The 133,922-nt window shown below is 55.5% G+C and overlaps 3 protein-coding genes and 1 pseudogene across 9 annotated transcripts; 2 read left to right on the plus strand and 2 right to left on the minus strand.

Moving 5' to 3' along the window:
* The first annotated feature begins 1,977 nt into the window (after nucleotides 1-1,977).
* SLC41A3 (solute carrier family 41 member 3) lies at nucleotides 1,978-64,339 on the plus strand. Of its 3 annotated transcripts, none has more exons than XM_068558618.1 (11): nucleotides 1,978-2,075; nucleotides 7,355-7,641; nucleotides 24,818-24,925; nucleotides 49,499-49,570; nucleotides 53,149-53,293; nucleotides 55,451-55,597; nucleotides 57,623-57,767; nucleotides 58,552-58,631; nucleotides 60,293-60,427; nucleotides 62,275-62,423; nucleotides 63,050-64,339. In XM_068558618.1, exons 2-11 carry the CDS (start codon nucleotides 7,387-7,389, stop codon nucleotides 63,257-63,259), a joined length of 1,446 nt encoding a protein of 481 aa, XP_068414719.1. In that variant the 5' UTR covers nucleotides 1,978-2,075; nucleotides 7,355-7,386; the 3' UTR covers nucleotides 63,260-64,339. The 3 variants fall into 3 exon arrangements, with proteins under 3 accessions (XP_068414719.1, XP_068414721.1, XP_068414720.1); XM_068558620.1 differs by lacking the exon at nucleotides 1,978-2,075 and adding an exon at nucleotides 2,311-2,492; XM_068558619.1 differs by lacking the exon at nucleotides 1,978-2,075 and adding an exon at nucleotides 2,311-2,454.
* Nucleotides 8,166-8,599, plus strand: LOC137774177 (mitochondrial import receptor subunit TOM20 homolog; annotated as a pseudogene).
* A 192-nt stretch (nucleotides 64,340-64,531) lies between the features above and the next one.
* ZXDC (ZXD family zinc finger C) lies at nucleotides 64,532-92,168 on the minus strand. Of its 3 annotated transcripts, XM_068558615.1 has the most exons (11): nucleotides 91,307-92,168; nucleotides 88,989-89,141; nucleotides 88,822-88,900; nucleotides 87,646-87,776; nucleotides 83,957-84,127; nucleotides 80,604-81,253; nucleotides 79,688-79,750; nucleotides 79,004-79,088; nucleotides 66,842-66,966; nucleotides 66,024-66,125; nucleotides 64,532-65,033 (listed from the first exon to the last, which is right to left on the minus strand). In XM_068558615.1, the coding sequence occupies exons 1-11, from the start codon at nucleotides 92,160-92,162 to the stop codon at nucleotides 64,947-64,949; spliced, it is 2,502 nt and encodes an 833-aa protein (XP_068414716.1). In that variant the 5' UTR covers nucleotides 92,163-92,168; the 3' UTR covers nucleotides 64,532-64,946. The 3 variants fall into 3 exon arrangements, with proteins under 3 accessions (XP_068414716.1, XP_068414717.1, XP_068414718.1); XM_068558616.1 differs by lacking the exon at nucleotides 79,688-79,750; XM_068558617.1 differs by lacking the exons at nucleotides 64,532-65,033; nucleotides 66,024-66,125; nucleotides 66,842-66,966; nucleotides 79,004-79,088; nucleotides 79,688-79,750 and having other exon boundaries at nucleotides 79,758-81,253.
* A 7,459-nt stretch (nucleotides 92,169-99,627) lies between these two features.
* Nucleotides 99,628-130,637, minus strand: UROC1 (urocanate hydratase 1). Of its 3 annotated transcripts, none has more exons than XM_068557245.1 (20): nucleotides 130,504-130,637; nucleotides 124,287-124,417; nucleotides 123,519-123,612; nucleotides 122,627-122,686; nucleotides 122,208-122,336; nucleotides 122,039-122,100; nucleotides 119,017-119,083; nucleotides 118,792-118,935; nucleotides 117,715-117,803; nucleotides 115,802-115,864; nucleotides 115,312-115,491; nucleotides 114,540-114,637; nucleotides 114,304-114,376; nucleotides 113,165-113,286; nucleotides 112,733-112,803; nucleotides 110,011-110,109; nucleotides 108,592-108,691; nucleotides 106,043-106,124; nucleotides 101,451-101,550; nucleotides 99,628-100,618 (listed from the first exon to the last, which is right to left on the minus strand). In XM_068557245.1, exons 1-20 carry the CDS (start codon nucleotides 130,627-130,629, stop codon nucleotides 100,478-100,480), a joined length of 2,031 nt encoding a protein of 676 aa, XP_068413346.1. In that variant the 5' UTR covers nucleotides 130,630-130,637; the 3' UTR covers nucleotides 99,628-100,477. The 3 variants fall into 3 exon arrangements, with proteins under 3 accessions (XP_068413346.1, XP_068413348.1, XP_068413347.1); XM_068557247.1 differs by lacking the exon at nucleotides 130,504-130,637 and adding an exon at nucleotides 129,035-129,119; XM_068557246.1 differs by lacking the exon at nucleotides 115,312-115,491.
* Between the last annotated feature and the right edge of the window lie 3,285 nt (nucleotides 130,638-133,922).

Consider the following 133,922-nt stretch of genomic DNA (forward strand, 5'->3'; position numbering starts at 1 on the left):
ACAGGCACACTGGAGGTTAGGGCTTCAACATGTGAATTTTGAAGGCACAGCTGAGCCCATAATATCCCCTAACACTGAATGGAACTGTATTATTTGCAAACGTCTTTTGTGTCTGCGTATCTTACATTTCCATCCAAAAACTACAGTTTGGGCAGAGCAGCTCTTTGCAAAAGCTACTCACTGCTTGGAATCTGGCCAGGGCTCTGGACACCCAGCGCTCTGGGCACCTGTAAACACCAGTGAGACGGGAAGCGAAGGGGCAAACTGGGCACGAGCCAGCTTGCAGGACTGGTGCACGCTGCCTGCCACCTGCCGAGGCCCCAGAGAAGGGGCCCCGCATCCTGGCATGGCAGCCGTCCTTTGGAGCTTGGCTGCGGCTGCCCCTTTGCAAGAGGGCTACATTCTCTCGTGCTTTCTCTACTATGGAGGTCAACTGTAAGTTGCCATTTATCATTATGCTTTGGCTGGTTTATTTTTCTTGTAGTAAAGTTAAGAATAAAATGAAATGTTTCTTGTGCCCATAATTATACTGAACCAAGACAGCCACAAAATTTACAGAACCAAGGGCAAGAGTACAAATGGGGGCCCACAGCCATATTTGCATTCACAGGAATTGCAAATAAAACAAACAAGTTGTGAAAGGGGGGTCATTCTAATTTCTGGCCTTGACAAATGTACCTCCATAGCAACTTGGGGGGCCACTGGACTTCCCAGTGGCCCTGTGGGAAGGGATAGCCCATGTTCCTGGACCCGTTTCTTCTTTGGATTGCTGATCTGGGCACATCAGCAGAAGGGGCTTGGAGCCAGTGGGAATTCCTGGGTCCCAGGTAGCTGGAGCAGGTCTAGAAAGTTGAGAGCAGGACTCCTGGCTACAGGTGACATGACCCCTGTTCCATGGGGAGGGCAGGAGGGGCCAAAGGATGGCTGGCCCTCTGAAGTCCAGGTGCCTGGGGAGTTCCAAAACCAGACATGGGTCAAGAAGGCCACATGCTCCTGAAAAACAGTGCACATGTGTCTGTGACTCTGGAGAACTCTGTGTTTCACACGCAAAGTTGTCTTTTGTTGAAATGATATAGCGCAGTATTTACTGAGTCTTGCTAAATATCTGGCCTCCATCTGCACTTGATGGTCCCTCCCCTGCCTGGGACTTCCCTCTGTGGGACCACATTCTGGCTGTGACCCTGAGCAGGCTCCCAGCAAACCCTGCAGGTGAGCTTTGCCTGAGACCCCCTGCAAAATCTCATCCCTCCTCCCACCTTGGCTAGAGGCAGGCCAACGGTCAAAAGACAGTTTTGAGTCCATCGGGGAAAGCTGAACCGCTGGGTATTATTAACTTTGTCAGGTGTGATGCTGGTATTCTGGAAATGTTTCAGAAAACAGGCCTTATCGCTTAGATAAAGCCTCAAGTATTTACAGGTGAAATATATGTCTGCTGGATGCTTTAAAATTACTGCAGGAGAAAAAAAAGGTGTGTGCGGGGCCCGGGATTTAGATGAAAAGAAAAAAAAGCACGATGCAGCGCATGCCCGCAGTCGGCATGAGGGGCGTGGGGCCATTTCACTGCCCCGGGCCGCCCGAGCGTTTCCGGGACGACACCGACGGGGGAAGACGGGCCCTCACGCCCCTCCTCCGGGCCTATCCGCGGCCCTGCAGCCGCCAAGGCAGAGAACCGTCCCAGGGCGGGTCTTGTCGCAAGAATCCGGGGGAGCGCGCCCTGCAGCCCGGGGAAGGGGGGAGACGATCTGCGCGACCCAACCGGCCCTTCCCCCGCCGGTCCCCCCAGCTCCGCCCCAGGGCCTGTCCCGCCCCCGAGCCCCCGCCCAGAGTCCCGGTCCGCGGGGTCGCGCGGAGGGGCCCGGGGAGCGCGGACGCCGGGTTTGGGGGCGGGAACTCCGGGCCCGGGGGCGGGGATTCCGGTTTTAGGGGGCGGGGACTCCGAGCCCGGGGGCGGGGCGGGGACTACGGGTTTTAGGGCGGGCTTTGGGAGAAGGCCGCCGTCCAGCCTCCTCCGTGGCCTTTGCGGCCTCGCTGCTCCTCCAACCGCGTCGCTTCCCGCCGCCGCCCGGGGGTGTCCGGTGAGTGCGGCTCTGCGCCCCATGGGCCCGGGGTGGGGTGGGCGGAGGGGGCGGCCCGGGGCTCCGAGGGCCCGGGGCCGGGTGCGCGGAGGGGGCGGCCCGGGGCTCCGAGGGCCCGGGGCCGGGTGCGCGGAGGGGGCGGCCCGGGGCTCCGAGGGCCCGGAGCGGGGTGGAGCAGAACGTACGCGGAAGAGGAGGCAGGACTGGGGGAGCAGGGGGCGGTCCGCGCGGCCGGGGTCAGGAGAGCGGGACGGGACACCCCTCGGCCCGGAGCGTGGGGGCCTGTCGCTCGGTAGCTCTGGGGCCCGCGCCCGCAACACCCGGCGTCGGCGCCGCCTGGCCCGCTCCCCACCCCCACCAGTGATGGGAAAGCACCCAGGTGGGTCCGGCACTGCCTGCCTTTAACGGCCCTTCCAGGTGATTCTGCTGCGGTGTAGTTAAAATCGCTGACTTAAAACGGCAGAGCCTCTGAGGGTTTGTGCTGGGGGTGGGGACAGGCCCCGTGTCCTGTGATGCAGATGCATTACTCCCCTGTGTCTTCACGACCCTAAGGAGGCACAGAAATTTAACTTTTCCAAGGACACACGTATAGGAGGGGAGGAGCTGTGGGGGGGGGGTGAGGCGCGTGGGGGGTGAGGCGCGCGTGGGGGGTGAGGCGCGTGGGGGGTGAGGCGCGTGTGGGGGTGAGGCGGGGGTGGAGGGTGAGGCGGGTGTGGGGGGGTGAGGCGCGTGTGGGGGGTGAGGCGGGGGAGGGGGGGTGAGGCGCGCGTGGGGGGTGAGGCGCGCGTGGCGGTGAGGCGCGTGTGGGGAGAGGCGCGCGTGGGGGGTGAGGCGCGCGTGTGGGGGTGAGGCGCGCGTGGGGGTGAGGCGCGTGTGGGGAGAGGCGCGCGTGGGGGGGTGAGGCGCGTGTGGGGGGTGAGGCGCGTGTGTGGGGGTGAGGCGCGCGTGGAGGGTGAGGCGCGTGTGTGGGGGGTGAGGCGCGCGTGGGGGGTGAGCTGCGCGTGGGGGGTGAGGCGCGCGTGTGGGGGTGAGGCGCGCGTGGAGGGTGAGGCGTGTGAGGGTGAGGCGCGCGGGGGGGTGAGGCGCGCGTGTGTGGGGGGGTGAGGTTCCTGTTGGGGAGTGAGGCGGGGGTGGGTGGGGCTGGGTGGAGTGGGTGCTGGGCTTGGCGGTCCTGCTGGAGCCTGGCTGCTCACCGCTGGCCTGGCTCGGGCGGCACGCAGGGAGGGGCCGATGGCTGCTGAGCGCAGAGGGACGGGTCTCTGTGGTTGTGTCCTGAAGGGTGGGGGAGAAGTGGACTGAGAGCTGGGGGGTAACTTGAGGTCAGGGGAGCTTGTTTTTGAGGCAAGTCCTAGAGCAGGTTCCTTTCCCAGCAGACGACCCTGCAGAGGTTGAGGGGAGAAACCGAGGTGAGCAGACCTTGCAGGTGGGCGTCCTTGAGCAGCTGAAGTGGGCCTGGGGCAGGGGGCTGCCTCTCTGGCCCTCTCCGCCCTGGTCGGGGTCAGCGGGGCAGTAATGGTCGGGCCGTCCCGGGGTCTGGTGAAGATTAAGGAGGTAAAGCATCGCCCCACGTGTCATGGGCGTGGAGTGGTTAGTTTTGAAGAGATGAGGGGTACGGCCCTGAGGCCCTGGGCCCACAGCCCTGTTCTGCTCAGCGTCCTCCCTCCTGTGGGTTCCACGTAGAATGCAGAGTGGGGACCCGAGGTCCCGCCGGCGGGTTTGGAGCACGGGCGGTGCTCGGTGGGGCAGGTCTGGACCCCTCCTCCCCCTCTGCTACTGCCTCTGCCCCATGGCCAGGGACTCTGGGCTGTTTCCACTTTGGGCTGTTAGGAGTAATGCTGCTCTGAACATTCTTATGCAAGTCTCTGTGGGCATGGGTTTTCTGTTCTACTGAACTGTACATTTTAAAGGGTGAATTTTTGGTATGTGATTTATACTTCAGTAAAAAGTATGAATCATTTGTGGAATAAGGTCAAGAAGCAGAACACTCCCAGCCTCTGCAGACTCTCTGAAATACCTACTCCCCGCCAGAGTAGTGCTAACTCCAGACAGGATCACACCTCAGCTTGTTCTATTTCTCCTTCACTTTTACCAACTATGACTACAGAGCTAAACAATAGATGGTCCTCTCCTTTTACTCTTTTTTTTTTGGGGGGTGGGGTGGGGGCTGCGCCACGCATGACTTGCGGGATCTTAGTTCCCTGACCAGGGATTGATCCCACGCCCTGGGCAGTGAAAGTGCAGAGTCCTAACAAATTTCTTTTTTTTTTTTTTTTTAACATCTTTATTGAAGTATAATTGCCTTACAATGGTGTGTTAGCTTCTGCTTTATAACAAAGTGAATCAGTTATACATATACAATATGTTCCCATTTCTCTTCCCTCTTGCATCTCCCTCCCTCCCACCCTCCCCATCCCACCCCTCTAGGTGGTCACAAAGCACCGAGCTGATCTCCCTGTGCTATGCGGCTGCTTCCCACTAGTTATCTATTTTACATTTGGTAGTGTATATGTGTCCATGACACTCTCTTACCCTGTCACATCTCCAAATTTCTAATTTGTTGGCATACAGTTGTTCATAGTATTCCCTCATAATTATTTTAAAATTTATAATTTTGGAAGTAATGTTCCCACTTAAGTATTTCAGTCTTTTCTCTTTTTTTCTTGGTCAGCTAAACGTTTGTCAATTTTTTCAGTCTTTCCAAAGACCCAGCCTTTGTATTTGTTGGTTTTCCCTATTGTTTTTCTATTCTTTGTTCCACTTATTACCACTCTAATCTTTATTACTTCCCACTCTGTATTTTTTCAGAGGGGTGGTGGTGATTCTGCTCTTTTTCATGATTTTTCTTAAGGTGAAAGATCATTTATTTGAGCTCTTCTTTTTTAACATTGGTACTTAAAGATATAAATTTCCCTCTAAACACTGTCTTCCCAGCATTCCATAAGTTTTGGTATGTTGTATTTTTATTTCTCTCAAATAATTTTCTGATTTCTTTTGTGTGTTCTTCTTTGACCCATCAGTTATTTGAGCATGTTTTTTAATTTGCACATATTTGTAATTTCCCAAATTTTCTTCTGTTATTTTTTCTAATTTCATTCCATTGTGACTGGAGAACATACTTTGTATGGTTTCAGTCCTTTTAAATTTGAGACTTGTTTTCTCCCCGATGTGTGGTCCATTCTGGAGAATGTTCCATGTGTACTTGATAACAATATATATTTTGCTGTTGCTGGGTTGCAGTGCTTTGTTTTCTATGTCTTATGGTTCTTTCTGTTCCTTTATCCTCCGTTACTGCCTTCTTTTGTACTAGATCTCATGTATTTTCTAGTGTGCCCTAACCTTTATCATTGTATTTATATATATGAGATATTTATAAGATATATATATATATTATATATATATAGTTATTTTTTTAGTGGTTGCTCTGAGGGTTACAAGTAGCACTTTAGCTTATAACCTTCTAACTCAAATTAATAGCAACTTAATTTACTAGTATATAAAAATTTTGTTCATATATAGCTCTGTGCCCACCCTTTTGTGGCCTTACTGTCATACAAGTTGCATCCTTCTACACTGTGTGCCCATCAACACTGATTTATAACTACTGCATTATGCAGTTGTCTTTAAATCAGATACAAGAAAAGCGTTACTAACAAAAAAATAGCGCTTACACTGTTTTTTAAAATATGCCTATTAGTTACCCTTGCTAATGCTCTTTATTTCTTCATGTGGACAAACAGCTGTCTGGGTCCTTTCATTTCAGCTTCAAAGTCTCCCTTTGGTATTTCCCCTAGGGCAGATGTGCTAGTGACAAATTCTCTCTTTTCGTTTATCAGGGAATCAATTTCACCTTCATTTTTGAAGGATAGTTTTGCTGCCCATAGAACTCTTCAAGCACTTTGAACGTGTTATGGCTTCTTGATTTCTTCTGGCTCCATGATGTCTGATGAGAAAGAGCTGTTACTGAGGATGCCTATACGCGATGGGTCATGCTTTCCTTCTTTAGATATGGTTCCTTAAGTTCTTTGAACATATTTTAAATAGCTGATTTAAAGCTTTTGTCTAGTTAGTCTGGACATTTAAAATAAAATAATGTGGCACCTCTGGAAATCAGATTCTCCCCTCTTCTTCTCAGGGTTGCTTGTTATTGCTGCTTATTGTAGATGTTGTTTGTTTCATGACTTGTCGGAACTAATTCTTTAGTCTGTTTTCTCTATTGTATGTGGCACTGAAGCCTCTGCTTAGTGATTGGCGGAGATTTCCTTGAATGCCATGCCTGGTGCCAATAGGTCTCTCAGTCCTTGCCAAAGGGGCCCTGTGTGCATGTCGGGGCATCCCTTCAACCCTCACTCGGGTAGTTGGTAGCCCTACCTTTGCCTTCACTTCCTGCTTGTACTGAGCCTCTAGATCAGCCAGAGGTGAGAGCTTGGGTCTCCTCGGGTATTTCCTGAGCATGTGCACAGCCCAATGCCAGTGGCCTTCTAGTGTCCTGGGATTGTATGGGACCTTTTCAAAACCCACGTAGGCATCTCATTCCCCAGCTTTTCCTTTTAGGCTTTTTGGCTAGTGTGTTGTTAACCCCAACTATTATCTACTGCCTCAGGCAGCCAAAAAGGGAAAAGTCTTTTTATACGAAGTGAACCACAAGTCAGGTGAAATACAGAGAGTCTGCAGCTGGCATCTTCTAGTGAGCTACCTGATGTCCAATAATGACAGTTCTTTGGGAACGAGGCTTTGAAAAAGCTCTGGCCCATTCTGATCTTTCCAGGCAGTTGGTTTTTAAGGCTGCTGCAGAGCTGGAGAGCAGCGGATGGGACTAAGGCAAGTTAAAACATGACAAACATCATGGGCATCACTCTGTGGCTGTTTGTGCTGAGATTCAGCATTTTTTCTTGAAGAAATGTGTTGCTGCAAGCCTTTGATTAATATCCATAGTTCTGAAAAAGAAGATTCTGACAGTTTTTGTCAGTTCTCTTGTTGCTTTTATGGAGGAAAGAATTTTCAGAAGTCCTAATACCTCCAGTTTTGCTGACTGCAGCTCATATATATTTAATGTTCACTTCTGTATGTGCTTTTTCCCCAAACATGTGCATATTGAAGTAAAGACTGTTGTAAATCCGGGTTGCAGGAGGCCATGTGGAACAGGCTCCAAGGGAAGGGCTGTGGCTTAGCCAGAATGATGCAGCCTCTGCTGGACAGACGGGCGTGAAAACCTACAGGCTGTCAGCCCCATGGGGGTCAGGAACTCTGCCCTACAACCCCGGTTGCTTTATGTCTCCCAGATTAAGGCTGCCAGGGGCTCAGCTGTACTCAGATGGACGGGACGGAGACCCGACAGCGGAGGCCAGAGGAGCTGGGCCTGCTGCACGGCCTCAGCACAGGAAGACTCCCTGAAGCCTCGGAAGATGGACTGCTGAGTGTCCCTGAGAGCCAAAGGGTGGCCCCTAAACCCCTGGGGCCTGAGCTCAGCAGGGAGACCACCTTGTCCATTGGCCTCCAGGTGACAGTGCCCTTCCTGTTTGCAGGCCTGGGACTGTCTGGGGCAGGCATCCTTTTGAACCATTTCCAGGTAAGAGGGGACTAAATGGGGATGGTGGGGGTGGGGTACTGTCTAATGTCAGCCTGGGGAGTAGGCAGGTACACATTGTGTCCAGCTTGGGGACAAGGGGCAAGACCTTCTCTTCTCAAATACCATTTTTCTATAATTTTGGCAAGGTTCTTTTAGTTACTGATGTCAGAGACTAACTTTAGCCCAGGTTAAGCTTTAAGAGACAGTTATTAGCTCATACAATTGAAATATCTGAGGGGCTGGATTTCAGGCCTGGCATGATCCAAGTGCTTAAATGGTATCAGGTTACTGGCTCTTTATCTGTCAGCTCCGTTTCATTTTCAGGCAAGATTCTCTACTTAGAGGGGAGGGTGGCCCTTGGCAGTCAATCCTTTGTAAGTGTGCTCTAAAAAAAAAAAAAAAGCTTTCCGCGTCCCTCGCTGCGGGCGTCGGGACAGAGCGGCGCAGTCCGCTCGGAGGGTTCTAGGCTAGCGGCTTCATTGCGGGCCCCACCGCCGCCGACCCCACTCCTCATTGGAGAGGAGATGGAGGGCCGGAACAGCGCCGTTGCCTCCAGCGTGCACAGGGCCCTTTTCATCGGGTCCTGCATTTACTTCGACCGCAAGAGGCAGAGTGACCCCAGCTTCAAGAACAGGCTGCGAGAACAAAGAAAGAAACAGAACCTTTCCAAGGAGAGAGCTGCACTTTCCAAGTTACCTGACCTTAAAGATGCTGAAGCCGTTCAGAAATTCTTCCTCAAAGAAATACAGCTTGGTGAAGAGTTACTAGCTCAAGGTGAGTATGAGAAGGGTGTGGACCATCTGACAAACGCAATTGCTGTGTGTGGACAGCCACAGCAGTTACTGCAAGTGTTGCAGCAAACTCTTCCACCACCAGTGTTCCAGATGCTTCTGACTAAGCTCCCAACAATTAGAGGATTGGAAGTGCTCAGAGCTTGGCTGAAGATGATGTGGAATGAGAAATATCACCATTAACCATCTCAATTAAAAAATATTTTAAAAATCTTTAAAAAAACAAAAAAGATGAAGACGAAGAGAGAGACTTCTTGGTCAATATCCACATCAGTCTGCAAAAATTGACCCTGCTGTCAAGTGTCCACTCCTGTTCCAATTAGTGCATCCTGAGGGATGACATTCTCTGCTCGGCAGCTTGACTTCTCTTGTCGTCACCCTATGAGGGGAGGTAAGCCCCTTGATTTACACTCTAACAGAGCCCCATAGCGTGAGGAACTGGGAGTTACCCATCAGACAACAAAGCTACCAGTGTACCATCCCTTTCTTGTTCTTTGAGTATCAAAAGCCCCACTCCTCCATCAGCATGATCGGCAGAAGTCCTCCCTGGAAAAGCGTGGTACCTAAGAATAATTGAAGCCGTTAGTGGCCAGGTCGTCGCTGTTGGTTGTCAAGGAGCTGAGAACACAGACTGTCTGGAATGGTGAGCCGGGAGGGGCGGCAGCCTCTGCCCCTCTTGCTGCAGGCGCTCCGTGCCCAGGGAACTTAGGCCTGCCCCTCACTGATTTGGAACCAGTCGGGGTTTGAGTCCCAGTCTGCCACTTAGCTGTAAGGCTCGTGCTTTAAAATTTTTTAGACCAACACTTAAAAATCAAGAGATGTCACATAAAAATTCAAGTTCCTGTTTTCCCTTGAAAATCTGGCAACTCTTCCAACAATGGACCCACATTCCCTCACAGCCACAGTTAGTGGTCACTGCCCTCTTGGTGTCCACGGTCCCCATCGTCCCTCGGTCTGCACCCACTTCACTCTGCTACCTGCCCGCCCCTCCCCTGCCACCTGGGGTCCTCAGTGACCCTTCCAGCCCGTGCAGTCCGGTTCCTCGTAGCGTCACAGCACTGGTGACGGCCAGCTGCCCTCCCAGGTTCCTCCCGGACCTGCTCAGGCCCCAGCATGGCTATGTGTCACGCCAGAGTTCCTGCCCTGGTGTGACTCAGCCCCAGGCCCCCGTTTGGTCTCTGTGATCCCCAGACCCCTCAGCCCTCTCCTTCCTCCAGTGACCTGGTGCCCTGCGGCCCCATATCCTTCTTTACCCGGTGGTGAGTCACACCGCTGTAGCCTCCAGAGCACCTTGGGGCCTGGCTTCCGCGTCCCAGAAGTTCACATGCCGCAGACCTCCCCCAAGAATTCCCTCTTCCACCTGAAGACCGCCAGCCTCCTCACCACCCTCCTCGCCACCCTCCTCGCCACCCTGCTGACTCTGTCTCCCTGAAGTCTGTTCTCTGTGCCGCGATTTTCAAAAAGCCTATTTCATTGTGTGTTCAGTATAACACCACCGAGCATGTATCCCCTGCACATGCACACGTGCTCACTGATACATACGGACACGCGTGTGTAGGTCACGTACGTGTGCATATTTATACACACATTGGTTGATATATGTATGTCTGTATATTTACACACAAGTATGTATAAGTCCCCTGCACACACACGCTGGTTTATAAGTTGCACTTGGAGTGGCAGGTAACAGAACACCGTGTGGCTTGGAGCCCAGACTCCAGAGCAGAACCAGCTGGGTTTGCGTCTGACCTTTGTCACTGGCACAGGCCGCCCTGTGTTTCTGGTTTTCTCCTCTTAAACCAGAGCTAAGGGAGAACTGCCCAGGTCGGGCTCCCGGGAGGGCTGTGACACGCGGTGCCGGGGCCTTGGACTTGGGCCTGGCCCATGAGGGTTCGTGGCCGACGTTCTTATTCTCGTCGATACTCCATCACAGGTAGTTCTGTGCTGATGTTTAAGAACTTATACAAAAGCTGCAACTCAGATAAGAATTAGAGATACCTGTTCTAGTGTTTCCTTCCCATGCCTGGGGGCGGGGCCCGGCCAAGCAGCCCCACGATGCAGCTCTCCCCAAGTTTTAAACCTCTGTGCACTTGCCTACTGCCTCTGGGATAAAGCTCCCAAGCTCCTAAAATGCATCCGAACATCCTGGGCTCACCTGGCTGTATCAGGATGCTTGCAGCCACAGGTACCAGAAAACCCGACTTACAGTGGGTTAAGTAAGAAGAAAATACGTCATCTCCCAAAACGAGGTTTCCAGGATAGGGCGATTCCGGGGTTGGAAAGTGGTGTCACCACCAGCCAACAATGTGTCTGAGGACCCGGCGTCTTCCCAAATCCTGCTGGTCAGCCTCCACAGGTCAGCTTTGTCCTAGAGGCACGTCGTGTCCAGAGGGAGAAAAGTAGGCCGTGTTCTGGTTCCTCCTCAAGTGCAAGGAAACTTCCCCGGGGACTAGCTCCCCAGCCTCTCCCCGGCCAGATGGAAGCCACATGTAGGCAGAGGGGCTGGAACAGCGTGATGAGCGGGCCTAAGTCGTGGTCCGAGGGGTGGGTCCTGCTGCTCCGCGGCCTCACCTGGGCCTCCCCTCCCCTGTCTCCTCTTCCCCCTCCCGGGTCCCTAGGAGCCTTTCCTGGGACGCCGCCCCCGACATCACTTCCTGGGGCGTTGGCCTCTACCTCCTCGGTTGAATGAGACTCCCTGAGCCCAGAGGCTGCACTTTTTTTTTTTTTTTAATACATTTGTTTTTCTGCAAAAGTAAAGCATTCAGGTGCCCGAAAGGTTAGCATGTGCACGGGGACAGGACGTGCTCCCTGCCTGTCCCCAGGCTCTCACTTCTCCAGGGCAGCCAGGACCTGCACCTCTCGTCTGCCTCTGTGCATTCCTCTCACCCTTTTACCCACGTGGTGGCACATACAAACTGTTGTGTGTTTTGCTTTTTTCGCTTTACAGTGTATCTCAGAGGTTATTCTTTGTAACTATGTTAAGAGCTTCCTTTTTTTTAAAAAGATTTATTATTTATTTACTTTTATTTATTTTTGGCTGCGTTGGGTCTTAGTTGCAGTGCACGGGCTTCTCTCTAGTTGTGGCGTGTGGGTTTTCTCTAGTTGTGGCACGCGGGCTCCAGAGGGCGTGGGCTCTCTAGTTGAGGGGCACAAGCTCAGTAGTTGTGGTGTGCGGGCTTAGTTGCTCCACGGCATGTGGGTTCTTAGTTCACTGACCAGGGATGGAACCTGCGTCCCCTGCAATGGAAGGCGGATTCTTTACCACTGGACCACCAGGGAAGTCCCAAGAGCTTCCTTTTTTTTAATGGTCGTTCAGTATCCCATCAGGCAGACATACCAGAGTTTATTCACCATTTTTCCTCTGATGTTTGTTTAAGTTTCACAGCTATGTTAGTTTGCTCGGGCTGCTGTGACAAAGTACCACAGATGGGGTGCTTTAAACAACAGACATTTATTCTCCCGTCCTGGAGGCTGGATGTCTGAGATCCAGGCGTCGGCAGGGCCTCTCTCCTTGGCGTGTAGATGGCTGCCTCCTCCCTGTGTCCTCACGTGGTCGTCCCTGTGTCTGTCTGTGTCCGCGTCTCCTCTGACTATAAGGAGCTATTGGATCTGGGCCACCCCCCCCCACTTCCAGCTTTCTGTCTCCAAATGCAGTCCCATTCTGAGATGCTGGGGACCGGGGAGGGGCACACAAGTCAGCACTTAACAACTTAGAGCAGCACTGCTGCAGCGCCACGTTCTTTACACGTCTGGGTGAAGGAGTGGGACGTATTGCTGCAGGTAGAGCTGCTGGGTCAAAGGGCATAGGCGTCCGTAACCATGATAGACGTGGGGCTGCTCCCACCTCCCTTAACGGTGTATCTTCAGCCTCTGTGATCTTTCACGACCTGGCAGTGGATCGTACACTGTGCGCTGTGGCCTCTGCCCCAGGGAGTGAGCTGTCCCGGGGCTCGGAGCTTAAGCAGCCCCTGTGCCCCACGGCTGCTGTGGGACAGCAGTCAGCAGAGCTGGGTTTCGGCTTCAGGTGTCGTGATGCTGCAGCCGAGGGTCCGCGTGCTGAGGCCTTCATCCCTTCCCCTCGGGCATGTCCAGCATGGCAGCTTCATCCAGGTGTGGGGTCGGAGAAGGAGACCATCTGCTAGCGAGATGGGTCCCAGGAGTAGCGTCTTTGCCGGCTACCGGACGCGTCAAGTCCCTGAGGTCAGCTCACCCTGGGGGTCGTGGTTCAGAGGCCAGGATCCGTGGAGGCCGTCACTGGGACCGCCAGCGGTGTTCACTGTAGTGGGATTTGCATTTCTCATCAGGAGTGAGTGAGGTTGAGTATCTTTGGATATGTCCTTTGTCCGTATTTCTGAGGAGTGGTTTTTGTTTCTGTATTGATACTTCGGGGCTCTTTACATCTTAAGGAAGTTGGCCCTTCCATTGTGATATGGATTGTAAATATGTTTCCCATTTTTCCATTTATCTTTTGACATTGGTTTTGGTGGTTTTTTTGCTGTGCGTGTAGTTTTTTCTGTAGTTAGATTAACACACTCTCTTTCGAGGGTCCAAGCCTGCGTCCTCCTCAGCGACAGCGGCTGCCCCTCATGCAGCTGCCCTGCCCCCCAGGCCCCTGCAGGCCACACAGGCCACAGGTCAGAGGGCACCTCTCGGGAAGGAGGAAGCCCCACTCTGTCGTGCGTCTGCGCTCTGCATTGCGCGCAGCAAGAGTTCAGGCTGGCCGTCTGTGGACACTGAGCTGGTCTGCAGAGGGGCCAGAAGCCCCGGGCCCCGAGTGCGGATGGGCGTAACGGGAGGGAGGGAGGGTCCTGCAGGGGTCACGCCTTAGCAAAGACACGGGGTGGCCTGGAGAGGCTGGGAGGGCAAGCGGGCGGCTAGAGGGCCGAGGCGGGGGGTGAGAGCTGAGGGAAGAAGCTGAGGCTGGGCTGGGTAACACAGGGGTGAGGTCAGCCTGTCCATCACCTCCTGCCCCGGGGTGGGGGGCGGCCAAGCACACAGCACTGGCTGTGTTGAGCGCTCACGTGCGCTCACAGCCAGGGAGGGCCTTCAGGGCAGCGCTGGGCGCAGGCTGAGCCGGCTGGGGTGGGCGCCCGAGCCTGCTGCCCGCTGCCCCCTGGATATGAAGGGCTCCTTACCCTCAGGCACGGAGTGGAGGCCGCTCGGGGCCCCCGCTCCCCCCATGCCACAGCCGCGCACGGCCTTGCACCCCATTGACCCTGGACGCCCTGATACCAGCCTAGACCCGGTGCTGACTGGGACCTCCAGGGAGTGGGCTCTTGACGGGACGCAGAACTTACGGGGGCCCCTTGGTGGCCAGTAAAGGCGATTGAGGGGCCGGTGTGGGTGTGCCTCCCCCCAGGGCGAGTCCGTGTTCGCCAGTACCTGCGGCAGTGCTGACGCCAGGGCTCCTCTTGCTGCCTTGGAACTGAGCAGGAGCTGCGGGAGGGCCGCTGTGCCCCTTGGCTCAGCGCCGGCCTCGGGGGGGGGGGGCAGGGGGGTGGCTGTCCCCATGAGAAGTGGAAGGACGAGGGTCCCAGCAGGCCTGTGGCCTTAGTGCAGGCAGACACATCTGTCGCCCTTTGTGTTTGGAGTGTCCAGGAGGCGGGGTTCCCAGAGTTCGTTCCCTAAACGAGACGGCCCTTAGGCAGTGGCCCAGGCATCTAAAAGGCACAGAGCCAGGCGGCCGGTGCTGAGGTGCTGCCTGGAGGTCGGGCACCTGTGCTGACCACTGGGTGGCTCGGGTCCTGCACCAGGGACATCCGGTCAGGATGGGAGGGTGGTGACCTCCGCCGAGCGCCACCGTGACACCCACGAAGTGCACAGACCCCACTGGGCCCACCCAGTTGATCTCGGGGGCTCCCAGGAGCCCAGGTTTGGGGGTCACCTCCTCTGGTCTGTGGCATCTGACTCAGGACAGGGAGGCCGCCCACTGCGGGTGGGAGGTGCCGGGGGCCCAGGGTTGGCTCCCCGCCCCGTATTGAGGCTGCCCTCCTTGGTCGCCATGCCTCCCAAGGCCCACGGGCAGCCGGGCTGCGAGGGCCCACTTCCCAGGAGAGCAGGGCGTGTACCTGCGTCATGGCTCAGCTGGTGGGCGGCGCAGGCCGGGGGAAGTTTCTGGCGTCAGCTTAAAGCCCTCAGTGGTCCAGGGGCTCCGGAGGCTCTTGAGGGTTCTCTTCAGTGGAGGCGTCTCTGGGGCCCGATGGGGGTGCCTGCCGGCTCTAATGGAGCCTCTTGTCGGTGGGGCCCGTTCAAGGCAGGCTGCTCGGCAAGTACGGCCTAAATGGGCAGGAGTAAACTTTGCACGTGAAGACGGTCACCTCCAGAATCCACAAAGCCCGCACAGGTACTGGGCTGTGTTCGCACGTCAGGATGGGCTGCTCCCGGTGAGCAGAGGGTCTTAGGGGTCTGAGCGAGGGGAGGCTCGCCCTGCGAGGGCCGTGGCGGCCCATCCTCTTTGGGGGGGGCTCCTTTGTGAGTGTTCGGGTGTCTCAGGGAAGGTGTCCCGTGAGTCTGTTGAGGGGCGGCCATCGTGTAGCGCCAGCCCCGTGGAAGGTGCAGCAAAGGCCCGACCTGCAGAGAGCCTGCGGCGGCAGGTCCGCCTGGGAGAAGCGAAGGTCAGCACGCCGAGAGTGCTGAAGTGGGCGCTGAGCGGAGCGTGCTAGCCGGATCTGCAGGGCACAGCGTTTACCGGCTGCCGCCTGGGTGCGGTCAGTGTCCCGACGAGATAGGTGTTGGGTGTGGGGCCCACAGCACGGGACCCCAGCTTTACGGCTGCGGTCACCACTGCGAGGCGGTTTGTCTCTGCCAGGTTTAAGAACAGAGCTGGGTGGTCAAGTGGAGAGCAGCGGGTACCCCCTTCCCTCAGTAGGCCTCGCGAGACCAGGTTCAACCCCAAGGGCCAGTCTCAACGTGGTGGCCTGCGTTGGGCTGCATTAACTATTTTAACCGGGGAGGGGGGTGCCACAGGGTCCCCTTTCGTCAGCCAATTTGTAAGTCAGGCTGGCAGCAGGGGTGCCTGATACGGTCCGTTCACCGTCGTTCCGGCCTCAGGGAGGTGGTGACCCCGGGGCAGCTCGCGCACAAGCCGGCCAGCGGGACTCTGTCCCCGGCGGCCTTCACCGTGTCGGGAGCTGGTCAGTCAGCAGAAAGCAGCTGGTGAGGCTGCCGGGCGTGCTCCGTGAGGGGCGGGCCGTCCTGTTCGTGACGCCAGCTGCAGTGACAGTGACGGCCTCCTCGAGGGACCTGCGCCTGGACAGGTGAGCGCAGAGTTCATCAGGCCCGGGGGAGGGCGTGCCTCCCACGTGGGGCCCTCAGGGCTGCGCTCAGGAGCGCCAGCTGCCAGAGGCTGTGCTGGCGGGCGTTGTAAGGACACGTACCGGTTTCTGTGGGGCTGTGACTGACTCGTTCGTGTTCCGTGGGCTCCTCGGGGGTCGGGGCGGCAGCGGTGGGGCTGCCCCAGGCCCTGCTGGCTTTACCAGGTGTCCAGGCAGCACATCATAGGAATAATGTGGGCCCTACACGGCTCAACTCGTGGAAGGCTGATGGGTCTCTTTCTGTCTGCTTCTACAGTGCTGCTTGTTTGTTCGTCCACACAGCACACGCGTGGGCCACGGGCCAGCGCTGTGCCGGAAGCTGCGGTGGACGGGGTGCCGGGCCTGTTCTTGGCCGTCACGGCCGAGCAGGGAGCGACAGGGGCATGAGTCGGAGTTAGGCAGCGGCAAGGGCTACGGGGAAACGAAGGGGCAGAGCTGGGTGACAGCCGGAGCAGCCTTGAGGGGGTTGCCGGGAAGGCGTCCCTGAGGAGGGGGCTCTGGGCTGAGGCCTGTGTGGCGAGGGGGCTAGTCGGCCGGGGTGGGGGCACTCGGTCCCACATGGTCACCGGCAGGTGCGTTCTGCCGGCCGAGTTGGAAGCAAAAATGAAGACGACCTTTCCTGTTGCTGAGAACGTAACTGCCTTGACCTCTGGGACCTCAGCAGGATGGGGGGATTCAGGCCTTTAAGAGTGACCGTTTCGCTCAGAACCAGTCCAGGCTCAAGGTGACCCGCGAGAGGGCGGGAGGCCGTTGGGAAGGTGTGCTCCTGGGAAAAAAACTGTTCCCACCGAGGACCCCGAGACTGACATGAGGACCGGCCGTGCCCCCGCCCTCCGCGGCTGCTCCTAACTGTCCCGCAAGTTGAGGGGTTGAGGGGGTTCTGATGCCGCAGCTCTGGGTGCGCAGGGGCTGGGCTCCCGTGTCCGGAGCGCCTGGTGGTTCTGAGCAGCGTGAGCTGAGACCCTTCTGGTGGGGCGGCGGGAGGTGGTCAGAGGCCTGGGGAGGGCAGGGACTCTTCAAGGTCACCCAGAGCCACCTGGCACCTGACCCAGATTCCTCCCGAGGCCCAGCACAGCCCCAGAATCCAGCTCAGGCCCTTGGAGACTTTCCACTATGCTCCTGAGCTCCTGTGAAAGTCACATTTCCGATCTCCTCGACTGTGAGCCAGTGAGCTGTGTTGACATATTTTGTTCTCATGTTGCATGGGAAAGTAATCTTCCGCACACGATGGCATCTTTTATTTGTTTTTGGTGACAGTTTATTTTTTGATGGTTATAAAAGCAAATAATCACAATAGATATACAGAAAGTTATGAAATAAAGGTCACTTAGGATCCCACCACCTAAAAGTACCCACTTTTAGCATTTTGGTATATAACCTACTAAATTGTTCACTGCTTGTGTGTGTGTACTTATTTCTCATTATTTTTTAAACAAAAATGAGAAACATTTTTGTAATGATTTATAACCTGCTGAATTAGGGATCTTTCCCATATGTAATCATGCAAGTAGTTGTCTATTTCCACATCTTCTGTCCTGATGAGAGTGGTCAGGGACCCACTGTGTATGATTTCATGTTGTATTATGACGTTCGACCGCTTTTAAAACTGTAAAGAGATCACAGGAGGTGCTGAAGCCAGGAGAAAGAAATCGCTAGTTGGGGGCCGGTCCAGCTGCGGGCCTGGGGACTGGGGCAGCCAGCGTCCAGAGTGGGCCCGCTGAGAGGGGTCTGTCTTAAACGAGCTAGCGGCCTTAGGTGCGTCAACTTCTGCCACACTTTCCTTAGAAATGTGCTGTTTCTCTCAGCCTCCTGCTGGTTCAGACTCCTGTGTGAACAAACGGACCCTCACCTCAGAGGCGGGCAGCAGCGGGGGCAGTGGGCACTGGGGTCGGGGGTCGGGGGTCGAGGTCCTGGCCCCGCCTGTGAGGCTGACTTGGGGGGTGGTCATGCGCAAACCCTCACGGGGCCGTCAGCTTCTCATTTGCAAAACCGGGACCTTTGCTTCCTGGTGCGTGGCCCGGGGGTGCCTTGAGAGTCTGGTGACGGATGGAATGTGACGTGTGTGCACGTGAAAGGGCACGGGGGGTCAGCTGTGGCCTGAAAGCTCAGGGAGAGTCTGGGGTGCGCAGGGAGGTTAGGAGTTGCTGCATTATCTGAGAAGGTCCCCTTTGCTCCTGCTCTGCAGCAAACCGCGCCTGACTCTGTGGCTGGCAGGAAGCCCGCTGTCAGTTTAATCTCAGATCTTTCATTTGGACGCCACTCAGCGAGCAGCTGGTGGGACACACAGTCCAGGACCGTCCCCTCCTGTGACAGGACGGCTGCTGCTGGCTGCTCACGGGGCCGCAGCCAGAACACACCCGAGCTTCTCCTCGGTGGGGTGGCGGGGTCCCGAGCGCGAGCATCTCCGGAGGTGGGCGGTGGAAGCCGTCAGGACCCCGGGATCGGGGCCCAGGACTGGACGGGGGCAGCGTCTCCTGCGCTCACACACAAGGGGCCGACAGACCCCAGCCCTCGCTGGGAAGTGGGGCTCCTTCTGTCTGGCTCCTGGGAGGGACTTCATGAGAAAGTGAAGGGGGCGAGGAAAGATGCAGTGAAACATCGTGGGCGCGAGGGAAACGGCCGTCAGGGTCTGGCTGGAGTTGGCGAGGAGGGAATCGGGCTTGGCCAGCCCTGTGGGATCTAGGGTGCTGAGGGCTGGACTCCAGGCTGAGGGCTGGGCTTGGGCGTGGGGTGGACTGTCCGAAGGAGGGGAACCGGCCGAGGTGCACAAGAGGTGTGAGCGAGCATCCAGCCCTCGGCTTTGGGCTCCTGCTGGCTCTGGCCTTGACCCTGCTCAGCCCGCCCTCAGGCCTGGACGCTGTCCCCGGCATCTGTGGCATGCACAGTGGACACACTCATTTATTCCACGTAGAGACCCCCCTCTCCTCGGGGTCGGGGTCGGGACGGCAGCTCAAGGCTGGTCTAACCGCTGTCGGCGCAAGCCTGGGCCTCTAAGAAGCACCTTACAAGTCTCTGTCCTTTGAGAGACAGCAGGGCTGCATTCTTTCTGTGAACACAGCCTCTTCCTGTGGCCGTGAGCCCCTCGACACCTAGGTCAAGTGGCCGCAGGGCACAGCTTCTTTCTTGGGGGGCCTTCAGGCCTCTCGACCTTGAGGGGTGACAGTCCTCAGGGGCTCAGACCTGGCCCGAGGAACAGGTTCCTCAGGCTGAGATGTCCCCAGGCCCCGTGCGGCCTCACCAAGGCCAGGCCTCACGTGGCTCCGGCTCTCTGGTCTAGCCCGAGCCAGCGTGGGCCGGACAGCTGGACGCTGTCAAGGTCGCTCCAGGGGACAGGGAGCCTCCTCGTGGGAGGCCAGCCGAGGGAGGTCCCACCGGGCACGGCAGCCACTCTCGGAGGAGAACCTGATCTTCGGGGAGTGGACAGCAGGAGTGGCCGAGCCCTGAGCGAGGCTGAGTCACCCGGCCTTTGTTTGTCACCGTTGGCTCTGGCCCTCGGCCGAGGGGCAGTGGACACTGTCCACAGCACAGGGCGCCTGGCAGCTCTGCCCGGGTGGACTCCTTAGGAAACACATCCTGGTGTGGGCGGAGTCCGGTGTTGGGGGCGCCCAGGCTTGGACATCCAGGGAATGCGTCACCGGCCTGGCCATGGTGGTCACCCAGCTGGACCTGGAGCTCCACTCTCAGGGCTCGAAGCTGCGAGGCTTCCGCTGTGAGCTCACCCGCTGCCCCCGCGGGGTCCTCCCCGAGACCACCGTCACCATTGTGGGCCAGGTTGTGGTGCCCGTTGTGCTGTCTGGCCTCGGCATGGTGACGGCTGGCCTGCTGATGAACACCGTCCAAGTGCGTATGGCGAGGCGAGGGGCAGCATGGGCCCTGGGCTGGGGGACCAGGCATCACACACAGGACAGGCCCCTGGGTCGGGCAGGGGGCCGGGCTCGGGGGGCTGGCAGGAGAGTCCTCCTGGGACCTCAGTGTCTGAGAGTCACAGAGGCTTCTGACGACCCTCCACCGTCAGCCTGCATGAGACTCCTCAGCCTGGGAGCTCGAACCGCTCTCCTTCCAGCAAACGCAGAGCCATTAGGCAGGGCCTGGGGGGCCTCGAGTCCTGCTCCGCCGGTCCCTCCCCACCCGAGGGGCTCAGGCATCCTGCCTCAGTCTCTCCACCTGCAAACCGGGCAGCGTCGTGAGGTTGGTGTGCTGGCCCGAGCGAGGGTGCCAGGCACCGCTCCTCCAGCCCCAGAATCTCCGGAGGGGGGGTCTCAGCGGGAGGACAGGGTCCTGAGTGCGGCGGGGGTCCAGGCGCACAAGGGGATGCAGACGTGGGGGTCTCCATCAGGAGAGGTGTTTGCTGGGAGGCCCAGGGGGTCTGTTTATGCCCTGGGTCGGCTCTGGGAGCCGTGTTTGGGTCACTTACGGAGTTAGTGTGTTCTCGAGCAGCTGGGGCCTGTACGTGAGCATGCGGGGGGAGGGGCCGTCACCTCTCACATCCCGCCATGCCCCTGTCTCTGAGCTGGAGGGGGCAGCCGACACCCAGGTACCCGGCTCTGAACAAGGTTTTCGGGGCGGCCTCTGGCCGCCCTGCCCAGTGGACTGGGCACTTCCTCGAGTGCTGCCAGCTGGAGACCCGGATTCCTGTCTGCTGCTTCCCCTGGAGTTGCCCCAGGGTCTGTCACCCTCCCTGGGCCTTGTGGACACTGGGAGAGTCCACCCTGAATCTCCCTCCTTGACCTTCCCCAGCACCTTGCGTGGAGCATGGCCTCGTGTCCCCGACCTGCCCACCCATGACCCTTTCTATGGGGCCTCGGGGCCGAGAACAGGCGGCTGAGAGCTCGGCAGAGTCCAGGAGGTTTGGTGGGGCCCTGCGGGGAGAGGGGGTCATGCCTGACCATCAGCGGAGGTGCCCCGGGGCCAGGTCAGGAGAGTGTCCAGCTGGAGAGTGCAGTGCCCTTCCGGACCGCGTGCGGGTTCCGTCTGGGAGGTGGGCCCAGAGCAGACGTGGGGGAGGCTGTCTGCAGGTCTGGCCTTGAGCCGTCAGCTTCGGGGGGGGCCAGCGACTGGGAGGATGGAACAGCTCTGGGCGTCACAGCCCTTTCCTCGTCCCCACTTTGCAGACAGGGTGCGTGAGGGTCAAGGGCCCTCCGTTTACTGGGTTCCGGTGCTCACCACCTCCCTGCTCACCCCTCCCGGCAGTGCAGGAGGCAGCCTTGGGGCTCCCAGAGGGAAGCCCACATCATGGGGGCTCCTGGCTCCAGCGGTGCCCAGGCTGGTGCCTGCCCGGAGCCATTCACACCGGGCCTCGGGGCTCCCGAGCCCGCAGTGAGGTAGACCACCTGGCCCGACAGCCGCGCCTTGTGGGCGGTCCCCGGCGCAGCTCTGTGCCTGGCTGGGTGCAGGTTTCACCTACGCTCTTTGGGGCTGGGAGTCTCTGATTCTGGGCCTGGGGATTGAGGCCCAGTAAGTGGCCAGAGTATCAGTTTCGTGTCTTCAAAAAATTATTTTTCAATTACACAAGTAAGGTGTAAGTATTTCTTTTTATGGAACAAGCATCGTAGAGAGGTTAAGCCCTCTTTGACCACGGCCTCCGTCGCAGTAGGTCCCTTACTATAGAGTCATGTGTGTCATTCCAGACCTTTTTGGGGTTTACATGCACACGTGGGCACCAGGGACCGTGAAAGCGCATGTGATTACTCTTCCCAGATCAGGGCTGAACCAGACAGGCTGGCTGCTCGGAGCAGCCAAGAGCCGAGCGCCGGGCAGGTGGACAGAGCCACTTGTCATCCAGTTCCTCCTTCGTTTGTTGAGCGAATTTGGTTGAATCCTGAGCGGAAGCTGACCTTCCTGGCGGGCGTGTCTGGTGGCCGTTGGGCCCCCCTGCAGACAACGGGGAGGGGGCGGAAGCAGCAAGGAAGGAGGGGCAGGTCGGAGACTCTGCAGACGCTTTGCTGGGCCTCAGAGGTGGCGTTCCCAGGGTGCGTGAGCAGCAGTGAACGTCCCGGCGAGGGGGCCCATGTGTGCAGACCACGGAGGGGGCGAGCGTGTGGGCAGGGGGGCGGCCGCCGAGGGTGAAGGCTTGTTGACTTTGTCCTCGTTCTTTGTTCTAAAACAAACATCACGTTTTGCTTCACCGGGGTCCAGCACAGGCGTGGAGAAAATCGCACCGCTGGTGAGCACGCAGTTTGGTGGGCCATCTCGGGATAGAGGGGTGTGTTAACCCGCCAGACGGAGGGCTCGCAGCCCCTCGGCTCCCCCGCCCCGCCCACTCCTCATGCCCCGATCTGCACTGCCTTTGTGTTGGCGGAACACGAGGACCTGCGTGCCCAGGACTGGAATTAGTGAAGGGTCGTAAGGGGCTGTCCTCCCTGGCTGCTGGGGTCTGAGATGACCCAGAGGTGCTGCTCAAGGCTGCAGGGGAGAGCTGGGGGCTGTAGGCGTGATTGAGAGACCCCCCCCCCAAGTGCAAGAGCCAGCGCACGGGGCCCATGCAGCAGGGTCAGCGTGGAGCCTTGGGCGGGGGACCTGTGGGACGTCCAGGGCTGTCCACGGCCGGGGGCAGGTGTGAGCCAGGTTATGGAGCCAGCCGCCGTCAGGGTGCTCTGGGAGTGGGTGACCAAAATCCCGAGCCATTCAGGGTCTCCCTGAAGAGGTCTGCAGGTCAGGCAGCTCCAGCCCTGTTCATCCCTTGGACTTGGTGTCCCCAGGGCCCTGGCCTTCTGTTCTCCTGGCGCCGTCCACCTTTGCTGACTTTGTCCCTGAGTAGCCCCTCGTGGTCGTCTGACCTGATGTGTCTAAAGCCCCTTCCCAACTCTCCTCGGCCGTGCCTGTGGCCCAGCCCAGGCGACCCCTTGCAGGAGGATGGGACCACCGCCCGCAGGCTCACCTCCTGCCGCCCCTGTGTGGGGTGGGGAGGGGCCTGGGCCTTGGAAGGGAGAGGACTTGGAGAGAAGGGAGAACCGAAGCAGGAGGGGGAGTCAGGGTTAGAGGGCAGGGGGTCATGACCTTGCTGTACTGCTGGCAGAAGCAGATCCGCGTGGACGGGGTGAGTCCAGGGAAGGGTGGGCGGGAGCGTGTGCCGGGGCCTCAGGTTCCTCGCGGGCAGCCTGACCTCCCCCGGCCTGGCTCCGTGTATCCTGGAACAGGGACTTTCTTGGCCGCGGACACGGCATCTTGGCAATGGCTGACCTTGGGTTTTCCTTTGAAAGCGTAACAGTCGTGGGCGAGTCGGTCCCACAGGTTCAAGGTTACTGTGGGCGCTGTGATGTCTGTGCCCACGTTGAAGAAGCAGAGATGGTTATTAGACCTTTGCAGCCTTCCTGTCTGGAGAAAGAAAATAAGTCCCTTTCATTTTTGTTTTTTGTTTTTTTGGTTTTTTTTTTTTGGCTGTGTTGGGTCTTTATTGCTGTGCGCGGGCTTTCTCTAGTTGCAGCGAGCAGGGGCTAAGTTGTGGCGCGTAGGCTTCTCATTGCGGTGGCTTCTCTTGCTGCGGAGCACAGGCTCTGGGCGTGCGGGCTCAGTAGTTGTGGCTCGCGGGTTCTAGAGCGCAGGCTCAGTAGTTGTGGCTCGTGGGCTCTAGAGCGCAGGCTCAGTAGTTGTGGCGCACGGGCTTAGTTGCTCCACGGCATGTGGGATCTTCCCAGACCAGGGCTCGAACCCATGTCCCCTGCATTAGCAGGCGGATTCTTATCCACTGCGCCACCAGGGATGCCTCCAGTCCCTTACGTTTGAAAAATGTAAAAGGTCAGGAGGGAGATGAGGAGCCCTCAGCGGAGGCCAAGATGGGGCAATCAGAGGTCAGCACAGGACAGGATGAGGCCCCGCCAGCCACGTGGAGACAGGGGTGTGCCCGTCACGTAGCGGGGGAGGGGTTCCCACGGGGAGTCACCCCGCACACAGCGGTCTCAGGTGCGGCAGCCAAGTTCAGTGGTGCCGGGAAAGAAGGGGGCTGAGAGAAGGGGGTTTACTTGCGGGGTGGGTACTCGGTCTTGTGTGTTGGTGGGAGGAGGGTGAGAGCGCCAGCCCCTGGGAGGGGGCTTCCCAGGCGGGAAGGGCCTCTGCTGGACAGGACGCAGCACCCCCCTGGCCGGTGACACGTTCCTTCCGCACTTTTCGGAGAGGAAGAAGGCTTGTTAACTCCACCAAAGCTGGGACTGGGTTCTCGACTTCCCAGCTTTGTAGAAAAGGTAAAGGAGAGGGAACCGTAACTGTGAGTCCCGGAAACTTCCCAGATCTCAGGACACCAAGGGGTCTTCAGAGGGCCTGGCCCGCCCCTTTGCTTCCAGGTCTCGTAAGACGCATTGTGGGGCGGCTCTTTTGATGACCCTCTGGGCCCCCGGGGTAGGGGGACTCTTGTCTTGGGGACGGGGAACCAGACCCCACGCCACCTGCCTCCCAGCTCACAGAGCAGCAGGGTTTCTAGGACCAGCTTCTGTGGAGGGTCACAGACAGCTCAGGCCCAGGGAGGCAAAAGCAGCTAGTCGGATCAGATGGGGTGTGAAAAATTGGTTGGGGTAGGGGCAGTCTAACTGCATGTTAAACAGGTAGGACTAGTTTCCCTTCACAAAGAAACGTCTTTTCGTTCTCTTGAAATGTGCTTGTGCTTCCCGTTCCTTCTTTTTACATTTTTACTTGTTTACAAGTGATAGAGACACATTCCATCAGTTTTCACAAATCCAGGGCCCCCACGTGACCTTGGGCCCCACCCATCGGCCTTGGGGCCGGGGAGTCCCTGCCCAGCCCAGATCGTCCTGCCGGCTCGCCTGTGAGAAATCCCATAAGAAATCCCCAACTTTGAAGTTGGGGGCTCATTCCTGTTTCTACAGATGTGCACACAGGACAAAGTAGTTCCCCGTCCGTGGGCACGGGCCCAGACCCGGTCTCCCGGCAGCCAGAGAAGGAAGGGGCTCCCTGGGCCACTGTTCACGGTTGATCATTACTCTGTTTAGTTTAAAGCCATTTAAGAAACTGGGTAGTTTTTTTCATTTTACAGGGAAGGAGGACTTGTCGAAGTATCTCTCGAGCAGTTCCCGAGAGGCACGGTACGTGTGCTTGGACTGACCCCCAGTTCTTTCCCCGCAGCACTGGCCCGTGTTCACGGAGGTGAAGGACCTGCTGACCTTGGTGCCGCCCCTGGTGGGCCTGAAGGGCAACCTGGAGATGACGCTGGCCTCACGCCTCTCCACCGCGGTGAGTGGACGTCTGCACATCTGACCTCCAGGTCTCCCCGTGGAGCTCGTGGGCGGGTGGGTTGGACTCTGAAAATCTGACGTCGTTGGGAGTTGTCCTGTCGTGTGGCTCTACCTGGTCACTCCTCCTGGCCATCACCCTGCTCTTCGGCCGGAGGCTGGGCTGCGGACGAGGCCCAGATGTCAGGGGCGCTGTGTCCTTGTGTCCCTTGTTCATGCTGGAGCCTGAGGCTGGTTCCACACACGACCCAGAAGCAGTGGCGAATGTCCTAGAATCCTCGTCACCAGGGTGTCCTCCTCTGGGCACTCTGTCACAGTTCCCAGCTTTGCTACTCTCCTCACCCTCCCACGGCATGGAAATCCCTTTTCTTCTGTTATGGGGATGGTCTCCTTTCTCTGTGAAAACGTCCTGATGCGCTGTGTTCTAGACACCGAGAGGTGGGCGATGCAGCTGGGGTGCTGGGGGGGTCCCTGGAGCCCGAGGCTGGAGAGAGAGGTGAGGGGTGGCCAGCTGAACAGCAGCCCCCAGAGATGTCCACGTCCTAACCCTTGGAGACTGAACGCTCCCTTACGTGGAGGTGTTTGCACATGATTAAGTTAAGGCCTTTGCGGTAGGAGATAATCCTGGATTGTCCAGGGGACCCGGTGTTGTCACAAGGGTCCTTACCAAGGGGAGGCGGGGTTGGAGGGAAATGTCAGACAGAAGAAGGAAGCAGAGTCGGGGGAGCAGATGCTTGCCGCCACCTGCAAAGATGAAGGAAGGGCCGTGAGCCAGGTGTAGCTCTACCTGCTGGAAACGGAAGGAAACAGCTGCCCCCCTGCATAGACCCTCTGCAGACCCCTGACCTCCAGAACTGAAAGAGAAGATGTTTGCATCATTTTCAGCCACTGAGTTTGTGGTAATTTGTCACAGCAAAGGCCGGACCGGGCAGTCTTGTGGGCCATTGAAATGTCTTAAGTGGCAGGTGACATGGTGCCCGTGTGTGTGCACATACACGTGTGCACACACGTAAGTGTGATTAAATGGGTTGGTGAGAGGGAAGAAATGTTGATGGTAATCCCTGCCGTGGTGGCATTTCAGGTTACATTTGTTTAATATAAATTTATTTTATTTATTTAGGCTGCGTTGGGTCTTCGTTGTGGTGCGCGGGCTTCTCATTGCAGTGGCTTCTCTTGTTGCGGAGCATGGGCTCTAGGCACGCGGGCTTCAGTAGTTGTGGCACGCGGGCTCAGTAGTTGTGGCTCACGGGCTCTAGAGCACAGGCTCAGTAGTTGTGGCACACAGGCTTAGCTGCTCTGTGGCATGTGGGATCTTCCCAAACCAGGGCTCGAACCCGTGTCCCCTGCATTGGCAGGTGGCTTCTTAACCACTGTGCCTTGGGTTACATTTTTATTTCATGGTGCTTAACTGCATATTAAACACTTCTGTGCTGTGATTGTGTCTTACAGTTATAATTTTTTTTAAATGCATAAAATGTGGAGGGGAGAAAAGAATGATTGGAACAATTCATCATCACAGCCTGTTTGAGGAGAACAGCCCCATTATCAGTGCAATAGAACCTTTAAAAGCATTCAAGGGCTTCCCTGGTGGCGCAGTGGTTAAGAGTCCACCTGCCAATGCAGGGGACATGGGTTCGAGCCCTGGTCTGGGAAGATCCCACATGCCACGGAGCATCTAAGCCCATGCGCCACAACTACTGAGCCTGCGCTCTAGAGCCCACAAGCCACAACTACTGAAGCCCGCGCGCCTAGAGCCTGTGCTCCACAGCAAAGAGAAGCCACTGCAATGAGAAACCCGCGCGCAACGAAGAGTAGCCCCCACTCGTCGCAACTGGAGAAAGCCCGCGCAGCAATGAAGACCCAACTCAGCCGAAAATAAATAAATAAATAAAATATATTTATAAAAAAAAAAAAAAAGAAGCTTTCAACACCCAACACTGTATTAATGTGTAAATCAATACAACAAAAACTCACAAATTTTAAGTGTACGGGTCAGTGACTTTTGACAAATATACACACTGACATAACTCCTATCCCAATCGAGATACAGAGCCTGCCACCCACAGTCCATCCCAGAAACCCCTGATCCACTTCCAATCTCTGTAGATTAGTTCTGCCTTCAAGACCCACTCATGATGTAAAAAATATTCTTAGTGCAACTTGAAATAGAAGAATATTTTATTTATATTGTTCTGGGTGTTTTAGCTAGTGTAATATGCCAAGAAAAGGAAATAAGACCCTTAAATAAATAAGAGGGAGCAAAACTTATTATTTGCTATTGATATGCTTATCTTCTTGGAAAACTAAGCAAATCAACTAGAAGAGTTTTAAAACTAATAATCTCAGTAAAGTGATCTGGTTTCAAAATATCTAGATGAAATTTAAAATAGACATTAACATACATGTGCAACTACATACTTCTGCACACACCATAATTGGTCATTACAAAATACAATTGAATTGTAAAATTGAATTGAAAAAATTGGAGAGAGATACCTTTCAAACAATGAACAAATTTTTTTTAGTTGTGCATATATATACATTCTTATTTTATATGTATATTCTTTTCCATTATGGTTTATCATAGGATATTGAATATAGTTCCCTGTGCTGTACGGTAGGACCTTGTTCTTTATCCATCCTATATATAAAAGCTTACATCTGCTAACCCCAACCTCCCACTGCACCCCTCCCCCAACCCCTTCCCCCTTGGCAACCAGCAGTCTGTTCTCTGTGAATCTGTTTCTATTTCATAGATTCATGTGTTATATTTTAGATTCCACGTATAAGTGATATCATATGGTATTTGTCTTTCTGTTTCTGACTTACTTCACTGGATCTCTAGTTGCATCATGTTGCTGAAAATGGCATTATTTCATTCTTTGTTATGACTGAGTAATATTCCACTATATATATATGTACCACATCTTCTTTTATCTATTCCTCTATCAATGGACATTTAGGTTGCTTCCATGTCTTGGCTATTGTAAATAGTGCAGCAATGAACATTGGGGTGCATGTATCTTTTTGAATTATAGTTTTGTCCGATATATGCCCAGGAGTGGGATTGCTGGATCATATGGTAGCTCTATTTTTAGTTTTCTGAGGAACCTCCATACTGTTCTCCACAGTGGCTGCACCAATTTACATTCCCACCAACAGTGCAAGAGGGTTCCCTTTTCTCCACACCCTCTCCAGCATTTACTGTTTGTGGATTTTTTGATGATGGCCATTCTGACTGGTGTGAGGTGGTACCTCATTGTAGTTTTGATTTGCATTTCTCTAATAATTAGCCATGTTGAGCATCTTTTCATGTGCCTATTGGCCATCTGTATGTCTTCTTCGGAGAAATGTCTATTTAGGTTTTCTGCCCATTTTTTGATTGGGTTGTTTGTTTTTTGTTGTTGTTGAGTTGTATGAGCTGTTTGTATATTTTGGAAATTAAGCCCTTGGTTGCATCATTTGCAAATATTTTCTCCAATTCTGTAGGTTGTCTTTTCGTTTTGTTTATGGTTTCCTTTGCTGTGCAAAAGCTTGTAAGTTTGATTAGGTCCCATTTCAAACTATGAACAAATTTTAAAACTTTTTCATACTGAAGCCTCAAAAAGAAATATGTGGGACCCATACAAATAAAATGACAAAACTCCATAAAGGGAAATAGAAATTTGGAGGGAGAGATGGAGTTTCTGATGGGAAAAATCAATGTTGTAAAGTTACCAGTTCTCCCTGTTTTTGTTTATAAAATTAATGCAGTTAATGCCAGAGAGATTTGGGGGAACATTTGACAGTATTATTTTAAAGTTTATCTGGAGGAATGAGTCAGAATAACCATGAAAATATCGGTAGGAAAAAGAGAAAGAAGACTAATGGTGAAATTTGATTTCCAGATTTTACAACATGATAAAAAGTTATAGTAAGAAAAATATTTTGCAGCCAGTCTCAATTGATATATCAGAGAACAAAACAGAACATCCAGAAATAAACTCAGACTTATACAAATACCATCTACTGTATGATAATATGACATTTTAAATCAATGAAAAGAGGGTGGATTATTAATAAGTGGTTCTGAGATAATTGGCTAATTCTTTAGAAGTAATTTTTATTTTATGTCATACATAAATGTATATTTTGAATACATGGAGTAATTTAAAGTAAAGCATGATACCAGAAAAACACATCAGTATTTTTAGAATTGGTGACAAGAAATGCTTTTTAAGTAGCAGAACAAATGCAGATCTCATAAAGGAGAGACGATGCCTGTCTCAGTTAAACTGGAAGCTACGTAATAATTTTAGTTCCTTGGGGCTGTCGTAACAAAGCACCACAGACCGAGTGGCTTAAACAACAGCAATGTATGGTCTCCAAGCTCTGGTTATAAGTCAGAGATGGAGCCTGGGCTGGGCTGGGCTGGCTCCCCCTGAGGGCATAGGGGGCTCTGCTCCAGGCCTTCCCCCAGCTCTGGGTCTGCTGTGATCACCACTGTTCCCTGGCCTGTAGATGCACTGCCCCAACCTCTGTCTTTGTCTTCATGTGGCTCTGCCTGTGTGCACATATGTCCAAATGTCCCCTTTCTATAAGGACAGCAGCCACGTTGGATTAGGTGCCCACCCTACCCCAGTGTGACCTCGTATAAACTAAGTACATCTCCAACCACCCTATTTCCAAATCAAGTCACTTACGAGGTTCTGGGGGTTCGGACTTCAAGTTCTGTTGGGGGGACACAGTTCTACCCGTACAGTTTCCTTGCACAAATTAAAAGGGGAATAACCCACAAGGGGAAGAGTTATACAAAATTAACAGAGCATCTGTATCCTCAAGTATCTAAGCAGCTCTTTTACATCAGCATGAAGACAGACCCTTTAATAGCAATGTGAACAAAGGGTATGAATCAAAATTTCATGTTCAGGGTAAGACTCCGGGCTCCCAATGCATGGGGCCCGGGTTTGATCCCTGGTCGGAGAACTCGATCCCATGTGCATGCCACAACTAATAAGTCTGCAGTGCCGCAACTAAGAGTCCACATGCCACAACTAAAAAAAAAAAAACCCCGCATGCCACAACTAAGACCTGGCACAGCCAAAATAAGTAATGAGAGAAATAAAATTTTAAAAAATATATTAAAAAAAGAAACTGCCAGAAAATTTTATGAAATCTCACCAGCAGTTTTTGAGATATTCAGTTTTTCTGCATCCTCACCAGTATTTGGTATTGTCTAGTTTTTATTTTAGCTGTTTTAATAAATATGTAGTGATATCTCATCTTGGTCTTAATTTGCATTTCCCTAATGACTAATAATGGTCATCTTTTCTCATGTGCTTCTTCGCCATCACATACCCCTTTGAGTGAAGCATCTATTCATATCTAATTACATTACTATTTTTACTCTTGAGTTTTGAGAGCTCTTTATAAATTCTATATATGAGTCTTTTGTCATATATGTGGTTTGCAAAAATTTTCTCCCATTCTCTGGCTTGACTTTTCACCCCCCTGAAAAGGTCTTTTAAAAATATTTTATTTTAATTTTAGTAAAATACACATAAATTTTACCATCTTAACTGATGTTAAGTGTGCATTTCTCCACGTCCTCCTCAGCCTTGTTATTTCCTGGGTTTTTGTTTTGTTTTGTTTTGTTTTTTGGGGGTGGTTGTTTGTTTTTCAACTAGTAGCCATCCTAATGGCTGTGATATTGATTTGTATTTCCCTAGTAATTAGTAATACTGAACATCTTTTCATGTGCTTTTTGCCATTTTTAATTTTCTTGGAGAAATGTCTATTCAAGTCCTTTACACATTTTTAAATGGGGTTTATTTATTGGTTGTTGAGCTGTAGGAGTTCTTTATGTATTCTGGAACTTAACCCTTATCAGACATATGATTTGCCAATAGTTTCTCCCTTTCTGTTGGTTTTCTATTCACTCTGTTGATTGTGTCCTTTGATGCACAAAAGTTTTAAATTTTGATGTAGTCCAGTTTATCTTTTTTTATTTTCTTACCTGTGCTTTTTGAGTCATATCCAAGAAATCATAACCAAATACAATGTCATAAGATTTTCCCCTCTGTTTTCTTATGAGAAGTTTATAGATTTAGCTCTAATGTTTAGATCTTTGATCCATTTTGAGTTAATTTTTGTATATGGTATTAGGTAAAGGTTCAACTTCATCCTTTTGTACGTGGCTGTCCAGATTTCCCAGCACCATTTGTTGAAAAGACTGTCCTCTCCCCATTGAATTGTCTTGGCGTGCTTGTCAAAAATTATTTGACCATATATGCCAGGGTTTATTTCTGGGGTCTCTGTTCTAGTCCGTTGGTCTTTGTGTCTTTATGGCAGTACCACACTGTTTCAAAGCCTGTAGCTTTGAAATAGGTTTTAAAATCAGGAAGTATGAGGCCTCCAACTTTGTTCTTTTTTTAAAATTTTTATTGAAATATAGTTGATTTACAATATTGTGTTAGTTTGAGGTATACAGTAAAGTGATTCAGTTATATATATATATATATATATATATTTATTTTTACATTCTCTACCATTATAGGTTATTACAAGATATTGAGTATAGTTCCCTGTGCTATACAGTAGGTCCTTGTTGGTTATCTATATAGTAGTATGTATATTTTAAGCACAAACTCCTAATTTATCCCTCTCTCCCCCTCCCCTTTGGTAACCATAAGTTTGTTTTCTATGTTTGTGAGTCATTTTCTGTTTTGTAAATAAGTTCATGTATCATTTTTTTTAGTTAGATTCCACATATGAGTGATACCTTGTGATATGTGTCTTTGTCTGTCTGTCTTACTTGGTATGATCATCTTTAGCTCCATCCATGTTGCTGCAAATGGCTTATTTCATTCTTTTTTATGGCTGAGTAATATTTCATTGTATATATGTACTACATCTTCTTTATCCATTCCTCTGTCGATGGACATCTAGGTTGCTTCCGTGTCTTGGCTATTGTAAAATAGTGCTGCCATGAACATTGGGGTCCATGTATCTTTTCTAATTATGGTTTTCTCCAGATATATGCCCAGGAGTGGGATTACTGGATCATATGGTAGCTCTATTTTTAGGTTTTTAAGGAACCTCCATACTGTTCTTCATAGTGGTTGTACCAATTTACATTCCCACCAACAGTGTAGAAGCATTCCCTTTTCTCCACACCCTCTCCAGCATTTATTATTTGTAGACTTTTTAATGGTGGCCATTCTGACTGGTGTGAGGTGATACCTCATTGTAGTTTTGATTTGCATTTCTCTAATAATTAGCAATGTAGAGCATCTTTTCATGTGTTTGTTGGCCATCTGCATGTCTTCTTTTGAAAAAATGTCTTTTTAGATCTTCTGCCCATTTTTTGATTGGGTTGTTTGTTTTTTTGATATTGAGCTGTATAAGCTGTTTGTATATTTTAGAGATTAATCCCTTGTCAGTTGCATCATTTGCAAATATTTTCTCCCAGTCTGTAGATGGGCTTTTTGTGTTGTTTATGGTTTCCTTTGCTGTGCAAAAGCTTTTAAGTTTAATTAGGTCCCATTTTTTTATTTTTGTTTTTATCTCCATTACTCTAGGAGACGGATCCAAAAAGATAGTGCTGTGATTTATGTCAAAAAGTGTTCTGCCTATACCTTCCTCTAGGAGCTTTATAGTATCTGGTCATACATTTAATCCATTTTGAGTTTATTTTTGTGTTTGGTGTTAGGGAATGTTCCAGTTTCATTCTGTAGCTGTCCAGTTTCCCAGCACAACATATTGAAGAGACTGTCTTTTCTCCACTGTATAGTCTTACCTCCTTTGTCATAGATTAATTGACCATAGGTGCGTGGGTTTATTTCTGGGCTTTCTATCCTGTTCCATTGATCTATATTTCTGTTTTTTGTGCCAGAATCACACTGTTTTGATTACTGTAGCTTTGTGGTATAGTCTCAAGTCAGGGAGCCTGATTCCTCCAGCTCCGTTTTTCTTTCTCAAGATTGCTTTGGCTCTTCGGGGCCTTTTGTGTTTCCATAGAAATTAAAATTTTTTTTGTTCTAGTTCTGTGAAAAATGCAGTTGGTAATTTGATAGGAATTGCATTGAATCTGTACATTGCCTAGGATACTATAGTCATTTTGACAATATTGATTCTTCCAATCCAAGAACATGGTGTATCATTCCGTTTGTCTCATTTTCAATTTCTTACATCAGTGTCTTACACCTTTTGGAGTACAAGTCTTTTGCCTCCTTAGGTAGCTTTATTCCTAGGTATTTTATTCTTTTTGGTGCAATGGTAAATGGGATAGTTTCCCTAATTTCTCTTTCTGACCTTTCATTGTTAGTGTATAGAAATGCAACAGATTTTTGTGTATCAATTTCATGTACTGCAATTTTACCAAATTCACTGATGAGCTGTAATAGTTTTCTGGTAGCACCTTTAGGATTATCTGTGTATAGTATCATGTCATCTGTAAACAGCGACAGTTTTACTTTCTCTTTTCCAATTTGGATCCCTTTTATTTCTTTTTCTTCTCTGATTGCCATGGCTAGGACTTCCAAAACTATGTTGAATAAAAGTGGTGAGAGTGGACATCCTTGTCTTGTTCCTGATCTTAGAGGAAATGCTTTTCACTGTTGAGTATGACGTTAGCTGTGGGTTTGTCATATGTGGACTTTATTATGTTGAGGTAGGTTCCCTCTGTGCCCACTTTCTGGAGAGTTTTTATCATAAATGGGTGTTGAGTTTTGTCAAAAGCTTTCCTGCATCTATTGAGATGATCATATGGTTTTTATTCTTCAGTTTGTTGATGTGGTGTATCACATGATTGATTTGCAGAATTGAAAAATCCTTGCATCCCTGGGATATACCCCACTTGATCACGGTGTATGATCCTTTTAATGTATTGTGTTTCTTTTTGGTTTTTTTTATTTAATTTTTTTAAAATTAATTAATTTTATTTTATTTTTGGCTGTGTTGGGTCTTCGTTTCTGTGCGAGAGCTTTCTCTAGTTGCGGCGAGCAGGGGCCACTCTTCATCGCGGTGCACGGGCCTCTCACTATTGCGGCCTCTCTTGTTGCGGAGCACAGGCTCCAGACGCGCAGGCTCAGTAGTTGTGGCTCACGGGCCCAGTTGCTCCGCGGCATGTGGGATCTTCCCAGACCAGGGCTCGAACCCGTGTCCCCTGCATTGGCAGGCAGATTCTCAACCACTGTGCCACCAGGGAAGCCCTTAATGTATTGTTGAATTCAGATTGCTAGTATTTTGTTGAGGATTTTTGCGTCTATGTTCATCAATGATATTGGCTGGTAATTTTCTTTTTTTGTGGTATCTTTGTCTGGTTTTGGTATCAGGGTAATAGTGGCCTCATAGCACATGGGCTCTTCATTGCGGTGCACGGGCTTCTCTCTAGTTGTGGCACGCAGGCTCCGGAGTGCACGGGCTCAGTAGTTGTGGCGCACAGGTTTAGTTGCCCTGCGGCATGTGGGATCTTAGTTCCCTGACCAGAGATCGAACTGGCGTTCCCTGCATTGCAGGACCAATTCTTAACCACTGGACCACCAGGGAGGTCCCTTTGTTGGGAGTTTTTAAATCACAGATTCAATTTCAGTACATGTGATTGGTCTGTTCATATTTTCTATTTCTTCCTGGTTCAGCCTTGAGAGATTGTACCTTTCTAAGAATTTGTCCATTTCTTCCAGGTTGTTCATTTTATTGGCATATGGTTGCTTGTAGTAGTCTCTTATGATCCTTTGTATTTCTGTGGTGTCTGTTGTAACTTCTCCTTTTTCATTTCTAATTTTATTGATTTGGGCCCTCTCCCTTTTTTTCTTGATGAGTCTGGCTAATGGTTTATCAATTTTGTTTATCTTTTCAAAGAACCAGCTTTTAGTTTCTTTCATCTTTGGTATTGTTTTCTTCGTTTCTAGTTCATTTATTTCTGCTCTGATCTTTATGACTTCTTTCCTTCTACTAACTTTGGGTTTTGTTTGTTTTTCTTTCTCTAGTTGCTTTAGGTGTAAAGTTAGGTGGTTTGTTTGATATTTTTCTTGTTTCCTGAGGTAAGCTTGTATTGCTATTACCTTCCCTTTAGAACTGCTTTTGCTGCATCCCATAGGTTTTGGATCATTGTTTTTTTCATTTTCATTTGTCTCTAGGTATTTTTTTGTTTCCTCTTTGATTTCTTCAGTGATCGATTGGTTGTTTAGTAGCATATTGTTTAGACTCCACGTGTTTGTTTTTTACAGTTTTTTCCTTGTTGTTTATTTCTAATCTCATAGCGTTGTGGTTGGAAAAGATGCTTGATATGATTTCAGTTTTCTTAAATTTACCAAGGCTTGCTTTGTGGCCCAGCATGTGGTAGACCCTGGAGACTCTTCTGCATGCACATGAGAAGAATGTGTATTCTGCTGCTTTTGGATGGAATGCTCTATAAATATCAATTAAGTCCATATGGTCTAATGGGTGATTTAAGGCCTGTGTTTCTTTATTGATTTTCTTTCTGAATGACCTATCCATTGATGAAAGGGGGGTGTTGGGACTTTCCTGGTGGCCCAGTGGTTAAGACTCCACGCTCCCAATACAGGGGGCCCAGATTCGATCCCTGGTCAGGAAACCAGATCCCTCGTGTGTGTCGCAACTAAGTGTTCACATGCTGCAACTAAGGAGCCTGTGAGCCACAACTAAGGAGCCCACTTGCCCCAACTAAGGAGCCCACATGCTGCAACTAAGGAGCCTGCTGGCTGCAACTAAGACCCGGCACAACTTAATTAATTAACTAATTAATTTTAAAAGAACAGTAGGTATTAAAAAAAAGAAAACATGCTATAAAGAAAAAGAAAGTGGGGTGTTAAAGCCCCCACTATTATTGTGTGACTCTCGATTTCTCCCTTTATGGCTCTTAGTGTTTGCCTTACATATTGAGGTGCTCCTCTGTTGGGTGCGTATCTATTTACAATTGTTATGTCTTCTCCTTGGATTGATCCCTTGATCATTATGTAGTGTCCTTCTTTGTCTCTTATAATAGTCTTTATTTTAAAGTCTATTTTGTCTGATAAGAGTATTGCTATTCCAGCTTTCTTTTGATTTTCATTTGCATGGAATATGTTATTCCATCACCTCACTTTTAGTCTGTATGTGTCCCTAGGTCTGAAGTGGGTCTCTTGTAAACAGCATATATACAGGTGTTGTTTTTGTACCCATTCAGCCATTCTGTGTCTTTTGGTTGGAGCATTTAATCCATTTACATTTAAGGTAATTATCGATATGTATGTTCCTATTGCCATTTTCTTAATTTTTTTGGTTTGTTCTTGTAGGTCTTTTTTCTTCCTTTACTCTCTTTTTCTCTTCTCTTTTGGTTTGATGACCATCTTTAGTGTTCTGTTTGGGTTGTGTTTCCTTTTTTGTGTTTGTATCTATTATAGTTTTTGGGTTTGCTGTTCCCAGGAGGTTTTGTTATTGCCGTCTATATACGTACGTGGTTATTTTAAGCTGCTGGTTGCTTTCCTGCCTAGAGAAGTTACTTTAGCATTTGTTGGAAAGCTGGCCTGGGGGTGCTGAATTCTCTTAGCTTTTGCTTGTCCGTAAAGCTTTTGATTTCTCCGTCAAATCTGAATGAGAGTCTTGCTGGATAGAGTATTCTTGGTTGTAGGTTCTTCCCTTTCATCACTTTATATATATATCATGTCACTCCCTTCTGGCCTGCAGAGTTTCTTCTGAGAAATCAGCTGATAACCTTATGGGAGTTCCCTTGTATGTTATTTGTTGTTTTTCCCTTGTTGCTTTTAAAGTTTTTTCTTTGTCTTCAATTTTTGTCAGTTTGATTACTGTGTATCTTGGCGGCATGTTCCTCCTTGGGTTTATCCTTCTTGGGACTCTCTGCACTTCCTGGACTTGGGTGACTGTTTCCTTTCCCATGTTAGGGAGGTTTTCAGTGATTATCTCTTCAAATCTTTTCTCAGGTCCTTTCTCTCTTCTGCTTCTGGGGCCCCTATAATGCAAATGATGGTGCATTTAATGTTGTCCCAGAGGTCTCTTAGACTCTCTTCGTTTCTTTTCATTCTTTATTCTGCTCCTCAGCAGTTATTTCCACCATTCTGTCTTCCAGTTCACTTATCCGTTGTTCTGCCTCAGTTATTCTGCTATAGATTCCTTCTAGTGTATTTTTCATTTCAGTTATTGTATTGTTCATCTTTGTTTGTTTGTTCTTTAGTTCTTCTGGGTTTTTGTTAAACATTTCTAGTATCCTCTCAATCCTTGCCTCCATTCTTTTTCTGAGATCCTGGATCATCTTCACTATCATTATTCTGAATTCTTTTTCCAGAAGGTTGCCAATCTCCACTTCACTTAGTTGACTTTCTGGGGTTTTATCTTGTTGCTTCATCTGGGACATATTCCTCTGCCATTTCATTTTGTCTAACTTTCTGTGATTGTGGTTTCTGTTCTGCAGGCTGCAGGATTATATTCTTTCTGCTTCTGCTGTCTGCCCTCTGGTAGATGAGGCTATCAAAGAGGCTTTTGCAAGCTTCCTGATGGGAAGGACTGGTGGTGGGTGGAGCGGGTCTTGTCCCTCTGGTAGGCAGAGCCATGCTCAGTAAAACTTTAATCTGCTGATGGGTGGGGCTATTTTCCCTCCCTGTTAATTGTTTGGCCTGAGGTGACCCAGCACTGGAGCCTACAGGCTATATGGTGGGGCTAGTGGTGGCCTCCAGGAGGGCTCACGTCAGTCAGTGCTTCCCAGAACTGCTGTTGCCAGTGTCTTTGTCCCTGCAGTGAGCTTCAGCTGCCCTCCCCATCACCTCTGCAGGAGACCCTCCAATACTACCAGGTAGGTCTGGCCCGGTCTCTTATGGGCTTTTTACCCCTGGGTCCTGGTGCGCACAAGACTTTGTGTGTGCCCTCCAAGAACTGAGTTTCTGTTTCACCCTGTCCTGTGGTAGTCCTGCATTCAAACCCTGCTGGCCTTCAAAGCCAGATTCTCTGGGGACTCCTCCTCCCGTTACCGGATCCCCAGGCTGGGGAAGCCTGATGTGGGGCTCAGAACTCTCACTCCCATGGGAGAACTTCTGTGATATAATTATTCTCCAGTTTGTGAGTTACCCACCCAGCAGGTATGGGATTTGATTTTATCATGATTGCACCCCTCCTACTGTCTCGTCGTGGCTTCTTCTTTGTCTTTGGATGTAGGGTATCTTTTTTTTTTTTTAGGTTCCAGCATTTTTTAGTCGTTGGTTGTTCAGCAATTAGTTGTGATTTTGGTGTTTTCATAAGAATGGGGTGAGCTGACGTCCTTCTACTCCGCCATCTTGAACTAATCTCCCAAACAAACTCTTAATATGTCCTGCATAGGTGAGTTGGCACCTTTGGAACAAGGGGCCACTTACACCTATCATTCTAAGAGATCACCAGTCTGTCTTGGAGTCCTTCTTACTTGTGTGTATATCTGTTGTAGATTTTTGGTTTGCGGTTACCATGAGATTTTACTCTAGCAGTCTATATATATACATGATTGTTTTTAGGTTGCTGATCTGTTAATTTCCAATACATTTCTGATATCCTGCATTTATACTTTCCTCCTCTCATGATTTTGGTTTAGATATATACTTGTGTGTGGATGATTTCCTACTTTCACTCTCTGTTTGCCTTTACCAGTGAGCTTTTCCATTCGCGATTTTCTTGTTTCTAGTTGTAGCCTTTTCTTTTCTGCTTGAAGAAGTTCCTTTAGCATTTGTTGTAAAGCTGGTTTGGTGGTGCTGAATTCTTTTAGCTTTAGCTTGTCTGTAAAGCTTTTATTTCTCCATTGAATCTGAATAAGACCCTTGCTGGATGGAGTATTCTTGGTTGTAGGTTTTTCCCTTTCATCACTTTAAAGATATCGTGCCACTCCTTTCTGGCCTGCGGAGTTTCTGCTGAAAAATCTGCTGATAACCTTTTGGGGGTTCCTTTGTTATTTGTTGCTTTTCCCTTGTTGCCTTTAATATTTTCTCTTTCTCTTTAATTTTCGTCAGTTTGATTACTATATGTCTTGGCATGTTCTTACTTGGGTTGATCCTGTATGGTACTCTGTGCTTCCTGGACTTGGGTGACTGTTTCCTTTCCCATGTTAGAGAAATTTTAAGCTATTATCTCTTCAAATATCTTCTCAGGCCCTTTCTCTCTCTCATCTTCTTCTGGAACCCCTATAACTCGAATGTTGGTGCATTTGACATTGTCCCAGAGGTCTCTTAAACTGTCCCTGTTTCTTTTCATTCTTTTTCTTTATTACATTCTGAGACAGTGGTTTCCACCGCTCTGTCTTCCAGCTCACTTAACCATTCTTCTGCCTCATTTATTCTGCTCTTGATTCCTTCTAGTGTATTTTTCATTTCATTTATTGTATTCCTCAACTCTGGTTGTTCTTTATTTTTTCTAATTCTTTGTCAAAAACTTCTTGTAACTTCTCAGTCAGTGCCTCCATTCTTTCCCTGTGTTCTTGGATCATCTTTATGATCATTACTCAGAACTCTTTCTTGAGCAGATTGCCCATCTCCACTTCACTTAGTAGTTCTTCTGGGGTTTTATCTTGTTCCTTTGTCTGGAACATATTCCTTTGCCATCTCATTTTGTTTAAATTTCTGTTTGTATTTTTATGTATGTAGTAGCTTAGTTACATTCCTCAACCTTGGAGAAGTGGCCTCTGTAGGGGATGTTCTATGTGTCCCAGCAGTGCTCTCCCCTCTCGTCACCCAAGGGCCAGGGACAAGCTAGTCCCAGGGTAGGTTCTGACCCATGTTTTCAGACTCAGTTCTGTAGGCTTCAGGATCGTAGTTTCCTTCCTTCTGGTGTCTGCCCCCTAGTTGGTAAGCCTGGTCTAGAGGCTTGTGCAGGCTTCCTGGTGGGAGCCTGCCCACTGGTGAGTGGAGTTGGGTCTTGGCCCTCTGGTGGGCAGGGCCATGTCAAGGGGCATGTCTAGAGGTGGCTGTGGGTTCAGAAAGTGTTTAGGCAGCCTGTCTGCTGATGGGTGGGGCTGTGTTCTGCCTGTTGGTTGTTTGGCCTGAGGCGTCCTAGCATTGGGGCCTACAGGCTGTTGGGTGGGGCCAGGTCTTGGTGCTAACGTCCCAAGCAAGATATCAGCCTTCAGATGCATACTCCTGGATATGTTAACCACCAGCTTTTATGTCCCAGGAGAGAGCCACAGCTGCCCAAGAGACCCTCCAAGACCAGCAGGTAGGCCTAGCCCAGGCTCCTTTGGAGTCACTGCTTTTGTGCTGGGACCTGGTGCTCAAGGGACTTTGTGTGCACCCTCCAAGAGTGGAGTCTCTGTTTCCCCAAGTCCTGTGGAGTTCTTGAGATTAAGACCTGCTGGCCTTCAAAGCCAAATGCTCTGGGGGCTCCTCCTCCCAATGCCAGATCCCCACGCTGGGGAGCCTGATGGTGGGGCTCAGAACTCTCACTCCCATGGGAGAACTTCTGTGATATAATTATTCTCCAGTCAGTGGGTCATCCACCCTGGGGGGTATGTGATTGGATTATATTGCAAGTATGCCCCTCCTACTGTCTCATTGTGATTTTTTCTTTGTCTTTGGATGTAGAATATCTTTTTTGGTAATGTTTCAGTCTTTTTTATTGATGGTTGTTCAACAGTTAGTTGTGCTTTTGGTGTGCTCATGGGAGGAGGGGAGCTCAAGGTCTTCTACTCCGCCATCTTGTCTTCTCCAACCTGGTTTGTTTTTTTAAGATTGTTTTGGCTTTGGGGGGTGTCTCTTGCGACTCCATATGAATTTTTAAATGAATTTTTTCTATTTTTGCCATTGGGTTTTTGATAGGGATTGCATTAAACCTGTAGATTGCTTTTGGTAATATTGACATCTTAACAATATTGTTTTCCAACCCGTGAACATAGGATATCTTTCCATTTATTGGTGTCTTTCAAAATTTCTTTCAGTGACATTTTGAGCATACAAGTCTTTCACCTCCTTTGTCAAGTTAATTCCTAAGTGTTTTTTTCTTTTTGGTGTTACAGTAAATGAAAGTTAAATTGCTTAATTAATTTTTTCTTCAGATTGTTCATTGTTAGTAAAGAGGCACACAAGTGGGTGTTTTTTGTTTCTGTTGTTGATTTTATATTCTGTGACTTTGATGGATTGCTTTATTAGTTCAGTTTTTGTGCAATCTTTAGGGTTTTCTACATATAAGATCATGTCATCTGTGAGTAGAGATAATTTTACTTCTTTCTCTCCAATTTGAATGTCTTTTCTTTCTTTTTCTTGCCTAATTACTCTGGTTAAGACTTCCAGGACTGTGTTGAATAAAAGTGGTGAAAGTGGGTATCCTTGTTTTACTTGATCTTAGAGGAAAAATTTCAGTATTTCACCATGAGTGTTATGTTAGTTGTGGGCTTTTGATATATAGCTTTTATTATATTGGGGTAGTTTCCTTCTATTCCTAGTTTGTTGAATGCTTTTATTATGGAAAAGTTGAATTTTGTCAAATGCTTCTTCTGCATCAATTGAGATGATGGCATGGTTTATTTTCCTTCATTTTGTTAATAGAGTATACTGCATTGATCAGTTTTCATATGAACTAGCCTTGTATTCCAGGAATAAATCTCTTTTGGTCATGGTGTACAGTAATTTTAATGTGCTCTTGAATTCTGTTTGCTAGTATTTTATTGAGGATTTTTGTGTCAGTATTCATAAGGGATATTACTCAGTGGTTTTCTTGTAGTGTCTTTGTCTGGCTTTGGTATCAGTGTAAATCCGTCCTCACAGAATGAGTTTGGAAATGTTGCCTCCTCTGCAATTGCTTTGGAAGAGTTTGAGGAGGATTGATGTTGATTCTTCTTTAAATGTTTGGTAAAATTCACCAGTAGAGCCATCTGGTCCTGGGCTTTTCTGTATTGACAGGTTTTTGATTACCAATTCAATCTCCTTACTAGTTATGGGTGTGTTCAGAGCTTCTATTTCTTCATGATTTAGACTTGGTCAATTGTGTATTTCTAGGAATTTATCCTTTTCATCTAGGTTGTCCAATTTGTTGGCATATAATCATTAAAGTACTCTCTGATAATACTTTTTATTTCTGTAAATTGAGTAATAATGTCTTCTCAGTTCTACTTTTAGTTATGTGAGTCTTTTCTTTTTTCCCTTAATCAGTCTAGCTTAAGGTTTGATCCGTTTGTTGATCTTTTTGAAGAAACAGCATTTGTTGATTTTCTCCATTGTTTTTCTATTTTCTGTTTATCCCTAATATTTATTTTTCCCTCTATTTTTTTTATTGGAGTATAGGTGATTTACAATGTTAGTTTCTGCTGTACAGCAAAGTGAGTCAGTTATTCATACACATGTTATCCACTCTTTTTTAGATTCTATTCCTCTATAGGTCATTACAGAGTACAGAATAGAGCTCCCTGTGCTGTTTAGTAGGTTCTTATTAGTTATCTATTCTATATACAGTAGTGTGTATATGTCAATCCCAATCTCCCAATTTATCCCTCCCCTCCCCTTTCTCGCCTGGTAACCACAAGTCTGTTTTCTACATCTGTGACTCAAGTTCTGTTTTATAAATAGGTTCACTTGTACCATTCCTTTAGATTCTACATATGAGCGATATCATATGATATTTGTCTTTCTCTGTGTGACTTACTTCACTCAGTATGACAGTCTCTAGGTCCGTCCATGTCGTTGCACATGGCATTATTTCGTTATTTTTTATGGCTGATATTCCATTGTATATATGTACCACATCTTCTTTATCCATTCCTCTGTTGATGGACACTGAGATTGCTTCCATGTCTTGGCTATTGTAAATTGTGCTGCAATGAACATTGGGGTACATGTCTTTTTGAATTATGGTTTCCTCTGGATATATGCCCAGAAGTCGGATTGCTGGATCATATGATACGGTAGTTCTATTTTTAGTTTTTTAAGGAATCTCCATATTGTTCTCCACAGTAGCTGCACCAATTTACATTCCCACCAACAGTGCAGGAGGGTTCCCTTCTCTACACACCCTCTCAACCATTTATTGTTTGTAGATTTTTTGGTGATGGCCTAATATTTATTATTTCTTTTATTCTGATAGCTTTTGGGTATAGTTTGTTCTTTTCTAGTTGTAAAGTTAGGTTGTTGATTTGAGATTTTTCTTCTTTTTCAATGAATGTTCCAAGTGCCCTTAAGAAAAATATGTATTCTGCTGTTGTTGGGTAGAGTATCATGTATCTGTTTGTTAGGTTCAGTTAGTCTATAGACATGTTCAAGTCCTGTGTTTCCTTCATAATCTTCTGTCTGGTTGCCCTATCCATTATTGAAAGTGGAGAATTGAAGTCTTCTCCTATTATTGCAGAGCTGTCTACTTCTCCTTTCAATTCTGTCAGCGTTTGCTTCCTGTATTTAGCAGTTCTGATGTTTGGTCTATGTATGTTTATAACTGTTACGTGTTCCTGGTGGTTTTGTCAATGTATAATCAATATATATTTTATCAATATACAAAGTCCTCTTATCAGTATATAATGTCCTTCTTTGTTTCTTGGATCAGTTTTTTACTTAGTATCTATTTTGTCTGATATTAGTACAGTCATCCTTTCTCTTGTTTGGTTGCTATTTGTAAGGAATATCTTTTTTCCATCTTTTCTCTTTCAATCCATGTGTGTCGTTAGATCTAAAGTTACCCTCCTGTAGACAGCATGTAGTTGGATCTTGTATATTTAAAAATTTATTCTACCAATTTATGTTTTTCGATTGGGAAGTTTATTTACATTTAAAGTAATTAGTGATAGGCAAGGACTAATTATTGCTGTTTTGGTGTTTGTTTTCTGTATGTCTCATAGCTTTTCTCCCCCTCATTTTCTCCCTTTCTGTCTTTTTGATGAGTTCATTTTTTGTAGTGATAGGTCTTGACTCACTTCTCATTTTTCTTGTGTATGTCCTGTAGATGTTTTCTTTGTTGGGTACCTTGGGGAATCCGTATAACATCCTAATATTATAATAATCTATTTTAAACTGATACCAACTTAAATTGGTCAAAAATTCGATTCCTTTAAAGCTCTACCCCGTTTATGTTATTGATATCATGAATAACATTTTATATACTGTGTACTCAGTAATATAGATTTAAATTATTTTTATGCTTTTGTCTTTTAAATCCTACAAAGGCATAAAAGTGGAGTTATGAACCAAAATTACAATACACAGGTTTTTATATTTGGCTGTGTGTTTGCTTTTACTGGAGAACTTTATATTTTTCAATGTATATATTTGACTGACTTTTGATCATCCTTTCATCAACTTGAAGGACTCCCTTTAATATTGACCATAGGGCAGGCCTAGTGGTAATGAACTCTGTCAGCTTTTATTTATCTAGAAATGTCTTAAATCCCCCCTCATTTTCAAAAGACAGTTTTTGCCAGAGTTGACAGGTTTTTTTTTTTCTTTCCGGACTTTAAATCTGTTGTCCCGACCTGATACATAAACTATGCTAGCTTCCGGTCTGATCTGTGAGTCGGATGAGAGAGAAGCCCGTCTCTTGGGAGCCCCTAGACCAGCCAGAAGGTCACAGACAAGACCATTCTTTCCCTCTGTCCCAAGGGAGGCCCAGGGGCTGGACGGCTGCCTCCTGTCTCCACGGGGCTGTGCTGGGGGAGTGGGGCAAGGGCGACAACGACCTTTCCTGCCATCGTGGGTGAGGCTTTTCCTTGGGTGCTGCAGGGCCTGGCCTGGCTTCTAACCCTCCCACAGAGCTGCTGTGGTCAGTCTGTGTGGTTCATCCTGTGTTTCCTCAAAGGAGCGCGGGCTGGGCTTCCCTGTCCGCCCTCTGGCTGATATCCCTCCCCGCCGGCTTCCTTTTCAGTGTATCTTTCGTTTGGTTTGCCTGTGTCGTCCAGGACCCGCTTCAGGGGAGAGTCCTGGCAGGTGATCTGTCTGGACTGCCAAGTGTGACGGGGCCTTTATCCTCCCAGCTGACCCCAGCCTGGCCGGATAGCGAGGCAGGGTTCACAGGTGTGTCCCCTCAACTGAGACAGGCTTGCAGTGTCCTCTGTACCCAGTGTTGCTAATGGTGGCCTTGCGTCTCTTTGAGTCTCATTTCTCGTAGGTAGTCTGTTGATTTTATCTTCCTATCTGAACTTTTTTTTTGGCGGGGGGCTGCGTGTCGTGCGGCTTGCGGGATCTTAGCTCCCCAACCAGGGATCGAACCCGTGCCCCCTGCACTGCACGTGCAGAGTCCTAACCACTGGATGGCCAGGGAAGTCCCCCATCTGAACTTCTTTTGCATTTTTTTTTTTATCATCCATGTTCTGAAGTTTCACCGCGGTATTTCTGGCATGGACCGTTTTCCCTTACCTTATATACATCTTAGATTTTTCAATCTAAAGACGTATGTCTGTCTTCAGCTCTATGAAAATCCTATTTTTTGTGATTTCTTATATTCTGATATGCGTTCACATTCCCAGCCTCTCTCTAACGTTAACGTATACACATGCAGCTTCTGGATCTGCCTTCTTTCCATCTCTGTCTGGTTGTGCTTCATTCTGGGAAAACACCTGCGCTTGATTTTTCATTTCACTCATTTCCTCTTAATCTTGCTCTCGAGCTCTGTGCTACTGAGGTCATTGTGAGGAGTCCTGCTTGTCTCCGTGTTTTACTTTACATTCAGAGACCGAGTCTGTGCTTTCTAGAACCCCAGACCGTCTCTCCCTGTGCGGAAGGCACCAGCCTCTGCCACCCCCTGGTTTAGCTGTCCTAGAGTCTTACTCGGGTTCTGTTTTGATTGTTTCCTTAGGCTTTTGCCTCCATTTTTGGAGTCTGCTGAGTCTGTCATGACTGTGGCCTTCAGGGGACAGGGATTCTTGGTCACTCGAGCATCCTCTATTTGGGTTTCCTCCTAGTCTGTGGAGCTCCTTCTGTAGAGCAGGTGACCCCCTGGTGGCTGGGGGGCGTCACAGTGTGTTCCCTGGAGGTACAGGCCGCTCACTGGTCTCACTGGTCTGTGTCCCTCTTACTGTGGCCACTCTGGGCATTTCCCTGCCTGTGACCCCAGCACACAACCTCGCTGCTTCTGCTCAGCCAAGCGTCCCCTCGTCGGCACAAGCTGGTCAGGCGAGAGGAGAGGCACCTCTTGTTGAAGCCAAGTCGCCACCTGTCCGAGGTGCCCGTTGTCCCCGGGGCCTCCTGTCCTGGGCGGGAAACGTGTCCTGCCGTCATTTCTGGGCGTGGGTCCTCTGTCCACCTAACTCCCCTGCTCTCTATGCCCAAGGATTCCCTCTGAACCTGTGTTACACTGTAGAAGCCTCTTCTTGTTTCCAGTGTGTGTCTGAAAGCTGTCTGCTCTCTGCCATGATGAGCCCTGTGATGCTGGACTGGAGTCAGAGATACCCGTGTAAACTACGTGTGTTTAGGACGCACAGAGGGAGACGAAACTAAATTTGCGTGTGTGCACAGCGGGGTTAGGGTGCATACACGTACGTTTCCTGGCTCCATCCATAAGAGGACCTAGAGGCACTGACACCGCAGTAGCACCAAGTGGAACTTTCAGGAGAAACAGCATGTGTGCATAGCTTCAGATATCTCCCCCAATAATTGTGAATCGCTCTGGTAGTTTTAGAAAGTGTCCTCAAAGCTTCGATCTGCTTCCATGGAGGAGCAGGAGCTTAATTCCCCTCCCCCTGAGCGTGGGGCAGACCTGATGAGTGACTTCTAGCTGATGGCGTGTGGGGAAGGGAAAACCGTGAGTTTGCAGTGCAGAATCCCGGCAGACGCACCTCAACCGAGGTCAGGGCACCTGTGATCAGCCGTGTGGTGTCACGCGCCTCGGAGTCTGCACACGAGGAGAAGGCACCTCCCCTCGGCAGCCTCTTCCCCCAGAACCCGCACCCTCAGTTTAGTCGCGGGGAGGCACCAGACAAGCCCACGTTGAGGGGCCTTCTGCAGAAGGCCTGAGCAGCACTCCTTGAGGTGCCACGGTGAGAAAGACGAGGGAAGGTGAGGACCCATCACTGCCTGGAGGAGACCAAGGAGCCAGCGGGGGGTCCGGACTTACTTCCTGGAACAGAGAAGGGACAGCGGTGGGAAAGCCGGGATGTGCAAATACATCCTGTCACCTAGCTGGTGGTGTTGAGCCAGTGTTGACGTCTTAGTTTGATGACTGTCCTGTGGTTCTATAAGGCAGTGGTCCCCAACCTTTTTGGCACCAGGGACCGGTTTCGCAGGAGACGATTTTTCCACGGATGGGGGTGGGGAGGGATGGCTAACGTGAGCGACGGGGAGTGGCCGATGAGGCTTTGCTTGGTGGCCCGCCGCCCACCTCGTGCTGTGCGGCCCAGGGGCTGGGGACCCCTGCTGTAAGGTGTTAACGGTCAGTAGAAACTGGGCGACAGGTATATGGGAAACTCTCTGCGCTGACTTTGGAACTCCTGCAAAAAAAACAAGTCTACATTTATTTAGAAATAAAAAGTTAGAAGGTTGTCTTTCCCTACCTTCCAATTTGAGGAAGGAGAAGGACAGCAAGGGTCAGTCCTCTCTCTTAATCCAGTAAGTATTTTTTGTTGTGAATGGGCCAGATGACCTTGTGAAGGTCTAACTCGCTGGGCAAGTCAGGACCTGGCAGCAAACAGGAGGTGCAGGGACAGGAGCCGAGCAGAATTAAGGAGGGTCCACCGCAAGGTTGTGGGTGGCAAGGCTCCCCAGGCCGCGTAGCGGCAGGAGGTGATCCTCACCTGAGGGACGGGAGGAGGGGCTGGTCCCCACGCCTGGGCCTGTCGCTGAAGGAGAGGCCGAGTGGCCGAGCTGCAGCCAGAACCGCAGGGCAGGGAGGCGTGTTGATGCAGCTGTAAGGGCTCGTGAGATTAAAAGAGACTGAAGATGTTTGAGTGTATGTGATCCAAACGCACGCTTAGGAAGGGCCTGCGGGCTGCTTCTGCTGAGATGAATCTGGGTTGGTCTAGAGACGCTCCAGCTTCCCACTCCTTTGCCTTGGAGTCTTGAAAGGCCCCAGGCTGTGCCAGGACTGGCCTCGTGCCTCTAGCTCCTAGCCTGACCTCTCCAGGACCGTCGTTCTAGGGGAAAGAAATGTCCCTGTACCTTGATGGAGACCTGAGCCCCCTTGCCCGAGGGCCCCTGCCCGAGGTTCACCCTCCTGGCCGGCCCTGTTCCTTCCCTCCTTCACGGCTCCGTCCCCCACGGCCCTGGATAATGGACCCTCTGAGGGGCTTCATCTGCACACCAGTTCCCGCCACCATCCTGGCCGATTTCAGCCTCCACGTGGATAACTCATCCGAAACCCACGCTCCCCGGTGTCTGGACGGGAATCCACTGCCCGTCAGCCCCGTTGCCGTCCCCTGGCCTAATTCCCTGAAACCCACAGCTGCTTCCCCCCTGCTCTCCCCGCCTTCATCCCTATGGGATCTCCAGGCACCCTCTCCTCCGCTCCCTTTCCTGCTCAGCCTGGACTTGGTCTCAGGCCTCTGGCGCCAGGAGGCACCTCCATGCCTCTTCATGGGTTGTACGGGTTCTAGACTTGTGCACGTGTTTTACACGCTTCCCAGCCAGTGGAAATGAGGCTTCTTGAGGAAGGACTGCCTTTCTGATTCGTACTGGGGGGTCATGGGCCAGCAGCAGCCCTCTGACTACCCTGATACATTGCAGTTGGTTGACTCACAGGAACCAACACACAGGCACCGGCATCTCTGGGCCGCAGGGGGCCCGGGGCGGGAGGCGGGCGGAGCGGGTGTGGCCTCGGTGGGTCCCTTGCTGCTCTGCTCCACCTGCACCCTGGTTCCTGGGAGGACACCCAAGGCAGGTGTCAGGCCACCTGGATGAAGCCAGGGCCGACTGGGGCTCCACAGTGGTGACCTGATGTGTCCCAGGCGCCCAAAGACAAGAAGCCTCCCCTTACTTGTACAAAGAAAAGTAATTCTGGGGGCTCCCCTGGCCGTCCAGTGGTTGGGACTCCCTGCTTCCACTGCAGGGAGCCTGGGTTCGATCCCTGGTCGGGAAACTAAGGTCCCGCAAGCCGCACGGCGTAGCCAAAAAAAAAAGTAAAAAAGAATTATGTATTTTCCTCAGAGTTCAGTAACGTAGTGAACTCAGTACAAAGGAGCCAAGAAAATACATTTGCTTTGAAACTTTTTCTTATCTACATCTTGAATTTTGCTGGCAAAGGCTGTGATGTTAGGAGCAGCTACCCCTTTTAAAGGAGAAAGCTGCATTTCCGATCTCACTTTTTTATTCCAAGAGAAGAGGGACTTACATACGTTTCTTAAGCAGGACACTTTGCCAAGGTGGGGTGAGTGGCTGCTGGTCACGTGAGCTGCGACTCGTGGGCGGGGAGGAGGGATGGCAGGGTGGGGGGAGCCCGGCACCCCTCATGGACCGGCTGGATGGTCAACGGCTGAGGTTCTTGGTGGCACGCGTGCCCACGTGTGCACGTGTATGTGTGATCGCACACCTGTGAGGGGAAGAGCTGGGCCTGTGTCGCCACCTCTCCAGCCCCGAGTCACCGTTTTGAAAGCTGGCAGGACAGTTGGCTCTGGCAGCAGTAAGGGGGCGTCTGCTGGCCTGTCCTGAGACCGCCTCTCCAAGAAGGGTGGACCTGGCTTCGGCACTGCCGCCCGACTCACCCTTTGCCCTTCTTTCCATCCTAGGCCAACACTGGGCAGATCGATGACCCCCGGGAGCAGCACAGAGTCATCAGCAGTAACCTCGCCCTCATCCAGGTGACCCTCCCCTTTGTCCCTTCATGCTTCATGCGCGTCGCAAACTTGTGTCTCCTCCTAACTGTGGGGTCGCGGGGGACATCTCACGGAGCCAGGAAGCCCGAGGTAGCAGTAGGCTGGGCCTGGATCTGGACGGAAGTGTTTGTATCCAGAGCCTCCCGGGTTCCTCTGGCCGGGGCAGGCTGTGGCCACACCGAGAACTGGACCCAGGTCGCACTGGCGTGCAGGTGAGACCGTCACTGACCAGCAGGCTGCCCTGGGCAGGACACACAGACTCAGGAGGGGCCTTGACTTCTCACCTGGGCTCCGGAGCCCGTTTCCAGCTCTCCGCCGGGCATCTCCAGAGCAGTGTCGCCAGATCCGGCCCCGTCACCTGCCCTCCCCACACCCCTCTTTGAAGTCCCCGACTCCGTCTGGTTTGGGCTGGAAGTTCGCTCTGGGGTGGCCCAGCTCAGGGGCCTCATCTGTAAGATGGGCTGCTGTGCGGCTCGTCGGGTGGGATTCGCGTGCCCAGTGAGTGACGCTCCCATCTGACCTGGCTAGAAACCCAGCAGCCCTCAGCCTGCCTCTGTCCCTCACCCTTCCGTCCGGCCACTCTGAGGACCCTCCCCTGGGCCGCCTGGAGCCCAGCCCCGCTGCCCTGGCCTCCGCGTCCAGGCACCTGGGCTCCAGTGCGCTTCTGCACGGCCCCTGCCTGGCCTTTTCTAACCCTCGAGCTCAAGGGGCCTCCTCCCCCTGGAGCCCCTTTGCTGGCCCCCTTGTCCAGGGGTGGGCCCGGCCCCCCTGTCCAGGGGTGGGCCCAGCCCCCCTCCCCTCCTGGGATGTCCTTTCCCCTCCCCGGCACCCGGTGGGGACTCTCCTCAGACCCGGCTCCAGCCTGGCACTGGCTGCCTCTCCGGGCCTTGCGGGCGCCGTCAGGCCATCCTGGAGGCAGTTGTGTTTAGACGTCTGCCTCGTCCACCGAGGTGCTTCACAGGGGCCGGGTCTACAGCCTGTGGCTGAAGCCCCTGGAGGTTAAAGCTCTCACGAGGCCCCGGCAGAGGGTCTGCAGGGGCGGGTGGTAAACGCCTCAGCGACAGTCACTGGTTTTGCGTTTCTTTTCCTACCGAATCCTCCTCAACCGGTGTTGATTAGGTCCTGCTGTGGGCAGGCCCTGGCCTGGCACGTGGTCCTGTCACAGCGTGGATGCAGTTGGTCTCCTCCATTTTTTAAAAAGCTTAACATCAAAGCACAAAGGATGCAGTAAGTTCCATACTTAAACTTTTTAAATAACTTCAGCATATTCTATCACGACAATGTACCCAAGAGTGATACGTGAGCCAGGACCTCACGGGTAAGAGGGAAGGGCAGCCAGGGGCTGGCTCTGCGGGGCCTGTGCAGACCTGCTGAGCTCGGCCCGTCCGCTCACAGACCGACCCATCGCCCTGCGGGATACCTGCAGTTACAGGCGCCTACTCGATAAGCTATACTGCAGTGAGAGTGTTCTCCTTTTGCATAGATTTCTTAAGAGAACTTCCCACAAGTTCACAAGGTATGAACAGTTTAAGGCTCTAGATGTTTCCCGAAAGGATTGCAAAATATCTGATTTCTTGGTGCAATAACAGCACTAGAATTAATAATTGAAATGGGACTTCACTGGTGGCGCAGTGGTTAAAGAATCTGCTAGCCGGTGCAGGGGACATGGGTTTGAGCCCTGGTCCGGGAAGATCTGACATGCCGCGGAGCAACTGAGCCCGTGTGCCACAAATACTGAGCCTGTGCTCTAGCGCGCAGCAACGAAGACCCAACTCAGCCAAAAATAAATAAATGAATTTATTTATTAAAAAAAAAAAAAAAAAACTTGAATTATTAGTTCCTCATAAGCTCACCAGCATGGGAAGGACTCTTCTAAACCCTTTCTGTGTTTGCAGACACATGGATGTGCCCACAGACACAGACCACACGAGTTCCCATGTTTCTATGCATAAAACATACTATACTGTATGTGTAACTTCGTAAATAGCACTTTTCTCTTAATACTGACTTAACGAATGGACGTCACTCTGTACAGAGCAGCTCCAACCACCATCATGATTATGTGCTTCTTTGTCCGCATGTGCACGTTTCCCTGGGAAAATGCTAGATCATCAGGTATTTGGATAACTTAGACAAATTTCCTCCCAGAATTCCTGTATCAATTTTACCACCATCAGTGTGTAAGACAACCATCGTCCCACGTATTTGTCCGTGTGTACTTTGTACTGTCGACCTTTGAGTTTTAACTTTACTTCATCCGACAGGTAAGAAGTATACCCCATCCATCCATTTGCCCGATGAGCAGAGACCCCAGTGCCAAGAAAATCAAACAGTGCTTACTTTTAATAGAGGAGGACCAGCCCTGGCTACAAATAACCCTAATCCTAACCTTCCAATTGGGATTTTATTTAAAATTTTCCTGATTACTAGGGATTTGATCATCTTTTGTGTGTTTCTTAGCCGTTTGTATTTCCTTCCTGTGGATTACCTGTCATATCCCTTATGCATTGTTCTCTCACCTTATCTTTTTATTATTGTTGATTTGGTAAAATGGACTCATTACTCTGGATACTAATCTTTTATTAGTTCTGTAAGACAGAAAATTTTCTCCAAGTCTATCCCTGCCTTTGTCTTGTGGTGTCTTTTATAACACAGAAGTCATGCTTGGACTTTGTAAATCTCAGCTGTATTTTTCTTTATAGATTTTATATGTTTCATCTTTAGTAGGAGGCCTTCCCTAATCCAAAATCTGAAACACATTATTCAGTACTTTCATCCGTTTCACACTTTAGGTTTTTATGTTTAGGTATATGTGTGTGAACGGTATAAAGTCAGAATCTATTTTATTTTTCCAAGCAAATATCAGGTTTCTCTTACCTTAAGTACTCCATCCTGATTTGAAATGCCACCTTGATCATAGTAAACTTTCATACATTCATGATTAAATTTTCAGACATTAAATTTAAAATTTTCACATATTCATGGTTCAATTCCTGGATCCTGTTCTGTCCTGCTGACCTATTTTGTCTATTTCTCTGCCAAGCCACCGTTTTTAATACTATAGCTTTAAAGTACATATTCATAATGAAAATGCCAAAATTTCCATTTTCTTTCTCAAAGTTGTTACGGCTATTCTTGCACATCTGCTCATTTTTGTGAAAGTTAAATTTAAAATGAGTTGTCAGGTGCCATGAAGAATCTTGGGACCCTGAGTGGAATTTCGTGTGTCAGCTGGGCGTGTTCTCGTCTGCGGGGCCTGACTGGCCTCGCGTGTGCGCCGGGGCCTCAGCTCCGACGGCTCTGGTGTCTCCCGGGGGTCCTGGGCGTTTCCGGGGGGCAGGGGCACTGTCTGTGCTGCTGGAGATCACAGCACTTTTGTCCAGACCAGTGAGAGGGGCTGTGAGGAAACACGGGGGGCCCTTGACCGAGGACCCTACACAAGATGACGGGGAAGGACGGGGCGGGGCAGCGGTTTCCGCAGGGATCGGGCTGAAGGGGGTGTCGGCTTTGTTGCTCTCGGGCGAGGTCAGCAGGCCTGCCTCACATCTGGTTCCTGCCCGCAGGTGCAGGCCACCGTCGTGGGGCTCCTGGCCGCCGTGGCAGCCCTGCTCCTGGGCGCGGCGTCGGGGCAGGAGCTGGACGTGGTGGAGGCGGAGGTGCTGTGCGCCAGCAGCGTCATCACCGCCTTCCTGGCGGCCTGCGCCCTGGGTGAGCAGCCCTCGGGGTACTGCGCGGGTCGGGGTGCCGCTGGGTCTTCACACCCACCTTGACCTGGAGGGCGGCGAGGGGGTCCCTGCCCTCTGCTGGGGCGGAGACAAGTCTCTCTGTGACTGGCTGGCGGGAGGGCCCGGGCGGGGTCTGGGGCAAGGCAGGTCCTGTGCCCCCTCCCCCGCCTGAGGCCACCAGGCTTCACGCTCCTTTTGAAGCGCTTGCGAATATCTGAAGCTCTCTTGTCCCGCTCTTTATGTCTCAGCTCCCTGCAGGACGGCAGCTCCTCCGAGAGGGGCCTGCGTGTCCTCTTCTACCATCTGCTGTCCCCACCCCGCTCCTGCCACGCCGCCTCAGCCCCGGGGAGCTCACGCGCATCAGCGGGGAGCCCAGTGGGTGCGCCTCTGTTCGCCACTCAGCACTCCCTGAGCCTCCTGTGTGCCAGCTTCTGTCCCGGAGCCCAGGACACGCTGGGGCCCGACGCTGCGGGGCTCATCCTAGTTCAGGGTGATCCCTCGGTGCGCGAGCACACGGGTGACTCCAGTCTCGCGGCCTCCCGACTCGCTCGCCGTCACGCTGTGTTTGCTTCACACGCTTGTCCCCTTGTGTACTGTCCGCTCCTGCACCAAGCAAGTAGTATGAGTGCAGAGCCCGTGGTTCTTTCCACACTTAACCAAGGCACCAGCCAGCTCCCAGGTTTTCTGAATGGACAGTGGTCAGACTGGTTCTCTCTGGACCGGGTGTCTGTGTGTATCGTGCAAAGCGCACGCAGGTCCAGGAAGGAAGAGGGGTAGCCTTGTAAAGTCGACTGTTCACTCGCCCGACCCCCAGCAGGATGCAGCTGGTTATTCGGTGGCTGTGGTTCCTACCAGGCGGCTGCATCCCCGTGCAGGAGCCCAGGTCGGGGCAGGGCCAGAGCGCGGAAGCCCAGGAGCCAATTCACAGACCTGCTGCATGCCTGCACGTCTGGGCCAAGGAAGGGCTGAACCTTCTGAGAGAACAGAGCCTAGGAGACACCAAGTCTCCAGAAGGCGGTGCCGTTCCCATGGGCCATCCAGCTCCTGTTTTATAGATGAGAAGACTGAGGCCTCAAATGGGGTGCACCTCAGTGGCAAGGACATAGCCGGGATTGTCCCAAGGTGAGGGGGACTCAGGAAGCGTGGCTGGTGGGTCACAGCATGACCTTGGCCTGTCTGAGCCATGAAGCCGGGCAGTGGTGCTGGTGGTTTGTAATAAGTCATCTCAAACCGGTGGTGTCCTCTACGCATCCCTGTGGGATTGTCACCAGACCACCAGCTCAGCCAGGCAGTGTCAATTCACTTACAAATGACATTGCAAAAGAATAAAGTTGCTGGGACCTGGTCACAAAACAGCACAGACTGTGGCCAGCAGCTTTCGATGGCACCGTGATAACTCTGATTACTTTTAGAGTTACAGAACACTGGGTCCAGTGTTAAAACAGCAGTGGCCAAGATGCAAAGTGTCTTCTTATAAAGGCCACACAAGATGCTGCTGGATTTTGTCCCAGGCAGTGTGGCATAGGGGGTGGAAGCACATCACAGTGGCCTCAGAACCGACTCAGAACAGAAACAGGTCCTGGGAGGTGTAGCGGCCACAAGGAAGGGCCTCTGAGGCCCAGCAGGGACGTCACCCTGCACTCGTGGCCACGTGCTGGGCCCTGGCAGCCCCTCAGGCCCCCCAGTGCCGTGCTGCCTTCTGTGTGCCCCCCCCTTCCCTCCCTCCCTCCAGGGACCACCTGCACTGCCGCCCCACACTGCCCCAGACCCCGCCCTGCCGTCTTCCCCGCAGGCTTTGCCCCTTGGAAACCACTCACGGGGCCAGTTGCTCCTGCCCGCCCCCCCCCCCCCCCGGGGCCCCTGCTGCTCAGAGCAGTTTGGGGTCCACCTTCCTGCCAGGAGGGCTGTGAGCATCACACCTGTAGTTCCCAAGGTGGGGAGCGTCTCCCCGACGGCTCAGGGGGTCATCAGAGTGCTTGGGCCGCTCCACAGCGTCAAGCCCGCGAGACCCAGGGCAGAGTCCAAGCCTCGCGGCCCCAGTGCAGGGAGGGACCCCGAGAGCGGGCGGCTCCGTGGGTGCAGCGAGCTCCTGGCCAGCCCCGCCGCCCGCTCACCGGCCGCCTGTCCCCTCCCCCTGCAGGGATGCTGATGGTCTGCATAGTGATCGGCGCCCGAAAGCTCGGGGTCAACCCGGACAACATTGCGACGCCCATCGCGGCCAGCCTGGGAGACCTCATCACCTTGTCCCTCCTGGCTTTCATCAGCAGCTTCTTCCAGAAACACAGAGGTAGGGCCCGAGGCTGGGGTCTGTCCTTTCATAGGCGAGGCCTGGGGTCACTGGGCAGATGGGGGTCGCCCCCCAGGTGCCGCCGGCTTTTCCAGTGCACCATGGGGACAGGTCTCTCCGGGCAGCAGATGTACAGGTTGTCAGTGTCTACCTCTGACAGAGGCTGGTCTGGGCGCTTCAGCACCTCCTCGCGGGGGGCACAGTTCACGCCGGACACACACCAGCTGCCCGAGAGGTGACTCCAGGCAGGAGTGTCACAGCCAAAAGAGGCAGAAGCCAGGCTCCTCAGAAGGTGGCCTGTGACCTGGTCAGCCGCCGAGGGGGCGTTTGCACACGTTCTGGGAATAAGACCTTGTGGCCACCCCCCCACCCCGACATCGCCCAAGTCCGCCTGGGGACACAGCTTGGCTCGCACCCTGGACGCTGTGGACACACGGCAGCCCCTTGCCGGCGGCTCCCTCACTGCGTCTGCACAGCTGAGCACCCGCTCCGAGTGTCCCGTCTGTGGCCTCCCACCTGGTGCGCCCCCCCCCCCCCCCCCAGGATGGCTGCATGCCTGTCCGGATCTAGCAGATGTCAGTTCCGAGTGCAGTCACGGCTTCCATGGGTGGAGTGGACAGCAACGAAGGTGAAACGGGGGGCGTGGTGGGCGCGTGGACCCAGGGGTTTAAGGAATCGCCGGTTTTTACATGTGGGCAACAGAAGTGGCCCAGGACACGCTCCCAGTGAGGGTGGCGTGGCTCCGCGAGCCCCAGCCATCCAGGAAAGGCCTGCAGCAACAGGAAGGATGGTTTGGGAGATGCTGAAAGTTCACGAAGTGGAGGTGAAGATCTAACAATAAGACAAGACGCCCTAATTTTATTCTTCAAACACACTGAATTTCAAAGATTTGTGCATGGGCTAGTTATGGAGTCTGATTTGCCAAGATAACTTTTGAGTTACCGGCCTCCCCGGGCCCTCCTCCCGTCTGGACCCAGCCCCACCCTGGACGTCAAGTCCCGTTGGGTCACCTGTCCCTGCAGTGAGAGACTGGGTTATCTTGGGGGTCCCGGCTGGGCAGCAGTCAGGTGGGTCCTCGCTGACGAGGGTGAGCCTGCAGCCGCTGCGCCTGTGCTATCACCAGGGAGACGGCCACCGCGGCTGGGAGGCTGCGGCCCTGAGTGGCGACACTCCCAGCTGCCGCATCCAGGCCAGCGGACACCTGCCAAGGCCCTGGGCCTACCTCCTGCCCAGGACGCTCAGGGCACAAGGATGGCCACAGCTGTTTCCTGCGGAGAAGGGCAGGGGCCCCAGGCCAGGCCCGCGTGCTGGGTGGGGGGCCTCTGCTCTGGGCGCGGCCGGGGTTGGTGGGCGCTTCTCCACAAGGCCGGTGAGTCACCATGTGTGCGGGTGAGAGGCGGGCGGGTGAGGGGCCACACGTGCCCTGTGCGTTGGGCTCCGGCAGGGGCCCAGGTCCCCGAGGCTGACCCAGGCCGAGGTCCGTCCTCGTGGCTCCTGCCACCTGGAGCGGGTGACACAGGGACACGGGCCCCCGTGAGAATGTGGGTACCGAGGGGTCCCCCCGGGGTGACCTCAGCAAGAGCAGAGCCGGCATTGCTGCCCACAGGCGTGTCCTGCTCGGCCACCTCCTCCCAGGCCGTCCGAGCGGGTCGGTGAGAGCAGGAGAGTTGGGTACGCAAAGTGCCGAGTGCGGCACTGGCCACGGTCACGATCCCGTAAACGGAGCCGGGAATAGCGAGGCCGGGCTGAGAGCAGGCCGAGGAGGGCACGTGTGTCGGGAGAGCCGCAAAGGTGTCAGTAAAGCGAAGGCAAGTGCGGCGGGGATCGAGGTGGACAGGAGCCCCTCAGCCGCGTGATGGAGGTGCAAGGGACGCTCCATCCAGACTGGTGGGGATGGGAGCCGCTCCTCGGGCCTCTGGGGCCCCGAGTCCCCACGCGCCTGTCACCTGCGCCGCCCAGGCCACAGCCTGGGCCCCACCCTGAGCTCCAGCCCCACGGCACACGCGCCCCTCTCTCTTCCCCCAGACAGTCGGTATCTGATGCCGCTGGTCTGCGTCGGCTTCATGGCCCTGACCCCCGTGTGCATCCTCGTCGCCAAGCAGAACCCGCCCGTCGTGAAGATCCTCAAGTTCGGGTGGTTCCCCATCGTCCTGGCGATGCTGGTCAGCAGGTGCGCGGGTGGCGACGCCTCGGGATCCGGGTGGGGTGAGCCATGGCCTCGGGCGCCTTCATCACGCTCTTCGCTCCTCATCTCCCCCGAGAACCCTGGGCCTGGTGTGTTCTGAGAGGCGGCCCTGTTCACAGGGGGCGAGCACCGGCCACGGCCCCGCTCCCCTGCTGCCACCGCTGAGCTGGCCTCACGGCCACAGCTCTGGGAAGGCCATTCCCGCAGCCCAGCCACTGGTGAGACCTACAGGGCTGAGGGATCAGTGCTCCGGGGCCCTGGGCCCTCCAGCCCCGTCCTTGGGGGCCCTTTCTCCCTGTGGACCCTGACGGGGGCCACCCCAGTCCTTCCCGATGTGCTCTCCTGACTTGGGGAGCGGAGGCTGTGGCCGAGGTGTCTTTGCTTCCAGAAGCTCCTGGACTCCAGGTCTTCGCTAAACCCCAGGGCTGGTGGGCCAGGTGCTGAGCAGCTTCGGGGAGAGGGGGTGGGAGACGTCACATGGACCCCACTTCCTGCTGAGAGCACCTCAGGGCTGTCACGTGGCAGGGCCCAGCCAGCTAAGTGGCCTCGGAAAGGGTCTGGTGTTTTCAGTGGCTGACATCTTCCATGGGTCTTCTGGAACAGCCGAGACTCAGAACAGAGGTGGGAGCCACGTGCGTCATCAGAGGACACGGGAGACCAGCAGCTCGGCCACCACGGATGTTCTGGGAGGGTGACGGGCTGACAGGGCGGCCTGCGTGGTGAGGGTGGGCCAGCATCCACTCTAATCGTTTGCCATCTCCCCCCGCAGTTTCGGGGGGCTCATCTTGAACAAGACCATCTCCAAGCAGCAGTTCCGAGGCATGGCCATATTTGCCCCCATCATTTGTGGTAGGTACTGGGTCCCATCACCTGGCTTCTGGGTGGTGGGGCCAGAAGAGCAGCGATCTCGGAGGTCCAGGCCCGGCCCCGGGAGGCTGCTGTAGCCCCTGGGGAGAAAGCGCTGCCCCCAGCTACTACAGGTCACACCTGCCCTCACGGGCACCCAGGACCAGAGCTGATCCCAGAGCCTTGAAGGCTTTAACCCGGGATCTGCTGGCACCTGAGGCCAAGTGTGGCTTCAGAACCAGGGTGTTGGCCTCTTGTGGCTTTCCTTTTATTTTAACTTTAGACTCACTGATGACACTTAAAACTGAGGCATTTACACAGAGAAACCAGGATTCCTGTCTTCTCCTTAAAACGCAAGGCAGTGACAACACTGGTTCATGGTGGGGTGGGCAGGAATCAGCTTGCCTCAATCTCCTCCATCCCCTGGGTCTCCTCCGGACCCTCCACTGGTTCACCTTCCAGGCTTATTAACTCTGTGGGCATTTAGCCCAAGTTCGGCTTGTGTCCAGTTTCTGGTAAGGCTCTGTAAGTGGGGCCGGCTGGTTGGAGAGGAACGAGTGTGGCAACCCACTGCCCAGGCCGTCTGCGCAGTGTCCTGTGCGTGCCAGGCCTGCACCCAGCCGAGTCCACAGGGCCTCTCCCAGCGCCAGGCCGGCCACTGCAAGGAGGACAGCAGCAGCTGGCCCAGGGGCCACAGGCCTACAGAGTCCCCTGGGGTCCTCTGCTCGGTGTCTGTAGGGGCCGAGTGAGCACCGCGAATGACTTCCGCAGGGAGGCGAGGTGGGCGGTGGGGAGCACTGCAGGGCGGGCTCCTGGGCGACCTGCGTGGTGCCTGGCCGGTTGCGGGCTGGTGGGAACGGAGCCCCAGGGAGACAGGAATCTGGATTAAGGGCCTAATGTGTAAAGGCCGCCAATTAATTTATTTTTTTCCTTTTTTTTAAAAAAATCATCGTGGGCCAAGCAAGATAGATCTGCAGCCATCCTCTGCCCATGGCCCTTGTTTGCATCGTCTGGAGCAGCCAGGGCACATGTGGCCCAGTTAGGGGTCGTCCTCCATGGGGATGAGGCAGTGGGCAACCCAACCGCCCTCTAAAGGGGACAGTCGCCAGGGGCAGGCCCCGCTCTCTGCCTGCAGGGGCTCCGAGGGGCCTTTGTCACTGGGGCCTGTGGCCCCAGCAGAGCTGGCCACGATCAGCTCCCCCAGGACGTCAAGAGCTCCCCCTCAATGAGCCCCAGCTCTGCTGCCACACGACCCTCCCTCCCCTCACTCTCGGCCCTCTTTCCTCTCCTTCCCGCCTTGAGGTGAAAAGTTCCTTTCGTTTTCTCAGACATTCCACCAGTGTTCGGTCTGTTTCCTTCCTTGAGTGGCTTCCCGAGACCTCCCCGCCCACTTCTCTCCCTCCCTCCCCCATCACACCTCCTTCTCCTTAAGAGCTGCCAGCTGTCAAGGTGATGCAGCTACTACCTCAATACCTCATTCACAAGGCCCAGGCCACCCTTGTTTGCTGCCAGACACAAGATCTGTGGGCAAGTGGGAGGGAAAGAAAAGAAATCAAGGGCTGAACCAGTCAAGGAAGGCTTCCTGGAGAAGCTGGACTTAAAATAAGGGCTAGAACTCAGAGACTGGCACAAAGAAGGAGAAACCAGATTCTCTCTCTTTGCAGGTGTTGGGGGCAACCTGGTGGCCATCCAGACCAGCCGGATCTCCACGTACCTACACCTGTGGAGCACGCCTGGGGTCCTGCCCCTCTGGATGAAAAAATGCTGGCCTAACCCCCACTCCACATTCTGCAGCTCAGGTGGGTCTGGGGTCTTCCAGAGGCCACGTGGCTGTTTCTTTAAGAATCTGGTGTCTGTGGCAGTAGAGTCCTCAGACCAGCCCCGACGCGCCAACGTGGCCTTCACCAGTCCAGTCGCTCAGCCAGAGGCACACTGACCGTCTCCAGGTTACAGTGTGAGATGGAGGAGCCGATCCTACCCCTGGGGACAGGCACGCTCCAGAAGAGCAGACGCACACGGGATTCCAAGTCGTGCTGTGCTCGGAAGGGCCACGGAAAGGCTGACGGGAGGCAGCCCCCTCTGAGGACGAGCGAGGGCGGGGGGCTGGGGAGAGGCCCCGAGGGGCAGGCGCTGGTCCTGCAGGGCCCGAAGCTTGAGGAAGGACCACGGAGTCTGTTCTGAGAACCGGGGACCCAGCGCGGTATTGTGTCTTCTGTTACTTCTCAAGTCCTGTTCCTCTGCCCCCGCCTGGCTGGGAGGGAGGGACTCCCCAGCATCTGGTCTGGGATGCAAGGCAGCAGCTCAGGGACCTCACCTCGTGCTGCTCCCTGGGCTGCGGAGCCCTGGCCAGCCCGCCTCGTCCCTCCACCTTCCCGAATCTTCTGTTCGTTTCATATGACGTCCAGGGCTGTTGGATGAGTGGTGAGAGGTACAAGAAGTGTGTCTGCCTCACCTTGTCTAAAGGGGGGGAGTCCCCGTATATTTTCTGACTTATCTGTATATAGAAAGGCTCTTTACCCTGTACTGCATGTATTTCAGCGTGCACCTGTCTTAGAATCACAGACTGGGAGCTTATAAACAACACATATTTCTCACAGCTCTGGAGGCTAGACATCCAAGGTCAGAGCACCAGCACATTGGGTGCCTGGTGAGGCCAGCCTCCTGGTCCACAGACAGACAGGGAAGAAGGGGGCGAGGGAGCTCTTCGGGGGCCCTTCACTCATGGGGGCTCCACCCTAGTGACCTGACCACCTCCTAACACCATCGTTGCGGGTCAGGTCACAACTTACGGATTTGGGGGGAAAACAAACATTCACTCTGCAGCACATACTTCACTGAATTCTCGCTGTTTTAGTTTTTCCGTAGATTTTCTTGAGTTTTAATGCCAGCTGCCAATAGTAATTATTTTGCTTTTGCCTTTGTAAGTTTTTAAAAAAAAAATCATCTTTTTAAAATTAGCCCTCGTCTAAATTTTCACCATGAACAGATTCTGGTGCTTTAGTGCGTCCTCACCCTCTCTCTGCAAGTTATTTTACGGTAGACTCTGTAGTTACGTTTGTCCTCCTGTTCTTTCTTTAGCTGATGAAACGCTTTATGGTTAACTCAGAAGGAAACGGAGATGGACTTCTCACTGCAGTTCCTCATTTCTGCCTGAGACGCTGTCGCGTCCCCACGGGTGGTTTCATGGCGGTTGTAAACTGTGAAACCCCATTTCGCGCAGCGCCTTAAACCCATGAGCTCGGACGCTGAGGAGTGCGCGCTGACGGGCGTCCCCGGGCCCCGCGCGAGGGAGGGGCTGCCCACGCCGGAGCCTTCAGCCCAGCCCCCCCCCCCCCCCCCCCGGAGCCCCGCACGTCCTCCTTCCTCCCCCCGGGGCCTCGGCGTCCCACTCCCCACCACGTCAGCCCGGTCAGCCTTCCGCCTAGTACCCGTCAGGTCTGAAATGACTTTTGTTTGTTTCTGCTACTTGATGCTGGTTTTTCTCTCTTCCCTACGACGTCAGCTCCCGAGGGAATGACAGGCCTCGTCCCCGTCGCTAGACACGCTGCACACGCAGCTGCTCCGTGAGCACAGGCAGCAGGAAGAGGGGCCGTGGGTGCCTCACTGCCAGCAGCTCATGCTGCCTCCCCTGCTCTGTTTCTTCCAGAAATCAACTCCACGTCGGCCCGCGTCCTGCTCTTCCTGGTGGTTCCAGGCCACCTCATCTTCTTCTCCGTCATCTACCTGGTGGAAGGCCAGTCGGTCCCAAACGACAAAACCTTCGTGGGGCTCTACCTGCTGGCGGGCCTGGTCCAGGTAACGATGGCCCCGGGGTCCCATCCTGGGAGGGGTCCCATCCTGGGAGGGGTCCCATCCTGGGAGAGGTCCCTGGACGTGCAGGACACAGTCCCCACCTTCCGCAAGTCCATCCAAGCCCAAGGGCGTGATCCAGACGCACTGCTACAGGCACGTGTGGACTTCAGTCAGGCCGTCTTCTGAGACTCTAGCTGGGAGGGCTGGGGCCTCTGCAGGGTAATGGTGGGCTCCGGTGGGCACTCCCCATGAGGGCGGCGTCAGCGTGTCCGTGACCCTGAAGGACAGGCTGGGGAGCCTGGGAAACTGTCCAGAGCAGCGGCAGGGAAGTGGCTGTGGGGCCTGGGACCTGACCAGGGCTTGAGGTGCCTCCACGAAGGGCCAGCTGTCCGGAGCTGCCCCGGGCGGGCCTCCGGGAAGTCCGAGCTGCACTTCCAGCCAGACCCCTGTCCGAGCCTCCGAGGCGGTGGGTGGAGCTGGGCGGTGCGCGGCCTCCCGAGCTGCGCGTCACACCCGAGAGGAGCCCAGGGAGGGCCTGGGGTGGATGTGTCCACCGTGGTGTCCGCTCTCGAGATCTGCACGGGGCTTTCTCCTCGGCCATCACCTTGTGTCTCCTCACCTCGTGACAGGTGACGGTCCTGCTGTACCTGGCAGAAGCGACGGTTCGGCTGACGTGGAACCAGGCCCTGGACCCAGATGACCACTGCATCCCCTACCTTACGGGGCTGGGGGACCTCCTCGGGACCGGCCTCCTGGCACTCTGCTTCCTCGCCCACTGGCTACTGAGGGGTGAAACGGGGCTGGATGGCACCTCAGAACCAGCATCTGGACCTTCGTAAGGAGCCCAGACGTCCCTGCCGCTCAGGAGAACCTTCCTTCGTGCCCATGGGAACAGGGTGTGGTTTCTCCCCAGCCGGACCCCCAGGGTGGCCGACCCTGGCCTCTGCCAGTCGGCCGAGGACGCACACACCCTCTGGAGCTGCTGCTGCCCGAGCCCGGGATGGAGCCTGAGGTCAGGAGCGCTTGCCGGCGAGCGTCCGTGCCTGTGTGGAGGGCAGGGCGCTGCGGCCTGAAGACGCTGAACCGAGGGGCGCCTGTGCACTTTGCGGGGGGCACACGCAGCCCGGATGCAGCGCAGCAGGAAGGACACCCCCTGTCCCCGAGCTGGGGACGCCCAGCCCTTCCCGCTTCTGCTCCCAGCATTCCTGTCACTGCTTGCTTTTTCTCTTTCGTTAGAACAAATCTCTGCTTAGATTTTTAACGATCAGAGGAGTGTAAAAATAAAACTGGAACCCCAGTTCCACCCCAAGGTGAGTGTGGGATCAGCCCCAATACAAAGACAGACAGACAGGAAGGGGAATCAGCAAGCTGGACCAGTGGGTTATTGCTACGGATCCAAGGAAAAATGTCAAACTTTCCATGCGCGGCTGTACAAAAACTTTTAATTCACTCGCATGAGGAGCTGGGCCCAATGCCAGCAGCGACCTCAGTGCCCAGGAAACGGAAGTCCTGAGCACCTCAGGGGGACACCCACCGGGGGTGCGCGGGACAGAGGTCCAGCCGCACGGCCCGGACTCTCCTCCCGCAGGACAGGAGGCCGCCAGGCCTGGCTCCTCGTGGAGGGGCCTCTGGACGACCCGGGGCTTCGGGGAGCACCATCTAGATAGAGATGGAGACACCCCCTCCCCCAATGCAGGACACAGAGGAGTCACTGTAGAAAGCAAAAGTCCTTCCCAAAAGCCCAAAAACGCAAAAGAAGAGACAAGCAGAACGGGCAGAGTTGGGATGATTCCAAGCCTGAGAATCAAAACAGCATCTGAACAAAAACAAACACACACTTCGAAAGGCACAAGGCAAAAAACCATTTCTGAGAGCCCGTGTCTAGTCCACTGATGAACCAATAAATATGTGCAAGTTCACTGACTTGTCTCCTTCTTCACGACAGACCTCACTCCGTGAAAACACACGGGGACACGTGCACCCCTGCACCCTCAACAAGCCACACGCCATGCACGTACCTCAGTGCCCAGAACGTGGCTGTACAAACCGCTGTCCAATTGCCATTAGATGTTTGTTACTACCCAAATACAGAACTCAGAAAAAATCATCACTATGGAAGGGTTAACTCTATATTTGGTCTGTGCAGGGGCTGCGACAGGGCCCGGGGGCCTCATCACCCGTCACGTTCCCCTGACACCAGGCCGCGAGACCCGGTGCCACCCCAGCCCAACGGCGACCCCCGCCGAGGGCGGGGACAGCCTGTTCGCACTCAGCCAGACGCTGCGCCCAGTGCGGAAGCCCCGTCCTCTTCCCTGGGCGGCCGTTTTTAAACGCAGCAAGCTCAGGCGGATGCAGGCCGCGTGCACAGCCGAGCGGGAAAAGGCACGCTCTGCCCTGAGAGGATGGTACGGCCCCAAACGGGTCCCTGATAAAACATAAGAAAAACACTTGCGAAAATGTACCCAAAGTCTCTGAAGAACGAGGCCAGCCTTCCAAGCGGCGCCCTCGGCCCAGGCAGAGCTGGTTTCACTGCAGGGCCCACAGGCCGACCGTGCTGCCCGAGCTCCACGTGTCCTCGGGCCCAGCGGCCCCTCCGGCTGCAGGGAGCACCTCCTGCGAAAGCAAGCACAGCGGTGAGCTCGGCAACCGCAGCACAGCGCAGGCCCGCACGCGCCCCTGGCCTCCCTTCGTGGAAAACACTCGTTTTCCCCCTATTTTAAGCATATATTCCTTGAAGGAAAACATTTTAGTATCAACAAAACTAAGCAAAGGTGAACTCAGTCCTCTGCTCTGGGTCTCCTCAGAGATGGGACTGTCCTCCCTGACCTTTGACCCTCCCCACTCGCTCCGGGAGCGCCCCCCACTCCGAGTCACGGTCACGAGCTGCCGTCCGCGGCATCAGCGCGGACGGGCTCCAGCCACGTGGCCACGCCACCACCACCCGACCCGCAGCCTGCAGGGAACGGCTGTCAGCACTAGGTTCCAGGCCACGGCGCCCCCCCCCCCCCCCCCCCCCCCGCTCACTTGTACACGACCCTGAGATGAGGAACGCCCGACGGCTGGAGGGCACGGCCATGAGGCCCTCCGGACGCTGTGACCGCACGCACTCCAGTTCACCCTCCCCCCCGCCCCCCGCGCTCCGTTCAGCATTCACTTCTAACGTGATGGAGAAGGCTGAACAGCCCAATTTGAACTTAAGAAAACCAAAATTACTGTTTGTTTCTTACATACACATTTGAAATTGGATAAGCTACACACTTCATTATTTTATACCCAAATCTCAATTATCCACTGCCACCCATACTCAGCTTAGCCTATTTCCCCACGGGCTAAAATCCGGCCAGCCCAACTTCCACAATTCTAAACGTACGACCCTTGAAGACCGTATTAAACTCCAGCCCATCTACTGTGACGAGTGAATCCCAGCCGTACGCTCCACCTTTCATGTCTCGATCCCTTAGCCACCTCTTCCACAAAGTGGAGAAACACCCTGGCAACCCACCACCCAGCGAGTCCCACGCAAGGCCACCTCAGGGAGAAGCCTCAGGAAGCCGGAAGCTTCGTGAGTCTCAACAAACCCAAAGAGCAAAGAGGCATCCAGACCTGGAGGACGTAGACGGGCAGATCGACAGCAAGCAGGGGTTGGGAGACGGGAGGCTGCGGGCCGGGCGCCAACGGGAAGACCACGTCCCCTGAGGGATCATCCTGGGAAGGCAAGCGCACACGGCTCAGTCACCTTGGCCCGAGGAGTCCCGCTACCTTGAGACGCGGCAGAACCAGCCCACCCGCCTTCCGGGGGCGGCCTGAGGCCCAGCGGTGACCGGAGCCCTCCCCCGAGCCCAGCTCGAGGCCCAGATGCACGGCCCCGCGGCCCGAGAGCCGGGCACACAGAGGTGCTCAGAGAGGCTGGGTCAGAGCTACACACCCTCAGCGTTTAAACCTCTTCTCTCCCAAAGCCCTTCCAAATCATCTTTCAGCCCCTGCAAAGCGAGGCTGAAGGTGACCGTGTCCCCAGAGCCACGGAGGTGGGAGCAGCTGCAGGTCCCCGCTGGCCCGGGCGCAGCCCAAGAGGTGGCCCGGCCCTGCCCTGCCCTGAGGGGCTCAGTGCGGCAGAGAAAATAAGAGAGAAACAAGCCCAGCACCATTTCCACAAAGGCCACCTCCTCCGGGCGCATCCCGGCACAGGATGAGCCCAGCTGCCTTCACCCGGCCCCGTGAGGAGAGCAAGGAGCCAGACGCACTGCCAGTTGTCTGCGACGCGGCCACGGGACCTCGGGCAGGAGCGGGGCGGAGTGCAGAGGGCAGGCTGCAGGGGAGCTGGACACGGGGAATGCGAATCCTGCCCGAGGGGAAGCGTGGACACAGTGGAGTGACGGACAGGAGGGGTGCACGACGGGGCGGGACAGCTCACGGGCTCTTACCTGCAGCAGCTGGACCTGGACGCACGGCAGAGCCACGCCGGGCACTGCGAGGCTGCCCCACAGCCAGGCTCCCGGGCCGGCACGGACGTCACCTTCCCCCGTGCTCAGTGCGGGCCCCGCGGCTCCTGAAACACACAAGGCCCCCAGACTCACGGCTGCTCAGCCAGAGGGAAGAGGCCGAGACCAGGCCTCCGCTTAGAAGCTGAGCAAGGCTCTCACGTCTTCCGCACAGACGGCTCAGGCCACGCCGTCCTCGAGGGTGGACTCCTCCTCACCCTCCAAGCCTGGGGCACGCGGGGTCCCTGACACACGGAGCACGACCAAGCTCACGGAAAAAGAAGGGAGGGAAGCCAGCTGCATCCCCCCCACCGCGCCCCCCTACCGGCACCTCAGCACCTGCTAAATGGCTCTTTCTGCCCAGTTTCCTCGGCAAAAATCATCACTTTCTTGGTTTCTTAACAACATGCTTTTTAAAAAAATTAAGCACAAAGAAGAAAGAAAACATCCTAACACCCAGAAAGGGTTCTTCTGACACAGGAACCCTGGATTCAGCCCTGGTTCCACCACCAACTCTCCCTGACCCTGGCCAGGTGAGCTGAGCTCTGGCCTGCGGCTCCCACTGCAGAGCGTGGGGAGGGCGGACCAGGCAGGCGTGCTCAGGGTGCAGGGCCGAGCCCAGCGCACAGCGAGCACCGGGGGTGGAGGCGCTGCCACTGCTGGGTGGACACAGGCAGGGGAACGGCCTCCCACAGACGACCTTACGGTGAGCAGCACACAAGCTCACTCAGTGAAAGCACTCAATTAAATGTGGTTGAATTTAACAACGTCAAAAGAACAAGTGAGGCTGAACGACTTGCTACTTCCAGAAAACATGTCCTCAGGAAAATGTCTAACTGACCTCAAGTTAAAGATGAAGACCACGAGAGGCTGGCCGGCTATTTAGGTTCTGTCTCCCTTCTGACGGGCACGGTTGGCTCTGCTGCCCGACAAGCCCGCCTGCGGGCCCCATCCCCGGGGTCTCGCTGCAGACTCCCCTCCACGTGTGTCCTCTGGGTCCAGCCCCAGTTCTCCGCCTGCCCCAGGAGCCTGGCCCCTGCTGCTCCCAGCAGGACTCACTCCCTCCCCTTCGACAGGGAGGAATTCAATGTCGTCGTCACCCCCCCCCCCCCCCCCCGCCCCCCGTCCTCCTGGGGCCTGTGCTGTTCCAGCCACCTCTGGAATTTTACCTGAATCATTGTTATGCTTTCAAGTCTTTTATCACCCTCATACATTTCCCCGCAATACAAATCTGTACATAAATTGAAATTTTACTTATTTTTAAAGTTTTCTTAAATATACTTTCTAGAAGTGAACATCCTTCATCTGAAAAAGTGAGTTACCATTGCAATTATCAGAAACGCAAACCCAGTCAAAATGAGACACATTAAACTTTGATAATTATAAAATATTAAAAGGAAAATTACACTGAACAATGTATCGAGAGGAGTGCACTGCCGGCCTGCTCCCAGGTGGCTCGTGTCTGCGTGAGCACTGAGACTGCTCAACATACATTCCTGCCAACTAAAAAAATGTTTTCATAAAATGCTCACGTGCTTTAAGTACAGTTTCATCCCAACTGTGCAGCTGAAGATTCAGCTCATTTATGTTGGACGAAGCCCATGTAGCACGGTCAGCCTTACTCTGCTGAAGGGTCTGACTTCATTTTTTAATCCAAATGAACATACCAAGACACGCTTCAAAGAATATCATGAAACCACTATGGAGTAAGTTAAGGGAGGCACCAAATAATGCATCTTTTGAAGTCAGTTTTAAAAGTAGGCAAGATTTAAATGATGTATATCTAATATTCATTATGTAGTCACACAGCATAAAGATGAGATCAATCTGAGCCATTTCTCCTTATTTACGCTGCAATGACTCAGTGCCAGCTGTGTGGGTCTCGCTCTAAGTTATCTGTGAAACGAGAGCTACGATCAAAGCTTTGCTTTCATTCATGAATGTGGGCACGTATGCTACTCAACTAGGGGGAAATTAAGTAAAAATCACATGTACAAATCAGAAATAAACCCCACTAATTTTTTCTACACATCACGATTCCGCATTTCCTTCATACTTAACGGAAGACAGGTCCACGCTGCTAAAAAGCGAGTAACTAGAATATCACTGTCAGTAAGACGAAGCGAAGTCAGTTTTAACTACCGTATCAGCACGCACTTAACCTGAAAGAAATCACCTAAGTCCTCTTTTCAACGTGTACCTTCAATCCAGTGTCTGGGAATCTGGTGACCCCACAGACCCCACGGCTACATTTACAGGCATCAGTGCCGCTGGCGTGAAGGGCTCTCTCTCGCCCGGGGCTCCCCCCCGGCCCCGTCCAGGTAACGACCGGGCCCGGGACAGGAGGCCCGCAGCCGAAAGCGGCCCCCGTGCGGGCGCCTGTGCCGCCTGGCCTTCCTGGACCCTCTCCTCCAGCAGCTCGTCCCGTGGCAGCAGCGGGGGCTGGGAAGCTGAGGGTATCCAAGGAAGTGCGCCTCCCACGGGCCCACCACACGCCCCAACTCCAAGCACCTCGACACGCGCCCCTGGGAGGCCTGCCGGAGGGTGGGCAGGCAAACTGGCCACGTCCACCTGTACAGGGCTCGTCCCCGGACCAACCCACGGGGCCTGGCCGAGGGGCTCGGGAAGACCCTGGCCTGTTCCGTACTCTCCCGAGGGGTGTGGTGAGGCTGGTGGAGACACAGCGGGCGTCTGTGGAGGGAAAGGGGCAGGAGGGCCTGCAGTGGCCCCCGACGCGACGCTAGTAGAGAACGCATGGAGGCTGGGGTCCCCCAGGCCCCTCATGCCCAAGACCCAGGCAGAGCACCGCCGTCGGCACCACGAGGAGGGGACCCTGACCCCCACGGAGCGGGCGTCGCCCAGACTCCCTGCTCGAGCCATCGCGGTGGGTGTTCCGTTACACGACCCCAAATGACAGACTGTGCCGTCGGGTACTGTGTCATCGACACCCAAGACGGCCTCAAATTAACCCCACGCCTGAGCGTGACGGAGAAGTCCATCTCTGCGGATGCCTGAAGGCACACGAACGCAAACCGAGGGTCGCCACACGGAGCCCACGACGACCACGCAGCCCCGAGTCCTCACCAGTAAAAGATGCCGCGGCGCTAAACGTAACGTGACTCATTTAATTAACAAGCCGATCAAAAGAAAAATCAAACTTCCTCTTCCACGGTGGAAATCCACAAACTCTTACCAGGCAGGCAATCTTCACACTGAACTGAGTATTCTCCACATTTATCCAAAACGCTGATCTGTGCTGGGTGACTTTAAGGAAGGGAGAGGAGAGTAAATCCAGCCAGCAGATACACTTCCACTAAGCAGACCTCAAAAGACCATCCTCTTTGGGCCTCAAACGGCAGGGTGAGCTAGACTCCACGCTGCATGCCAGACCCCTGGCCCATCCGTGAACTGCGGGACCCCCAGCTCCCCTTCCAGAGCCCAGCGAGACCAGGTGAGGCCGGCAGCACAGAGCCAGCTCAGACCACGTGCGCGCCCACCCCAGCTCCGCCGCGAGGCCCTCGCAAGCACACCCCTGCGCCGCAGAACCTGCCCTTCATGCCCAGTGGGCAGGGGGACCACGTGGTCACTCTCCACTGGGGTTCCTCGTCGGAGACACAGAGCACAGCAAGAAACTGCAGGGATCGCTCCCTCCATTCCTGCGAGGAAGGAGATCCGACAGGACACAGCGTGGACGCAGAGGCACTGGGGCTGAATTCTCAGTTTCTGACGTGTTCAGTCCTACACAGCTGTCGAGAAGATGCGCTACAAAAAGAGGTCATTCCCAAGGAGAGACGTTCACGTTATTAACAGGAAAGAGCAGAGTACTGTATCATTTCTTCCATTCTTCCAGATAAGGATATACGTGCAGTTTATACACATGGAAAACGACTACCATCAAAACGAAGGACGTGGTCTCCCAGGGCGGTGGAGCACAGGCCAAGTGAGTAAGAAGCCACTTCCTTTCTCCCCGCCTAAGCCAGCGTCACCAGAGCCACTCACCAGACCCCACGCTCTGCTCCGCGCCCAGTGTCCCACGGGCCAGCCCGCCTCAGGCCCCCAGGGCCCTCCCACCACTTCTCTTTCCTGAAGACGCACCAAGAGACTCACCAAGTTCATCTTCCACAGGAACTGAAGCCTGACGGAGGGCTTTAAGTTCCCTTGGGATTTTCAAGGAACTGAATAAAAGACGTAAGTCAACACTAGAAGCAGAGCGTTTCAAGCCAGTATGGGGAGGCCCTGAGCAGGCCTCATCCAGGCCTGGCGCCCTTGTCACCGGGGGTCCCGAGACACCTTGTTACTGTTAATGCCGTTGTGAGTGAGATCTGTCTTTTATTACTTTTTTTCTGATTATTCTAATAGAAAAGCTAGAATCTGATATTTGCAAGTTCGTTGTGCAATCAGCTACCTATCCTTCCCTCTTACTTCTAAATGACTGGAGTCAATTCCCTTGGGTTTATAACCATCATCGGAAAGCAATGACCGCTTCTCCCTACGTACCTACCCTCCTCCGAACTTCCGCAGATGTGCCTAACGCCCCTGTGCTGTTGCCCGGCTGCCTCTTCCCGACTGTGATGGGAAACGACGCTGCCAGTCTGACTTGCTTATTAGGGAAATCTTTCTGGTTCCTAAGGATGAAGGTTTATGATTTTTAAAAATCAGCCATAATGACTTTTATCAACTGCCTTGTTTGGCATCGGTAAGGACACAACAGTGCCCACCCCGACCCCAACCCGAGAGAGGCCGTCGTCCGGGCCGCGTGCTGGCTCCCCGGGAGCACCGCATCCGCCTCACTCGCGGCTGGTGAGACACGGCCTTCCCGCGCGCGACGTGGTGCCGCCAGGCCCCTGAAGGCTCTGCAGCCTGCACCGTGGGGTCCGTCCCCCTCAGGTTCCTACCCAGAAAATGGGGCATCAACAGCCACGCCTCAGGCTGCCGTGAGGACGTGGAGAGGGAACGGGGTCGGGGGGGCCCAGGACGCAGGGCACAGGACCAGCCCTCGTCTATGAGGAACTCTGTGGGACACCAGGCGGGACGGGGCACCCGTGTGCCGAAGCTCACGCTGCTGGCCGTGCGCCGAGTACAGGCGTGTGTGTTTCCAGGGACGTACAGGCGAGCCCACACCCACACGCGCTGATGAGGGAGCAGGGGCACCCTGCCCACACCAAGGGGCCGAGGGGCCCTCAGCGAGGTCTGCGGTCACAGAAGCAGCCGCAACATCACTGCCCCTCAAAGGTGCTTCTCGCTGGGGGTCGGTCGGGGCCCAGTGGCACGCAGGGACACCGTGGTGTGGCACCCAGAGGGGCTCCATGCGGGCAACAGGGACGCGGGTGACGGTGCACTAAGGCACAGCTCCTGGGCAGCACCTCAGGAGGGCAGTGCCACCCCTAAGTCCAGGAGGGGGACAGCACACAGGGCCAGAACCACGGCAGGGCTGCCCCGCAGGAACGGGCCAAGGAACACAGCACGAGCGAGGTCCTGGTCCCCTCCTCCTGCCCACCTCCCAGGACGGGAAGGCCAAGCCGGTCCCGCTGGGAAGGGCAAGGTGAGGACCCACCCAGAAAGGTGGACGGACCCCCAGAGCGAGCCAGGGCCATCCACCGCGCAGGCCTGCGGGGCGCACGGCCAGCCAGGCCCAGGGCCGGTGGAGGGGGCGGTCTACGCGGACGGGAGTCCTCCGCCCAACCGCAAAGCCGGGGCCTGAAGCACACACGGTCCTGCCCGCTGCTCTCCTTAATCTGCTCCCACGGCCCGTACGGACGGTCTGTGAGCGCAAACCGTGAGCGCACGGCGAGACCCACGGCCTTCCCCGCACGCTCTCCAGCCCCGCGCCCCCGCCCAGTCTGCGTCCTGCCTGGGTCGCAGGGTCCCCCGAGGCCCTCACGCACTCACGGGAACGGGCAGAGCTGCCCTCGCCGCTTCTCAGAGCGTGTGCTCAGCGGCCCGGCCCCGCCTGCCTGGGGCACCCTCACCGGCGCCACGCTGACCTCGGTGGGGGGACCCCAAGAAGCCCCCTGGCTCTCCTTGCCTGCTCCGTGTCCCTATGGTTTATTTTCACAAGAACAGGTGGAACGATCCTTTAGAAAATACCTCGTCCCTCTTCTAATCACGCTCTCACGGGAGCCCAGTTCTGACGGTGACCCAGAGGCCCCAAGCGGCCCAGCCTCCTGCTGGCTCCGAGCTCGTTCCCCAAACGCTCCCAGCCAGTCGCTCTGGACACAGGGCCTGTGCTGAGCGCACCCTCCGGACTCGGGCCTCGCCAGGACTGCCCGTCACCGCGTGTGTCCATGCGAGGCCTCTGCCCTACGCGAGCCTGCGACGCGTGGAGGACCGGCTCGTGCTGCTCACACGCCTCCTGACACACTGTGATCGCAGGAGCCCCTCCCCGCGGCGTCCCACGCCAGTTCTGTCCCCTCCCCTTCAGGTCCGCCCACTTGGGAAATGTCCTCCTTGTGACGGGCGCCTTCTCCACTGTCCTTCCTCCAAGCTGCGGCCACAAAGGGCACTGCTGCGGCCGAAACGGGGCACTTGGGCAACATCTCAGCCCCGTCACCTTCCGGGGGATCCTCCCGGGTTCTCTTCTCTGAGTCACCGTCTGTCCCCTCCCTGCAAGTCGTGCTCACTCCTCTCAGTTTATTTCAAGGGCCAGAAGCTCCGGGACAACACTGACACAAGGGGACGACGGCGGTGAGTCCGAGCAGGACGCCTGCTCCTGGTGACCCACCGTTAGGGTGGGGTTGGCTTCTGGCTACAGAACCTTCCTTCCATTCCTATTTCCATCAGGAACAGAAACCAATTTTTAGAATAAAGAGAGAGGATCTGTTGAGAAGACAGTACCGTTCCTCAGGGACCCTTCACTGTTGAGACCTGAGTAGCAGACTTCCTACCGCGATCACCTCAGGCTGCCTAACCCGCTGGGGGACAGCAGACCAAATGTGCTGCCGAACCCCAAGTGTGTTTTCTGGGGAGCGGCGTTCTATTTTCAGAAGTCACCATCCTGGAGACGCCCAGGCCATGGGCGATTCCCGTTCCCGAGGCCCCTTGGCACCGCGCCTCCACCAGGAGCAGACCCGCCCACAGCTCAGCCCCAGAAACACTCACTCCATCCACGGCGTCCAACCGCTGGTTTCTGAGTAATGACGATTTCTGTCTTCTTGGCAAATCACGCATCTTGTTGCAAGGACTCCAACTTATAATCACGTAGTATATAGAGGATTTCTGTTTACTTTCCACTGAATCTGTGGAATTCACTTAGGCTTCCCCTTTATCCTTTGTAAAACTGCTCAGACAGATGTAGCAAATGGCAGCCCAGGAGCTGTACCCACTTAAGGCTGCTCTGTTTGGCCCACACAGATTTTTTAAAAATCTGAGTAGGTTTTCACACTTAAGCGTCAAAATCAGGATTTCTGACTCATCTTAGTCTGTTCTGTTTCCATCTTGAAAGACTCAGCCCCTCCTCCTTGTTCAAGAGGAAGGCGCCCTGCTCGGCGCACCCGCCCCTCCCACACAGAACCACCACCACCAACCTTCCAGGGCTGCAGGCACTGCACCCGCCTCAGCCCAGCGCAGCCCCTCGGGAACCCCCAGCCCCGCGGGAACCCCCAGCCCCTCGGGAACCCCCGGCCCCGCGGGAACCTCAGCAGGTGCTCCTCTGCCCGTTTTACAGAGGAGAAGGCTGGGGCCCGAGAGGCTGCCTGCTCAAGTTCACGCCGCCACACGGCCACCTGCTCCTCCTGGAAGTCTCTAACCAGCTCCTATTTCTTCTTTCACCCAAGAGTTTTTACTACGTTTTCTTTTGTTTTCCAAGTGATTATTACTGTGTTTTACCACGTTACGGTCAAAAACGTGTACTACCAAGCTGTTTTTTCCTACACTTTGCTATGGTTTTCCTGACGCCTGATTTGTTCAGTTTAATTTATATAAATATTCCACCGTCATGGAGTAGAATCTATTTCGACAACTTTACTAATCCCACGGTAAACATATTTTACATCTTTATTTTTTCTGCTTGTTCTGCAAATAATTAACTTAACAAATTCCAATACTGCTAGGTTTTTATCCAGTTCTCCTGGAGTTCCAACTGTGTTTACTTCATATTGTTTGATACTGTACGTTTTCACATAAATATTCATACAAACGGTCACAAGTCACGGTAAGACTGCTGATTACGTGTGAACAGCAACCAAACGTAGGGAAAGCCTTCTCTGCCCAATTGTTTTTCTTTGAATTCTATGCTTCTGATATTAGTATCAACACCCCGCTTTGTAATTTTTCTTTTTTGTTTTGCTTTATCTTGTCTCAATTCTAACCTTCTAAATACTCCTGTCCACAACATGTCTCTCCTGGACATCGTGTGGCTGGGATTTTGCTTTCTGCCTCAGTCAGAACGGTGGGGGAGTCCCACTCATTTACGTCTTCACTGCCACACAAGACGTGTGTGTTCTGCTGGCTATACCTCCTCCGGTGGGCACCATGCTTTCCCTCCTTCCCTGCCCTTAAAGGGCAGAAAGTGCACATCCGTTCACAGTTGTCAAGTTGGGTACATTTCTTTTTTAAAGCTTATTTTGCTAACTGTCAGCTTCAAGAATAAAAGTTTCTCTTTTACGTTGAGAAAATATTCTTGGTTTGAGGGGGGAACCTCAGCACTCAACAGCAACCCAATGGGAACAGTCTTGGATTTTAGACCCTATGTCCACTTTTCAAATCGTTCAGCCTACACATTCCATAAGAACGAACGGGCGCACTGCACTGAACCTCGGCGACACCGCGAGGCCACTGTGTGTACACGACTCCGCCAACATTCCTGCTCCTGCAGCTTCCCTGCTCTTGGACCTATTACACCACATCCCGACACCCAGGAAGCCCCCAAACCCAGGTTTCTCCCAAGTTTGGTGCCAAAAAGAATGTAGCAGCAACATGCGACCCGAAAGCACGTGAAGACAGCTTACAGTCGTACTGACTCACTTAAGTGAATGCGTTTCACTGAAAAGCCAACACCAGAACTAGGCGTGGTGAGAAGTACGGAATGTGCGTGCCACACTGCCACCCTAAAACGCAACACACTCTGAATCCGAAGCACAGCAGCGTGGGTTCACGTGCATGCATCTACTTCCCAGCACGCCCGCCGGGCGTCCCGAGGCAGCAGCGCCCTGGGGCAACAGGCAGCGGCACAACCCGCGCCCGGCGTGGGAACGGGCGCCCTGAGAAGCGGCTGCTCCAGGGCTGGGCCTGGTGGTGCCAACAAGTGAGGGGAGTGCCCCCCAAGAACCATGATGGGGCCTGGCAGGAGGGCATAAGAATGCAACCAAAAGAGCTGCCGGCGGCCAAAGGTGGAACAATTCGAGCAGCAAAATAAACCCTGACAGTATCGATTATAACCCAGCACTAATTATATTCCGCTAAAAGATAAAGTCAACGTCTTTAAGCCTGTACTGATATAACTGACTGAACTGATAAGGGGAGAGAAGGGACAACTGTTCCTTCCCGAAAATTCTAATTAACACACGCACAGGAGGAGGGAGATGGAAAATCGCCGTTAGACCACCACAGGAACGACAGCACAGGCCAAGCTGTCCTCACACGCGGAACAAGCGGGCGGGTGAGGAGAACAGACCTCGCGCAGCATGGGACCGGGCGAACCTTGCCCCGTGGCCCAGCCCCCGGGAAGGAGTCTCGAGGCCTCTGGAACGCGCCATCCGGCAGACAGGCCCCTTCGGACAGTCTGACAATGTGACTCGGGGCGGCAGCCTTGGGCCACAGGGGCAGCTCGGCCTCCGGAGGGGGTGGGGCCGTCAGCACCGACCACAGCGCCAGGGACGGGGCGGCGGGTAGCTTCGCTGGGAGTGTCCTCTGCCCGCAGCCAACTGTACTGTGTGTCCCTTTGCTGCGATAATCCATAACCATGGGTTCTGAGCCCTTCTAGAGAATTCGTGAACCCAGAGAGTCACAGGGACCCTCAAACTTGGTGGTGGTGTGAGAGTGGGGTAATCCTGCAGGTCTGCACTCCAGCCCAAAGTAGCCACCTCAAAACGGACATTTATCGCGACAAAGGGAAAACCAGGAACTTCACCACGGAGGACACAGCGGACCCCACCTTAACCCAGGGGCCAATGTCAGCTCTGCCCCAATACGTTTACTGCGTGGATCCCGAGAAGATGCAGGGACAAGCGCACCTCACTCTGGGCCCCCCAAAACACACAACCTTGGTCCAATCCAGAGAAAGCACCAGACAGACCCGAAGGGAGGGACGCCCTGGACCGAAGGGCCAGCATCTCGACAGGAGCATCTGGAAGGTCGAGGAGCAGACACAGAGGAAGAGGCCGAGGGGCTGACCCAGGAGCCGGGGCAGAAGAGGGCCCTAGGGGACCGTCACGTGCACGTGAAGTCTGAGCCCATCAGTGGCCTGTGGCCCCGGTCCTTCCCCAGCTTTGTGGACACACGTGATCTCGGAACACATCCACACGGGGGAGGCTGGGTGGAGGGCACCACAACTGGGGACAACACACATGGAAGCGTGTTTCTGCAAGTCTAAAATTCCACCAAAGTAAAGGGTCGGGGGAAACACACAGCCGGCCCCGAGGGTTCTGGGAAAGGGGCTGTGGGTCTCTATCTATGTTCCTCTACCTCTCAGCTGTTAACGGGACACAAGAGGGCTTTCAAGGTCACGTGGTGCAAAGGTGAGCCTACACACCCCAAGAAGAAACTCTTCTCCTGCCTTCACGTCTGAAGGCTGCATACTGGACAGGTTCCAGATTTCTATTTCCCTTGAAAGTCGATAGGATGTTTAAATCAATGAGCGTATGAAGTACCCTGACCACCCCTGGAGGATGCAAAGAAACCAGCTAGCTCGTTATTTTGAAAACTGATTAAGAGACAAATGCAGACATTTCTGCTGGCTTTCCTGTATGAGCAGAAGTATTCTAGCTTAAAATGGGAAAGACATCAGCTTCCTCCTGCAGCCTGGCGATTAACAGTCCAGACCCTGGGCGTCCGCGGCTGGGCCGGCCGTCAGGGCCCCACAGGCTCTAAGTCGAGTCAGAGCAAAGCCTCCAGCCGGAGCGACTGGTTTACAGGAAACGCGGAGACAGAGCGACCTGTTACCCTGAAGTACGAGACCCGCCAACCCGACGGGGCAAACTGCCCAGCCTCCAGCGGACGCGCGTACACGCACACGCACACGTACACGTACACGCACACACACACGGGCGGGGCTACGAATGTGAAAGAGACCCCAGACGTGCCACAACCAACAGGAAATACGGGCCTTACTTGGCTGATTAGAATAAACAGGTATAAGAACATTCATGGCATCTGAAACGACTGAAAATGGGAACGCTGGCTAGATATTGACTTTAAGGAAACATGTACCGCTAACTCCTAAAGAAGTGATGACAGTGCCTGGCGTGTATTTAAGTGTCCTTGTTTTTAAAAAGATAACGCTGAAATGTTACAAAAACAATGAAAACAAAACTTTCTCTACAGATGTTGCCCCAGAGCAGCTCCACCTCCACGGAGCTGAGGCCCCGGCCCCTCACCAACTGTGCCCTCGTGGACGCCACCACCGCCTGCCGCCGCCATCTCTGAAGCTCCCACCCCCCGGCCTTCGGGAGCCGCAGGGCTGGCCCTCCTTGGCACAGCGAACGCTGACAGGGCCCACGCTCGCCGGGGGGCACTATTTACTGCCCCAGAGAGGAGGGCGCTACCATTACGTGAAATAAGACGCTGTCGTATTAAGAAGAAGAAGATGTAAAATGGTATACGGCTAATCCTACATACCTTCTGACATTTTAAAATATATTTTAGATAAATATTTCTTATAAAATGAAATCTACAAAATAACGCTATTTGAAGAATTCAGCGTCACCTTCACAAAGGGACTGACTGCAGTTTCCCTTAAGCACTGTGCCCGCTATCCCATTTTCAGGAATGGATGGAGGAGATGACAAACTAGCAGGTCCTGTCTGGTCCACTTAGTGTTTTCTAAAAATTCAAACAAGACGCCGACACTTTAAAATCAGCAGCGTTCCTGCACTGGGGATCCACAGCACCACATGCCCCCTGGGGGGCCCCACGAGACGCGCCCGGCCCCCTCCCCGCACACAGCCTCACCTGTGTGGCTCCCAGCTCCTTTCTGCTTTTTTTCCTTGGCTAGTTGAACGGCTCGGGAATCAGTTCTTGCTGAGCCCCCGCCTTCCTGAGACCAAAGAAAAGCGTATCAGTCACGGGACCCAAACAGTAGAGGGAGGGGAGCAGGGGACCTACTGAGCGCGGGGTCTGCTTCCTGAACAGACCCCAGCAAAGGCTCAGAGAATCAAATGCCACATCCAGTGACAGCGACCGCTGCACGGAGTCTGAGCTGGAACCATACACGTGATTTTATTATCCAGGGAAGCAAAGTTTATTCCTTCAAAGTCTAAAATGTACTAAAATATTTTACACAGAAACCAGCTTGAAGTGAACTGCAGACCGCTCTGCTGTCTGAAACACAGAACCAGTGTCCTCAGTGACCAGGACTCACTGACTGCGGCCCCTCCCCGGGTTTCAGGACGTGTCACACCACGCCCGCGTGGCCACCCCGGGGGCCCAGGCCGTGTGCCCCACGGAGGCTGCTCAGGGCAGGTGCTCCACTCCGGGTCTCACCCGGCAAAGCAGAGCAGTAAGTGCATCACTGAACCGGGGCGTTTACCGAGGGACCTGACGTACGCACACGGGACTGGGGGCGCCACACCCCTGCGGACGCACAGCGAGGACACGGTGGAACCCTCGTCCCCGCAGAGAGAGGCTCGGGCGTACCTGCGGCCCCTTCGCCACGCGCCTTCTGGGCTCACAGATGCCCGGCTGGCTCACGTCACACAGCTAGCGAGAGAACGGACAGGGTCAGGGTCAGGGTCAGGGTCAGTCTCGCGCTCCGCCGGCCCTAGGCCACTGCCGCATCCCTCACAGAGGACGCTGATTCAAAGGAGTAACTTTTCTTTACATCATGGTAAATTAAGATTTAACTTTTTGAATACAAACATCACCATCAATTAACCTGCACCACAAAGAAAAACCTACTTGATCACTCCCACCTGAGGCTGAGGAAAGACATTCTCTTAAGAATCTGATTAAATTACTTTAAATTAAATTATATTAAATGTATAACTGACATAAATATCGTTAAAATATATTAACTGCCAAGCCTCGCAATTGGAGAAGTGCTCTTGTAACCCTCCAGAGACAAAGGCTCCCAGACCACTCCCTTTTTTTGTTGTTCTTAACTCAAATTAAAAATTTTTGCATGGTTTTAGTTTCCATTAAGCCTTAAGAGACAGTTGATGTCACAATTCCTCTTGGTCACGACTCCGTCTGAGGATCTGCTATTACGTGATAAGCTCAAACACAGAACGTTTCAACATTATGAAATACCCCAGCGTTTTTCAAGAAAAGACACGTTACCACCAAATCACAGAACTCGAAAAGACCTTAGAAATCATGTAGCCAAAGCCCCTCATTTTAGAAATAAGTGAGAATTTAAGGCTCAGACACGTTAAGTGATTTGCTCAAGGTCATAAAAACTAATCCGTTCCAGACTCGAGACTGGAACTCAGATTTCCAGATTTGTAGGCAGGAGCTCCATCCTTTCGCAAACCCCTAAGAAACGTCTGCACGTAGATTAATCCAGAACACCGCACGACGGGTGTGAGACGTGACCGAACAGAGCACTTCATACCAAGTAGAAGCCGCCGGTCCCCGCACCAAGTCCCGCGTCTTTCCGAGGTCCGAGCTCCTCTGCAGGGCTGGACTCCACAGGCCGCAGCGCCCCTCCGCTCCACGCCTGCTGTCTGACGGCGTCGGGGCCGGGGGCCGAGTCCGGTTCCACTTTGATGGGAACCAGCAGCTCAGGGGCACTGTCGTCTCCCTGGGGGCCGCTCGCAGAGGTGAAAGCCTGGGGGTCCCGACTCAAGCTCTTCACGGGCAGAGCCACCAGACAGCCCAGCGCCCCTGCGTCCACGGCCTGCACGTCATCTGCAGCAAGGCTGCCCTGCTGGAGAACCGTGGCTGCCGTCCCGAGGACGAGGGGCCTGTCCGGGCCCGGTGGGACGTCACTGTGGGCCACCAAGACCAGGGGGCCCATGGGCCCTGAGGCAGCCTGACTGGCAGGGAGGCCCCCCCCGAGAGAGGAGCTCACGGAAGTCACATCGACAGTCAGGATCCCAGTGCGCAGCGCCCCGTCGGAGGTCCTGGGGGCACCACCGCTGTCGCCAGGCGTGTCGGAGAAGAGGACCGCCAGGTCCACGCTGCTGAACTCACTCTGGCTGGGGCTGCTGAGGTCACTGCTGGGCGCGAGCGCGCTTGGAGCTCCCAGTGGAGGGAAGAGGTCTGAAAAGGAAGGAACACTCTGGTGACCTTATTAGGCCCTCAGAGACCAGGGAGCTCTGTATGTGCTCAAGACGTGAGCAGGCGACCACCGAGGGGACAAGGACGGCTCTTCCTGCGGCCGCTGCCTGGCCCTGCAGGCGGCCACGCTCTGCAGCAAGGCGCCGTGGGGGACACGCCAGGCGCCCTGTCCACGCTGCCCGGAGCCTCGAGCCCACGGGCATCTCCCCAGAGCGCGGGCATGACCTGGGTCAACGACGCTCCCGAAAGACACCGCCCAGTGACGGGAAGAGGCAAGACTCGAACCCCAGTCCTACTGGCTTCAAACCCTGAGCTCACTCCACCACGAGCAGCCACCCTAGGAGACCAAGCACTCTCGCAGAGCAGACACCTGCAGGCCTCAGGCCACGCCGAACCCTGGCTCCCTGTCATTTCTGGCATCAGCTACGTGGGTCCACGTCCCACCCAGCTCTCTGCCCACTTCGCGACAAGCAGCCTCTCCAGAACGAGAGGGCGCAGGGCAGGGACGGACAGTGGGGGAAATCTGGCCTGCCGGCCTGCCTGCCTCTGGGCTGGAGCAGGGCGCCCCCAGGGGGCTGCGGAGAGCACATGTCAGACACCGCACTCCGCAGGCCTGGCCGTGGCCTCCTGGATGGAGCTGCTGCATTTCCAGGCTCCACTGCCCCCGCTGCCGTGGGTTCCAGCGTCTGTGCCCCTGAGCGGCAGACACAGGGCCTGGCCCTCAGCAAGCCGCCCTCGTTCACCTAATTGCTGCCGCAGCGCTCTCCCAATACTTAATTGTTATTCAATTAAGATTTTAAGTAATCAGATTACCCTTGGGAGAATAATGAACGCGACCACAGTGTAAAGAAGTTTCAATGAATGTTCAAGTTGGGGGTTCATACACAAGGACACCCAATCACCCAAATCCTAGGGCTCACCAGGCACCAAGCAAACAGGAAAATGGAAGCACAAAGAACTGGGGCACAGCTGCCAAACGAGGCCTTGACTGCCCCTCTCCTGCGGCTTCCGACACCCAGGCCCGGCCAGAGGGAAAGGCGCTCCCAGGCCTGGCACCATCCCTCCCTCCCAACCCTGAGCTAATCCCAAGCTCACGCTGTCCAGCTGTGGACGCCACGTCAAAGTGCCTATGATGCTTCTACCGTGAACCTATGAAAGAAATCTACTCTAGACGCCGCCCCCCCAGAAGTAAATAAACGACAACCAAATTCAGAATGTATCATCTGCAGCTGTCGTATTACTTCAAAGTTTAAGAACTGGATCAACCTATCATTGCTTCAATAATCATCTAGTACCAAGGGAACATTCTGAAAGGGCAGTGACGCTTTGAAGTAACTAAAAATGGAAACATGTCTCTTTTTCAAAAGTTTCCTTGATAATCTTGATGATTCAGCTCCCTATGAAAAAATCAATAATAATCTAGGCAAACAGATACCAGTGTGCTCATAAATTTCCTATTTAGCATCTTGCTGATTCCACAAATATTTACTGGAGACCTGCCAACGTGCAAGGGCCAGACATTCAAAAATCACTAAACAAAAACATTAATACAGAGCATCCAGCATGAGGCCACAGCGTGACCTCACTCCAGCACGTCCTTGCCAACGTGAGCCCCACCCGGGACCAATGTGAGAGGGACCCGAAAAGCCAATTCAGGGCCTGGCAGAGTCCGTCCACAATAAACAGATGCTCCCAGGCACCTATTTATCAGGAGGCAAGCCTGGGACCCCGTCTCACACCCGACATGGGACCACGTCACATCATAAATGCCAGGCCTGGGCCACCCCTCAGTCACCTACGCCACACAAGACCACGTCAGATCATAAATGTGGGGCTTGGGATGCACCCCAGGCACCTGCCCGACAAGAGACCGTGCTACATCATAAACGCCAGGCCTGGGACACACACCCCTGATGACCTACCTGACACGAGACCATGTCACAGCATAAATGCAGGGCCCGGGACCAACCCCCCATCACCTACCCAACACGTGCTTCACGTACTGGTGCCCCTCCCAGGATCACAGCGGGCAAGTGGCTATGCCTGAGGCCGGGCAGGCCTGTCACAAAGGTGGCACTGAGCAGGGCCTGGCAGCAGCTGCTCAGGTAACTACAGCTAGGACTTCACCCTCCAGGCCCTGCCGGGCCGCAGAGCACGGTGCTGGGACGGCTCTAGGGAGAGGCAGCCGCAGGGCCACCCAGACCCTCAGGCCCGCCCAGGGGCCGGTGCACGGGGCGGGATTCTCAGTCCCAGGCCCCCAGGTAGCAGGACAGCCAGGTCCGTGTGCCCAGAGTCGCCCCTCTGGGCTCGTCGTGGTTCGCGCTCTGCCCCCAGGACGTCCGGAAACAGCTCTGTCCTGTCTCCAAGGACTCTCCCAGGCGGTGGGACGGACAGGAGGAGCTGAAGGGGTCGGACGCGATGCGGGGCAGGCTCGGGACACAGGACGAGGTCACAAGGAGAGACTCAGGAGACCAGGCTACGGAGGCCAACCCCACGGAAGCCCCTCAGAGACCAGGGCGGGTGAGAGGCTCAGAGGCAGGAAGTGGCAGAAGAGAGGCCACGAGGCCACGCAGCGTGGCAGCTGCGGTCCCTGGGCTGGGAGCCGAGGAAGCAGCGAATCGCGCTGCGTCCCTGACACGCGTCCAGTGGACGCTGGGCGCCCTCAGGGCCGTGAGCGGGGCCGACCTGGGTGCCGGTGGTGCTGCCTGATCACGTGGGCCTTCACGCTGTGCTTGGAAGAGAAGAGTCTGTGGCAGCTGGACACCGGGCACCTGCTTTTCGGAGCGGCCACGTCCTGCAGGTGCTTCTTGGAGTGAATGTAGAGGCTGCTCCGCGCGGAGAACCTGGCACAGCACCCTGGGCAGAGAGAGGGACGCGTGTTAGCCTGAGGGTCCCCGTCCCGGCAGCACCCAGACAGGGCACGTCCCCGCTCTGCCCCCGGCAAGCGCCCTCAGGCAGCATCACGAGGAACCCTGAAGTCCCGCATCGGCCGCAGACAGGACGCGTGACCTGCACAAGTTAGCTCCGGCCTGCCTCCTCTCCCGCCACCAGGGCTGCATCAGCAACTCCATCCCTCAACCGCTCAAGTCAGGCTGACCGCCTCCATTAAGCTGCTACTGGAAGAAAACCTGCGACCCCGTGACATCTGGGGCTGGAGACCACCCCACAGACCCGCCACTTCCTCTCATTTCGCCCCTGAGGAGCTGTTGCCCAGACGGGCCGAGCAGATGGCCGGGAATCAGGGGCAGGAGGGGAGCCCGGAGTTGGCCCTGCCCAAGTCCGCAGAGCAGACACGCACCCGGGGCAGAGGGAAACAGGCAGACCCAGAGATAACAGCCACCCTCCTTCACGCCCCGACATCCCACCGCTGGAGCTCGGCACGGCGGGGTCACAGGAGGGAAGAGGGGTTCCTGACAGCCACAAGCTCGTCACCTGGTAGGGACACATAAGCAGCCAGCTGTCCTAACACAGGCGGACTGAAGCCCGGGGTCGGGCCACCCAGCGTTCCGGGAGCAGAGGAGAGCCCCACCCCGAGGAGGGAAGGTCTCAGGAGACAGGTCACGTCTGAGGTGCCGGGCGGCGTGGCCACCACAGCAGGGAGGTGCGGCCGAGGGGCTGCCAGGCCAGGCTGTGGGGCGCTGCAGGACCGGCCCCACCCGCGTACGGCCGTCTCGACCCCTTCCGTAAAGCGCGGCCTCCACGGTACTCACGACGCCCAGGAAGGACGCCACAGCGCTGTCACGCTACAGCACGTCAGGGAAGGCGACGGGGTCGCTGGGGCCCGGGGCCCGGGGCCCGGAGGAGGGCTACGTCAGGAAAAGAGGCTACGCAGAGAGGATACGGCCACGGCGGTAAGGGCTCTGCTACCCCTGAGAGCAGTTCTGAACTGATTTCATTTTCAAACAAAACTTCACACCCGTTGCCAGGTCAGGCTCAGAATAGGGCACTTGGGAAACACAACAGAGAAGAGACACCTCTGGTCTTGCCCCCGGGGGCCCCGTCGCCACACGTGCTGTGCTCCACACCCCCTCCCAGCTGGGACCCTCACAGAGACTTCCAGGCTGATCACACGGCGGCGGTGCTGAGCACGCCGCCTACCGCACGGCCTTCCCGAGGGCAGGGTCGACCACCACAGGGACGTCCACCACGCTGCTGCCAGCGGGGAGTTTCCACTTGTAGAGATACTTGCGAATTCAACAGGGAACAAGATAGGTATCATTTTAATTTGGATTTCCCTTGATGATCAGGAGTAGGACCATTTTTCCACGTGTGTCAACGACTACGTTCTCCTAATTACAACATAATCTATTGAGACTTGTGTTACTGCTTTACAAATTAAGGATATTCACACACAGCCCCACGCATTTCTACCAAGTTACCACCCCGCCAGGGGAAGGGCAGAAGCAACTTGTCAAAGACAGACTTCCCTCCAAACCCCAACTCCTCAGGAGTCTGCTCAGCTCCCACCCACATTCCCGCGGGGACCACAGCAGGCTGGAGGCCCAGAGAAGCCCCACCAGGCACACGCCGCCCTCAGCCCACCCTCGTACACACTCGCTGCCGCGCTCCCCTCCCCATCCTCTCCTCCTCCTGCTACTGCTATGGAAAAGGCGGGGAGTGGCGGCTTTTTAACTTTTTATTAAGAACGTTTCAAACGCCTACAAAAACAGAGAAAATGGTAAAATCATCCAGACTCAAAAACTGTCAACTCTCAGCACACGTGAAAAAGGATTCTGGGATGCCTCCGCCAGCCCGCCTTCACCGCCACTCCCTTGAAAAGCACACCCTTGACCAAGCGCTGCCGGTCACCCTCTATGTCAGACCGGCGCAGAGCTCTCAAGGATGCAGTCACCAAAAGGAAAAAACCTCCCTCCTCCGTCGCCATTCGTGCCCCTTCCTCTTTCCCTCAAACCCCTCAAGAAGGAGGGAAGCGGGAACAAGCCTCTCCCGCCTCGCCCCGCCCACCCGCCGGGGTTAGGGCACCCCCCCCCCCCGCCCCGCCCCGGCAGGCCTCGCCAGCTGCCCGCGGCCCCTCAGCTCCTCTCACCGGCCCACTTGCCTCCTTTCCCAAACTTCGTCCTCTCTTGGCCCAGTGCCCACCTGGCCCCTCGCGTCCTCCTCGGGCCCCTCCCGGGGCGCCCTCTGCTTGCCCGCCCGCACGCGGGGCAGTTCCCAGGGCTGGGCCGCAGGCCTCCTGCCGCGACCTGCCAGCAGCGGGTGGCGCTTACTGAAGTCCTCTCAGCCCTAATTAAACTCCCTCACCAGCGGAGCCCCCCCCCACCCCCACTGGACAGAAGCAGGGAAGAGGCAGGGCTGGGAGCCGCACGCAGGCGCCTTGGCCGCACCGACCCGGCCTGAAGGACCGCCCCGCGTGGTCTGCCCCACCCCCAGCCCGCTGCCCCGCCTCCTGAGCATATGCCAGCAAAGCCCGCGGGCACCTGGAACGCAGGCGTCCAGACCCACCTCCTACCTGTGCCCCGTGTCCCCGTCTCAGCTGAGACGCTGGCCCAGCCGCCACCTCCTCCACAGCACCCGCTCCTGAACCCTCGCCAGGCACCGTGCATTCTAACTCCCGCCTCTGCCATCTACGCCGTCCTCCCTTCCCACCGCCTGCCCAGGACCCCAGACTCGGCCTAAACCTCCACTATGGCCCCATCACCCCGCCTAGAGCCCTCAGCCTGCTGCCCACACCGGCCCTTCTGCCTCCACTGCCCCTGCCTCCTGGGAGCCACTCCCCCACCCCAAGAACCCTCCAGGTGACCTCCTCTGTGCGCCAAGCGCCCTGCACGTTAGCTGTGTACCTGCGGCCCCAACTGGAGCCCTGGGGAGAGGCGGGTCTGTGTCTGATTAGACCACCTGGGCTACATTCCAGGAACTGCTCAGCTGGAAGTGGGTGTTTGGGATCCCTTTCTCCAGGTGAGGAAACTGAAGCCCAGAGAACCTTGCCTGAGGTCACTGATTCAGGGAGGGTGGAGCCAGGGTTCAACTTCACACCCCGAGGGAACCCTCCCGCCGACCCGGAATCGTGCCTCTAAATCGCCAGCCTGGCTTCACTGCTGTCCACTCACAGCGTGAGGAGCCACGGCTACTGAGTCCGAGACACGTGCCACGTGCCGAAACGGGCTTTCTTCACATGTTCTGTCAGTGAATCCTCACAACCATCAAACCCAGAGGGGACTCAGCAGAGCGCCCCCCGCAGGGCCCAGAGTCCCGGGGCCTGACTCTGAATCTGCTCTTTCCGACACACTGCTCCCAAGACCCGGCCACCGGCTAAAACCAGCCGAGCCCACCTCACGCCGCAGCCGACACGACGCACCTCGAAGCCAACTTCCACGCAGAGCGTCCAGGCGGCCGTGGGGCCGGCTCACACCTACCTTCCACGGGACACGCGAAGGGCTTGGTGCCCAGGTGGGTGACACTGTGGCCCTTGAGGTGCTCGGCCCTGGTGAACGACTTCCCGCAGCCCTCGACGGGACAGGAGAAGCGGCGGTCCTCATCGTGCTTCCTGCGGGACAGAGAGCAACGGACAGTGACCACTCACAGCCAGAGTGTTCCATTCCGGAGGAGCAGCCTCCCAGGGACCCTGATGAAGCCACTTCCCCTGCTCAGCCGCCCCGCTCCTACACAGGCTGTCCACACCGCAGGGGACCTCACCTCACATACACACAGTCTTTCTCTAAGCAGACACCTCAGATCCCAATCGTGCAAGTACAGACAAAGCACCCAACCTCTCTGGCTCCCAATGCAAAACAGGAGAACAAGGGGCTTCCCTGGTGGTACAGCGATTAAGAATCTGCCTGCCGATGCAGGGGACATGGGCTCGATCCCTGGTCTGGGAAGATCCCACATGCCGCGGAGCAACTAAGCCCACGCGCCACAACTACTGAGCCTGTGCTCTAGAGCCTGCGAGCCACAACTACTGAGCCCACAGGCTGCAACTACTGAAGCCTGCACACCTAGAGCCCGTGCTCCGCAACAAGAGAAGCCACCACAAAGAGAAGGCCACGCACCACAACGAGAAGCCCCCGCTCGCCGCAACTAGAGAAGGCCTGCGTGCAGCAACGAAGACCCAACGCAGCCAAAAATAACATAAATAAAAATAAATAAATGTATAAAACAATACAAAAACAGGAGAACAAGAGCTTCAGTGTCAGAGCTGCTGAGAGGGCGAACAAGGGACACAGGCCAGGCGCCAAGTGTCACCTGCACAGAGGCCCAGTCCTCCAAGGCGTCATCACCACGGCGGAAAGTTTGTAAAGACACGACCAAGGCTTAATCTATAACCTTAATTTTTTTTAAATATCAAATTGCATATTAAGTATACCAGTTAAACTTAAAAACAAGTACACACAGAAAAAACTGACTTTGGATGATCAGATTCTGTGTGGTTCTCTTCTTATAAGGTTTCTGAATTTTCTAAGTTATCCACGTTGGTTTGTTTTCTCGTAACTTAAAGAAATCCAAAGATTATTCCATCCATAGGCTTCTACTACTAACAAACAACTCACCTGTTTTCAAAACTGATAATTCAACCAAAATGTAAAGGTTACCTTTTGTGCCTTAGGAGTTTAGACATGCTGGTGAAGGTCCAGCCACAACTGTCAGAATCACAGATAAAAGGTCTTTCGCCTTAGAAAAGAAAAAAAATCACACCACGTGATTACAAATGTGGGCTGCGCCGACAGCAGATGGGGTCCAGACGTCCCCGGCTCGTTACCTGTATGGCTTCTCAGGTGGATTTTCAGACGACAGGCTTTGTCATACTGTTTGCTGCATCCAGGAAAGGAGCAAGAAAAGAGTTCTTGTTCCCTGAAGTGGGCCCGGTTATGGGAAAACAGAGCACTCACCGTGATGAACGTCTTCTCACAGCCTGAACAGAGAAAACACAAACCCTGCTCACTGGCGTGACGAAAATCACAGAACACGGCTAAACCAGCCACCACCCCAGGGCGCTGCGTACACTGGGGCAGACGGGGAGGAGGACGACTAAGGAGCATCTCCAGACAGTGAAGACCTTTGCAGCTTAAGTAGGGGTGGCTCAGGGCAGCCCACGGGTGCACACAGGCCACCTGTCCCCATGTGACCCGGAGACAAAGCACCAGATCAAGAGAAAGTCCTCCAGCACAGCCCTGACCCCAGTTCTGTAGCTCAGACCCTGTGGACATGGTGGGAACTCAACTGCCCAGGTTGCCCACGTGAGACCATAAACCCAACGAGAGAAATCAGAGACTAAGGAACAAGATTCCGTCTGGTCGGGCTGAGCTTGGAAGGGCTGCAAACGACTGCAGTAACACCTGAGACTTTTTCACCTGTGGGAGTGAGGCCTCATCCCCCACCCTCATAAACACCCTCCCGGACGTCCTTGGCGGCTGGCAGCCCGGCCTCTGGCAGCGACCTTCTCTCCCCCTTTGGTCCATTTCCTCGGGGTTCCCTGTTCTGTCAAGGGTCACTGGGGTCATCTTCGCTCACATGGCCTTTTCCCACCACCTGCATCTTCAAGCCCGGCTGAGCCACCAGACTTTGCACGTCACTAGTTCTCCTTTGACAGAAAGGTTCAGCGCTCAAACAGGGCAGAAAACACAAGGCTACGAGATGCTTACCAGGAGTCTCTGCTGCAGCGCTTCTCTGAGCCTTTATGGTGCTGCCAGGTGCGCACAGCACTCTGCAGGACAGCCCAGGGAGTCCCGCTTTCCACAGCGACACTTAACTGGGAAACGCTGATCTTCCTAAGTGCCTTACAATCCTCCTCTCGGGCATAAATCTGTCTATGCCCAGAAGCCCCAGCCATTCCTTATTTCGGGCCTTGGTGTCTTCTCACACTCCGTCAGGGAGATCTGAACAGGCTGAGTCGGTCTCTGCCTCAGCAAGAAGCACCCTCCCCCAACCGACAGTCAAGCCTCCTGAGCCAGCTCTGCAATCTTTCCCACCTGGAGCCTCCTCGGCGTCCCACTGCCTCTACCTGGGTCACCCCTCAGGACACTCCGGTCTGGAACACTCCACGGAGCTTCACTGGTCCCTCTCCTGCTCCCGCCCACCTCAAAACCCCCGGGGTGACCCCGTGCCCAGAAGCAGGCTGGACCCCTCATCCTCCTGGTACTATGCTCAGAAGGATGGCCCCTGAGCTTTTTACTAGAGGGCGGTCCGCAGACCACCGTCAGATTCCGAATGCGGGACCAAGCGTTCGGAATCAGTGGCCTACAGCCATGCTCTCCACGGAGACGGGCTGCACAGGACAGGCCAGGGCACATGGGAAGAAAACACGGGAACCTGGTGACATGTGAATTTTCTTCCGCCCTTTCAAAATCCCACATGTGAGTACACTTCATAACGTACATTCTAAGGGGCGCACTCCGCGTCCATGACGCATCAACAGGGTCGCCGGGCACACACTCGCGCTTCTCTTTTAAGGAAGGGTACTTGGGAGGCCCTCGGGCACCCTGCCCCCAGCCCGCCCCACTGCCCCCATTCCCTGCCTTGGCTCTGCAGCGTGGCCCCCGCACCGCAGCCCCTCCTTCCCAGGCGGGAACCTTCTCTCGTGCTAGAGCTGCCTATCCCGGGGGAGAGGTCAGAGGCACTCACAGCGGAGAAAGACCCCTCCGCCCACTGCATCCACCTGCCCAGAGTCTCTCCGTCTAAAGATGAAGACGACTTTCAGAACTTTACGCAACTGTGAAGCCCGAAGGAAACAACGCTTTCAACGGCACAATAGTGGATGCACCGCACCCCCGCGATCATCCCCTCGGCGCCTTAAGGCCTCGCCTGGGCCGCGTGGCCCTGCGTCCCTGCAGCCCGGGGCACGCGCCTACACGCCGGACGGAGCTTTTCTAAGTGACGAGCGAGACCTGCTTGAGGCAAGCTCCCGTCTCCGGGAAGACACCTGGTGGCCTCGCTCACCGGAAGCCGCCGGGGAAGGGCGCCGAGATTCTCCCAGCTGCTGCCCAAGCCTCGCGGCCAGGCGGGGTTCGGGAGCCACCGCGACCCCGAGCGGGAGAAGAGACGCCGCGCTGCCCGCCCCGCCCCGCCGGCGCCGCTCACCGGGAAAGTCGCACTTGTAGGGCCGCTCCGGCTCGAAGTGGCTGCGCTGGTGCGAGCTGAGCTTGGCGTGCGTGGGGAAGCGCTCGGCGCACACCTCGCACTTGAACAGGCTCTCCTGCTCGTGGCCCTTCATGTGCGCCCTGAGGTTGTACACGGTGGTGAACTTCTTGCCGCAGCCGCCCACCGGGCAGCCGAAAGGCCGCAGCTTGTCGTGCGACTGCAAGTGCCGCTTGAGCTTGTACGACGTGGTGAAGGCCCAGCCGCAGCCGTCCAGCGGGCACTTGAAGGGCCGCCGGCCCTGGCCGCCGCCGTGCGTCAACAGGTGCACCTGGAGCTGGTGCTTCTTGGCGAAGGCGAGCGCGCACTGCGGCTCGGGGCAGCGGTACCCGGGGCCGGCGGACGCGCGGCGGGCCCCTGCCGGGCTGGCGGCCTCCTGGCCGGGCGGCGGACGGCGGGACGGCGCGGCCAGCGCGAGGACGCCGCGCTCCAAGTGCACCAGCAGGTCCTGGCCGCCGGCGGCCCGGGGACCCACGAAGGGCGCGGCGCCGGGGACCTGCGCAGGGCGGCCGGCCGGGCTCGCGGCGGCGCCGGGCTCGGGCTCGGTCTCCTGCCGCCCCGGGGCTTCGGCCGCGCCGCGCGCCACTTCCAGCAGCACCACGAAGGAGTCGCCGCCGCCGGGGCCCGCCGGCCGGGCCTCCCCGCGCCGCGGCTCCTGCGCGCCGTCCTCGGGGTCCCGCAGCAGCAGCAGGCGGCGGTGCGCGGAGCCCGGGGTTCTGCGGGTCCGGCCGGGGCCGCCGCCGAGCTGGGGTCCGCGTGGGGCCGGGGCCCCAGCGGCGAGCAGCGCCGGCGCGTCCATCTTGGGCCGCTGCGCGTCCAGCCACCGCCTCGCCGGAAACGCCACCCCGCACGCACGCCCGCGGAGCGCGACGCCGTGCGCTACGCACGCGAGTCGGCGCCAAAGCCCGGCGCGGATTGCAGCCCGGCGCGCGCCGGAGCCGGCCCGAGGCGCGCGTGCGCGGAACGGCGGGCGGGGCGCGGGGCCTGCCGGGCCGCGTGACGTCAGGGCTCCGTGCGGTGGGCGGTGCAGGGTGGGTCGCTAGAGGCTGGCGTTACGCTCCCGGCCTGGTCGCGCGGCGGAACCGGCGGGACCGGCGGGTCGGGAACAGTCCGGCGGCTTGTAGCTCCGAGCGGTCCTGCCGCCTCAGTGAGCGCTGCCTCGCATCTCGTCCCCGCCCGGACCGACCGCGCCCCACCTGCGCGTTCCGGGACGATGACCCCGCGGCTGCCGTGCCCCCGCCCCCGGTCGGTCCTCCGCCGGCCGCGCCCGTGATCTTCCGAAGCGCAGGTCCGGCTGCGCCGCCTCCCCGAGCGGCCCCGCTTTGTCCTTGCTCCCCCCACCGGACCCCCGCCCCACTCCCCCTCTTCCCGCAGGACGAGCGGGTTCCAGCCTGGGGGGCTCTCTCCGAGTGCCCTCCCCCCGCCCCTCAGACAGCTCTCAACTGCAGTTGTTCCGTTCGTCCCTGTTCCAGTGAAGCCTCCGTGAGGACGGGGACCCTGTTGAGTCATTCACAGCTGTGTGTCCAGATGCTAGCAGTGGAGACGCTAAGTAAATGTGTATTGAATTGAGGAATGATGTATTATTAAAATTTCTTCAGAAATAAAGTACTTCGGGGGGGGACTTCCCTGGCGCAGTGGTTAAGAATCCGCCTGCCAATGCAGGGGTCACGGGTTCGATCCCTGGTCCAGGAAGATCCCACCTGCCGCAACTACGCCCGCATGTCGCAACTACGCCCGCATGTCGCAACTACGCCCGCATGTCGCAACTACTGGAGGCCGCACACCTAGAGCCGGTGCTCCCAAACGAGAAGCCACGGCAATGAGAAGCCCGCGCACCGCAACAAAGAGTAGCCCCCGCTCGCCGCAATTAGAGAAAAGCCCGCGTGCAGCAACGAAGACCCAATGCAGCCATAAATAAATACATTTATTTTTTTAAAAAGTAAGGTACTTCAGGAGTTCCCTGGTGGTCCAGAGGTTAGGACTCCGCGCTTGCAATGCCGGTGGGGGAACTTAGGTCTCTCCACACGGCCAATAAATAAAATAAGGTACATCAATAATATTGAAAAGAATAGGAAACATTTATATGTAAGAATTTGTGCCAAAAATAAATTGCTCCAAGACCATTCAATGAAGGAAACAATCTTTTTCAATAAATGGTCCTGGGACAACTGGTTATCCACATACAGCAGAATGGGTTTGGACCTCCACCTCGTACCAGACACAAAAACCAACTCCAAATGGATCCGAGGCCTAATGTAAGAGCTGTAACTATAAAACTACTAGATCTGTGACCTTGGATTACACAGTGGTTTCTTAGATGTGAAACCGAAAGCACAACCAATGAGAAGAAACCAGTTGGGCTTCAACAAAATTAAAAACTCTTTAGTCAAAGAACACAAACAAGAAGGTGAAAAGATAACACACAAAATGGGAGAAAATTTGCAAATCATATATCTGATGGGGATCTACGATCCAGAATGTACTTTTTTAAACTTGTAACTTAATCACAAACAGACAATCCAATTTAAAAATACACAAGGGATCTTAACAGACATTTTTCCAAAGAAGAAATACAATTAGCCAATATGCCCATGAAAAAAAACTCAAAATCATTCATTACTCATGAGGGAAATGCAATTCAGAACTACAATGAGATATCACCTCACACTTACTAGGATGGCTATAAGTTTTTAAATGGACAATAAGTGTTGGTGAGGGTGTGGAAAAATTGGAACACTCATATATTTCTGGTGGGAATGTAAAATGGCGAAGCCACTGTGGAAAAAAGCTTGGCAGTTCCTCAAAAAGTTAAGGATAGAATTTCCTTATGACCCAGCAATTCCACTCCTAGGTATATAGCCAACAGAAATGAAAACCCATCCACACAAAAACTTGTATGTGAATGTTCACAGTAGCATAATGCTACATTTAGAAAAACGGAAACAGTCAAGTGTCCATCAACAGACAAAGGGGTGAACAAAATATGGCCTATCCATAGAAAGGAATATTATTTAGCCATAAAAAGGAATGAAGTACTGATACACGCTAAAATATGGGTGAACGTTGAAAACATGCTAAGGGAAAGAAGCCAGACCCAAAAGATCACATATTGTGTGATACCATTCATATGAAATGTCCAGAATAGGTAAATCCGCAGAGGCAGAAAGTAGATTAGTGGTTGCCAGGGGATGGAGGGCGGGGAATTAGGACTAACTGCTAAGAGCTAAGGGATTCTTTTCGGGGTGATGGAACGTACTGGAATTAGACAGTGGTGATGAGTACACAACACCATGAGTCTACAAAAAACACCAACATTTACACTTTAAAATGGTGACTTTTATGTTCTGTACGTCTCCACAAAACGTATATTGTTAGGAGAAGTCCATGTAGAACGTTGTTGGGGAGAACCCCATTTATTTAGGGGGGAAACTGTAGGCGTGTTCACATGCCCGCATATCCTGGGGAAGTTTCTGGGAAGACACAGACACTGCTAGCACCTGTGACTGCTCTGAACTGAGGTGGGAAAGGGCTCTTTCACTCTACACTTCACTCCCTTTGACACTTTTTCGTTTTGTTTTAGATCATGAGTGTCTTTAATTTTTATAATTAAATATGTTTTCCCCACTGTGGAAAACAGTGTAGCAGTTCCTCAAAAAACTAAACATAGAATTACCATATTGAAACAGGAGGGAAGGGGGCAGGGCACAACCTTTAAAAGATTGTGGCTATGACAAAAACTGGTTAGAACCCATTAGGTCCAAGATGACAGAAGATCTAATTTCCAGCGGACCTTGAGCCTCATTACATGCTCATTGTAATGCATCAGTTAAATGACACACCCACGGGTGCCAGGACAGTTCCGAGGCTGACCATAAAAGGCCAAAAAGCAGGCAGTGGTCCAATTCCTGGAAATCCCTACCCCTTCTCCAAGGTAGTTGAAATAACCCTCCCACTCATTAGCCTATGAAATTACCCAGCCCATAGAAACTAACCACCCAATATTTCGGGGCCTCTCGCCTTCTGAGCTGGCCCACACTCTGTCTGTGGAGTGTTTCTCCCAGGGCCGCTCTCACCTTTTGAGACAGTCTGCATTCTGTCTATGGAATGTGTAGCTCTTACCTCTCACTTTGTCTCTCACTGAATTCCTTCTGCACTGAGACATAAAGAACCTGAGCTTCATCAAGTCCTGAGACCAGGTGTGCCATCTTACTTAAAAGACCATGGGTTCGAGTCCTAGCCCGTGGGTTTGAGTCCCAATCTGGGTTTTGGCGGGGTTCGAATCCCATCTCAGTTGTGTGGTTTCAATACGACCCAGCAATCCCGCCTCTGGGTATGAACCCAAAAGAATTGAAAGCGGAGACTGGAACAGGTATGTATTTGCACACCCATGTTCACAGCAGCGCTACTCACAACAGCCAACAGGTGGAGGCGTCCTCACTGCCCACCGATGGTTGAACGGATAAATAAAAATGTGATTTACGGATTCAACAGAATATTATTCAGTCTTAAAAAAAAAAAGGACATGCTGACACATGGGACAACATGGATGAACACTGAGGACATTATGCGAAGTGAAGCACGTCAGTCATGAGAGAACAAACACTGCAGTACACGCTTCCACTCACGTGAGCCCCTAAAGACAGAAAGTCAGACTCCTAGAGACAGAAAGCGGGATGGTCGGTGCCAGGGGCTGGGGAGGCGGAAGGGCCGGTGTGGGCAGGTCTGTGTAATGAGGACACAGATGCAGTCTGAGAAGATGAGAAAGTTCTGGAGATGATGGGTGTTGATGGTTGCACAACAATGTGAATGTGCTTAAGACCACTGACCTGTACACTTAAACATGGTTAAGATGGTAAATTCGATATGTTTTTTACCACAATAAAGAAAAATAATGTTTTCATGAAAAACCTTTGGTGGCAATATGGATGTTTCCGCTGCTTGATTTTTCACCTTTCAAGAGTGACTGACGGTATTTTTAAAAACATTTTTAAATGGGTGAAATGAGCCCTGTTAAACGTTTGCAAAGGACTCTCCTTGCCCTCCCAACCACCCTGCAACAAGCAGTAGGGTTTAGAGGGAGGAGCAGAGGGGCAGCTCATTCCCTGGGCTTGACTGGTGGTGGTGGTTCAGTGATGTCTCAGGCACAGACAGAAATGCATATTCTAGAGGGATTCCGGGCATTAGGAGCACCGCAGACACTGACCGTTCACCCTCAGGAACCCAGGCCCTGCACTCGGAGCAGGTGGGTGTAGAAAGGGCTTGGGGCAGCCGGGGGAGGAGAAGCAGAGGACACACGTGCACTTGTCATATTTGCATTTGCGGGGAAACCCCACCAGCCTAGGTGCTGCTCGCGCAGCACCTGACGGCCTGAAGGGCCTCACTGCGGACTCTGAACGGTCAGTGGCAGCATGCAGTCCTGCCGGAGCTGCGGCAGGAGTGGGGCTGGGCCAGGCCGGGCCTTCCAATGTGCTTTTTTCCCCAACACCACCAGGCAGTTGACTCACATCTGACACTAGCCACCAGGAGATCCCGGCAGCTCAAGGGCTCAGTCCTGCCAGAGTGCCGTCAGATGCCCGTTGCAAGTCAGGTTGTCACCTGTGCTCCTGACCCACCGGCTACACACGGAGGGTTCCCATGACCCCCTCCTCGGGTTCAATTAACTTGCCAGAGCAGCTCAGAGAACTCAGAGAAACATTTTACTTAAATCACTGGCTTATCATGAAGTGACATAACTCAAGAACGGCCCGATGGAAGAGGCGCACAGGGCCAGGCCTGGGGAAGGACTCGGGCTCCCACCGCGAGTGTGCCGTTCACCCCGGATCTGCAGGGCTTCACCAGCCCAGAAGCTCTCCCCGTCCCCTTCCTTTTGTTTTTTCCTGGAGCCTTCCTGACACAGGTGAGATTGATTAAATCATTGGCCATCAGTGATTTGATTCAACCTCCAGCCCCTCTCCCCTCCCTGTCGGGGGTGGGAAACTGAAAGTTCAACTCTCCAGTCACAAGGTTGGGTCCCCGGGCAACCAGCCCCATCTCAGGGGAGGCCCCAAATTCGGAAACATAAATTCAGGTGTGGCAGAAAGGGGCTCTTTACGAATAGCAAAACACTTCCTCTCTCTTATCACTTAGGAAATTCCACGGGTTTTAGGAGCTCTGGGCCAGAAACGGGGCTGAAGACCAAACACATATTTCTTACTGTAAATCATCATACCACAGAGTTAAAGGAAACTTCTCCATCGAAGATCGCCGAGACGGTAAATTTTACATGTCGTGTGGATCGGGCCATTTTAAACCTTGCTCCTGGGCGTGTCTGTGAGGGTGTTTCCAGATGACATTAGGATTTGAATGGGTGGGCTCCCCAGAGAAAGTGATAGGCATCATGCAAGCAGTTGAGGCCCAAACAGAACAGAAGGTAGGAGGAGGAGGAGTTTGCCTTTTCCTGCCTCCCTCTTGTGCTGGGACCCCTCCTCTCATCACCTGCCCTTGGGCTGGGACTCACACCATTGGCGCCCCGGGCTCCCTGGCCCTGGTGCTGGGGCTGAACTGCGCCCCCCCGGCTTCCCTGGGCCTCCGGCTCACATGACATACACGGCATCTACCTCTATATATGGACATCTATCTATAGCACATATGGGTATATGTACGGGTATACCTCCTGCCGGTTCTCTAGAGAGCCCTAATACAGACACAGATTCAAATCCCAAAAGAGGCCATGCAGGTGACACAAACGTGGGAAACAGGCGGGGGTAAGAAATCAGCAGCTCCTGTCCAAGAATAAACAACAAACACACTTGGCCTCGCCACTGGAGGACAGCAGAGGCTGCAGGGCTGCGGTAACTTGGGTGAAACAAGCCCAGGCCCAAGGGGCCTCTGGCTAATTGCTGCCACAGCGGTGGCGAGCGCGTGGCGTCACCTCATCTCTTGACTTCTTTAAGTAACTCAAAATCTGGATTTTTTAAGTGAAATTTCCCAATTTCTAAAAATCGGTGACAATGTCAAAATATTTTTACAGAGGGCAGGCCAAATAGAACGCAACTGCAGGTCAAGTCCAGCGCCAGCCCCCAGGTAGGAGCCCCCTCTGGAAAGCCCAGGGCGAGAGAGCTGAGCCCTCCTGCACCGGCCTGCGCTGGCCGCTGGCCGGCAGGGAAAGCCTCTGTTCCCGGGCGGGTCCAGGTTCCCAGGGAGCAGAGGGGGCCCCGGGAGGGGTCTGGAGACTTTCACAAGACCCAGTTTCGAAGGCAGCCGAGCTCACACCCATCAGGGCCAACTGGTTTCTACCTTCAAAGTTCTGATGAAAACATTTCTGAGTGGACTACACATCTCTCCTCTCTTAAAGAAGGCTGGCAGAAGGTTGCTGCTGGTGGGAGGGAGCAAGTATCTAAGTTAATGGTTTTAATGCTTTTCTAAGTGTGGGAAGAGGTGAGAATCCAGGTTCATAAACAACTTCTCCAGAAAATACCTCTCTGAGGGCCTGTTCTGCCAGTTTTCCCAGAGCACAGAGAGTCTCACCCTGATCTTCGCCCTGAACTTTCCAGGTGTGCTGCAAGTCAGCAGCTGCAGTGGCTGGTGACTCGATCCCTGCAGAGCCGGGTGGCGAGTGACACTCTCTACTTGGCACCTCCATGGCTACCGAGGCTGCGGGCACTGCCCTGACTCCCCCTGGGCCGGTGGTGGCCCCACTCTGGGTGTCAGCTGTCCCTTCTCCCTGCTGGCAGCTGAGGCAGGGGAAGAGCCTGCTCACCGGCGGCCTCAGTAGGGCGCCTAGGGAGGGTCTGGAGCCCTCACACGTGGCCCGAAGCCTCCTGAGACCCTGCCCTGAGGCTGGCCGAGCCCTGGCTGTCCTGACTAGGCGAGGGCGCTGGATGCAAAAGGATGACGGGAGGGCCTGGTCTTCAAACTGGCCATGTCCTCTTTGTTTCTCCCTAGGAACAGGGAATGTTCACGCAGATACGTGCAGCAGGGTGCCCTCCGTGGAGACCTGTTGACGGCGATACGATCATTTGGACCCCGTGCTCGCCGTGTGGAAGAGAAGCCCTCCCAGGACGGCTTTAGCAGGTGAGGACCGAGGAGAAGGGGAGGCCATCCGGGCCTGGTATAGCAGCTCCCGGCACTGCCCAGGAGCCCAGGCAGCTCCGCCTTTCCACATGCCTGCAAGCGCCGCGGCGGTCCTCACGGTCACGTCACAGCAGGGGCTGCTGTGCTCCCGGGCACCACAACTGAGGTTCTGGCAGGAGGAAGGGGCAAAGGCAAAGAGCAAGGCAGCCGCACCTGTCCATTTTTATTACAGCTTTCCCGGAAGACCCACCCAGCTGACTTCCCCGTCGTCTCATGGGCCGGAAGCAGGCCAATGGTCACTCCTAATCACAGGGAAGGCTGGAAAATCGCTCCTTTTTACGTGCACATTGCTGCCCAGACAACAATGGGGTTTTGTTAGCTCAGGCAAAGGTGGAATGGCCCGTGGGGAGGACTCGGCACCCCCCCCCCCCCCGGCTAGATGTGGGGGGAGGGTGTCAAGTTTTCTGCGGCTCCTTGGAGACCGGCCCCAAATCTCTTTCTCCATTTGAGCCTGTCGAGGGAACCAAGGAGAATAAGGACATGGTCAAAGCTGGCCTCTCTGTGCAGCGAGGTCGCCGGCCCGGGCGAGGCCGTCTCTGCCTGGTCCCCTGGCGGCCCCACGCCAGTCGGTCGGTCGGGGAAAGGCGGGGCGGTGGGCGAGAGGCTGGCCCGAGGAGCCCTGCCCCTCGGCGGGAGGAGGGCCAGCAGGCGGCTCCAAGGACTGGTCGGCGCCCCGCTTGGCCAGTGTTCACGGCACCAGCCCCCGGAGCCCGCTCCGCGCCAGGCCTGAGCACCCAGCCCTGAAGAAGACCCCCACTGCCTTCCCGGTCCCCAGGGAGCCGCGTGGCGACAGCAAAGGTCCCCGCCCCTCTGGCCTCAGCTGGAAACTGGGGACGTAGCGACACTCCCTCCGGGTGGGGAGGCCCAAGAGGGCGCGCACACAGCTCCCGACCCAGGAGAGCCCGGGGCGGGGGCGGGGGGGGGGCAGCGGCGGGAGCCAGGTGGCTGTGCGGTGAGGGCGGGACCGAGGCGGTGAGGGGGGCGCACGGCTCCGGGTCCCGCTCACAGCCGCAGGGCCCGCTGGAGCACACGCTCGTCCGCTGCCTCATGGGGCAGAGTCACCACCAAGCCCCCGTCCTCCTGCATCGTCTGGCAGATGATCTCGTAGGCCTTCGGGTTCCCGGACCAGCAGCGGCGGGCCACCTGCCGGCGGGGCGGGGAGAGGGCGTGCGGCCGTTGGTGCCACGGCGGCGGCGGAACCCACGTCCGTGGGCTCCCACGAGGCGTTCCCGGCTCACACCTCCTCCTCCCTTGGCCAGAAAACTGATCCACCCGCCTGTGACGACGTGACACTGGCCATCCTTCTGCCCGGACTCCTCCCCCCACGGGCAGGGGCTCCAGGCCAGGCCCCCCGCGTCGTCCTCAGAGCGCACGGACCTCGGCTCTGCCTTCAGACCTCTCTCCCGCCCGCTCCCTTCCCTCCACCCGGCCCAGCGTCCTCAGGGCCCCCCGGACGGTGGCCTCGGCACTCCCCCCCCCCCACCCCGCCTCTTGCTGCCTTCCTGCCACTCCCCACCTCCCCCAGCCATTCCCTCACTGCCCCACTGCCTTCAGGACAAGGACCAGCCCCCTCTGCTGGGGCTCCACCCCTCCACCCTCCTGGGCCACCCAAGTCTAACCCTGTCGTCATCGGGCTCCCAAGCCCCTCCCCATTCCACTCACGTCTGCAAATACCCCCCATCACCCCCGACCTCGCATTTGTGCTGCTTCCCCCTTCAGGCCCGCCGTGGCCATCGAGAGGGATGCAGCCCCGCACCACACGCACACGAGCCAGCAGGCACGCAGGCGACACCGCCCGGGCCCCCTGCGGACACAGGCTGGGCTGGAAAGAGCCCGGCCGGCCGAGATGCAGCCGTCTGAAGGGGAGGGAAACCCTGGCGGTGGCTGGCGGGGAGACACAGGAGCAGCGGGGGCTCCGTACTGTTTTCTGGAAGGAGGGCAGGGCACTGATGGGGAGGGCCGGGCGGTCACTCACTCCATTGGACACGTCCCAGCTGAGCACCATCTTGGCCTTCTGCTCAGCCTCCTGGGTCCCGTCCAGCACAAGGCCGAATCCCCCGTTGATCACCTCGCCCCTGCGAGAGGCAAAAGGTTCCCAGGTCAGGCTGGGTGCGACCCTGCGAGGGGCAGGCCTGCTTCGGGGGCGCTGTCTGGGGAAACAGCCCTGCAGCCCGGAGCCTGCCTGTGCCGAACGGCCCGAGGGATGCAGGCTGCCCACTCGTGCCTCCGCGCTCCACCCACAGACCCCAGGCCCCCCTTCAGGGCCCCCACGTGTCGCCTCCGTGGGGGACGGGACCACCTCTTCCGTGGTTCCTGCCGTTCCACGTGGCTCTCTCTTCCTGCCGTCCTTCGCACTCTGCCTTCCTGTACTCGCATTTGGGGTCCTGATTACTTGATTTGAGGGCCGACTTCCTTGATGTCCAGCATCTCTTGGACCACCTCCTCTCCCAGGTTTGGTGTGTTCTGGGGTCACGCATGTCTTGAGAGCTGTCATGCGAATCTCATCATCCACGTGTGCCAGTGCCCGTCCTCTCCCGCTGTCTGCCCCGCAGTTTTTCCCCACCAGCCACGGAGACTGCGTCCTTCCTGAAGCCCCTGGATCCGTCCTCACCCTCCACGTCTTTCTCAAAGGCTCCTGCCCAGCTCACATCCCTGACCCTCCAGCCCCTTTCGGTTACACACACGAAAGATTCGGAAACGCCCTCAGTCTTGTCAGCTCCTGCCAGGTTTCACTGCCAGGCTCCTCCCCATGACCCCAAACCCTCAGGTCTCAGATCCTCTGGCCCCTCCGGCCTCACCCGCTTCTCTGCCCAGCTGGACCCTCCTGACAACCTCACCCGGTTCCCACCAAGAGGGTGAGGACCCTCTGCCCCATCCCACCCAGGGAGCGGAAGCGGAACTCCTGTGCCTGGGCCCGCGTCCCTGCAGCCGGCGGCCCTGTGCCCGCGAGCGGGCTCCCAGCACTTCCCGTGGCCCCTGTGGTGGAGGAGGCTCTGCACGGATTCAAGGTCATCACCACTCGCCTGTCAGAGGCTGGTGCCGGGGATCAGAGGACAAAGCAGGCGGCAGCCACAGTCCTCTGACCAAGAGAGGACTTTCGGAGATTAGAACGACATCTTTCGTTTTGGTAGCCCGAAGCCCAGACGGTCAGAGGGCAAAGGTGCTCAGCCCCAGGTGACCTCTGCAAACCCTGCCTGGAGCAGTCCTGGGCCCAGGAAGACAGCAAGAAAGGAGGACCTGTATCTCGGAGCAGTTGCTGGACAGAGAACGGTCCCGTGGAGAAGGACATAAAAGCAGAACCCTATGTCACATGTAACAAGAGTCAGTGCCAGATGTACTAAGGAAGGAAGTACTCAACGTTATAAGATGAACAAGAACACGCAACTCAGGAACAAGACCCTGGGAGAGAGCGACTCAAAGCAAAACAGCAGAGTCTGTAATTCTTGCCCACCAGCCCGGCGGCCCTGGGTTTCATGCAGTGATACCGGCCAGGGCTGAAGAGGTTATGCAAACAGGAATCTTCATGCCGGGAACTGTGGCACCCACAACGCACACACAAAGCGGTTCATGTTCACAGGAGGGGTGCCTCGGCGGGTCAGGGGGCGGGCCTGTCCTGGCTCCTTCACAGGTGACTGCGGGTGGGTTTGCTGGGAACCCCAGGCAGAGTCACACTCTGGGTGCAGCTGCCTCATAGGTGGGACCATCGAGATGATTCGACGAGTGTCTTTGGAGACACCCGTGCACAGGTCGCGCACCATAGGAGCCTTAGCTGCCGTGACTAATCTCCACCGCTAGCCCGCAAAGCATGCTGCTATCATGACCATTTGTCCAGGAGAAACAAGCTCCTTGGGGATCCCCATGCACAGCCGGGTTCGAGATATGCTCTAGTGAGGAAACAGTATCAGTATCCAGACAAAGACGGTGCATTTATTCCTCAAAGATGTGAGGCCCCGGGGCTGGACCGGGTGTGAGGACATAAGGCGGGGACACAGGGACTGAGGGGAAGGCTCAGCACTGACGGTGAGGCCCGGACCCTCCCGCGCGGCTCCGGAACTGGCCGCACCCTCCCTGGAGGGACGGAACCACACAGTCTCTACGCAGCCGTCCAACCCGCCGAGACCAGGGACTGACCGCCGACTCTCCCACTCTGCGCCCTGTCTAAAAGGAGCAGACAGCACGGACCGCGGGCCAGGCAGCACAGGACAGACCCCAGCACACAGTCAGAGCAGACTGGGCAGAGCAGGGACCGCAGAGCGACCCAGTGCGACACTGACCAGCTCAGAATCGGGGAGCCAACAGATAGTGGAAAAACTGAAAGCAAACTGAGAGGTATCAGCGTGGCTTATGACTTAGAAACTTGCTTTTCCACACAAGAAAGCAAAAACTATAGCTGGAGATGGAAGGAAGAACAGGGGTGGGACAGATTTTTCCCGCTGATTTTCGCGGGAAGGTTTGCAGCAGTATCTGGTGGATTAAACCATGCACGTGTGTGTCTGATGGATTCTAGGTGAATCTGAGGCACTTTCCACAGGAGCCTTCGAGGGCGGCCACGACCAAGGGCCTCGGTGCCAGTGTCTCGCCGGCCGCACCCTGTCAGAGCCTAGGGGGCAGCCTGGCGGTGAGGGGGGGCCCCGCTCTGGGAGCCCCGTGCAGGGTCAGCGGCGAGCAGTGTCCCGAGGCCTCGTGTCCTGCACACTTTCTCGGAGGCTCCGTCCTGCCTTCTGCGGTCCTGTCACCAATGTCGTGAATCCAGGGACAACAGATCTGGGTCCAGATCCGGCTCCACCACCACCTCTGGCCCCCTTCAGAGCTGCTTTTGCACCTGCAGCATGACTCAGCAAATCCAGTGCCAAAACGCCAGGCGCTCTCTCCCGTCCTGGTTTTCCCCAGCCTGTGTCTCTGAAAGGACACGCGATCCGATCACATTTTCCATTCATGGGAGCCACCTGACCGGGCTGCAGCTTGGAATTCCGGCCTCGAAGGGCCCAAGGCCAAGCCAGCCCCCGCGGACGCTCTGGAAGCTGCAGCGTGAAGGACTTGGCTCTGGAGGGCAAGTCCAGGCTTGATCCGGCCAAACCGGGCTCAGAGGTCGGCTCAGAGGTGGCCGGGCCTGGGCAGCCCTCCTCCTCTGCGGGGCCACGGCGCCCCCTGCTGCTCTGAGCCGGGAATCCCGCGCAACCAGAGCTCCCCAGGCGACCCCCCGCCCAGAGGCCACGCACACAGGTGTAGCCCCAGCTGCCTGCTGCCTCAGTTTCCGCATCTGTAGGTGCATTTCTCTTCCAAGAGTAGGTGAGAGAGGGGATTCAAATGCTTGCCATGCGGTCCACTTGCAGTAAACATTAGTTATTCATCGTTCTTAGCAGCAAATGTGACATCATGGTTTATAACAAGAAAGACGTATTTGGTCTTTGTCCACTGCTCCTGGCACAGAGCTCCTAAAACCCTTGGAATCTCCTGTGCTGAGAGGGATGAAGGTGTCTTTCCTTATGTCGATGAGGTGACTCTGGGAAACCACCCAAGGATGGGGCTGGATGCCAGCGGAGCCACCGTGTGATCAGGGGCCTGGAACGTGGGTCCCAGCCCCTGACCTTCCGGGACGGGAGCGGGGCTGGAGGTGGAATCAGTCACCAGGGGCCCGTGATGTAGCCAATCACGCCCGCGTAAGGAATCCTCCATAGAAACCCCGAAGGAGCGGGTTCAGAGAGCGTCCAGGCTGGGGAGCCAGAACGCTTCCACGTGCTGCCGTGCCCGGCCCCGGCCCCACAGGGTCCCTTTGGGTCCTCAACACGTGTATCTCCTCATCCGGCTACGGATTCACATCCTCTGATATCTTTTGTAATAAATCAGAAATCCAGTGAATAAATGGGTTCCCTGCATTCTGTGAGCTGCTCTGGCAAACCAGTGGAACCCGAGGAAGTGGCTGCAGGGAGGGGTAATGCTGTGGACATGTGACTGGAGTCGGCGGGGGGGACGACGGCCCGGTGGGACCGAGCCCTCAGCCGTGGGATCTGACGTTATCTCTGTGCTGACAGTTGGAATTGAGTGGAACTGCAGGACACCCAGCCGGTGTCAGAAAACCCCCTCGTGTAGGAGCCGGGTGCAGAATTATAGGGACGTCCCCACGAGGGAACTGCATCTGTCGCCCAGAAGGGAGCCTCCCAGAAGCCCTAGCTCCCTCGCGGCGTGGGCGGGAAACAGGCCTGGCTGGGCAGAGCGGGGCCAGGACCCAGGGAGCCCAGAACCCAGGTCCCCGCCTCCCAGCCCAGCCCCTGGCGGAGTGAAAGGACGGGGCCAGGACAGTGCTGAGAATTCCCTGGAAAACATCTGTGAAAGCAGCATGAAAACGACAGGAAAGGATGGTTTACGGCGTCCACAGCAGGCCTTGGTGTCCCGCAGGACAGGTGAGACCCCAAAGGTGGGGTGTTGGGCAAGGCCCCCCATTTCCAGCTCACACGAGGAGCCCTCAGTAGCGGGAGCTCCGGGAAGCAGGCCCAGGACCCTGGAGGAGACCCCTGAGACTTCCACAGGAGCCCCAGCTGCACCACCGGCCCTCGGAAACCTCCTTACCAGCCGACACCCCCGCCGTTGTGCAGGGCAACCCAGGTGGCTCCCCGGAATGCACCTCCCACGAAGTTCTGCACGGCCATGTCTGCGGAAACAGAGCCCCGTTAGCCCCCGAGCAAGGCGGCCAGGCCGGGCCAGGGTCTGAGGGACGGATGGGAACGAGGCAGGGCAACTGCAGGAACAGCAGAAACTTGTATTTTCAGAGCCAAGCAAAGCAGGATAATGAACAAGTGCCCGACGAGCACTGTCGCCCCCTGCTGTCTTCTCTCCGGCACCAAGTGCCAGGTACAGCGCCCCAGAAGCACGAAGGACAAAGGAATTCAAAGGGATGTGCTGGCGGTTTTAGCTCAGACGACACAGAGCGTCAGTCCCACCCTTAGAGCAAACACGCTAAAGTCTGGGGGGCAAGCTGCAAATTACCGACTGTCCTTGGCCCATCAGAGGCCTGAGGTCCCAGGGCGGCCAACTAACCAGAACTCTGTGGGGAGGCAGGCACCTGCACAGAAAATGGAACCCGTGCCTCACTCGTGTCTAAGGACTTGCTGAATGACAAGCCTGAGCTTGCCTGAGACTGAGGCCCCTGGGGACACGGACAGAACGGGTCGGCACCTTCTGGCGGGCTCTTCCTCCAAACCCCCACTTGTGCCCACAGAGAAGAGGAGGGGGTCCTGGGAATACTTTCCTCCTAGTGCAGGGCTATGAGATGCAAGAAAAGCAGCTCTAGGACCTGGAAAAGGCCAGGGAGCAGATTCTCCCCTGCAGCCTCCTGAGACGTCACAGCCCTGCCCGCACCTCGACTTAAGCCCCGAGAAACTGACTTCAGACTTTAGACCTTCAGAACTGTGAGGGAACACATTTGTGCTGTTTCCAGCCTCTAAGTTTGTGGTATGTTGTTACCGTGGCCAAAGGATACGAATGTAAACCACATTAATATCAGAGAACTTCAGAGCCAGCAGTATTATCGGGGATAAAGAGGGACATCACACGATGACAAAGAGGTCAATTCTCCAAGAAGAGACAATAAACCTAAACAAGGGCACACCTAACAACACAGCTTTAAAACACACATGGCAAAGTGGATGAGAACTGAAAAGAGAACAGACAAATCCACACACACAGTTGGGAACTTCATCACCCGTCTGTCAGTAAGTTATGGAACAAGTCAGCAAAAGGTTAGTAAGGATCTAGACAACACGAACAGCACCACCAAGTGACTTGACCTAACTGACGTTTAAAGAACAAGCCCCCGAGTAACCGCAGAATACACCTTCTTCCCAAGTGCACCAAGATCGACCACGTTCGGGGCCACAATACAACCCTTAGCAAATTTAAAAGAACAGAATGAATACAGAGTAAGCTCTCAGACTATAATGGAACTAAATCAAACGTCAGTAACAGAAAGATATCGGAAAAATCTCCCCAAACTTGAAAATTTAAAAAGATACTTCTCAATAACTCATGGGTCCAAGAGAATGTCTCAAAGGAAATTTAAAATATTTTGAAGTGAATGAAAATAGAAATATATTATGTAAAAATCTGTGGGGTGCAGCTAAAGCAGTGTTTAGAGGGAAGTTCATAGCATTAAAATACTTTCATTAGAAAAGAAAAAAGGTTTAAAATCAGTAACCTCAGCTTCCACATCATGAAACCAGAGAAAGAAGACCAAATTAAACCCAAAGTAAACAGGAAAAAGGTCATACTAAAGATTAGAGTAGAAATCAATGAATTTGGAAGCAGAAAAGCAATTTTTAAAAATCATTTAAACTAAAAGCTTCTTGCGAATATCAATAAAAATGATAAACTTCTAGCCAGACTGATAAAGGAAAAAGAAAGAAGACACAGGGACTTCCCCGGCGGTCCAGTGGTTGGGACTCCGTGCATCCACTGCAGGGGGCATGGGTTCAATCCCTGGTCGGGGAACTAAGATCCCTCAAGCCCCACAGCAGCCAAAGAAAAAAAAGAAAGAAAGAAAGAAGCCACAAAAGACCAACATCAGGAATGACAGAGTGGACCCCACAGACATTAAAAAGATAATGAAGGAATATGATTCTATACTCATAAATTCCATAACTTAGATGAAATGGACCAATCCCTCAAAACAAAGTGATGTGGATGGTGTTCCTGAGTGTCTACCTCCTTCCCTTGGGATCCCGTCCACAAAGGGAGGAGCTGCAGGTGCTGGGAACCAGAAAGCCCTCCAGGACCGGAACGCAGAAGCCCTGGGGTGACAGTAACAAGCACGGTGGCTGCAGCAGCAGCTGTCCCTCCCTGAACGCGGGCTGCGGGAGGTGACCACCTTCTGAAAATCACCAGCAAGAGACGGGGCCGGGTGCACCCAGGTCTCGGGCATCCACTTAGCTGGTCCACCTGGTACCCGCCCTGGTTTACAACTGAGCCTGCGTCCCAGGACCCCTCCGTCCTGGGCTGGTCACCCCGTGCCATGCCTCTCAGATGCCAGCACCTTTTTTGCAACGCCACAACCGACTGAATGAATCACTTGATTGTTAAATAAAATCCAACAGAAAAAAGTTTAAGTTTGTTGTGTTCCTCACCTGCACAGAAGGCAGAGCCGTCACAAATGTTGGAGGTCTCCCTAAACGGGCTGTCTGTGCCGCTTACGTCATGGTGGTCTCGGCTCAGGACCACCGGTGCCTGCAGTGTGGGAGGACACAAGAGGTCAGCTACCAGTGTCCACTGCCCAGCGCAGGGCAGAGATCAAGGGACAGGGCACGCCCGACGCCCTTCGGATTCCCCTGAAAAGCAGACCTTTGGCGGGAGGAAGCACAGGGTTTCCGATGCCCCCGTGGCTGCTCAGAGACACACTTTCCGGCCGCCCGGAGCCCCGTGTGCTCCCCAGGTGCTGGGTCCGAGTCTCCTCAACCCCACCCACGCTGTCACCACACCCACTTTATAGAGAGGAAAACTGAGGCCCGGAGAGGACAGGACACCTCCCCGATGTCACAGGGCTGTAAGGGACAGCCTGGCGTTTCGACCGCAGTAGAGGTCTCGGGATTTCATGGCTTCAGTGTCCGAGGAGCTGTCCTGCCCTTGAACAGGCCAAGTATGCTCCCCCTCTTCACCGTTGCCCTGAACCACCTGTGCAGTATTCCAGCACCTTCTGGATACTCAGGCCTCCACTCTGCGTCTGCAAGGCAGAAGGGCATCCTGACCCCTGTCACCCCACGTGTCACCTCATTCACTTCGTTCACAGAGCTGAGAGCCCCTGAATTGATACCTTTGCCTGCATGTCCAAGTGTCCCTCCACCACCACCAGGCAGGACCCTGTCTACCTTGTCCTCTGCACAGCAGTGCTGCAGCAAGGCTGGCACCAGGGGGCGCTTAGGAAGGAGTGGGGGGGAGGGAAGGAGGGAGGGGGGAGGAGGGAGGGAAGATGGGAGGAGGGAGGGAAGGGGGAGGGAACGGGGAGGAGGGAGGGAAGGGGGAGGGAAGGGGAGGGGGAGGGAGGGAAGGAGGGAGGGGGAGGGAAGGGGGAGGGGGGAGGGAAGAAGGGAGGGGGGGAAAGAGGGAGGGGGGAAGGAAGGAAGGAGGCAGGGAAGAGGGGAGGAGGGAGGGAAGAGGGAAGGAGGGAGGGAAGGAGGAAGGGAAGGAAGGACTAAGACGCTGTCTCTGCCTTGCCAGCACTGTAGCACCATAGCAGGAAGTGTGCATGCACCGAGCGAGGTGGGCAGGGCTGACCAGGAGGGAAATGGGGAAAAGCAGGGAAGGTTGTCATGGTTTGAAAGGGACAATTTAACAAAGTCACATGAAACACTCGTGGGAAAGCCACGTTTTGAGGTTACGGGAGCCTCTTTTCTGATAAGAGGCTCAGAGAGGGCCTCTGACTGCCCAAAGTCACACAGCAGGGACCGAGTCATCAGAGCCTGGGTTTGAGGACGGGCCTCCTCCCTCCCGGGCCTAGGCTGGCCTGGTGGGGAGGCTGGGTAGCCCCATCTAAGCACAGGACAGCCCACCTTGATCTTCCCACGGGCGATGGCTTGGTTGAAGGCCATGGCGAGGGCCACACGGCCTTTCTGGTCCGAGTACAGGATCCTGGCCTGGGAGCCCACCACCTGCGGAGAGAAGGGTGAGAGCTGACTGACGCGGGGGATGTTCGGGAGACACGTCCACCAGCAGTCAGACGGCCGCCTCCAGGGAGGCAAGAGGCAGCTCTAGAGTCCAGCACGTGCGGTCTGGGCCCCCAGACGTCCCTCCTGACCCATCCCCGCAGGGTTAACCCCCAGGGGCCTCCGGGACCCTGACTCGCCCGTCTCCGGGGATGTCACCTCTCGTGGGCGTCACCCCGCTCGACCCTCCCAACCAGAGTAACCTCAGCACCCCCCAAGGCGGCGTTGATGTGTCTGCCTTGCTCCAGCTTGGCACCCAGGACCTCCTTAGTGAGTCTGTGAGGAAGACACTACTGTCCTCATCACAGGCCCCGTTTTACAGGTGAGGAAACGGGCCGGGGAGGCTGAGCCCCTGCGCACCGCCACCAGGACGCAGCCCCCTGGGAGCTGGGGGGCAGTCACTGGGGAAACAAAGGCTCCCGAAAATGCACCACTGTTCACGTTAGCGCGGTTGCTGCTAGCACAGCAGCCATTGTCAGCACGCTGGCTCTCAGCCGGGCGACATCTGGGGATGACAGTGGACATTTTGGGTGCTGCTGGCATGGGTAGGGCCACTGCTAGACTATGGTCCCCGTGACAAAGGATATCCAGCCCCCCGGCGCTCGAAGAGGTATTAGCGCCCATGTTCACAGCAGCGTCATTCGCAGTAGCCAAGAGGGGGAAGCAACCCAGTGTCCATGGCCGGCGATGGACAGACAAGGTGTGGTCCGTACACCCAGGGAACATGATTCAGCTTAAAGAGGAAGGAAATCCTGACATGTGACAACATGGATGAACCTTGAGGACATCGTGCTCTCTGAAATAAGCCAGACGCAAAAGGACAGGGGAGGGGAGAGGGGGATAGTGTCTGACGGGGGCAGAGTTTCAGCTGGGGAAGATGAGAAAGTTCTGGAGATGACGGTGGTGATGGTTGTACAACAGTGTGTACGTGCTTAATGCCACTGAGTTGTACCTTAAAAATGGTTCAAATGGTAAATTTTATGTTATGTATATTTACCACAATCAAAAAAAATTCATCTGGCCCCAAATGTCAGCAGTGCCGAGACTGAGAAACCCTGGACTCTCCAAAGGGGGTGCAGGTGTTTCGCTCCGCCGCCCAGGGATGGGGCGAAGCACGGCGGCGGGGGGGCGCGGGGCTCCACAGGAGGCCCGCGCATGCCAGCCTCTCGGTCAGCCTGTGGCTTCCTCGGCCTCCCGCTTTCCACCCAGAGGCCTTACTTTACTTGCGCCAGCTGCCTCAAATCCTTTTTGGAAAAACTGTACCATAAACCAGCATGGCAGCCTTTCAGATTTCCTGGATCCAGAAACAGAAAATGGGAGGAACTGACACAGGATTGCCAGCTTTGTCAAGAGTGCACATTAACAGAAACAGTTAAAATGTTAAAAGGACAACCTTCTGTGATCACCAGCTTTCATGAGACGGAGGGAGGGAGGGTCGGAGGGAGTTGGGGGGAGGGATGGAGGGGGGGGGGGGCGCAACTTGAAACAAAGGGGAAAGACGCAATGTCCAAGTAACTTTAACTCAAACACAAAGAGAGGGTCCCGCTCGCAGGCTTAGGGCGGCGTCCAGCTGGCCGCCCACGTGCCCTCAGCCCCGCAACCCTGCCGGCCCCTTCTCGGTGGTCGTGCCCCTCCTCTCCGGGCCTCCCTGGACTGGCCCCCCATCTCCACCTCTTGCCCCACCCTCCCAGGCCCAGGCCCTCAAGTCCAACAGCAACGGCCGTGGGCATCTCAGGCTCCAGGAGGTTGGCATGAAGGGTTTTGTGGAGAAATGCATTTGTGACCACTGGGCCAGGAGGCGGCGGCAGCCTGGGTGGACAAGCCCGGACCAGGAAGCCCAGGAGAGGGGGCTCAGAGCTTGGGGCAGGCCTGGCTGAAGCCCAGGCCAAGGACCCACTGGTCCAGACGTGGTGGCGGCATCCGGCCACCAGGGTCTGTGGCCAAAGGCCTGTGACCCGCACGCCCATTTCGCACTTTGCCCTGGTGCATCCGGTTGGCTGTCTCCTCAGGCCTGTGCACTGGCTGAGCCCTCTGCTTCCTCCACTGTCACTCCCCCCACCCAGCCCCCAGCCCCGCTTAGACCCGAATCCACAACTCAGCTCCTCGTCCGTGTAAACCAGTCCCCACCCCGAGTCATCCGACTGGTGGTCACGCTCACAGTCACAGAAACGCCCGTCCCCCTAGCCCTGGCCCCGCAGAGCGTCAGAGGGCCTGCTCCGAGCCCCACACCACAGCCAGGGGGCACGCGCCACCTCCAGCATCTCCACCGTGCAGATGGGGCGGGAGGCTCAGAGCGGCCAAGCCACTCACCCCAGGTCACACAGCAGAGAAGCCGGGAGACCTGGCTCCAGGGCCCTGCAGGGGAGTGAGGGGAGGAAAGACCTGCCTGACCCCGGTTGCTGCCCCGGAGCCCAGGCCCCCTTCTGAAAGGTCCCGGGCTTCTCTGTCCAGTGGCCGCTGGGTGAGGTGGCCAGTGGGGACATCGCCTAAGTGGCCCAGGTGGCGAGCAGCCCCTCACCTCGGGCAGGGTCCATCTGCCCACCCTGCCCCCGCCAGGCCGAGCCCTCACCAGCCGGTGCCGGGAGGCCTCCCGGATCCAGCGGATGTTGTCTACGTACTGCTGTTCCACAGCCGGATTCACTGCGGGGAGAGGGGAAAGGGCGTCACAGGCAGCGGGAGCCCCTGCCCCACGGGGGGGGGCACAGACCCTCCCTCGCGAAGGCTGCGGGGCAGAGGCACCTGTCTGTGTCCACAGACGGCCTGGAGCCGCTGTGACACGGAGACGCAGAGGGGCCTGGACACGAGGGGACGGGGCACACGGACACAGGGGCAGCTACAGGGAGCCAGAGTACCATCACCAGGCACCGCCCAAGGATGTGCCCTGTCCCCACGGGGCCAGGCAGGGGACCACGCGCCCAGGCTGCCCAGCACCGCCAGGCAGGTGTCTATCGGAGCCTCTGGGGGTCACCCGTGCGCCAGCATCTCCAACCAACAGCCTCACCTCCGCCAGCAATGGCCTCCTCCAGCACTGACGTGGCCAGCTCATCCGTGACCACCAGGTCCTGCGGGTCCCCGGATGTGCACACCCAGCGGAAGGGCCCAAATCCCTGGGAGAAGATGTCCCTGCAAGGGCAAAAGGCTCGTCACCTGGGGGCTTCCCAGGCTGGCTGCACCCCCTGGCTGGGGTCACCACGGTCCACGGTCGGCGAGGCCGCAGATGCTCCGGACTGAGGAGGTGAGGGCCGTGCGCCAGGCGGGTGGTTCGTGGGGGCCTGTGTAGTGAGCGGGCGTCGGTGTCCACGATTGCTGCCGGAAGCCCCTAAGCCACGAACTGGACGGTAACTTCCCCCACCCCCTCTGTCCCCTCGGTGTCCTCTCCCCCAGCTCCCGGTACCCCTCTCAGAGCTGTACCATCTCAGGCTGCAGAAGCAGGGAGCTGGGACACAGACGAGCAGAAATTCCTTAAACTGCTGTCAGAGACAACCTGAAAACCAGGCAACTGAAACTAAATATTGGGACAAACGGTAAACTTAAAGCCAAATCTGCTTTAAGCGGGCTGACCTTGCGAGGGGACTCCAGGCAGAGGAATGCAGGGGCCTCCCTGGGCTCGCGTGCCCACCCAGCCCCTGTTGGGCTCCCTTCCCACTGCCCCCTGGGGACACCGCAGGGGCCCTGGCCCAACTCCGGCCGCTCTCCTCCCACAATGAACCTCAGAAGGACGCGGGCTTCTCTCGCCCCCCTGGGGTCCCCTCTGGAGCAGAGTCGGGGCTGCTCCCCACCCTACCCAACCCCAGCGGCTCAGGCCCTAACTCCACCCTGCCCTCTCCCTCCGGCCGCTCCCTGGTCCCCGCTTGTTCCGGCCCACATGGCCAGGAAAGCACACGGCTGCAGGGATCAGGCCCTCGGCCGCCCACTCGGGGCTCGGGCGTGGCCGATCCTGTTCTCTCCCTGAGGCCCTGCACAGGGTCTCTCGTTTTCAGCTCCTTTCCCCCTGCATTTTGGGGTGGAAAGCCCGTGACCCGGTGCCGTGACCACTTGGGGCCGAATGTAGGTCTCAGCACGTGGCCGGAGCAGCGGGGAGAGGAGGAGATCTTCAGACCTGCATGTCTAGGACAGACACTGGAAGGGCCCATCACTCACCCCATGATGTGCTGGACGTACGAGGGGTAGCGGAACTCCATCCTGTTGGCGCCCGTCTTCCCCACGTCGGCCCCTGTGCGCAGAGACCCAGCATCACCTGGAGAAACCGAGGCCCAGCGAGACCAAGGCCCTGGCAGGGCCAGCTTCCCGAAGGGACACGTGGAGCCACCCCGCGGGCCACACTGCCCCACCCGCGAGGCTTGCAGAGAGGGGACCCCCCCTCCCTTCTCTCTCACCTGCTCTCTGGGCCTCCAGGAGGAAGGCGTTGCCATAGTCCCAAAAGAAGAAGTTCTCCTGGGCCAGCCTGTTGATGGCCGAGACCTGCCTCCTCAGGCTGTGAGAGGTGCGGTCAGTGGTCAGCTCAGCACTGCCCGCCAGGGCTGTAACGGCAGCCCAGCCCCATGAGCCCCACCTCCCTGCTGACTCTTCCCCGGGCTGGCTTCCCACCCCTCCTGGCTCCACCCCAGCTGACCCCACCCCTCCTGGCTCCACCCCTGCGGACCCCACCCCTCCTGGCTCCACCCCCTGCTGACCCCACCCCCAGCACCTCCTGCCTGGAAGCCCCCCTATCTCCCGGCTCCTCAGGTCCCCCTACCCTTCAGGACCCTGCAGGCAGCCCCTAGACTAGCGCCTATGGGTCGGGTCGGGTCCTCAGCCGGCCAGCCCGGCGCCAGGACCAGACTCAGTGCTGAACAAGCAACGGCCTCTTGCAGAAGCACCTCAGGCTCCCCTCCACCAGCACCTGCTCAGCACTCACACGTGCCGGAAGCTGCCCCCAGTGTTTTGCAAACGTCACCCCAGTCTGTCCCCAACATACCCATGGGCCAGGTAGCCCATGACCCTGTGTGACAGAGGAGGAGACAGAGGCCCAGAGAGGTTAAGGGTCTTGCCCGAGGCCACACAGCTGCCCCAGGAGAAGTGGGCAGAGGCCAGAGCCTCCCAGTCCAAAGTTCCTGCAGGCCATGTGTGCCCCACCCCTCCCCCGAGCAGCCCTGGGGCCTGCACCACCTTTCCTGGACCAGGGCTTTGAAGGCAGCAGGGTCGGAGGCCATGAGGCTCTGGGCCTCTGCGAAGCCCAGCTGCACGGGGTAGTAGCCACCGTTGAACGGGTTGTGGCAGGACGTCTGGTCTGACCCCAGGTCCACCAAGAGCTCCCCCGTCGTGTCCAGTTCACGGACCAGGCGCTCCCTGGGGAGACTCAGATGGTCAGGGCAGGGCAGGCAGTGCCGGGGCCCGAGCTCAGGGTCCCGCCAGGGGGGCACGCAGCGTTTCCCAGCCACACGCCCAGCAGTCAGCCATGCAGGCTCATCCTGCTCTCCCTCTGGAAGGATCCCTGGCGGGAGGGCTGCCTGGCTGGGCAAAGGATCCGGGCCATGAAGGTTGGGAGCAGAGCCTCAAGCTGACACTGGCAGCCTTGTGTCCCGGGAGCACCTGGCCCGGGACCTTGGCTGGGGGGGCTCACCTGGCGTCCCCAAGGCTGCCAACTCCCCCCACTTACCAAAGAGCCACCACGTTGCCATGGTAACCAAGGCTGAGGGCCTCCTTCCTCTTCCTCGCTTCCCTGGAAGGGGCAAGGGCAGGACAGATGGCCCCATCGCACCTGCCCACGGCTACCCACCCCCAACACACAGGCCCCAAGCTGGTGGGGATGCAGAAGGCCCAGGAGGCACCCAAAGCACCACGTGTGCACGTAGGCCTGAGATGCAGGGACCCATGAGGTGTGTCTTTTGAGGACCCAGGCCTGAGGGGAACAGCAGACTGAATGCCCTCGGCGGGGGCTGGCTGGCAAAGGTGACAATCCTTCCCCGCCCCAAGATGTAGAATTCAATTAGTAGAATTAGGGCTGTTGCTGCGAGGACTCAACAGGGATCTTCGTAGAACTCACTCAACGTGATCCTTAAGTTGCAGATGTCACTAAAGATGACTCTAAACATTATTTGGGGGACTTCCCTGGTGGCGCAGTGGTTAAGAATCCGCCTGCCAATGCGGGTGACAGGGGTTCGATCCCTGGCCGGGAAGATCCCACATGCCACGGAGCAGCTAAGTCCGTGCACCACAACTACTGAGCTTGCGCTCTAGAGCCCGCGAGCCACAACTACTGAGCCCGCGAGCCACAATTACTGAAGCCCGCGCGCCTAGAGCCTATGCTTGGCAACAAAGAGAAGCCACCGTACTGAGAAGCCCGCGCACCGCAATGAACAGTAGCCCCTGCTCGCCGCAACTAGAGAAAGCCCGCACACAGCAACAAAGACCTGATGCAGCCAAAAATAATAATAATAAATAAATAAATAAATAAATAAATAAACAAACATTATTTGGAAAAATAAAAGGACAAAAAATGAAAGCGTATTTGGGGGAAACGGAAGATCTGAATACATGAAAGCCCCACAGACACGGGAGGGTCGCCATTCCCACCTGCATCTCCGCAGCTCAGGGAGCAGAAATGTGCCCAGACAGCTGCTTAAGGCACTTGTTACACTGATTTGGACGCTGTGTGTGTCCATGTGTGTGACCGTGGAATTAAGCACCCAAACTCTGTGTGAGTGACGAGAGGGAGCAGGCAGCTGGAGGAGGGGTATTTAGAGATGACAGAGATGTCACAGCGGTTGAAAGTGTGTGTGAGCATGCGAGTGTGTACGTGCGGGTGTGTGTGTGTGCGAGTGGGCACGTGTGCTCCAGAGGCACCCACAGGATCGGAGCCAGATCAGGCGAGACCCTTCATGCCACACTAGGAGGCTGGAACTTCTCCTGTGATTAATGGAGAGTTTTCTGCCAGTTTTCAAAGATCTATGTCCAAAAAGTATCCAGTCTTGGTAATGGGAATATTTCTCACACTCTGTGTCTTTGAACATTTTCACATAAGCCCCCTGGAGACCCTGGGCGAGTCTAATTGCAGCAGGTGGAGCCCCCTGTGCAGAGGCGAACCCCCCACACGGGGCTCAGTTCTGCGGAGCAAATTCGTTGAGAGGATGCTTCAAAAACGGCACCTGACCAGCGGCCTCCAGGGCAGCCCCGCCCCGTCCCCACGGAGACAGCTGAGGAGACAGCACGCAGCGGGGAGGGGCCCGGCGCCACAGGACCAGCCGTGGCCCCCTTGGGGAGGAGGACGGGCCTCGCAGAACCTGAGGAGAAGCTCCACCTCCCAGGGGTCGAGCAGATCCGAGCCGCACCTACTGCGTGCCAGGCCCTGGGCTGGGCGCTGAGGCACCACGGGGAGAGATGCAAGACACGCTCTTTGCAAAACTGTGGCCGAGCGTCGGGGTCACCGAGAAAACTACTGAAGTCTGTTAGACCACGTGTATGGGCACCACGGATGCACACGGGCTTCCCCCACGCTCGCGGAAGGGACCAGCGAGAAGCAGAAATTTAGAAGGTCCCAGCCCGGTCTCCCCCCCGAGCCATACACTGTACCTGAGTCTTTCAATGCAGCGGTCCAAGCTGTCGGTCACTTCCATCAGCCAGCCTTGCTTTTGGCGTTTCGTGAGGGCCGCTCCATCCACCTGGGACCACGAGGCACGGGTGTAGATCACCCCCTTTCCCAACAGGGCCAGGCAGACCCTACGAGCTGCTGTCAGAACTTACTCCCCCTCCTGCCTTGCATCAGCAAACCTGGATTTCGCTCAGGGTGACGCTGTGCTCGGCCCCAGGGGATGAATCACATCCTACGTAATCACAACTGCCCTCCCACCGCTTCCAGCCTCCCCTGTGGATAAGAGTGTCCGTTTGATCCCATACTGACTGATGAAGTAAAAGAAGGAGCTTCTAAGGCATTATTTTCCTGCTAAAATAGAGTCAGCCATAGCTGGCACTTCTCCTTTTCCCTGCCTTGAATGTAGATGGGATGGCTGGGGCTGGGGCTGCCACTTGTGTGTGCACTAGGGAAGCCCAAGAGAATCTAGAGATGTTGACCCTGACATTGAGCTGCTGAGCCAATGCCAGCCCTGCTGGTTACCTGAAAAAAATAAAACCCTCTTTGTGTAACCTGCTCTCGTTGGGTTTTCTGTCACCTGCAGCCAAGTGGGCTCCTAACAGGTACATCTGTGCATGTCACAGGCTTACTACCAGCCAAGTGCAGATCCCATGGGTGCGTGCCCCCATGCTTTCCTCACAGCCGCCCCTCCTCTTCCGCTCCCTTCCTCTCTTCCTGCCGGAGGAACTGAGAGCCAGAGGGAAGGCGCCTGTGCTCTCCCCGGCTCTCCCCCAACCGACCGCTCTGTCCGTTATGGGGGAGCCTGGCTCACTTATTCACAGGCTGTAGTCCAGGCCCCCAGGGCAAGGGAAGCCAGGCCACAGGCTGGCGGTTTCACGGCAGAGTGTCGGCAGGCACTGGCCCTGGCAGGTGATGGGCTGGGGGTGGAAGGCAGGGGCGTTCGCTGCCCTTCGGACCCAGGCTGGGAGGCTTCGGTGGGGGGTGAGGGCGAGAGAAGAGGGGGCAGGCAGGGGTGGGGGGCTCTGGAGGAGGGCGGGGAGGCGCTCCCGCCAGCTCACCTCTGCAATCACGCCGACGCACCCCACGATGACGGCGGCTTTGGCCTGAGCCCCACTCATCCCGCCGAGCCCGGAGGTGACGAAGACCTTCCCGGCCAGGTCCTGGACGCCCAGGTACCGCCGCCCGGCGTTCAGTACGGTGAGCTGCGGGGCAAGGACTCGGGTTCATGATCCACACCAGCTCGTTCACCCCCGGCCCGTGGGCAGGCGCGGCCCGTCTCTCACCACCGTGCCGTGGACGATGCCTTGGGGACCAATGTAGCAGTAACTGCCCGCCGTCATCTGGCCGTACCTGCCCACAGAGGGGGAAGCGGGGTGAGCCGGTGCCTGGGGCCCCACTTCCCATGGCCTAAAACGCACTGTCATCACCCCAAGTGCAGCACTACCTTCTCCTTCAGAAACAAAGGAAAGCTATAGAAGAGGCCACAGTCCCCATTTCTGGTCCCCCTCAGACCTTTCACAGACAGGTTTCATTCTCTTACAAACTGTAATAAAATCGGTGAAATCACCGGGGACATTTAGCCACACGGACAAGAGCTGACATAAATGGCCTTGTTCTGTAGGCACTGTTTCTGGAGCCGTGTTTCCCCCAGACACAAGGCCTGTAGGGGCCTTTCCATGTCAGCACCCACAGACCTTTCGTGGCTCCACAGTCAACCCCATCAGAGGTCACAGGATGTCCCCTCTCCCTGTCGGTCAGCCGGGTGGCTCAGCTGGGCCACAGGACGAGGCTGCAGTAAGCGACCTCCCTGGCCCTGCCGTGCCCTCCAGGGTAGAATCCAGGCAGGCGGTGCCAGGGCATCAGTGCAAACATTTACAACACTAATAGCCAGCATCACATTCCGGAGTGACCGCCACCAGCAGGGCATAAGCACTCCTGCTGGCATCACGTGATAATTACCCAACATTTATGCGTTTCTGGCAGTGTGATGGGAGATTGTGCTGTTGCCTTAGTTTTACTCTTCCCTGAGGACCACTGAGGTCAGGAGACCCTCGAGGCTGCTTTCTGGACCTTCTCTCCTCTGGATCAGGGTGGATCCTGATTCTCGCAGATCTGAATGCCAAGCCTGTCCCATAACTGGGACAAAGCACTGGACCATTTAGAACCTCTGCTTCCTCTTCCAAAATATGGGGAGTCACGACCTTTGCCTTGCAAGTTTGTGTGACTATGACAGGACGTAAGAGAATCAGGCTGATATGATAAACATCTACCAGGGAGGCGGGTGAAAGCATCAGACCCCGATGCAGGGCGTGCTCCCTGGTGGCCGCCACCCACGTCGCCTTTACAGATAGGATCTGAGTTCCAAGGTCGCACAGGGACATGCGGCAGGGCCGGGAACCGATTTTAAGTCCTTCTGACTCCATCCTTTGTCTCACCTGACCCACTGCAGCTGCTCCTGAGATCACTCTTGGGGGTAAAATCATGGGGTCAGAGTTATCTCCATTTGGGACTTTGACTGCAGTCACTGGATGTGGCCCTCCCGTGCCCCCGGCCGGCCGTGCTGTATAGACCTTGACACCCCAGCCTGTGGCTGCCTGTTCCCCCACGTACCCCCCACCACGGAGGGGACCAGTTCCATTTTTGTCAGCCTGATGGTGAAAAGGCTTTGCCCTGGTCACCTGGTCCTTACACAGGTAACCCCTTCCCACCTCTACGGTGATTTGCATCTTCTCTTTGGTCAACTGCTCCCAGCGCCTGGGGTCAGCCCTCAGGGGCAGCCAGACCAGGTCTGACTCTGCAGCTCCGCCCCTGTAAGCTTCTGTCCTGAGCCTGCGGGACAGGAGCACAGGGGCTGGTCCACGGCCACACTCAGGCCACCGACCAGACACCGACTACCCCTCTGCTCCCACTGGTACAGAAGAGGTCGCCAGGCCTCATAATAAGTAATAGTAACAGTAACTTATTATCTAATAACAGTAACTACTTATGACGAAGGAAAAAGGTAATTGGGTTTCTGAGCCTCAGTTTCTTCCTCCACAAAATGGGTTAATAAGGACCCCTAGCTCAGAGGCTTCTGTAAATCCTAGAACAAGTGGCGGCGACCATGATTACAATCATTCACAGGCTATCGGCCTGAGGCCCGGCGGGTTGGCCCCCAGCACGGCAGACTCGCTCACACTTTACGTGGTTACGATGCCAGCGCACCGCTCCCGGAGACCCACAAACACGTGCAGATCAGGGGTGTCCTGTCGCATTCTTTACATCCCCAGAGAACTGGGAACAACCCAAACCAGGTGGCAAGTGAGCTAAATAAATTACAGCGCAACTGAGCACTGCCGGTGAAACCGAGCAAGTCAGCCCGAATCCCGAGGAGGGGACAGGTGCAGAGGGCGTTGTCCCTGGCTGTCCAGTTACCCCCGCTGAGCGTTCGCACACACACGGGACGTCGGGCAGGACACAGGAGACGCTGTGAACTGGGGCGTCTGGGCGGGAGCCCTTCTCGCTGTGGCTTCTCGCTGTGGCTCCTTCTACAACGTCTGAGGGAACACCTCCAATTGGAGCGTTAATGGGACAGCGCGCTCAGGGGCTACACAGACACACGCATTGTCAGAGCTCACAGAACAGAGCACGTGATTTGTGCGTTTGTGCATTCGTGACATGTAAATTTCACTTCGAGACCAACAAAACTGTGGGGACTTCCCTGGCAGTCCAGTGGCTAAGACTCCATGCTCCCGATGCAGGGGTCCCAGTTGGATCCCTGGTCAGGGAACTAGATCCCACACGCATGCCGCAACTAAGAAGCCCGCATGCTGCCACTAAGAAAGTCTTCATGCCGCAACTAAAGATCCCGCATGCCGCAACTAAGACCCAATGCAGCCAAATAAATAAATAAACATTAAAAAAAGAAAAAAAAATATGGACAAATACTGAATTCCAGGCAACAATATTTGCAGCTTACTTTGAGACGCATCAAAAAAATGATAGCGGATATAGGGATGGATAGACAGACAGATAGGAGATCAAGTGAATTTAGTAGCATATTAATCACAGAATCTTGGTGTTCCCTGTTAATTCTGTCAATTTTCTGTATGTTTGAAACTGATAGTAAATTGTTGCAAAAGTAGGATTCACGCCTATACGAAAATTGTAGGTATTATCTATGAAAACTAGCAGGAAATACATAAATGCGAAACTGTGCTATAGAGCTTTGATTGTGAGGGCTTTTCAAAGTTGTAGTTACTATTGCTGCGTTGCTTTATAATAAAGCCTGGCGAAGGCCATAACATAAGCTGAAACAGCACTTACATTGTAACCCCCATGGCAAAGAGCTTCTCGTACTCCATCCTGGAGGAGTAGTTGGGAATGACCTGCACAAGAGGGCTGGGCTGAGGGCTGGGGGCAGCGCCGTGACCTTGGGGACGATGGCTCGGCGGGTGTGCGGGCACCTGGCCCTCCCCGCTGCCCTGGGACCCACCATCCCGTTGGTGATGACCAGCCTCGGGGCCCCGGGGCTGCTGGGGAAGAGGCCCAGGGGGTGTCCGCTATACATGACCAGCGTCTGCTCCTCTGTCATCTGGGACAAGTAGGACATCGTCAGCCAGAACTGCGGGGAGAGTGAAACACGGGGGGCTCTGTGAGCGGGGGCCCTGCACCAGCCCAAAGTCCGCCCCGCCCCCCCCCAGGCCCTAGCCGTCCTGCCCGGAGCCCTCTACCCTCCAGTGGCTCTCCCTCAGGACCTCCGACGTCCCCAGGTAGCCTCCAGGGCTGGGATCTCAGGCATCAGGGAGGCAGAGCCCGGGTCCTGAGCCTGGTCTGTAAGGTGCTTCCAGGCCAGAGGACTTGGGGGAAGAAAGGCCTGGGGTCAGGGCGGGGCCAGGCCACAGTCCAGCGTACCTGAGCCCAGTTGCCGAACACCTGCCCGTTTCCTCCGTAGGTCACGAGCTCCTGGGGAAACTGGGGAGGACACGATGCTGTCTGAGATGGGGGCCTGGAAGGGAGGCCCCTGCCTGCGCAGGGCTCACGGGGCCGGGCGGCCGATGGCCCCCGCAGGAGGAGTGGGGGGCAGGGGAGGAGCCAGAAGGGGCAAGGCCCGGGGACAGCTGCCCACCCGGGACCGGGTAAGTGCTCAGCCTGGGTGAGCGTCAGAGCTGGGTCTGGGGTCAGTGTCAGGGGTCTGTCTGGGGCCGGGGCTGAGGAAGCTCCCACCACTAGCTGGAGTGGTCACATCCTGGGACCCCTTCACCCTCAAGTAAGATCCTCAGGGACCCCCGAAGCCTAACCTTTCTTGAATAGGGGTGTCAGAGGTACAGACTGGCGCTCAAGGATGCCGGGACAGGCACGTGTGGCCACTGAGCACTTGAGCCACAGCCCGTCTAACAAGCTCTAGGGGTAAAATATGCCCCCGGTTTCAAAGACTTAGTAGGAAAAAAAACACTACAAAATATGTATATCGAAGATTACATGTTAAGTGATGATATTTTGGATATACTGGGACAAACTACAGTATTAAATCTGTTTCTTTTCAGTTTGCATGTGGCTATTAGAAAATGTAAAATTACACGTGTGTCTGCTGTACCAACGCTGGTGCCGTGGTGCTGATGCTGAGTTACGGAAGAGGCAGCTGCAGGGGGCGCCCTGGAGAAGGGGACGACGCCCTCTCTGCACTGTCTCTGCAACTTCGCTCCAATCTGCCATTATTTCTGAATGAAAAGCTTGAGAGCATTTCATGGGTTCCTCCCACTCCGTTTCCACCGCTGGCCCCCGGCCCCGTTTCCCTGGCCTTTACCTGGGCCACAGCAGGGTCCAGGTTGTTCATGATCATGTGCATGATGGCTGCAGCCGCTCTCGTGCGGCAGGCGTACTGCTCCACGGGGTAGGCCCTGCAAAGGGGGTGCAGCTGCCAGGCCTGACGATGGGCGGGCACAGGCTTCCCTCCTGCTACAGCTCGGGCCCAGCCCGGCCCGGGCGCAGAGGTGGACAGCAAGCCCTGGCATCCCGAAGGAGGCGCCTGGGAACTCCCAGCAGGAGGTGGTCCCAAACGCGCTCCTGCGTTGTGCCGGGCCCTTCCCACCCAGGCCGCCCTCCCTCCCCGGTGGGCAGGCTCCAACGGGGATGAAGCGGACTTCAAAGCAGAGCTGAAGCCTCTCCTCCAGGTGGACTTGATTCATCCGTCCTTTCCTTCAGGCCGTCAGTGCTCCTGGGCACCAGTTCTGCAGTGGGTGCCAGGCCAGCAGGCCCAGACAGGAGCGAGGGCATGTGGCTCCTGCTTTGTGGGGTCGTTCCAGACAGTCTGCGCTTCCGGCATTTCCAAGAACAGTGGCGCCCAGAGTGTGATGCCCGGGCAGGGGAAGCATCTCCCGGGGACGGTGAGGAAGGCAGATCCTCCCGCCCGGACCTGGCTGCAGCCCCAAGCCTGGCCCAGGGCAGAGGCATCCATGGGCCTCCTAGTGGGAACAGCCTGGACCTCCCCCTCACTGTGTCCTGACCCCCAGCAGGGTCCCTCCAGGGAGCCTCCCACTCTGGGCCCCTGTGCAGCTGTGCCTGCAGCACTCACTTCATTTCAATGTCGGGGCAGAAGCGGTACATGTAGATGTGCCCATACAGTCGCAGCTCCTGGGCGAACTCGGGGGCCAGCAGCTCCTGGGTGTCCGGGGGGAAGTACCGAAGGGCATTCCTCAACGCCAGCTGGTGGTGGGGAAGGGGAGAGAGGTGAGGACGGCAGGGGTGCGGGCTCCAGGCCAAGATCTCCCCACCTGGATTTGCCTCTGCTCCACTCAGAAACCCAGGGCCCCATCCGGAGACTGCCTGGTCCTCACCCCAGGCCAGCCTACCATGTTGCCTCCTGCAGGAAGCCTTCCTTGACTGCCCTTCCTGCTTCCCGTCGGCAGCCCTCAAGTCCCTCCCTCTTCTTGCTCACCGGGGACCAGGCTGCTTGACCCAAGGCAAGGACCAGAGAGGGGCTGCCCCGAGGCCTGTGGCTACAGCGGCAGGTGCAGACTCAAGGGGAGGGCAAGCTGACAAGCCGGGGCCGGAGGCTCTTTGTGCAAGTGTGGAGCAGTACCCAGCGTGGCCGGTAGCCTCGGGCGGCACACAGCTCCGGGAGGCCTGCAGCAGTGCCTGACACCAGGGACAGGCGCCCAAGAGCAGGAAGAAGTGTCTAAGGCCTCTCATCGCACCAGGGAGAGCAGCCCGACTCCTGCCCCCGTCAGCCTTCTCCAGGCGGCCCTCGTGCTCCTGTCCGGCCTCGGCGCCTGGGCCCCTTCCCTTCCCGCTGCCCCAGCCCCCATGCCAGCTGCCTCCCTGGGACCCCCCTCCTCGAAGCCCCAGTCCAGATGCCTGTCCTTGGGGGCCCGCCTTGACCTTGCCGTCTTGACTCTCGGCACCCCCATGCTTCTCTCCCAGCCAGGATTTGCGTCTTCGGACGCTTCACCATTGATTGTTTCCTTGCCTCCCATCAGTCTCGCTGAGCTCAAGGAGGGCCAGGGTCCCGGCGGACCCTTCACAGCGCTCCCCCTCCCACCACCCGGCAGGGGCCTGCGGTTGGGGGTGCGGGGTGAAGACCCTGTATCAGGGTGGACGTCGAGGCCATTCCTTCAACCAGCTGACCCTGGAGAACGAACTGCTTTGGGCGCGTGACGAGGAGCCGGTGTGAACGTATTCATTCAGCACAGATCCACCGAGGGGGAGGCAGTGTAGCCTCAGAGAAGACGGGTGGGCAGAGGTGACAGGAGAAGAGCCTATGGCCCCGGCCTGGGCCCTGAGGACACCAGCACGTGGGCAGGCGGGGCGGAGGGCCAGCCCGGGAGACAGAGAGCCGGGACCCGGCCAGGAGCCGAGGGCAGAGGCCCAGGAGGAGGACAGCCTGTCCCGTGTGCCCTGAGGTCCAGCACGCGCGACAAGGGTGTCACTGGGGGCCTGGGGGCAGGTGGGGTGGGAGGAGAGAGGAGGGGAAGGGTGATTCAGGAAGGAGCCGAGGGCAAGAAGGGCAACGAGGGAAACTCCAGCTCAGGAGTGACGGGAACTTGAAAAGGTTTGCACAGCGAGTCCCTCTTTAACGTCCACGTGGAGTAAAAGCACATAATCCCTTCTCTCTTGGAAAAATCGAAAGGCGGCTAGAAATACCTCCACAGGAGGTGCTCAGACTCCAGCAGACTTGAGAATCGCCCAGAGGGTCAGGTGCATCCGGAGGGCTGGGCCCGCCCGCAGCGTCTCTGACTCACGTTTCTGACGGGTTCCCAGCTGCTGCTGCTGGCCCGGGACCCCCGGGGAGGCACGTGCAAGCCACGCGCAGCAGCGGGGCGGGAGGGGAAGAGGCCGGCGTGGGAAGGACATGCTGCAGAAGGTCAGGGACACGGCTTCAAGGGCAGGCAGGGCTAGGCACGCGCCAGAGGTCAGGAGGGCTGGGCCCTTCAAGGTCGTGTCCGGTCCCCTCGGCCTGGGCCTCTGGGGTCCATGTTACTCCTCGATGCAGAGGTTGGGTGGTTTTTTCTATCAGTGTACAGCTTCTAATCAGAGCTTGCCAAGAGAAACTGAACATTTACAGAAAACTTTCAAAAGCAACGTGTCACACACACACGCTCCACGGGAGGCTTGACCTTACTACATGGGCCCTAATACTTCCTATGCAACTGTAGCTTCTTTTATTTCATTTTCTAACGAATACTGGTTCCGACCCCCTAAGTCCACTTCACAGCTGGTGGGCTATTTCTCCTTGTGTACAATTTTCATCTCAGGATTGGTGAATTTCTCTTTATCCCTGAAATTCAGAAAATTAGCCTGGATATGTCTTCATGTGGACTATTCTACATTGGGGTTTCTTTTTGTTCTTTCAACGATAAACTGCCTCTTTATCTGAAATTTCACATTTTTACTAGTTCAGCAAAGTTGTCTTCTATTATACTTTTGTTCAATAACTTTATCTTCTGTGTCTGAATTTACATAATAGGCCTGCAGTGACTATTTCTTGAGTGAAAAAATTAAAAAAGCAGCAGCTCTGCTGGCCCGGATTCAATACTCCAAGCTCTGAGTGGGGGGCAGTTCTCGGGGTCAGGACGAGAAAATGGAACTCGGACAGGTGTGTGACCTGCCCCGGGGGGATGAGGGGCAGCCTCAGCAGAGGAGGCCCCATGAGGACAGGCCAGGCGGAGAGGCGGGGCGGTTTCCCAATGAGCTGGGAAAGGCAGGCACAGCTGCCTACCCGGCCCTGCTAACCACCGGCTGGACCAGCCCGGGAGGCCGCCCGCCTGCTTCTGCATCTCTCGGGGCGCCAGCTTGGCCGTGTCGCTGGAAGGACTGATGAGATAACACGCACGGCCCAGCACACAGTGCAGCGCTGCGCCCGCCTGCTCCTGTAAAGACACCCGAGCCAGAGCCTGGGGCGTTTCTTGCTTCTCCCCCTCCCCAGCTTTGCAGCTTCCTTGTTACAAGGTCTTCAGTTTACTTCAAACGCTGCCAGGAAGAGCCCGCGGGGGCCACACTTGGGGATTCACCGCCGGGCTCAGCTGGCGCTCATGCCGCAGTGCTACCGCCTCAGCTCCACCGCGAGTCTGCCCCGGAGGGTCTGCTGTGTAGCACGTGGATTTTCACAGGTGAGATTGTGGCCTGTTATCATATAATGCAGCTACCAGGGGGCTCTTACTGGCAAAACCAGAAGTATCTAAGGCACATAAACTGGACAGAATTCTAGAGACCCCTCCACCTCCCCGACCTTGACCTCACAGGCATAAGAATCGGATAAGCTCAGTGGCCTGTACCCTTAGGGTCACGGGATTATTTCGTAAAAGTCCCGTGTTCAGCCACTGCGCTGGAGAATCCTGGGTGCCTGATGGGATGGGGGACAGAATTATGGCCCCCAGAGATGTCCACACCCTATTCGCCGGGAATATGTTATGTTACACGGCAAAAGAGACTCTGCAGATGTGATGACGGAAGGACTTTGAGATGTGAGATGATCCTGCCTCTCCAGGTCGGCCCCAGTAATCACAAGCGTCCTTCCGAGAGGAGAGGGGAGGGTCAGAGTGAGAAAGAGGGATTTCAACGTGCTGTGCTGCCAGCTTTGAAGACAGAGGACGGGCCCAGGAGCCCAGGAACGCAGGCGCCTCTGGAGGCTGGAAGGTGATGCAGCAGGGCTGGTGCTTCGGGAGGCCCTGAGGGGAGAATCCCTGCCCTTGCCTCTTCCAGCCTGCACACCTCACCTCTCTGCACTTCAGCCTTCTCTCCTGTAAAATGAGCAGACGGCCCCCGCCTCACAGGGCTGTTCCCCCGGCACCTGGCACACACGGGCCACCGGGGGGCCAGCTGCTAGGATGACCGTCTGCACATTCATGGCCTCCACGCTGGGCCCCTGTCCGCCTGCCCCCCTAGGAGCTCTGCGCCAGCCCTCGCTCTCTGTGGGCAGCATGCCAAGCAGCGGGTCACACTCCTGCTCCGAGACCTTCATGGGCTCCTGACGCAGTGCACACTGGTAGGCATCCAGGCCCCCCAGTAGTCGGGCTGGGCCTGGCTCTTGAGGTCGGCACCCAGCCTGGGCCTACGCGGGGCCTCGTCCACCCCAGCTTCCTTTGCACAGGCCCGTCTCTGCATCTCCGCTCACTGCCTCCTCCCCTCTCAGATCTCCCAGTCTGGGAACCTTGCCCCTGGTGCCAAGACCACCTCCTCCAAGAAGCTTTCCTAGGTTTCTCCTGCCCGCTGAACTCTTGGAGGGTGTTGGTTCGGGCGCTTAGCACATGGTCTTGTTCACTCATTCAACAAACAGCTCTGGAATCACTGAAGACCCAGAAGTGAGCCCCACAGAACCCCACCCTCAAGAAGCTGAGGATTATGGTCAGCAGTGGTGGGAGGTCTTCGGATCTGGGATCTCAGGTTCAGCACAGCCCCTGAAGATGGGGCATGCTTTGGGGAAATATCGGTAAGAGAAGCTGCTCGTGGGGGAGCGGGGATGCCGAGGACGTTTCTGACAGGATGTGACGAGACCCTCCCTCTGCACTACAGTCCCACAGTGACTGAAACGCGACAGCCAGACCATCCTCTGCGTTTCAACAGAAATCCACTTAAAGAAGACCAAAGAGTGAAGCATGTTTTCGTTCATCCAAACCATGAAAAACAACAACAGTTCAAACAATGGGGCAGCTCCAAACGCACCAACAAGGAACAGCCTCAAAAGAAACCAGCCTGTATGGAAAGCTTCCACTTATGCTTTTAAGAAGGACGGACACACACCTTGTGAGCACATAGAAAGTGTCCGGAAAGAGACACCAAAAGATTATAAAACGTTATAAAATTTGACTTATCTCTTAAAACTACCTTTAAAAGCTTATGTCAAAATTCAAAGGGACATTTAAATAAAACAGAAAACCAGCCACAGGAGAGCGTAAAGCCGGCCGCCGAGGAAGCCGTCCCTGGGTCTGGGCCTGTCCAGGAGGAGCTCTCGTGTCCTCGCGCAGGTCCCGGCGGGCACTGGACGGCTGGGCCCTCCAACACCCACCGCTCCTCCCAGCCGGCTGGCGTCCTACACTTCAGTCCAGCCGGGACACTGTGGACCGCAGTCCGCCCAGAGCCCACCCGCAGGCTAAGGGCTCAGCCCCACGAGACGGCCCCGCTTCAGGTGCCAATTACACGCCCCGTTGTCGTCTGTGCTCCTGGCCAACCAGCTAGAAATGGGGAGCCCACGCCCCTCCTCAGGTTTAATAATTCGCCAGAAGGGCTCACAGAACTCAGGGGAACACGTTCGCTGGTTTATTATCTAACAAAGGATGTGATGGAGGGTACAGGTGAGCAGCAACCCTCGGCGGGGGGCGGGGGAAGGGGCAGGCGCCCCCTGGCACCTCCACGTGTTCACAAACCCAGACACTGCCAACCCTGTAGCTGGGGGATTCGGGAGGCGTAGGCGTGGTGGATCATTAACTCCATTCCCGGCCCCTCACGTTGAAAGTTCCAACGTGCAACCACGGCTTGGTCTCTCTGGTGACCAGCTCCGACCAGGAGCCGCCGGAGTGGCCTCCTACCACCCAGGGAATTCCAGCAGATCTAGGAGCTCAGTGTCAGGAACCCGGGTCAAAGACCAAACAGCAGCAGGAAGGGGGAGGGGCACAGATCAATACGCCTATTTCTCCTTGTCCCCCAGGACCATCCCCACGCCAAAGGTCGAGACATTGGTGCCCAGCAGGCAGGTGACCAGGGTGGAAACTCTAAAGTCCGCCTGATCCGCCCGCCAGCCCCTCCAGTTTGCACGCCCTGTGCCCCGCCTGCCATGGCCGCCCCGGGGGGGCGGCAGCCTCTGTCTGGGTAGCGGATCCCTCTTTAAATCTCTGCGCTCACTTGCATTTGCTACTTTCCCCCACGGTTCCTGAAGTTGTCAAGCCATCCTCAGTAAAGGAAAACAGGAGAGGAAAACAGGAGAAAGCTCTTTCTCTGCCTCATTGCGGCCGCCTGCGCACACCTGTGTGTCATGGCCAGGAGCGGGGCACCTGGTGGCTCAGGCTCCGGAAGCTGGGGCAGGACGTGCAGTCCGGCTCCTGCGCTCACATCGCCTTCCCCGGCTGGAGGCGGCCACAGGTCCCCGCTTCCTGGCTGGGTGATCGTGAGCCCCAGGTTCCCTCCCATCAGTAAATGGGGGCCGGAGTCCTGCACCCCAGGGAGGCCGCTGGGCAAAGAACGAGGGATATTGGGTGTGAAGGAGTCTGGCACACACGGCTCAGAGCAGGATGTGGGCACTGCCCAGCCGGACCACCCAGAGGGCAAACGGCCCTGCAGGAGGGGGCCCAGCCTCTTACCTGCTCCTCAGCGGGGCTGAGGCCGGGGGTCCTGACCGGTGCGTGGGGCACCCCGGCCCAGCGTCCACGGTTCTCTGGGAGGGGCCGCAAGGGCAGGCCGGAGCACAGTGCCTGGAGGCTGGACATGTCTGCCAGAGGCGAGGCGGAGGCCCACTCCGTGCGGGGGCCGCGGAGAGACTGGGCGGCCGAGGCCCAGCTGGGCGGGGTCCTCTGGCTCCAGGCCCACCTCCTCCAGCCCCTCATTGGCCCCGGGCCTCCGGAAGGAGCCGTGCGTAGGTCGTAGGTCGTAGGGTCACGGCCCCCAGGCTGGCGGCCCGCAGTGTTGACCTGGGGGCGGTGTTCTGGGAGAGGCGGGCTCCATGCCAGGGACGCCTGGGTGAGGGTCCGTTTGTCCTTTTAGGGGGTGCTGGCCCTGAGGGGCGTGTTTTCTAGGACACAGCATGGGGAGCGCTCTCATGTCCGGGTGTGTCTCGTGGGGGAGTGACACCAGGCAGGCGACGTGGGGTTTGTGTCTTGATGATGGGGGCCCGCGACACTGACCCCGCACAGGGTGTGGTGCCCCTCGTGTCCCTCCTCCCTGCCCCCTGGGTGACGGGTGGCGGGAGGCCGGCCAGCGGCAGCTGCACCCTCCTCAGCCCCCCCGAGGTGCGGGCCTCTCTGTGCCTCAGTTTCCTGGTCTGTAAAATGAAAGCAATAACAGTAGCTACCTCATGGGATCTGTCTGAGTATTAAACGAGGTAACACACGTGAAGGTCTTAGAACAGCGCCTGCACAGAATCAGCACCGGATAAGATGTTACTTTTCTAATTGTTGCCACTATCAAAGCAGCAAGGAACAGAGCAATGTAGTAGCACAGAAAGCAAAGAAAACGTATACACGTGGGCGTGCACTGTCTCTGAAGGATCCACAAGGAACTGGGAGAGAACAGGAGAAAAGGAGACCCTTCCCTGTAAGACTGGTGCTTTCCACATTGCCAGGGCACTAAATGCCACTAAATTGTACACTTTTCAATGAGTAATTTTATGGTATCTGAATTTCACCTCAATTCAAGGGAACTGTGAAGTTTTTGAATTTTGCTCCATGGACAAACCAAATAAACAAAATGTAAAACTAACAAGGAGTAAAGAAAGGCAGGCAGGCCCTCAGCATGTGCCTCCCTGGGCCTCAGGCCTCGGGCTCCTGGTGCTGGCCGTGGCCTGTCCTCTTCAGCGTCGACCGCCTGCCTTAAGTCTCCCCTCCCGTCACTCCCAGCGGCTACTCCTGTCCTGGCCAGCCTCTCTTCCTAGCACCCGGCGACCAGCACCGAAAGCCCAGCCCTGCCCGCCTGGTACTACCACCCAGGCCACACTGGGCCCCAATCTCTGCCGTGTCACCAGCAGGCCCATCAGGCCTTCTCGAGCCCGGCAGGACCTCTGTCCCTTGGACCATCAACTTAGTTCCTGCTTCCCCTCCTTCCCCTCCAGCCACTCTGCCGCCCTGGGTGCCTTCTCTGAGTATAGCCGGGGCCCTGAGACCACCGCACCCTGGTCCACACCCCTCACCTCTCCCAGAGTCGGCCCAGCCTCCCTCCCTCCCCACCCCCCTCCCCGTAGTCCGTCGGCAGCGGGGCAGTTAGAACAGCCCACACGGTGGCCCACGACGGGCTGGGGATGTGGACGCCCTGTCTGCCTCTCCCACTTCTCCCATCCACCTTGGCCACCTCAGAGCCCCCTTGCTGCTTCCCGTTCAAGGAGCATGTGCATCTTTACGCCCATGGTGGTTTTAAACATGCCGGCAAATCCTTGCTTGGGTGCTTCTCTGAGTGAGGCTGGGGCACCCCTAGTGGTTCCCGGGGAACCAAAAGGAGGCAGCCTGAGGCTCCGTGGGAGCAACGCCCGGAGCCAGACCCCACTTGGGGCGTGAGGAGTGAGAGCGCTGCGGTGTCTGCCCAGCTGTGACGGAGCCTCGGGTCGGCCGGCCTGGGCCAGCCTCCGGACAACCAGTCCCAGCTGCCGTCTGACGCAGTAGCATGAGATCCCTGGTGAGAAGCACCCAATTGAGCCCCTTCCCCAATTCCTCACCCACTAAATTGTGAGTGAAATTGAAATGTTTAACGCCTAAATTTTAGGGCAGTTTGTTACTTAGCAACAGCTATTAGCAGGGCGCCTCAGGGCCTCCGCAAGGGCTGTTCCTTCTGCAGCTCGACACCTAATCACCTCTGCTGCTGGCACCTCCCGAGGCTGGCCCTGCACACCTCCCTCTGCCCACCCTTATTTTCTTCATAGCACGTTTACCACCTGCCGTGATCGCACATGTTCGCTCCTTTTCCTATGCCCTCCGCCATCCATACTGTAACCCACGAGGGCAGAAAGCGCCCTGTCCTGTTCTCCCCTAGGGCCTCAGCACCCGGTGGGTACCCAGTGCCTGTTGAACGAGGGATTGAATGCATGCGAACTCCCGTGAGAGGGCAGAGGCCGCAGCTGGCGTCTTTTCAGGGGAGCTGCCAAGGCCCTGGGCCTCTGGCGAGGCATGCTCACCCTCCCACCCCAGGACCCAGCACTGGGCCCCCAGGGGCCTCCAGGCACTTTCCTGGATGGGAATGGGCTGAGATGCTGTCCTCAACTTTGGCCACCAGGTGGCAGCACAGGGACCGAGACTCCTTCCTAAGGACGCCAGGGGCTGGGACCCTACAGAGAACGCTGGTCCCAATGCAGGTGTAGGGGAGATTGGGGGCCGGCTGGGGGTGTAGATAACCAGGAATCCAGGTCCTGGGCCCAGAGCAGCAGCAGCCCTGCCTGCAGGCCATTTTGGGCGTGAACTGGATGCTCCCCAAGGCTCTCTGTCCCGGTTGTCTGGAAAGTCATAATAAGGAGCTTCTGGTTTGTCTGTGAACTGTTTCCTGCCCCTCTGCCATTTGAGACCTATCATAGCATTTGGAGCCATATCTTTAAGACAGGAGAACTATTATTTATTTAACATTCTCCTTTAAATAGACCTTTAAAACTTACACATAAAGGGAAGGAATTTTTATATCAGCACCTTAACAGAAACCAGAGTCACCTGCCAGAAACAGACAGTAACTGTAAAAATAAAATAATCAGCAACATCAAGTACTTAGATGGCATTCATTGAGTGCCAGACGCCGTGACAAACATCTCCTCTGTCTCATTTAGTTACCACAACACGATGAGGTGTGTCCTAGTACTACCCCACTGCAAAGGGAACTGGGGCACAGAGAGGTTAGGCCACTTTCTTGATCTCACACAGCACGTAAGTGGCACCACCAGGGTTGGAATCACCAGATTCTTCAAAAGCAGTTCAGAAACGCAGCCTTTCCCACATACTCACACTGCTCAGTGTTGGCTCAAGCACACACACCAGCACACACAGCACCAGCTGCCCCCGTGGGTGCCCTGCTGGCCTGATTTCTAGGCATCAAG

The sequence above is a fragment of the Eschrichtius robustus genome, chromosome 12 (assembly GCF_028021215.1).
Source record: "Eschrichtius robustus isolate mEscRob2 chromosome 12, mEscRob2.pri, whole genome shotgun sequence".
In the NCBI taxonomy this organism is placed as follows: domain Eukaryota; kingdom Metazoa; phylum Chordata; class Mammalia; order Artiodactyla; family Eschrichtiidae; genus Eschrichtius; species Eschrichtius robustus.

Bases quoted from the DNA above. Each gene is read 5' to 3' on its own strand.
- SLC41A3 (XM_068558618.1), top strand. From the start codon at position 7,387: ATGGACGGGACGGAGACCCGACAGCGGAGGCCAGAGGAGCTGGGCCTG. The intron at 53,294-55,450 runs GTGAGCAGCCCT...CTCCCCCTGCAG, and splicing joins CCTGGCGGCCTGCGCCCTGG to GGATGCTGATGGTCTGCATA. The intron at 55,598-57,622 runs GTAGGGCCCGAG...CTCTTCCCCCAG, and splicing joins CTTCTTCCAGAAACACAGAG to ACAGTCGGTATCTGATGCCG.
- ZXDC (XM_068558615.1), bottom strand. From the start codon at position 92,162: ATGGACGCGCCGGCGCTGCTCGCCGCTGGGGCCCCGGCCCCACGCGGA. The intron at 89,142-91,306 runs GTGAGCGGCGCC...TTCTCTGTTCAG, and splicing joins CTACAAGTGCGACTTTCCCG to GCTGTGAGAAGACGTTCATC. The intron at 88,901-88,988 runs GTAACGAGCCGG...TTCTTTTCTAAG, and splicing joins CCACCTGAGAAGCCATACAG to GCGAAAGACCTTTTATCTGT.
- UROC1 (XM_068557245.1), bottom strand. From the start codon at position 130,629: ATGTCCAGCCTCCAGGCACTGTGCTCCGGCCTGCCCTTGCGGCCCCTC. The intron at 117,804-118,791 runs GTGAGCTGGCGG...TCGTGGTCCCAG, and splicing joins GCGTCGGCGTGATTGCAGAG to GTGGATGGAGCGGCCCTCAC. The intron at 114,638-115,311 runs GTGGTGCAGGCC...CACCTCTCACAG, and splicing joins AAAGCCCTGGTCCAGGAAAG to CCTGAGGAGGCAGGTCTCGG.